This window comes from Pogona vitticeps, chromosome 4 (assembly GCF_051106095.1).
Source record: "Pogona vitticeps strain Pit_001003342236 chromosome 4, PviZW2.1, whole genome shotgun sequence".
Classification (NCBI taxonomy): Eukaryota; Metazoa; Chordata; class Lepidosauria; order Squamata; family Agamidae; genus Pogona; species Pogona vitticeps.
The window spans coordinates 163,023,739-163,167,917 of NC_135786.1; the positions used below are offsets into that span (position 1 = coordinate 163,023,739).

Genomic DNA, 144,179 nt, shown 5'->3' on the forward strand with positions numbered 1-144,179 from the left:
GTGCAGGGGTGCCCCTGCCCCCGCCACCCACGCACAGAGCCTGTGCTCCCCCAACCAGTCCACTGTCCCAAAAAGGTTGGGGAACACTGATTATAGATAATCCCTTTTTATATCCTCTTTGCAAATAAAAAGCAAAGTGTGCTGCTTATACTTATTTATTTATTTAGCATATACCACCCCATAGCACTTCAAACACACTCTGGGCAGTTTACAAGTTAATTATGCAGGCTACACATAAGACTTAGTTCTGAATATAAAAGTTCTGTTGGATATATGATGCAGTCCTTGGTTTTTACGTGTGATTATTCCATTAAAAGGTACTTATTCAAGAATAAGTAGTTTAAGTATCTGTGATCACTCTTTGGAGGTTAGGGTTTGACAGTGGTTTTAGCAGTGGAAATGCTAGTATGTATGCTTGATTGCTACAATATGCAGGATCCTAAATTTGAATACTGCACTGGTGTAGTTCTGGAAGCTAAATCCTGTACAATTGACCAGTGGTGGTATGTTTCAGCTGGATATTTGACACAACAAATGGCTACTACTGTCCTGACCATGGAAACATGGACCATGGAAACATCTACTTGATACCATGGGGAAATGCGAAGTGGCACTATGCGTAGATCTGTATTTCTCATGGTGTCACATTCATAGTCTCAAAACACCCTATTTCCAAAAAGTCTTGACTAATCACAAGTGAAAGTAATTTATAATTTTTAGAATTACTACATTTTTGAATAAAATCTGACTTTAATAAAATTACTTAGGACTACCGGTATTTTATTGTTGATTGCACAGACAGTGACTAGTGCTTGATCAATTAATGCATAAATGACTGTTTTTACATCATTATTTTTTCACAGTGGCAACTTTTAAACCTGTTGTAGACTAACAACTGCAAATGATTATTACCTCAATTAAGATGACTAGGACACTTTTCACAATTGAAATATATTGTCAGGTTTTAATCTTTTTACTACTTTAGATCACTTATTAAATTAATAAGGCATAAATCCAATTACAATACTAGTGTTAACTGAAAGCCAATACTATGTATGTAGCAGGTAAGAGTGTTGGACTAGGACTGAGGAAACTTCAGAACCATTTTCAGTTATGGAAGGTCACTGTGGAGTGGCAATGGTAGACCACTTGAACATCTCACATACAGTATCTTGAAAACCCTACTTGGGTTGCCATAGGTTGAGCGCAACATGGCGACACATAATAAATCCATTACAGTCAGCTGAATTTAGACCAAAGTGGTAATTGACATGCTTGATAATATTGCAAACCCAACTACTAGTCCAAAATAGAGTAGACCCGCTGACTCAACTGCTGAACGGTAAGCCATCATGTACAGTGATGCCTCGCAAGAAGAATGCTTCACGCAATGAAAAACTCGCAAGACAAAAGCGTTTTGCGATTTTTTGTGTGACTCAAGACAAATTTCTTCTTCATGGCCTGTGTGAATGCACACATTTGGGTTACAGTCTGCGCTGGCACAGGACTCCTCGGAATATTCCAGAGCTTTTTTCTGAAAAAAAGTAATATCGAGGGTTGCCCCATAGCACATGCTCCACCCGCTTCAGCCTTCAGTTCCATTTTACCACCTAGGCGTTAGGAACTTCTTGGCTTAAAAGTTTATTATTTTGCATTTTAAAAACTGTTTTTACTCTGTTAGGATTATGCTTTTGATATCACTCTGGTTGCCTCTTTTGACTTTGGATCATCGAACGGACTACTGATTTTACTCTGTCGTGTTTTGACTTGGACTGGTTTGCTTCCCGTGTTTTCTAACTGACTGAACTTGCTATCTCATTCAACTTTGGACTGGTTTTTGGCTGCTCTTTTAGCTTGGCTTCTGGATTTCCTTGGCTACTCAGTACTGACTTGGACTGTTCCTGACTATTCTTTCAAGTTACTAAAATTAATTGTTTCTGACCCGGACTGATTTACGAATTCTATCTACTGCTTTTATGGTTCATGTAAGGGTTCGTCTGCTTCCTCTGCAACCATTTCTAGATGGATTATCTCCACCATCAGTTTGTCTGGCAAGGCTCCTCCAGAACACTTGAGAGCCCATTCCACTAGAGCTATGGCAACGTCCACTGTATTGTTGTGTGATGTGAATGTTCTGGCCATTTGCAAGGTGGCTACTTGGTCCACTGTGTCTACATTTGTAACACGCTACAGACTAGACTTCAGGGCCAAGAAGGAAGCAGGATTTGGGAGAGCAGTTCTAACTTGAATATTAGAGTGACGGCCCGCCTTCCGGTAAGTGAAGCTTGCTAGTCACCCAAATGTGTGCATTCACAGGCCACAAAGAAGAAAGGTTACTTACATCAACATCGTTCTCTCTTCTGCCTAAATGCTCCCTAAACAATAGTGTTTTTTCAGTGTCTGGAAAATAATCTTAAAAACTGCAGAAGTGGATCATAAGGTCAAACATCTCTGAGGGATACACAATGGGGAATTGAACTCACAACCTCTAGTAATGTAGTCAGATACCTAAACCATTGAGTTATCCAGCAGTTCAAGTAGGCTGCAAATAAGCTTTGAGAATGAAGTTTTATATTTGGGGTAACAGTTGTAAACAAGCATTCAACATTAGATTGTGGTGAAGGAGTTCATTAGTACTCGGCAATGCTTTAATTCTCTAATCTTACACAGTTATCTCTCACTGCTAAGAGGGCACCTTTGAGGTATGTCTGTGAGAAACTGACCCTGAATCAAATTTAAAATTGAAACAAGGCAAGGACAGCCAGATATGCTACCATGCCTGAGAGAACACGCTGGTAAACTGCAAAACCCAACTCCACTTTAATCATATATAATAGATTTTTTTTTAATTGGACTTATATACCGCCCCCTAGCGCTACAAGCACTCTCCGGGCGGTTTACAATTTTAATTATAAAGGCTACACATTGCCCCCCCAGCAAGCTGGGTACTCATTTACATTACATATATCCTTCTCAAGAAGGGCCTGCTGAGTTCAACAGGGTTTATGTGAATGAGGTCCTGGAGAGAGTGTGGCATCCCACGTGAAAGAGGGAGTAAGGAAGCCGGAAGGTGCTGATGTAGAAGTGGACCTAAAAGGAGAACTTAGCTACAGAAGGAGAGAAAACAGAGCAAGGTGGGAAATTCAAAATATGTCTGCTGGAGGAGAGCGGGAGTCAAAAGAGGGAGGAGCAAAATTTGTCAGTCTGGGAAGAGGGTGTAAGTAATCAGGGAGAGTGACGGTTTGAGGTAGAACTGGAGTTGTGGAAACGTAAGAGAGAGCTACAGAGGTTGCAGGAGTATGAAAGAGTAAAGACACAGGAGTTATTACGGGATTTTCCGAATCTTAAGTTAGGAGGGTTACTACCGGACCCCAAACCAAAGGGAGTAGGCGAGGTGAGAAGAGATGCTGGAATGGTGTGTCATAGTCCTCCCGAAGAATAAGAGTAGAGGACGTCAAATGATTCACCCAGACTCTTGTTATAACACCCCTCCTCCAGAAGGAGACTGGGCCCGGCACCCATGCTGTGGCACCATTTGTGCAGTGTAGAGTGCTCCCCTTTGGAAACCCACTGATGCGGAGAAGTTTGGCCCAGCACCCCTGTGAGTTTGATGGATGTGGGGTGGGAATTTGTGTTGGACAGTTATGGCATGTTGCTCGAGTTAATCCTTTTTTATTTGATTATGAATAATATTGATTTGCATGTAATCAATAAAGATGAAGTTATGGAAGTTAAGAAGACATCTGATATTTCCCATGCAAAACGAAGAGTTGTCAAAATCTGAAACTCAATCCAATCACATTGGCAACCAATGTGGGGCAACTCCTGACACAGGAAATTGGGATCTTTTGAAGTTACAACAGACAACTGAAAAGCAGAAGTTGACCGAGAATCTGACAGAACAACAAACTTTGCTGGCCAGACAGTTGTTGGACAGAAAGGACGAGGTAGGGAAAAGTGAATAGAGGCTATGAAGGGGCTAAGAACCCCTGGGTCACTGGACCAGCCCCGATAAGGATACAGAAGATGGGGTCCACGGATGACCCAGAAGCGTATCTGCATACCTTTGAGAGGGTGGCAATAGCAGCAGGGTGGCTGAAGGAATAGACATTGATTCTGATTCCTTGTTTAACGGGAGTGCTTCAAGAGGTAATTGACACACTGTCAGCTGGAGAAGCTTCCCAGTATGAGACAGTGAAGATGGCTATTTTGAAAACGTTGAATCTGACAGAAGAAGCATATCAGAAAAGATTTCGAGAGTTACGTCTAAAGGCGGGAGTGCATCCTAGACCATTGACTCAGAGGATGAAACCAAACTTAGTACGGTGGTTGAAACCTGAAGAAAAGACTAAGGAAGAAATTTTGGAAGTGTTGGTGATGGAACAATTAGTCACGACTCTCGAGGGCAGTCTGAGGAGCTGGGTACAGAGAAATCATCCAACAAAGCTGGAGGACGTGGTTCAATTGATAGAGGATTTCTGCTTGGCTGAAGAGGGTGCCCAAGATAACTTTGTGACACTAGAAAAGGCACGACCATGTGAGAAGATGGTGACAGGAGGCAAAGGAGCTGCACCACGAGAAGCCTTTGGCTAACATGACCCCAACAAAGGAGCCGATGAGGCCCAAACTGGTGCATCCTATCATGTTCAACCACAGATTATTTGAAAGCGGCACATGGCTTAAGACAGGCAAAGACGGACGACCTGTTTGCTTCGACTGTGAGCGCCCAGGCCACGTCAAGCACGATTGCCCAGGCATGGATTGCTCATGGGTAGGAGCGGGACATGAGACAGTGGAAGTATGGAGGTCAGAAAGAGACGGATGGGAGGTGATGGCTTGGGTAAATGGAGAAAAGAAAAAGGCACCCGTGAACACGGGTTGTGGGAGAACTTTGGTGCAAGACTTGGGGGGTGACGGGAGACGATTTTGCAGTACAGTGTATTCACGGAGACTCTAAAACTTATAAGACGACGTGGGGAGGCGTGTGCATTGGGGCAGAGAGTAGACACCTTAAAGTGGGGATCGGTCTGGGGTTGTCTAGGGAAATGTTGCTGGGACGTGATTGGGCAGGAACCCATAAGTTCCTGCAGTTCAAGGAAGGATTACAAGGGGAAGAGACTGAGAAAGAAACTGAAACTGGTTTTCTACAGAAAACCAGTTTTACTTCATAAAGCAAACCAGAGTGTGGCAGCAGGACGATGCAACTTTGCAAGAAGTGTTACAAGAAGCGGGAGAGGTAGGGAGTGTCAGAACCGGAGAGATGGGGTTAGAAATGGTGGATTGGTTTTTGTATCATGTGAACCAAGAGGGCAACAAGCAACTAGTGGTGTCATCTAAGTGGTGAAGGGAGATATTGCGGTTGGCTCATGATATCCCTATGGCTGGACATTTGGCTGTAGAAAAAATGAGAGCAAGAATACGTATTACAGAGGTTTTGGTGACCAGACATGGGGAAAGAAATCAAAGACTATTGCAATAATTGTAAACAATGCCAAATTAGTCAAAGAAAGTCAAGGCCAGGAGCCCCACTTATCCCCATGCCTCTAGTGGACCACCCCTTTGATAGAGTAGGGATTGATATAGTGGGACCTCTGCTGAGATCAGCCGGGGACCATACACACACTTTAGTGTTGATAGATTATGCCACCAGATATCTCAAGGCCATTCCCCTGCGGTCAACCACGTCCAAAATAACAGCGAAGGAACTGATGCAAATGTTCATGAGATTAGGATTTCCCCAGGGAAATGTTGACTGATCAAGGCACAAATTTAATGAACCAAACCCTGAAGGAGATGTGGAGGTTATTAGAGGTTAGGCCTGTGCATACGGCGGTTTATCATCCTCAGACCAATGGACTAGTCAAGCGGTTCAACAAGACATTAAAGGGGATGTTATGGAAATTGGTTATAGACAAGCCTAAATGATGGCATTTGTTGGTTGCACCCCTCATGTTTGCAGTTTGAGAGGTACCACAGGCATTCACCGGGTTTTCCCCATTTGAAATTATGCATGGGTGGAATCCCAGGGGAATACTTGACAGTAAGAGAAAAATGGGAAAGTGGTAAAGATGAGGCGCAAACAGTAGTAAAGCATGTGACAGAAATGAAGGAACACCTGAATAAGGTAGCACAAATGGCCAAGACAAATCTGGTGACTGTACAACAGGGATAAAAGAGAAGGTATGACCAAAATATTAGACCCAGACAATTTCAGCCAGGGCAAAAAGTCCTCTTGCTACCAGCACAGAATGCAAAATTATCCGCCTGGTGGCAGGGTCCTTACGAAGTTATAAGAAAAATAGATTATGAAGTAAAAGTGCCAGATAAGAATAAAAAGGGAATTTTCCATGTAAATTTGTTGAAAGAATGGCAAGAAAGAGAGGCCCTCTGGGGAGAGATAGAAGAGGAAGACCTGGGGCCTGAAGCATTAATCTACCCACAATGAATATCCAACATTGTATTAGAAGAGGGCTTGACGAAAGAACAGATAGACCAGGTTAGGGAATTGGAGGCTAAGTACCAAGATGTGTTTTCAGATAAGCCAGGCTATACAACCTTAATTGAACACCAGATAAATACCAAACCGAATGTAGTAGCCAGATCAGGTGGATGGAGTTGGCCTTAACACCTGAAAGAAACTATTAACAGAGAAGTAGATGTTAGAGATGGGAGTGATAGAGCCTTCAAGAATTCCTTGGAGAAGCTATCCAGTGGTAGTGCCTAAGGCAGATGGGAAGGTACAGTTATGCATAGACTTCTGAAAGTTGAATGAAGTATCAAAATTTGACGCTTATCCTATGCCAAAGGTAGATGTCCTATTGGAATGACTGAGTCAGGCTTAATTTCTGACAATATTTGACCTCATGAAGGGTTATTGGCAAATTCCTCTGAAAGAGGAAGATAAGGAAAAGACAGTCTTTGTGACCCCAAAAGGGCTATTCCATTTCTCCCGCATGCAATTTGGGTTGCATGGAGCAGTGGCGACATTTCAGAGATTAATGCAGGAGTGGGCAATTAATTTCTATAGGGGGCCATATGAATAAATAATCTGAACTGTGTTCGGGGGCGGGTAGTAATAGGCCCCCAATTTGTGGGTAGTAATAGGCCCCCATTGGGTGAGGCTCTGTGGTGAAAGAACTACAAGGCTGACATAGTTAACTCCCTAAACTTTTTAGGAGTTAACTATGTGAGCATTGTAATTTGTTCACCGCTGGGGGGGGGGGAGGGAAAAAAACCCTGACACTGAGCTAACTCACCTGTCCTCCATTCCCCCGTGGCCTTCCTCTCCGACTGTCTTCTATCCCGCGCAGGTGACATGATGCGCCATCACGTTGCCTGCCCAAGGATCGCTTCCGGTCTCTTGAGCCGCAGGCTTTGCAGCCTGTGGCTCAAGAGTAACAGTCAAAACTCGTGAGATCTCAGTGTCGGATCTCGAGAGGTTTGCTTACTGCCGTGCTGGGTACTGGAGCCAGAGCTCCGGCTCACTCAGCGGCTGGCGATGGGCTGGCCGGACAGGAGCGGCGATTGGCAGGCCGGACTGGAGCAAAGACCGTTGGGCCGGACAGGAGCGGCTCTCGGGCCATATGTGGCCCGTGGGCCACACTTTGCCCAGGTCTGGATTAATGGATAAGGTGTTAGAGCCGGTCCATCAATTCACTGATGCTTATATTGATGACATCTTGATATATATATAGTAGAAGTTGGGAGGAACATTTGACTCATCTCAAGGCAGTTTGGAAGGAGCTGAGGAAGGCAGGCCTCAGGGTGAATCCCAGAAAGTGTAGTCACTAGAAAGGGGGTAACCTTTTTAGGATACCAAATAGATCAAGGGAGAATACAGCCAGTACCTGAGAAGGAAGAGAGGATTACGGATTGGAAGGTACCACAGAGTAAAAGAGAAGTGCAACAATTTTTTGGCTTGGCTGGCTACTATAGACAATTTATCCCCAAATTTGCAGTGATTGCAGCACCTTTGACGGACTTGATTAAGAAACGGGCATCTAAGTGAGTACGATGGGGTTTCCAAGAGCAACAAGGATTTGAGAGACTGAAAGCCATATTAAGTGAACTGCCCAGTAGATATGCACCCGATTTTGAGAGGCCTTTCGTGGTACAGACAGATGTCTCAGAATGCGGTCTAGGGGCCTTGCTGGCACAAGAATGGGAAGGAATAGAATACCCCATGATGCATCTGAGTAAAAAATTATCACCGAGAGAATAGAAGTATTCTACCATAGAAAAAGAGGCACTGGCTGCCAAATGGGCAATTCAGACACTGTTTTACCTATTAGGGGGCCGTTTACATTGGTTACTGATCATGCACCCCTTCAGTGGTTGAATAGAATAAAAGATTGGAACCCCGACTTACTAGGTGGTATCTGAGCTTACAACCTTATGTTTTCAAGGTAAAATACAAAAAAGGACTTGCACACGCTAATGCAGACTATTCTTCCTGACAAGGGAAATGGGAAAAAAACCCACCCGCAGAGGAGATGGCCAACTCGTCGGGGGTGTGTGTGAAGGAGGTCCTGGAGAGAGAGTGTCATCCCACGAGAAAGAAAAGAGGCAGTTAAGAAGCCGGAAAGTGTTGATGTAGAGGTGGACCTAAAGGAGAACTTAGCTATAGAAGGAGAGAAAACAGAGCGAGGCAGCAAATTCGAAATATGTCTGGTGGAAAAGAGCGGGAGTCAGAAGAGGGAGCAGCAAAATTTGTCAGTCTCAGAAGAGGGTATAAATAATCAGGGAGAGTGACGGTTTGAGGCAGACCTGGAGTTGAGAGAGAGCTAGAGAGGTTGCAGGAGTACGAAAGAGTAAACTCGCAGGAGTTATTACGGGATTTTCCGAATCTTAAATTAGGAGGGTTACTACTGGACCCCAAACCAAAGGGAGTAGGCAAGGTGAGACAAGAGATGCTGGAATGGTGTGTCATGGTCCTCCCGAAGAATAATAGTAAAGGACGTCAAGTGATTCACCCGGACTCTCGTTATAACACCCCTCCTCCAGAAGGAGACTGGGCCCGGCACCCATGCTGTGGCACCATTTGTGCAGTGCGGAACGTTCCCCTTTGGAAATCCACTGACGCGGAGAAGTTTGGCCCAGCACCCATGAGTTTGATGGATGTGGGGTGGGAATTTGTGTTGGACAGTTATGGCATGTTGCTCGAGTTAATCCTTTTTGATCCAATTATGAATAATATTGATCTGCCTGTAACCAATAAAGATGAAGTTATGAAAGTTAAGAAGACGTTTCCTGTGGTATTTCCCATGCAAAATGAGGAGTTGTCAAAATCTGAAACTGAATCCGATCACAGTTTACTTTCAGGTAAATTAATGCAGGGTTACGGTGTTATGTGTATGCCACGACTTGCTGGGGAGGAAGTGTGACCCCCCCCCCCACTCAACCAGAGACCCAAGGCAGCTTCCAGTGCTCCAGAGGTCTTATATCACCCACTTCCAAAGGTTGTTTGCTCAGGAAGTCCATTTCCTGCCTTACTGGCAGAGCCCCTGGGTTCCCTCACACCTCCCAAATAAATTTGAAATTCTTTAAGAATAACTACTAGAGAGCACGAGGAGAATTTAAATGCCCTTTAAAGGTAATTTTTTTTTATATTAATGTGTGCAGCACTCTTAGATCTGGTGTGAGCATGAGCGGACTTCACACCTTTGGAGGTTGCCCATCCCTGCTTTATACCAGCAACAATCTTCCATTCTCCCAGTCCTAATGTTGGTTTTCATTATTACTCTGCAAGATTTTATTTCATCAGCTCTTTGCTTAGACAAGTAGAGCATAATTTACAGTACAGTATGTCTCGTGCAGGTGTTTTGCTCGTTTTGGCTTAATAACTGCGGTAAGTTTAACAGTTCTATTAAGATATGTGACAGACAAAAGGGAGACTACAACTGAAGTTAATTATTTTAAATTCTAAAAGGAAAGTTAAAACAGGGTTCCCGTGAAAGCCATAGGGCGGAGAGAATCTGCCACCTCACAGCTTTCTAATACTGTACCACGCTCTCCCACTGCAATGAGCAGCACTTAAATCTTCTCACAAGGCTGACCTACCGGGTAGGCAAACGACAAAGAAACACAGTTCCGCGGTCTGAAATCCGAAAAACGCTTGGACAGCTGGCCTCAAATAAACTAATAAGCCATCGGGGCTTCTACCCATGCGGCAAAGGGATGTGTGTGCTTCGGCTTCCAGAATCCCAAATCTTTATTACCTTAATTATTACTACGTAGAAATTCACTCTCTTGTAGAAAGTGATGCTAAAATATAATTTTGTAGTTTAGTCCCCACCCTGGAATTCCTGGGAATAGGCTTCCATCCACTCGCAGGCGGAAATCGCTCCCCTTCGATCAACTCGGTTTATTCGAATTCGAGATTACTGAACGCCAGCCTCGCTAACACAATATACCGCGAGACTAGAAAATGCCCGAACGCGTGACGGCAGTTATTGCACGGGGCGGAGAGGAAGTACCCGTCTATCCAGCGTAGCCGCCCTCGCTCTAAACTACATTTCCCATGAGAGCCTTCCAACCCCCAGGAAGGCGACTTAGGATGGTGCACCAGGACGGGTCGCGATTTGGTGATGCAGTCCTGTACGGGCGTGTGCCCTCTGGTTGGTCGGGCGGCTAGGAGGGAAGGAGGGGAATCGCGGGCGGGCAAGCGAGCGAGCTAGACGGTGACGGGGGGTTGGTGGGGGGGGAGGAGAGGAGGAGGAAAGGGAGGGGAAAGTGGAGCGGCAGAGACGGACTAGGCGCGCGCGCGCGCGCTCCAGCCTGCCTGCCAGCGAGAGAGGGAGCTTGTGAGGGGAAATCTGGGGGAGGGCGTCAGGCCGAGGGCGCGGCGGGGGCCATCGCCATAGAGATAGTGACAGCACAGAACGGCCTTGGGGGCTGGGGGCGAGAGGAAGGGAGAGGGCCAACGTGAGGGGAGGGAGGGCGCGCGCGCGCGGGAGGCCGGGTCGGGCCAAGCCAGGCCGGGCCGGGCCTCTTGTGGCGCCGAGCGCTTGAGGGGCGGGAGGGAGACTTGGAGAGGTCCCAAGATGGATTCAGGAGAAAGCAGCGGCGGCGGCGGCGGCGGCGAAGAAAGAGGAGGAGGAGGAGGTGGGGCAGGCGGCGGCGGCGGGAAGATCCGGACTCGGCGGTACCATCTGGCAGCGGCCTCCCAGAAGCCTTACCCAAGAAACAAGCAGGTAAAGAGGCCGCGGCGGGGAGCGTGGAAGCCTCGGGGAGGGAGGGCGGCGCTGCGAGGGAGGCTCAGGTTCTTCGAGCCCGGCCGTGTGGGAGCCGCTGTTGAGAAATGGCCAGGCCACGTTCTGGATGAACGCGGTGGGAGCTGGAGGGGGAAGGAAGGGGGGAGGACACGCTTCTTTCCTCCCCGACCCCTCGAAATGCGGGGAGAGAAAAGCTCGTTGGCGGGGGGGGGGGGCCCGCAACGTGCGCATCTCTTGAGAGGAATTTTTCAAGAGTGGTTCATAATGAGTGTTTCGAGGAAGAGGACGGGGAAGGTGATCGGGGTGGGATTCTCCCCTTGGAGGCACTACCTTACCCGTACTTAACGGGATCTCTCTCCTCCTTGGATCGCTGTTGGGGAAAGACTGAAGGGCAAAAAAGCAAATGCGGTTCTAAAAGGAAGCAGGCTTTTCTTCCCCTTTTGTCCGATTTCTCAGTCGATTTTAGCGGGCTTTTAGTTAAAGATCACCTCGACAGCCGGAAATTCCTTTCCTTTTAACACAGATTGCAGAAACCTTGCTTGCAGTTACGGTTGAAATTCGTGAGTACGGTGCCGTTTAGCTTTCCAGGTCCGGTAGTTTGACCATTGGTATAGGACGTTTGGAAAAACATCTGGCTAATGCTCTTAGAGAATGATAAGAGGTGAAAATGAATTATAATAAATAAATAGAATTTGCTATTTGCTGCAACACAAACAAAAGTAATTTACGTTTTTTTTAAAACAGATTTTTAATAGACTACAGATAATGTCAGTTTAGCATTTTATAAGCCGCAGAAGGCATGATTAAAGACTTTGACATTTTTGGGCACTCCAGAGAGCAGTTATATTCTACTTAATCATATATGGCCTTGTAAAAAGTTTATCATGAATTTTGATGTGTAGTTATATAATTAGTTTTAGAAGTTACATTTCTGTTAAATTGTCTATAAAAGTGTATTTTAAAATACAGTAGAACTATACAAAATTGCTGACTTGGTGTTAGGAACCTATCTCAAAATGTGTGAAGATGGCAGAGCTGGAATATGTAGAATGTTGTTGACTGCAGTTAACAAAAGAAGTGTACATATTTTGGAGAGTAAAGTACACTTTATCTGGATACTTTGTGGGTAATGTGTTTTTATTATTTGGCATTGTAACATCTTGTACTTCAATTTAATTCAGTCTGAATGGAACATTTTTAACCTATACTACATAGCTCAGTGAACTACTAGAACACCTGGCCTGGAGTTTCATTCATCACTATGCTTCTGGAAAATAGACCCAATCTGTGTGGCTTTGGGCAAGTTACATATTTCCAGATTTTTTATAAAAGAAGTCAGTGGTAAGCCACTTCTTAGTATTTTGCATTTGGAAAACTGAGAAGGGTTGCCATACATTGGAATGGACTTAATGCTGCATAGTGGTTTAGTTAAGAAAAGGATAGATAATTGCATATGAAAGAAGTTCAGTGGAAATCAACGTTATCAATTGTCATTTTTTTATACATTTATTTGTGAAAATACCACAACTAGTAGAAAGTTGTACTACAAAAAGGAGGTTCCTTTAAAATTTCCTGGCCTGTATTATGTAATCATGCTGAAAGCCCTAGAAGAGGTGTAAAAGTTACACTCACTGCTGTTGGAAGACAAGAGTGCTGTACTTTTCAATTGCTGGTAAAAGAGGGTTTTTGACTGTTGGTTAAGGGCACAAGATCCTTGTCCTTTATTCTCTTATCCGACATGTTTATTAGTTAGGATTCAGTTTTTCATGCATTTGTGGTAACAGACATATACTGGCTTCAATGATGAGACCATCGTTAGTGAAAAACCTGCTGATTAAAGATGATTTCCGGGTGCACATAATTCATACACAACGTGACAAAGTTGTGTGCACTTCAAAATCCCGGAAGGAAGTCTTTAATCAGTGGTGATTTCCTAGTGCTAATGACATTGTCACCATTGCACATGTAGAGCTGCACAGCAGGATTTCAGCGAACATTGTCCCATCACTATCCTATTTGGCTTATATGATGATACATTAATCAGTTTCTGAATGTGATATTTTTCATTACACCTTCATTTTCATTCCATGTGTCAATCTTGGCACTGTTACTGTTTCATTGTAAATCATGAGTTTAGGAGTAGGATAGATTAAGTTATTTATATCAACAGTTAGGGGCAAAGTTTGAAATCTGGACTTTCTAGTTTCTTGAAGTTGGTACTTTTATGATGATGAAGATGAAGTAATTGATTTGTCTTGCAAGAAAAAACCACTTCTGTTTCCCACTATTTTAATGGAATGTTCATTTAAGTTGAGTTAGTTAGGTTTGGTCTCTGTTAATGGAATGTATAAATCTTGTAAGGTGATATAAAGCCTGTTTTAAGATTAGATTTAGTATCCATAATCCCATTAAGAATTTTTCAAACAGATTGTTGTGTTGAATCTGATATGTGAATATGACAAATAGAATTAATAGAATGGCAGTCCAGATTGCTAGTAAAATCAGAACATGCATAGTTAGCAAGGGTCCTGGTAGTAAGTCACACTTGTGCACTTGCTTGATTATTTTTTAAAAATAGTGGCATTAGGATATATCACTGTAATGATATATTTCATTGTCATAAACTCGAGAAATTCAGTGATCAAAGAACCTGCTGAATAGAGATGTAAAATTTCCAAAAAATTCCATTTTTTCTGGGGGGGAAATTTGCCATTTTTTTCCTGAAAAAAATGAAAACTTTGGAGATTTTACATCTCTACTGCTGAATTAAAGTTGTTACAACATTAACTGAGAATTAAAGTTGTGTTAGATGAAATTCCACAAAACCAAGAAAATAGAAACAAAATCTGATACCTTATCCATCATTCCTTGTCAAATATAATGATTTACAGTGTCACAGATTATGGTTATAGGTAATCTCACAAGAGGATACCTTTCGATGTGCAGTTAGAGACACCCATATTTCATTAGTCAGAGCAAGACAATATCAAACATCTTTTAAAGGTTCCAGACATGTTCCCTCAGTTTTTCAGCCCAAAAGGCCAAGGAAATATGTGGGTGCATGGAAAGTAAGATGTAAGTAAGCACAATGTGTGAAACTGCACAGCATAATTCCTGTTCACTAAACATGTATGTTGACACACTAGCCTTTGCTTCTACCTGCCAGTCCTATTAGTTTGTGAGTCAACATGAGAGAGCCTTGTCATAAACCCAGCAGTTCTTTTTTTTTTTTTTAAATCTTTGCCTGCGTGCTTTCACAATTTCAGTGTGGTACGAATAGGCATTTGCAGCAGGTAGTTTACTAACTGACTGCAGAGGTTGCATTGGTGGTTACATATATATACAGTTGTGTTCAAAATTATTCAACCCCCAATGCTGTAAAGGGGTTTAGGGACTATAGTGTACATTTGGAATTGTATTCAGAATGAAATCCTACAAGGACGTTTTAAAGAACCAAATGCAACTAAAATAACATCAATTGTTTATGTAATACAGTAGTAAATGTTTCTTTTGTGGTTTCTTCATTGCCACAATTATTCAACCCCTTAAAGACTACCACTCTGAAGAAGAGAGGTTCATTCAGGTGTTTTCGATCAGGTATTGAAAACACCTGTGGATGTCACCGAGCACCAATCAAGCATAATAAGCACCAATTAGGCAGCTTTAAAATGACTGTGATACTCAGCTCCTTCTAGACATTTACTGGTGTGGTTACAAACATGGTGAAGTCAAGAGAATGGTCCAGGAAGACAAGAGAAGAGGTGATTTGTCTTCACAGGAAGGGCAATGGCTATAAGAAGATTGCAAAGAAGTTAAACATACCAAGAGACACCACAGGAAGCATCATTCGCAAATTCAAGGCAAAGGGCACTGTTGAAATGCTACCTGGTCGTGGAAGAAAGAAGATGCTGACTTCGACTGCTGTGCGTTACCTAAAGCGTAGAGTGGTGAAAAGTCCCCGTGTGACTGCTGAGGAACTGAAAAAAGATTTGTCAGATGTGGGTATAGAAGTTTCAGCTCAGACAATAAGGCGCACACTGCGTAATGAAGGTCTCCATGCCAGAACCCCCTTGCTGTCTCCCAAGAATAAGAAGAGTCGACTGCAGTATGCCAAAAGTCATGTGGGCAAACCACAAAAGTTGTGGGATAGTGTTCTGTGGACTGATGAAACAAAATTAGAACTGTTTGGGCCCATGGATCAACGCTATGTTTGGAGGAGGAAGAACAAGGCATATGACGAAAAGAACACCTTGCCTACTGTGAAGCATGGCGGAGGGTCAATAATGCTTTGGGGCTGTTTTGCTTCTGCAGGTACAGGGAAGCTTCAGCGTGTACAAGGTACCATGAATTCTCTTCAGTACCAGGAGATATTGGATGAAAATGTGATGCAGTCCGTCACACACCTGAGGCTTGGGAGACGTTGGACCTTTCAACAGGACAATGATCCCAAGCATACCTCCAAGTCCACTAGAGCATGGTTGCAGAGGAAAGGCTGGAACATTTTGGAGTGGCCATCGCAGTCACCAGACTTAAATCCGATTGAGAACCTCTGGTGGGACTTAAAGAAAGCAGTTGCAGTGCGCAAGCCTAAGAATTTGACTGAACTGGAGGCTTTTGCCCATGAAGAATGGGCGAAGATACCCGTAGATCGCTGCAAGACACTTGTGTCAAGCTATGCTTCACGTTTAAAAGCTGTTATAACTGTAAAAGGATGTTGTACTAAGTACTAAGATTGAATGTCACTTGGGGGTTGAATAAAAACTAATAATGATGTGAGCACAGAAAAGACATTTGTGGTTATTTCATTATAAACTTAAGGTTATATTTCTCTGACCTACAAGTGCCTCTTTCATGTAAATGTAAGCAAGATGACTGAATGATCAAAATCAATGTCAAAATGGCCAAAACATTCAATTTCAGTGGGGGTTGAATAATTTTGAACACAACTGTATATGCAGCATTAGAGTGTTGTGATATATAATGGACATCCTGAATGGATTCTAGACTCCTGTAAGGGAATCAGTGCAAATCCCAGAGCCCTGGCACAGTGCTGTTAGCCACTTTTTGGCACCTTCTGCAGCAGCTGAATCTAGTGGTGTGTAGGCATCCTTCAGTCTCGAGAGACTATGGTAACATGCTCTGTATGGAGGTCTTGGAACAGTGTCTTGTGTGGCTGAGTAGGCCAATTCGAGAGTGACAATCTCTTCCACATTGAAGACAAATACAATCTGTCCCCTGTCCAGCTCCCTGGTTTTTCTTCTTTGCCTCGGCCTGCTGTACAAGTGTCTCTTCAAATTGGGAGAGGCCATGATGCACCACCTGCCTCCAGGCTGAACACTCAGACATCAAGGTTTCCCATCTGTTGAGGTCCATTCCTAAGGCCTTCAGATCCCGCTTGCAGATGTCCTTGTAACGCAGCTGTGGTCTCCCTCGGGGGCGGCTTCCCTGCACTAATTCTCCATACAGGAGATCTTTTGGAATCCGACCATCAGCCATTCTCACGATGTGCCCAAGCCAATGTAGATGGCGCTGTTTCAATAATGTGTACATGCTGAAAATTCCAGCTCGTTCTAGGACTACTCTATTTGGAACTTTGTCCTGCCAGGTGATACCAAAAAGGTGTCGGAGGCAACACATATGGAAGGTGTTCAACTTCCTCTCCTGCCGTGCACAAAGGGTCCAGGACTTGCTGCAGTATAGGAATGTGCTCAGGACACAGGCTCTATAGACCTGGATTTTGGTGTGTGCTGTCAACTTCTTATTAAGCCATACTCTCTTTGTGAGTCTATAGAACATGGTAGCTGCTTTCCCAATGCGTTTATCCAGCTCAACATCTAGGGAGAGAGTGTCAGAGATTGTTGAGCCAAGGTGCACAAATTCATGAACAACCTCCAATTCTTGCATGGAGATAGTAATAGAGGGAGGTGAGTCCACGCCCTGGCACATGACTAGTGGTATTGAAAGCCAATTAGAATATATTGCTTCATAGAGCTATCCTATAAAATTATTTTAGGATTTTTAAACAATTCCCAAAAGAACTTTTATAAACGTGAGTCTGATTTTAACAGCAAATTGGAATTATATGAAATAAAACTAGCAAATTTTCTTCCATCAGAAAGCTTAATAGAAATGTAGGAATGTTTCATTGCCACTTGGCATTAGACTCCTTTAAGGTTCTTCTTTCTTCAAATAATGTGGTCGTGATGTTGTGTGAAAGTAATTAGAATGACCAAATTCTTGATAAATAGAACTTTTCAATGGTATTTTAAAGTTGAGTGCCGTCTGTTGCAGGCATGTACAGCACATGTGCAATCTCAGTACTCCTAGTTAGTAGTTACTTTATAAATTTGGGAGGATATTAAAGGCTCACACAAGCATCCTTAAAAGTAGTTGTAAGAAAGGGAGAATGGCTAATTGTAGCTGCAGTCCTCCTCTTCATCTGGACTCAGGCACATGTTTTGCAGCCTGTTATTAGCAAGTAGTGATACTGTACAACCCATTTATGCCATTAATTTTTAAGAGTGAAAGTCTTGTTCTTAGGTTCAGGGATTGATAGAGAAAGTAGAAATCAAAGGAGCAATATTGAAGCAAAAAGCAGGTTCTCCCCTTCGTTGGTGGGTGGGTTGGTTGGTTGGTTTTAGCATGAGAATATGTATAGAATTAGAGAAAGAATGTAGAGAAAGAAAAAACAGTCATAGAGTACAGTGGTGCCTCGCGTGACGAGGATAATCAGTTCCAGCAAAATCGTGTAGAACAAAATCATCGTCAAGCGAAAGTAAAAAACCAATTGGTTCAATGTGTTCCAATGGGCGAAATACCTGAGCATCCAATGAAGATCCTCCATAGGGTGGCCAATTTCCGGTGCCTGTAAAGTGAGGAATCCGTCCTAAAGCAAAGCGGGGAGCCATTTTGCACAGTGGGTGGCCGTTTTGAAAACCTGACGATCAGCTGTTTTGATAGTCGTTAAGCGAAAAATCGGTTCCCGAAGCAGGGAACCGATCGTTGTTAAATGAAAAAACCCATACAAACATCATTTTCTGATTGCTATTGTGATTGCAAAATACTCATCGCTAAGCTATTTCCTCATCTAACGAGGTAATCGTCAAGCGGGGCATCACTGTATAGTGAAAAAATTAGCCGAACCAGAGATATGTGAAAGGGAAGGGTTGAATAATGAAGGTGTAGAAACCAGTGCAGCATTAGAAAAAAAAAGGGATGGCGGAGGCCTGGAGCTATAGAAAGACCTGTAGAATAGGTCTCAGACAGAGTGATTTAAATTGTGTGGTCCTTGACACACATATACAGTGGTGCCTCGCACAGCGAGGTTAATCTGTTCCGGATTAACCCTTGCTGTGTGAAACATCGCTGTACGGAAAGAAAAAAGCCATTGGAATGCATTAAACTTAGTTTAATGTGTTCCAATCGGCTGATTTACTCACCGTACAGCGATGTTCCTCTATGGCCGGCAGCCATTTTCGTGCCCTCCCCTCACGTAACGAGGGCGCGAAAACGCTAGGCGCGGCCATTTTGGGGCTTCCAGCGGCCATTTTGTAGCTGCGGAACAGCTGATCGGCGGGTCGCAAAGCGAAGGTCGGTAAGTGAACCGCTTACTGACCTTCGCTCTGCGATTTTCGCCCATTGGGACCGTCGCTCTGCGATCACATTAGCGATCGAAAAAACGTCCCCGTAGAGCGAATTCATCGCTCTACGGGGCGCTCGTTGTGTGAGGCACCACTGTACATCAGAACATGTGTATGTAAGGGTTGTATGTGTTATTTTTTTAAGTGTTCCAGACATCTCCTGAAATATTTCTTCTAAGATATTAGCATCATTTTCATTTTTGGTAAGTTCAGCCCTGTCCACAGCCTGATCTCATGGAAGAATGTTGGAATAGATTCAGTATAGGTTTCTGCTTTTGTGTGCTAAAAATTGGGTTGTTCAAAGAAGGATCCTTTGGCCACGGGTCCATTACATTTGTGTATTTAAGATTTTTTTCAATTTATTAGGAAATGTTCATAATAAGAAAATGTCATTGGTGTAGTAATCGTCATTTAAAATTTTGGTAGAGATGTAATAATTGTTTTTCTTCTTTTCAAAGGCCAATAATACAAAATATGCATTAGCATGAGATGGTTACATTGAAACAACTGGTTTCAGTAGATCTAATCAGTTTTTGAAGTAGATCTCATTAGGCATTTTTCAGGCATCTCTGTACTTGGTAAAACTGGTGGGGTTCTTTAGTTTATATACATATTCTGTGTTCTCAATCTTTGGCTTTTCAATTGTTTTGGATTTTAACTCCCGTAAGTCCCAGCCAGAATGGAAAATATGGCGAAGCATTCCAGGATTTAATGCCCAAAACATCCAGGGGGTCAAACTTTGATAATCATTATGCCAATCTATAATCTGGAGAAACATAAATGAGTCTAGCCTACCTCGGGGTTCACATAATCTTTAGCATGTAAATGTATCTGATCAAACATTAAACTGCATTAAGGCACTGTTGATAAAACATATTCTGGTAGTTGGTTGTAGTTTCGTTTTGACAAGTGTCACTCTTGACACCATGTTACCTAAAACACATGTCCAAAGTGTTTGCCACTCAAATGGAACAGAGTTTAGCTTGTGCTGAATTGTACACATGAAAAAAAAAAAGATATTGCAAGGTAAAAAAAGCTTCCAGAGCCACATTCAGAAGGCAGCAGAAAGCTGCAACATTGTTTTCTGGTTGTATATTCCCCATCTTTATGTTTAAGAGTATACACCTCAGTGCGTATATTCTTTGTGAAACACCTTCATTAATAAATCCTATTGAATTAATTGCTGGGCTTCAAGCACAATACTTGGAGCCTGTTTTAAGTAGTATACTTTTGGGATGCTTTTATTTGCTGACATCTGCCTTAGGTTTAAGTTTTGAAATTTCTATCAGTGTTTCTGTCATCTTAACTTCCTAGTCTTTTAGAAATATGAATTGATTAGACTTACGCTATGAATAATATAGCGCCTCGTGGCGCAGTGGTTAAAATGCTGTACTGCAGCTAAAACTGTGCTCACGACCTGGGGTTCAAATCCCAGGTAGCCGGCTCAAGGTTGACTCAGCCTTCCATCCTTCCGAGGTCGGTAAAATGAGTACCCAGCTTGCTGGGGGGGGGCAATGTGTAGCCTGTATAATTAAAAATTGTATACCGCCCGGAGAGTGCTTGTAGCGCTATGGGGTGGTATATAAGTCCAATAAATAAATAAATAAATACATAAATAAATATGCAGTATGCTGTCAGCTGTGAACAGGATATTCAAATGTCCTAGCCTACATGTGTTAAACTCAAGTCCCACAGGCCAAATCCGGCCCACCAGGCTGTTTAATGTGGCCCTTGCAGTATTGCCTGTTACTGTGCAGCATACAAGACAGAGGCAATTACTCGGTCACCCATAATGTTCCATAAGGATGCTGGGAATCCGCCCAGCAGGACTTCTAATCTCAGCATTCCAAGCAGCAAAGAGTCAGAAAGTGCAACCACTTGGGTGCCGTACAGCACCTTGGGAAATGTTGTCCTTACTATTGTCCACTCCCGTTCTTATGGTTCCCGGTGAGGACTATCTGGGGGCAGTCCGCCTCCTCTCCCGCATCGGCTATGGAAGCGAGTGAGGAGCCAGGTGATGTCAAGGGCTGTGGGAAGCGTGAGGGAAAGGTGGGAGACTTCCGTGAATAATTAACAAAACAAACAAACATAGGTGAGGCTGTGGAGCGGGTATCAACAGGTGTTACTAAAACTCCCTTTTCAATAAATCGTGCAATAGTTGTACACTTGAATATCTGCTTGCCATTATTTCCAGACTTTGATTATAGACTTTTACTTTCAGAGCTAGTTATTACTAACATTATTACTAAAACCAGTAATAATCAAATGAGGAGAATTATATTTAATATGTTAAAGAGTAGATACCTTTATTTAGTCTTACAGATACAACCAGCCCTTTGAGAGCAACCATAATGCCAATGTGGCCCAAGATGAAATTGAGTATGACACCTCTGTTCTAGCCGCACCAGGGCTCTCTGTTCCCAGCTTCCTGATCTAATGAAATAATTTTAAGGACAAACCATTGATCTGCACTGCCAACACTGCTGCTACTATACCTTGTACCCATCTGGGTCAGGGGACTCACATATGTTATAGGATCTCCCTGATGGTCAAAGGATACAAGGAGCAACCACACTTATGGGTCTCAGGCAAAATATTTGTCCAGGAGCAATGTGCCAAAAGGCTGTTAAGTTGGCAGACTTAGAGCCAGCCCTGTAGAATGATGAACGTGCATTCAGGGTAGTTAGATGTATTAAAGCAGAGGTCCCCAACCCCCGGTCCGCAGCCCTGTGCCGGTCCGTGGCCTGAGCCGGACTGGGCCGCTGAGACAGACTTCCCCCCTCCCCCCCACATGCACTCACCCCCGCACAGCCCATTTTCAGCTGTGCGCGCACTCCAGCACGCCCATGCAAGTGCCACACTACCATTTGTGCATGCGCACAAGTGTGCAAGCGCCCGTGTGAGAGAGTGTGCACACTTGTTCGCACATGCATGTGAGTGCGGGGGTCCCCTGCTTTCCCCAGCCAGTCCGCAGACCGAAAAAGGTTGGGCACAGCTGTATTAAAGTACGTGTACAGGTGTATTAGAGAAAACAAAAAAAAATCCCCCATCATGATTATTTTATGCATATCACACATGGCTTTCACTCAGTTGGTTCCAGGAGCAGAACAATGCAAGTAACCACACTGGTTCCAAAAAGAAACAAGAGCATTTTCATTACCCATACTTTTATAGGCAAACCCTCGACAACTTAATATGGAGCTCATTAGCCAGTCACAGCTTGAGCTGGCATGGTGATCTTAAACTCTGCACCTGTGTAAGATAATGTATACCACTGAAGCACCCATTTCCCTGTGGACTCAGCTGAACATGTTTGTACTAATTAGCAAGGCCTCATCTCTGGCCTTGAAGCTCTCAGCAGATAAACCAGGCATGTTTGGCACATACATGAAGCTCTTGCTTACTGAGAAGAGTAGCATTTTGCTAGATTTCATAGAAGCATAAAATTTAGCATCACAAGCAGGGTTAGATTTCATTGAAGTAGCATTGTAATGAACTCTTCTTCCTGTCTTTTCAAAAGACAAATGAAGGGTTATCAAGATTAAAGAGGCTGAATTGGTAGTAGCTACTACCGCTTAGGTCTGAATTAAGTTCTAGGCTAGTAGAGCTATTGTTTCATAGAATTTGTGACTTGTGTGTTCTGAACATACTTCAGTAATAAGTATAAGCTAAACATATCACATTCTTAAACACATCCACCTGCAGTATTCAAATACTTAACTGATTATTTCAATATACAGTTTTAATTTTCAAAGAAAAGTACTTTGTACTGGGCAAGGTCGATAATATTTTGAAGAATATATTTTTTGGCAAATTCTAATGCTTTTAGGGTGCTTCCATAAATTGTTTCCCTCTGCTCTGTTATGTGATGAATAGATGATGATGATTCTGCTGCAACAGCAAGAAGAGCAGATGCTGTCAAGGATTTTGATTAGACTTCTTTACAAGAATGTTTAGTGTTTAAATCCTAAGCAGAATTGAGTAAACTTGCATTCTGTGTATTGGACTGTCTTCTTTTTGCCCCTCTTTCTATTGCATACTGATTAGCCCAGAGAAAATAAACTTTTGACAGTTTTGAGTGAAATGCTGCAACATTTTTGGAGCAAAAGAGTATGCCACTCATTTCATGGCAAGGTGAATAAAAATCAGTAATTTTTAAAAATTCAAATAGTGTCAGCTATGACAAATCATAAGATCTGTTCTCTTTGCCTGAGAGGTCTATAAATTTTTGTAGCACTCCTGGGGGAGCCAATTATGCTTATCAGGTTCTGATAACATAATAGTAAAAAAATCTATGTTAAAAATTTAGATAGCGATTTAATGCTGAAATTTTCTTTTATACTGGTAGGTAAACAACTTTTGTTTCTCTTTCTCAGCTATTACTATAGCCTTTATATATGTACATTCCTTTCTTTTTAAAGCAGTAATTTTCACTGAAGTAAGCCTAGCTTCTGCAAAGTCACACTTAGTCCATAGTCAGACTAAATGAAGCTAGTTGTATATATTTTCCACTGTAATGTTTTCTTTGAAATCCTGGACAATTTTTGAGTACATAGTTACACATTTGTAGAGATGTTAATAGTTCAAGTGGAATACAAAATGATTTTTTAATTATTTTTTGTTACCTGTCTTACTCAAGCACTGTGTTGTTTCTAGCCTCTTCTCTCAAGTGCAAATAGAAGAGCTACTTTTGAACGTTCAACATCCCATTCCTTGTCTTAGCATGCTGTGTCAGTTTGAATATTCTTTGCTGGTGACAGTGCTAACCCCACCCATTTTTGTGCCCTTAGGCTATATAGTTGTGCATAATTACTGCTTGCTTCCCCATTAACCCAAATCACTGCTATCACATCATATAATTTTATTTGCTGTGTGGACAGCATCACTGTTTGTTGATTCACTTTTTTTAAAATAGATCCATAGCCTTTTTAATGTTCTTGATCAAGGCCTTTTTTCTTTATTTGTGTGTCTCCTTCCCAGAACCTCTAAGGATTGGCAGATACGGCAGAGCAAATAAAGGGTCTTGGGAAGGAAGAAGGGAAACTATGCTTATTTTGCTTGAGTAAAAATCTAATTGTATAAGATTTGACCTATAATTTGTGGATTGGGGCTGGAGAGTTCATCTCTCATAATGGTTTATAGAATTAACATGACACAATAGTTAAAGCTGAAATTTTGTCTTAGTCATTGTCTTCAAAATAAGATTTCTATTAACTGAGGAGGCTGCAGGTTTTTTTAAAAGTTATCAGCTTGCTACCATATGCTGACCCTATGAATTAATGACTTCCAAAAGCTATGGATGATCTTGGTCTTGGTTTGTAGCAAACCCTAGTCTCTTGATTCCTTAGCTACAGTTTCCATTTCCGTTGGTGGGTGAAACAACGTATGAAAAATCCTTAACAGTTTTGATTTCTTCCCTGTGCAAATGACAACATCTTACTGGCAGAAAGCAGGAATGACTTGAAATGACTTTTAGTAAAAGAAGAAAGAGCCAAATCAGGATTGCAGTTGAACATTAAGAAGATAAAAATGGACTGCAGAAGAACTACAGAACTTTAATGGTGACAATGAAGAAATTGAAGTGGTCAGAGATTTTGTATACCTTAATTCAGTCATCAGTCCAAATGAAGACTGCAGCCAGGAAATCAGAAGACTGAGACTCAGAAGGGCAGCAGTAAAAGAATCAGAAAAGATCATGTGTAAGAACGTGTTGTTGAAAATTCAAGACTAAGATAATCCGTACTGTTGTATTCCTGATCACTATTTGAAAACTGTGTAGTAAAGAAAGCTGTGCAGGGAAAAATTGTTTGTTTGAAGTATGGTGCTGGAAGAGAGCTTTGCAGGTAACCTAGACAAACAAGTGGGTCCGCGATCAAGTCAAGCCTGAACTATCTCTGGAAGTAAAAAATGATGAAATGGAAGCTAGCCTACTTTGGGCACATAATGAGAAGCTATAATTCTTTGGAAAAGAAGATAATGCTGGGAAAGATGGAAGGCAGGAAAAAGAGGAAGACCAAATAAAAGCAGGATTGACTCAGGCTTGAGTTTACAAAAGCTGAGCAGGGCTGTTGAGGGCAGGATGTTTTGAAGATTATTTATTCATAGGGTCACTATAACTTGAAGGTGACTTAATGTTGTATAGCTCTACTGGCACAGCAGGAATGACATCATCTGGAGTGACCCAGATATCTATATTTCTGTCTATATCATCTGTCAGTACCAGAAACTCCCAATACCATGACAGTTTGTGCTTTGTGCAAGAATATAATCTCTCCAACCACTGGAAGAAATCCCTTTGACGAAATCATTTCCCTTTCCTCACATTGGAACACTAAATGTGCACCCAATTTAGTAGAGTCTCTTTTGACAAAATCCAGATCTAATCCAATGATTTAAGCCAGCGGTTCTTAACCTTGGGTTACTCAGGTGTTTTTCAACTGCAACTCCCAGAAACCCCAGCCAGCACAGCTGGTGGTGAAGGCTTCTGGGAGTTGCAGTCCAAAAACACCTGAGTAACCCAAGGTTAAGAACCACTGATTTAAGCTATCCCACCAATCACTTTTGTTTCAGAAGTTGTTGAAACTATAGCTTGGGTTTTACATGGAACAGCAACTGATAATTTGGTTTAAACAGGAATAGGAGGAGGGAATGCTCTAGCACATGGTTTGTTCATGACCCTTCAAACCACGGTTTGTATTCATTTGAAAAATGGCTAGAGTAAATGTGAATAGGTGACATAAGAATCTTTTTCCTTTTTTCCAGAAGCCCTTGCTCTGATCTGAAGTGTATCTAAATTGGGAATGCTTGCTAAGAGAAATCATTAAAAAAACTTAGAATAAATGTTCCAAAACTTAATATTTTATTTAATATTTTATTTAATATTTTATTTATTTATTTATTTATTTATTTATTTATTTATTTATTTATTTATTTATTTATTTATTTATTTATTAAATTTATACCCCGCCCCTCTAGACCATGTCTACTCGGGGCGGCTTACAACATAAAATGGACAATATAAAATATAGATAATCATAAAGTACAATTAAAATATTAATACAATTAGATTAAAAGTTAGCAAAATGGAATAAGAAGGAAGAAATAAAAAATAAAAAACTTAGCTGACTGGAGGGAAGGCCTGCTTAAATAGCCAAGTTTTTAACTGTTCCAAGAACACCTGGGTAACCCAAGGTTAAGAACCACTACTCTAAGACAGCAGTATTTTCTTAGCACAGAAGATGGGAAGCTAATGCTTTCCTGTTGCAACCTTTCAGAAATCATGGAGCAGGTGGAATTTAAGCTAGGAATTTCCTTGTTCATGTTCACACTCTTCCAGTCAGTGCTGTCCAACTCAAAGGTATGCCAGCTGTAATAGCTTTGGAACAGGCAGAGGCCTTTTTAACCCCACAACAGTCTATAAAACTATTATTTATTTATTGGACTTATATTAGCCAATAAGATGGTAAATATTGCCATTTTAAATGCCTAAATGATGTTGTGTTTTATTACATTGTATTTGTTTTTATATTAGTATTGATGTTTTTGATCACTGGGTAGGGCTAGATGTTTGTCTGTTGTTTTGTTTTATGTTGTATACTGCCCAGAGTGGCCTTTGGTTAAATGGATGGTATACAAATCCATTAAATAAATAAAACAGCCTTTTTTGCTGGTACAACCTCCTCCTACAGGCTGATCTCAGATTTACTAGTATAGCTGGGTCTGCTGACATAACTGCTGTACTGGCTGAAATCAGCTGGCCGAAGAGCTGCACAAGGGGCAGAGGAAGGTAGCAGAGGAGGAGTTGAGCTACACCAGATCAAAACTTCCTTCAACCCATATTCAGAGTCACTATGTTGTCACAAATTTAGGCGAATGTCAGGGTACTATTAAGTACAGTGGGGTCTTGACTTAAGAACGGCTCGAGTTAAGAACATTTTGACTTAAGAACCGCTCTCATAGGAAAATATTGACTTAAGTACTTAGATTTGAGTTAAGAACTGAAAAAAAAACCCACGTGGGAGGCAGGGAAAGTGCAAAATGTGAACTTTCAGTTAACTGTTGGCCAGTGAAAAGGGTGCCTGTCTGCTTCCTCACTCCTCCCAGCGTTTAGAGAGTGGATTGGGAGACAGTCTTCAGACTGTCTGGTACTGCCTGGACTGTATTTTCCCTGCCTTCCCTGAACCTTTCTTGACCTAAGAAAAAAAATAAACAAAATATCCCCCTCTAGTGGTCGAAGGCGGAATAGCAGCTTCCCATTAGTTTCTATGGACGGAAAAGAGCAGATACGGATCAAATGGTTTTCAATGCATTCCTATGGGAAATGCAGATTTGACTTGAGAACGTTTTGACTTGAGAACTGCCTTCCAATACGGATTAAGTTCTCAAGTTAAGACCCCACTGTAAATTGCAACATCTAGGTTAGAAGGGGGTTGGATTCAGCACAGCCTCAATTGATTTTGTGTCATCTCAGCCATCTTGGTTAGTTAAGTTTGTGTTTGGTTGCATTCTTGTTCCAACAGATCTCCAGTGACAGTTTAGTTTAGAATTCTTCCCTGTATTTAATCAAAATTAGAGAAGATTATTCAGCCCTTTCCCACCTGTCCCTGTGAGGCTTTTCTAGTCCCAAAGCCCCTCCTATCCACTACCTAGAGGACACTATTTTACTTTCTGTTCCCTTACTGCTTACTTCTCTCAAGCAGCAGAGCTGATAGCAGATGAAATGCATGGCTGCAGAACCTTATTTATTTGTTTGTTTGCTTGTTTGTCTTCTACTCCACCCATCTGGACCAAGGTCTTCTCTGGGCAGCAGTTTTTAAAAATGGTGAAATCATCTATACTTTGCTTTATTCATAAGTAAATATGCATTAAATTCCTTCCACACTGACACCCCCTCCACAATACCATGGATCTCAAGATTTTCCATTTGTTTAATCTGGATCTAAGCAGCAATCCTGGTTTACTTACAAGCACTAGTTTGCATTAGAGATGGAATAAAATGCACCACATGGATTATATGTTAGCAACCCTACCAGGTTTTTCCCCACACTTGTCTTTGGGCTGGGTGTGAATGTGATACTTCCATTCAGTTGAAAACATAATGTACCTTTGCAAATATGAGGATAAACAGCTGAAATAAAAACATTTTTTAAAAATGGCTGTGCAGCACCAAATAAGCAGAAAGCATTTGCACAAATAAAACAGACATTTGGGGGAAAAGAGTACTGTAATATGTTTTGCTACAGAGATTGGATCAACAAGGTTCCTCACAATCAGATTCTGTTATAATTTGTTTCAAAGATGATTACAGAATATCGAGTCAAAAGCAGATTTTAAATTGGTTCAGCTATGAAAAGTTTGCCTCACCTCAATGCAATTTGAATACTGGAACAGAGTAATCATATTGGAATTAATTGAGTCTGTTTTTACCATGTTATCAGACAAAAACAAAAGAAGAATAAAAAATAAAGAAGACAAAGACATTATGGCACTTTAAAGTCTAATAGCTATATTTTAGTGTGAGCTTTTGTAGATAGGATTGAGGAGGTGGACTTCCCACGAAAGCTCATATTAAAGTGTAGCAGTTAGTCTAAGGTGCCATAATGTTTTTGTCTTTTTTAAAATTCTTTTTTTTGTTTCTGTCTGATCTGTTTTCATGTTTTTCTCCACTGCAGATTTTATTAAGGGGCTAAGAAAGATATAATATATCCTATTACCCAAACCACCCTGGCTGCTCGTTTGTGTCTCTTATGTTTAAGTTGCTTCAGGTCTCCAATTAGACATTGAACAAGTGGCATAGTTTTTTACTTGTGGCCATTCTGAATTGTTAGAGCAATATGACAGTTGAATCAATTACCACTTGAATCAAGTGGTGAGGGCTTCAGTGCTGGAGGCATTCAAGAGAAAAAGCTGTCAGATATATTTTGACTTATATTCCTGAATTGAGCAAGGCGCTGGATTGATGGCTTTATAGGCCCCTTCTAACGTCATTATTCTGTGACTCTCACTAAATTGCACATGGCTGTTTGGTTTTCTGTAAATGTTAAAACTTTAGTATTACACAAATGTATATCTTTTGTACTGTATCTTTTTCTTGTGTGATACAGTGGTCTGTCAACTGTGAACATAAATCAGAAAGAGAAGAAGCAGGAAGTGAGTGGGTCTGGGCAGGTTTGTGTCTATTGGCAGGTTAAAAGGTGGTTGTGATTGTAAAAAAAATTGAATGTTCCTGAAAATTTTTGAATTTCACCAGGAATACTAAATGAAGGTTTAAAGAGTGATATTCTGCAGCTTTGAGAAGGGATGTACCGTATTTGCGGGCGTATAAGGTGACTGGGCATATAAGACGACCTTCCAACATTTCCACTCAAAATGTAGTTTGTTATATACTTGCTGTATAAGACTACCCCTTCTTCCGCCTGCGTGATTTTGCTTTGGCTGCATCATGGGGAGAGTTCGTTTTGCTGCTTTTGATTCCTTTCGCTGGGAGAGAGCGACGGTTTGCTGGAAGAAGGACAGCATTGGCGCCGAACAGCTGACTGTCGGGAACCAGCAGAGAGGCGGCAGCCATTTTGGAGAGGCGGCAGCCATTTTGAGAGGCAGCAGCCATGTGGTCATCTCAAAATGGCTGCCGCCTCGCTGCTGGTTCCTGACAGTCAGCTGTTTGGTGCTAGAGTCAGGCTGTTCCCAGGCTACCAAGGAGGAGTGGGCTAGGTCTACTCAGTCTTACTACCAGGTAAGTGACTTCGCTGGAAGAGAGGGAGGGTTTGCTGGAAGTGCACCCGGCGTATAAGATGACCCCCCCCCACTTGGAGACATGTTTTTCAGGGCCAAAAAGTCATCTTGTATGCCAGCAAATATGGTATTACAGTGGTGCCTCGCTTAACGAGCGCACCATTTAATGACAAATCCGCATAGCGACCCATTTTTTGGGGTCGCTAATGCGATCGCATTGCGATGTTTAGATAGGCTAAACATCGCATTGCGATCATTTCTGCACCCGGCGGCCATTTTGGAAACAGCTGATCAGTGGTTCCAAAATGGCCACCGGGCGCAGAAAATGGCCGCCTGCACCATTTTCGCGCCCTGCCCTCGCTTACCAGGCAGTGAAAATGGCGGCCGGATCCAGGATTCTTCGCTTACCGGTGAGTTTTTCCCTAATAGGAATGCATTAAACGGAGTTTTCCCCACCCTGTGGGTTTTCCCCGCCCGGATAGCGAACAATCCGGATAGCGACGTTAATCCTGGAATGGATTAATGTCACTATGCGGGGCACCACTGTATATAGCTTGCCATATTTCAATCAGCATTAAATGAGATATGTAGGTCTGGCCCATGAGTCTTTCTTGCCCAGCTTTTCCTCCCCTGCTGCATTTCTTTGGTTGCATGGCTTGTTGCCCCTATCATTTATCCTTGTTTTTGTGGCTGCTTTTCTTGCTGTCATGCCCCCCCATGACCAATTGCATGGTTAATGTTCACCATTGTCTCTTTATCTGCACAGCTGCACGTCTACTGCTTGCTGACGCTTGGGTAGCTTCTTCTCTCACTTGTTTCTTCTGCTTTGTTATTTACCAAGCCAAAAGAGTAAATCAGATTCACCTGCAGCATTGACTTCTCTGATCCATCAGAGAAGCATTTTGAGGACAAATTGTAGTGCCTGTTGGAAAGCAGCAGATAGCCCTGATTCTGCACATAGACAGTGCCATGTTTTGTGAAGGAACTCTGTAAGGAGCATTAATTTTTGTATTTGTTATTGTGTAACAGAGTAAATAAACATTCTACAGGGCAGTTCTAAGAATAGGGGCAGCCCAAACAGAAATGATAACTTTGAAACTGGACTTCAGATCAGCACCAAATTTGGCACAGGCGTAGCAGACAGGAGATTTGGGCAAAGGTTTTCAAGTTATGATTTTTAAAAGTAAAACCTTTACCCCTCCTTCAGAAATAGGCAACCATAAAATCCCCAGATTTAAAATATCTCGTATAAATAGAAAAGACCAATCTTGCTTATCTAGAAAGAGAATGCTTGGCCCCACCCACTTTTTTAAATGGGAAATAATCCAGTCTTTGGGGGCTGAAATATTGATCCCCAGAAGAGGCCTTTAAAATGGGAAAAACAGTTTCTTTGATATTAATTGAGCATGTGTAGTATAGGCTTGAGACATGTTCAAAGTATTTCTGCAGTACAAAAACACAATACAGAGGTGTTTGTCCCCTACCCTGAGTGCTTTCTGTAACCATCTCAGGATTTCTGAGACCAAGCTCCTGAAACAAGTTTCAAAGGGGAAATCAACTCTCAGTCTGGGGCAGTTTGAACTTGTTAATCAGGACTGAATTGAATGTTTAACTCCTTCCTGACCAAGCAGGGATTTGTACTTGCAAATATATTCTGCATATGGTTGTAAAAATATTTAAAAATATATTTTAAAAGAGCAGAGAACAGATTTTCAGAAGTTCACTCATTTAAACTGTGAAATTGCTGTTTTGTTTTGCTTTGTGACTGGGGTGGTCTTATTTGATGTCAGCAGAAATTTGGTGTCTGTATGCTGCCATAGTCTCAACCATTCCACACCACTTGTCACTATACAATTGTTTGGCAATTAAGGAAAAAAATCCCAAAATGTTATGTGCCATGAAGTAATTTCTGTTAATGTAGTGATTATATGAATTAATGACCTCCAAAACGTCCTACCAGTTACATCTCTTTTCAGATCTTGCAAACCAACAGCATCTTGTTAAGTTGTTCTCATTTTCTGCTGCTCTCCCCACCCCCATTATGAGTGATTTACACAGGATACCCTTTTGTGCTCACTGTCATTCACACTTGCCAAAAATAGCCCTGACAGTTGCTTTGTGTTTGGGTGAAAAATGGTTGACTGATGAAAAAAAAGTCATCTTCTGGTATTTTCCCTTGTTTGGTGTCACATGGTAGTGAATACAGCATGGTATCTGTAGACCATCCTGACTGCTGCCATTGGTATTGTCAACATTTAGGCTGCCCTTTGCTATGTAAAGCTTTCTCATGCTGATAGCGTAGCCATGATAGTGTGCAGTAATATTGGGCTATTTCCTGCCATTTTGAATCATGGATACAGAAGCACAGTATTCTATATTCATAAACTGGAGGCTTTTAAAAAGAATTGAATGTTGCTAATTGCTAGACCACTATCCCACACTTATCATCCAACAGTACATAAGTTAGACATACTTTGTTCACTTTGTTGTACAATTACATCTTCATAGAAGATTGAACCCAAGTAACTTAAATAATCTCACATCTCTTGGTTCAGTGGTGTTCAGTTTTTGTATTGTTGCTAAACTTTTATGTTAATCCTCTGATTAATGCTATTGAATGAGTCTTATTGCATTTATGGTTACAGAAGGTAAACTGGAATGAAGGGTTACCAGAACTGAGCATGAGTAGTATTGGCTTTGCTTCTTTTTTATCCTTCAACATCACTTAGGTGCTGTGCATTCTTTCAGTATTTTTCTCTCTTCCCAAAAAAATTATGAGCAGGGCTATACAAATGTTGTTTAGTTTTGTAGTCCAGTTAAACAACATGTGCTTACCATGCTGTTCAGGTTGGAGATTTATTGCTAATGTCATGCAGTTCATCTGAAATAGAGTGTGAGGTTAAAGACAATCCCATATTTATTACTGCAGTTCCCAGTTTGAAGCTGGTAGGGTTGTGGTGAGCAGTCTTGAAATTGTATTGTGTAACATCACAGGGTAGAGCAAGTACCATTTGACTCTCCGTTGTTTATCTGTAGCTCAGAGGCAACTTGTTATTTTGGTACTGCACTTCTACAAGCCTCTAAACAGCTCAAAAGCAAAACTCTGGTGTGTTGCTTTTAAGGTATTGAGGTGTCTTAGAAAAGCAGCTCCAAAATAACAAGTTGCATCTAGCCACAGATAAATGCTGGAGAATGAGATGGAGCTTGCTTTCAGGAAAGAAGTGATGGAGTGAAGGGAATAGTCTTTTTACTTGCACTTCGTTCAAAGTTGGAAGTAAGATGGAGTTTGTCACATTTTTCAAAGGGTAGCAGAACACTTATTATGATAAGTACTGTAAAATCTTAGACACCTCTGCATATTAAGAAAATTTCTTCTAAATGGCTGAATTATAAATCATGGGTCAGTGTTTTAATTGTAAAATGCTTGTACCCATTTGAACTTGATTATTTAGTAAAAGTAGCTTAACGTGTTTGTGAAACATTGAGCTCAGAAGTCTAATCCATTTACCATTAATGTTGAAACTGGGATTAACAGAGACAACAGGGTATGTTACAACATGGTATGTCAGAAGGACTGTTGAGCATATGCAGAATGAATTTCTGCATCCTGACTTTCCCACCCATTTAGATCTTATGAGTACAGTAGTGCCTCGCTTAACGATTACCTCGTTAAACGACGAAACCGCTTCACGGTGAAGTTTTGCGATTGCTATTGCAATTGCAAAATGATGTTCCTATGGGGGAAATTCATTTGACAATCGATTCCCTGCTTCGGGAACCGATTTTTTCGCTAGACCACGATTCTAAAACAGCTGATTGGCGGCACTAAAAATAGCCACTCGCTGTGCAAAATGGCTCCCCACTATTTTTAGCACAGATTCCTCGCTTTACAGGCACCGGAAAATGGCCGCCCTATGGAGGATCTTTGCAAAACGAGCAGGTATTTCGTCCATTGGAACACATTGAACAGTTTTCAGTGCATTTCAGTGGGTTTTTAAAATTCGCTCGGCGATGATTTTGCTTAACAGCGATTTGAACGGAACGGATTATCGTCGTCAAGCAAGGCACCACTGTATTATGAGCAGTGGTAGAGCACATGTTTTGTATATGCAGGTAGAGCTACTTTAACCTAATCCTTGGCATTTGCACTGCAAAGGATAAAGTAACAGCCCTTCCTCCATGCTTTATACGAATCTTGCTTTACTAATTGTTGGTTCAAAATCTCTTATAATGCAATGGAATTTAAATGAAATAAGGTGCAGTTACCATGTTTGCATTCATTCATTTTAGATCTGCATTCTTCAAATATACCAGGCAGCATCTGCAGTATTCAGTGGGGCTTACTCCCACTGGAGGTGTTTACAGTATTTATTTGTCATAGTTATGGCCTGTTTTTTCTCCAATGAGCTGATGGCAGCATACTTTAGAACCCTCCTCCCTACTTCCTCCTTAACAGCATTCTGTGAAGTATGTGACAATGAGAGACACTGTAGATTTTAATAATGCAACAAGTGTAAAAATATACTAAAGCAAGGAAGTTTATGTAGTATTTATGCATGACATATTTTGAAATGTAATGAGTTCTGTTAAGTCGCTAGTTCTCTTTATCTCCATGTTTCACAGAGAGGATAAAACACTTGATATTGATTTCTTCCACCACCTACTGTGGAGGTACATTTTCACTAACATTTAATGATTTAATGTTAAGAGGTATTTTAAAATTAGCAAAGTGAATACTTTCTCTCTTTCTGTCTCATTTTATGATACTTGTGTGTTGTTAGTGGAAATTTGAATGAATTAGCATAACAAATTGCTCTTAACAATGAAGTTATTCGAATGCTGTTTTTATCTTTATATTCTGTAAGCCGCCCAAAGTAGAGTCTAGATTCTAGATGGGGTGAAGGAGAGAAGAGGAGTGCGCCGTCCTCCGAGAAAGAAAAGACCATAGAGGAGAGTGGATGTGTAGAGGGGGTACTGATTGAAATAGAGCAAGAGGAAGTGATACAGAGTAAACTGGCAGAAGTGTGTCTAGCCGACGAAGGAGGGGAGGAGCTAGATCTGATGCTGTGGGAGGATATAAGGGAGGATAAAAGCGCGTGCGTTTTCAGATTGACAACTGACGGGGAACTAGGACCTACAGTGAGTCGAGGGGTACAGACTGACCCCATGCTTGACCAAGTAGGTACGGCCGGTGTCGAAAAAGACTTTCCAAATCTACAATTGGGAGGAGGGATCCCTTAGTGCCTGGCAGCAGAGGTAGAGGGTACGATCCACTAGAATGGACTGTAGTGGTTTATCCCAGAAATCACCCTGGAGGGAGGAGAGTGATCCGCCCTGGGCCCTCTTTCCAGCAGAAGCCTCCTGAAGGGGATTGGGTCAGGCATCCGTGCTGTGGGACGGTTTGTACAGTACGGAGTGCCCCACTCAGACCGCTGACGGATCGGGAACGTTTCGGACCAGCCCCCTTTTAAGGGATTCAGAGAAATCAATGGATGTTAGACCAAAGAAATACAAGTTATTACCTGAAGCATGTTTATTAGATCCCTTTGACTCTGTTGAACTCAGTTTGGTTACTAATAAAGAAGTTATTGTTGATGTTTTAGACCAGCCTCCGCGCCTTTTTCCCACCTTTACAACTACAGTAGTGCATCCCCGGCCAAAGAAGAACCTTGTCACAATGGGGGTGGTGGTAAAAATGGAACAAACAAACAAATAACGTGCTATAAAGTAGTTTCAGACTTACAGTAGCTCTTGCAGGATTTTCTAAATATAAAGTACTCCAAAATAGTTTACTGTCCTCTCCTTCTGGTATTGTTCTGGGACCATGAGGTTGTTTGAGGCTGCACAGGTGGCAGAGAATGTCGGTCCATCAGCTGTACACACTCAGATTATAGTGCTATAGCATATACACACCTCTTCCAATAGTCACAGTAGTAATTTGAAACCCCAGCTTCTGAAACCAGTATTAAGTGGGGTCCACCTCATTAGCGTATACCAGGTTGTTGTTACATGTCACCAAGTCAGACCAAATTTACAGTGATTTTAATAGGACTTTCAAGGTAAATGAGATATTTAAAGAGTGGTTTTACTGGTTCCACACCACCAGTTAGTTTTCATGAGTGTAGTGCAGATCTGAGCAAAGTGCGGCCCAAGAGCCACATACGGCCTGCGAGCCGCTCCTGTCCGGCCCGCCGGACATCAAAACCATTTATATCTTTTTGTCTACAGTTGAGCAGTTGCTTATCTTTAACATACTGCAAAAAACCTCTTTAGTATTTGTGAAGATTAACAAGTTTAAAATAAAAACAATCATAACGTCACTGTTTCATTTTATTTTTAGTAAAGTTGGTTCGGCCCCCGAACACAGTTCAGATTTTTCATGTGCCCGCCCAATAGAAATTAATTATCCACCCCTGCTGTAGTGCATTTGAATCTAGGCCTCCTGAGTACAGTACTAGTTTAATGCAATAAATGAAAATATATATTATTTCCAACTTCTGCTTGAATCATTAATGTAATTATGACAAAAATTATAAGGTATTTCCAAAAGGTTTTTATGAAAGCCTTTTCTGCTTCAGCGTGTTGATCCCACTGCATGTAGTTGCTAGCTAAGTCCAGATTCTGTTACACAGAATACAGATTTGTACCTTAGCAAACTGGATGTGGACATACAATTTCCAAATGTAATTTAGAGCAATTATTTATTTAAAACAGGGAATTATTAATATTGTGAAGGAATCTGTGAAGAGTATTGTTCCAACTTGGCTTCAGAGATACTTCAGACAAAGCGAAGAGGCATCCCCTGATGAACAAAGGCGATTAGAGGAGAGTATGAACTACCATCCTGCCTTCGCTGCTGCTGCTGACAATAGTATTGAAATTGATGGACGAATCACTCCTGAGCCAACAAGAATGACTTTAGAAGGTACTCTGCCCATTCTCTCCCTTTTGGACCTCTCTTTTCTAAATTATGCAAGGATTAAATATCAAATAGATGCTTATAAACTCCCTAATTGAAAACTGAGGAATGTCATTTTCCATAAAGTAATAGTACATTTGTTTAAAAAGTGATTTATGACACCTTGATGTATATCTTCTTGGCATTGTGATATGTTGGGTATAGTGGCCTAGATCTGATTAATAAACCCAAATTCATTAGACCCATTGTATTAATTGCAGAATGGTAAATCAATACTTACATATATCCCCATGATACAGTAGATCTAATCTACTGGGAATTTTCACTTGCATTTAGGACTTATTTTGGCAAACTCCATTTTCCCTAGAAATTGTTACATTGTGCAGGGCAACAACTGTCATATTTGGTTCATTTTGGGTTCTTTCAGAAAGTACCTGTTTCATTTTTTTACTTTTTCATGCACCAGGCCTTTCATTTTATACAGAAGCTAAGCCTCTTTTGGCTCATTTGGCTCAGATCCCCCAATTTATGTTTCTTGCACTCAAAAAGCCCTAGATAACCCTTAAAATCCTTTAAGTCTTCTGCAGAAAAGCAGAGGCAGAGGAACTGAGAATCAGATGCAGGCAGATGTGCATGAGAAAGAAAAATTTTCATCAGACCTATGCAGGCATGACTTTATATTATCACATTCACACTCCTCTAGAGCATAGTGGCACAGTCACAGAGTCCACCTCCCTGGCCCACATTCCCTAACGAAGCAAACAGTCCCCCCAAAAATTACCAAAATGTATACCTTTAACAGAACAATACAGAGTAAATTTACCAAACAACAATTTAAAGGAACCAATCAAACAGGAACAGCACATTACACACACAGTACACTTGCAGGGGGAAAATAACAAAATAGAAAGTACACACACATCCCCCTCCCAAAAAAAGCAAGGAAGCAAAAAAAGAGAGGTAAAAATACAATCAACACATCTCTCTAAAAGAAAACTAAAACTATAATATGGGAGAATTCCCTCCCTTCTAGTAGTTCTCTCCATCAGCAGCAACAAAAATCATCCAAAGAAATAGGGAGAAATGTCTCAAAAATTGAGAAGAAAGGGTTAAAAAATGAGGAAAGGATCTAAATTGGGGACACAGAGGATGACAGGCAGGATGGAGGGCACCAGGAACTCATATATCCACAAAGAACAACTGAAGCAACACTCTTCCCTATGTTCCAACTAATATAGACCCTTTTGCAAATTCAAAATTCCCACATCCTCTTTCCTGGACACCTTATTTGATCTGACAGCAGCCCGTACAACACTATTGGATAAAGAATTTCCTGGGTGATTTGTCAGACAAAAGATGAAAGATTACATGAAAGGGGTAAAATAAAAATGCTTTCATGTACATCTCTTTTGTTAATACAAATCATTTCTGTTGTTGAGGTTCTCTTTCAGGAATTAATAAAAGAACACAAAAACATAAAAGAGATCTTTTGTGATGTAGGTCTTTTGTTAAAGCATGAAAGGTCCATCCCTAGCACAGGTCTTTGAGCCAAGTTTCTTAAACAGTATTTGCAAATTCTAAGGCTGAGGGTTCTTTTGCCAAATCTGAGTATATGGATAATCAGTCCCTAATGAACAGAAGTATTGTTTTATAGGGTGTTTTAGTTTCCATAGTATGACGCAGAGTATCAACATTATGCTTGCCATGGTTGGCTTATATTTTGGGTGTAGTATAATGTTTGAAGCAAGCAGTAACTTCACTGATTTCTACTGCTCCCTACTGCAGCCACAAGAAAGCATTGTGAATGCTCTCTGATTCCATGCAGACCATTTCCTGTGAATAGGGGAGGAGATATTGGCCTGCCTTGATCTTCTTTATATTCTTCTCTCTCTCTCTCTCTCTCTCTCTCTCTCTCTCTCTCTCTCTCTCTCACACACACACACACACACACACACACACACCCACACACACACCCACACACACACACACACACACCCAAAAAGATACTCTAATCCATTGTCAGAACTTAAAAAGTTGTTGCAGTGTTGTTTTAAAAGTGAAGTAGAACGGAAGTTTTATGATACCTTATATTGATTTTTGCTCCAAAAATGCATTAGCACTTCTTTTCAGGTCATGTTTTATTGTTTTCAAGTACAACAATCTACATTTATTCAAATACAGTCATGTACTGTATGGTGGAGGGCGGGGTTTCACTTAACTGGGGCTTATTTTTGGGGTAGGGCTTCTGTCACAAGCATCCTGAAAAAATCATACTAGGATTTATTTTCAGGTTAGGGCTTATTTTCAAGGAAACAGGGTAGCTATCTATCAGTATTCTTTTTCTCCAGTCTGAACTGGAGACTTGGAACTGTGGAGACTTGGAACTGGTAGTCCGTTATTTTAGTGGGCAGCATACTGTATCTTCCCAATATGTAATGTACCATTGTGATTATTGGAACGAGGAAGCATCAGGCATACAATTTCCATTTCCAATTGTCTTGATAGAGAGCCACCAGAGAGATGCTTGTGAGTCATTTATTTAATAGAGGTAATCAGCTGTAAGTAGTAGCAAAAATGTGTTGTGTGGTTTTTTTTTTTTGCACATGCTTAGGTAAAGAATATTTAGATGCCATAAAATCTTCATTAAATATGTACATTTCCACATTTTGTTTAATGTGGAATTTTTCATATTATATAGTTAAGTTGTATGAAACTCTTCAAGTATTGGTATCAATTGGTATTGCAAATGTCTTTTTTACTCACTAATGTGGAAATGTCAGCTCTCTTGTTTGCGCCGTAGTAATGTAGTGGTTGGAAAAAATGTGGCAGCTATTCTCAGATGCATAGGCAAGTCTTATATGTATATGGTGTCAGATAAATTTAGCACCTATTTTTCATAGTTGAGGCTAGACGGGAGAACTGCTACTGACAGGAAGGAGCTGTTGACCTAAGAGAATACCTAAGAAAAAACTGATAAATGTTACTTTGTTTCTCTTTAGAGCCCTCAACAAGTAGGTCTACTTTAAACCTCGCAGATATTTTAACAAGACCCTCTCTCCATCGGAGTCATCTTAACTGTAATATCCTGGATTCTCCACCACCACTTTCCCAACCCTCCACATCATCTGCATTTCCAATTAGTAATTCTGGACTTTCATTTGGAAAAGAAATGAAAGATTCTACCTCTCAGCATGACGACGATAACATCTCAACCACAAGTGGTTTCTCTTCAAGGGCATCTGATAAAGGTAATAAATTTCAGTAGAATTTTTAGGATAACTTTCATATAATTTCTCCATAATAAAGCTTGATTGCTAGACTGCATCACATTTCTGTTGTCTTAGAACACTAATTCCCTATTGACATTTGTCTGCTGCACAGTTTAACACTCAGAACAAAAGCATTAATGCTTCAAAAACTATAATTTGCAAACTGTCTGTAAACTAGAAAATATAGTAGACTTGTGGAAAGCAAAAAATCTATTGATGAATTTGGAATACACATTTCATTCTGCCGTATCTAATGCAACAAAAAAATTAATTGTACATCAATTTCACAATAATTTATATCTGTGTAGCAGTTTTGAGATGCTTTGGTTTCATTGAGGTTGTCATTATATTGTGTCTAGGAGTCGTCCCAGCCAGGGTCTGCACATTAAAGTAATGATTAAATTTGGAAGACAGTCCCTATGGCTGCTTATAAACTCACAGCTAAGCAGAATCTCTTCAGAACAGGAGTGAGGAAATAGAATTAGGATTTTGGATCAAGTGAATAGGCTAAAATTTCCAATAATAGGAGAACAGAGGGAAACAAAATATCAGAATTGTCCTTTGAAGTTCATCACTATTTCAGGGGCACGGCACACGTGCCACAGTTTATTTGCTTTGATAGAAGGAACACGAGTGCAGGTAGAAATTTATATTAATGTGTCCAGGTTATACTTTTGCCCCAGAGTGACTTACAAACAACTAAAAACAGAGCACAGTTAACAATAAGAAATCAAACAAACCATAACAGATATCAGCAGAGTATGTAAAACTCACAGTAACAAAAGCCAGCTGTCACACATTAATCCTGAGGAAAGAAATTTGGCACTGTAGAAAGCTCATTGAAATAGTATAGTCATTACAAGCTGTTGAAGAGGCCTCTTGGGAGGAGTTTTAAAATATAGACATCAGACTGTCCTGCATGCTCACTAGCCCATACTGAGATGATGATAAAACATACAAAAGGTACTTCTTTGAAGATTTTAAATGGATAGAATCATGTTTATCTATTCAAACATTACCTCCATATCTCTAGTTGCGTGAAGATTGCAACCATAGTTGCATAAATCTGTTGCCATATAAGACTGTAAAATTAATTAGAACTAATATTGGTTTAATTATATGCATTCAGAAAACGTTTAAACTTTCAAATATATAAGTTCTTTCAGATATAGTATAAAATGTAGTAGTGGTATAGATTTTCTCCAGAGGGTAAGCATGTCTGTTTGTGTGCTGTTACTTTTTGTGCTTCATTCTTGGATCTAGTTGGTCTTTATTCCAGGAAAACATACTCGTAGTTTATTAATGGATAAAGACCAACTGGATTCAAACAATTAAGATATGTACAAATTACCACATGTTGCTGTTATAACTATACTGCATACCACATTACATATTCTGATGAAAGGGAGAGAGAAGAATATCTCACATCGATCTCCAGATGTTCCTCTGACCCTTCTTCTCAGAGATCTATACAGTCATGGCCAAAACGATTGGCACCCTTGCAATTCTGTCAGAAAATACAACCCTTCTCTCAGAAAATTGTTGCATTTGCAAATGTTTTGGTACTCAAATGTTCATTTCTTCGGTTTGCGTTGGAAGAACACAAAAAAACAGAGAAGAAAAGTCAAATCTGATACATAAACCCAAAAATGCACGGGCCAAAATTATTGGCATCCTGTCTTAATTGTAAGAAATAATTGCTTTTCAAGCATGTGATGCTCCTTTAATTTGTATTTAGACACACCTGTCACAAGTAAGAGGTATGGGCAATATAGTAATCACGCAACCAGTTAAGATGGAGAAAAGTTGACTTAATCTTTGTGTTGTGTGTGACATTGAGCATGGAGAAAAAAATGAAGTGTAAAGAATTGTCTTTGGATTTGAGATAAAAATTTTTTTGGAAAAACATTGACAATCTCAAGGCTATAAGTCCATCTCCAGAGATCTTAACGTTCCTGTGTCCGCTGTACGCAATATGAAGAGGTTTACAGCCCATGGCACTGTAGCTAACCTCCCTGGATGTGGATGGAAGAGCAAAATTACTGAAAAATTACAACAAAGGGTTGTTTGAATGGTGGATACAGAACCCAGATTAACTTCCAAAGAAATTCAAGCTGATCTGCAGCACAGGGTACAACAGTGTCAGCTCGCACTATCCATCGCCATCTGAATGAAAATGGACGCTATGATAGGAGACCCAGGAGGACACCACTGTTGACACAAAGGCATAAAGCAAGACTGGAGTATGCCAAAACCTATGTGACAAAACCACAATCCTTCTGGGAGAACGTACTGTGGACAGATGAGACAAAAGTAGAGCTTTTTGGTAGAGGAGATCACAGCACTGTTTACAGAAAAAGAAATGAGGCATTCAAAGAAAAGAACACAGTCCCTACAGTCAAACATGGTGGAGGTTCAAAGATGTTTTGGGGTTGCTTTGCTGCTACTGGCGCTGGATGCCTTGAGTGTGTGAACAGTATCATGAAATCTGATGATTACCAAAGAATTTTGGGTTGCAACATAATGGCCAGTGTCAGAAAGCTGCGTCTCCACCAGATATCATGGGTCTTCCAGCAGGACAATGACCCAAAACACACTTCAAAAAGCACTCAGAAATGGTTACAAAGCGCTGGAGAGTTCTGAAATGGCCAGCAACGAGTCCAGATTTGAATCCCATAGAACACCTGTGGAGAGATCTCAAAACAGCAGTTGGGAGAAGGCATCTGTTGCAATCCTCTCTGAAGTCCCTATCCCCCCAGGCCTTCACGAGGTTCTTGCTCTTCTTTCTTCTTCGCTGCCACCAGATATTAATGTTTTAATATCAATTGAGTATGGAGACACGTGTGTTAACAAAACACAAGTCCTTTATTTAACTAAGGAAGTTGATAATCAATAAATCTTCGTGGGGTAAATCACAGGTTACAAATCACTTTCAATTGAATCAGCTTGGATCTTATTTCAAAACTATCTTAACCCTCTGCTTTAATCTTCCCTCTTATAGTCCTCTCACTCACTTTTAAAGTCACACACAGTCTCTCTCTCAGACTCCACCCACTCCCCTTTTTATTTTATTCTCCACTCCCCCTTGGCTCCGCCTTCCGTTCGCTTATTGGCTCCTGCATCAAGGTTCCGCAGTGATGGACAGGTGAGGGCAGGGCTGATCATTACATACCTGGAGCAGTTTGCAAAAGAAGAGTGGTCTAAAATTCCAGTAGAGAGACGTAAGAAGGTCATTCATGGTTACAGGAAGCGATTCATTTCAGTTACTTTTTTTCCAAATGGGGTGCTACTCAATATTAAGCTAAGGGTGCCAATAATTTTGGCCAGTGCATTTTTGGGTTTCTGTGTGGGATTGTATCAGATTTGACTTTTCTTCTCTGTTTTTTGGTGTTGTTCCAACGCAAACCAAAGAAATTTACATGTGAGTACCAAAACATTTGCAACTACAACAATTTTCTGAGAGAAGGGTTGTATTTTCTGACAGAATTGCAAGGGTGCCAATAGTTTTGGCCATGACTGTCTGTAGAAATATAGTACAGTGGTGCCTCGCACAACGAGCGCCCCGTAGAGCGATGAATTCGCTCTATGGTGACGCTTTTGCGATCGCTAATGCGATCACAGAGCGATGACCCCAATGGGCGAAAATCGCAGAGCGAATGTCGGTAAGCAGTTCGCTTACCAGCCTTCGCTTTGCAACCCGCCGATCAACTGTTCCGCGGCTTCAAAATGGCCGCCGGAACATCCAAAATGGCAGGCTGCAGCGTTTTCGCACCCTTGGTAAGCAAGGGGAGGGCGCGAAAACGCTGCCGGAACAGCTGAAATGGCTGCGCGCAGCGTTTTCGCGCCCTCCCCTCGCTTACCAAGGGCGCGAAAACGCTGCGGCTGGCCATTTCGGCTGTTCCGGCGGCCATTTTGGACCCGCTGGACAGCTGATCGCAGCCATTTTCGCGCCCTCATTCAGCGAGGGGAGGGCGCGAAAATGGCTGCCAGCCATCGGAGAAACATCGCTGAACGGTGAGTACAGCAGCCAATTGGAACGTTCCAATGGGCTTTTCTGCCCCGCTCAGCGATGTTTCACACAGCGAGGGTTAATCCGTGACGGATTAACCTCGCTGTGCGAGGCACCACTGTATATTTGTGTCTAAAGCTGCCTTGAGTCCTTTTCAAGAGAAAGATAAGGTATTATTATTTTAAATAAGTACATTTAAAGAAAGACAGTTTGGGCTTGTGAATAGTTGTTGTGGTTTCTCACAAATCAGATGAATGCACTCAACAATCTCTGCAAGATTTAAGATAAGAGACTGGTGAAACGTTAGGAAGAACAACCTTCAGAACACGGCCAAAGAGTCCGAAAAACCCACAACAACCATTTAAGATTGTATTTATATTTGTAACTATTGTTTACTTGTGTTATTTGCTGTCATTTGTTTTAAATACTTTTTAATAATGTAAATAAACTATTGATGCATTTCCATGCCATGTGCATGTTTATTTTTAGATATACAGGTTTCAAAAAATGCTTCAATACCACCTCTCTGGTCTACAGAGACTGAAAGACCTGTCACCCTTTCTCAGCATTCAGCCACCAGCTCTAAAAAGCCTGGATTTAATCTGTCTGCCTTTGGCGCTCTCTCCCCTGTAAGTGTAACATTTGTTTGCTTTAAGTATGCTAGTTCTTTCTGTATTGAGTTAGCTAATGAAATACTAATTTACATTTGCAGTCACTTGGTAATGCATCAGTTCTTAAGACAAGCCAGCTTGGAAATTCTCCATTTTATCCTGGAAAAACCACATATGGTGGTGCAGCAGCAGCAGCAAGGCAATCTAAATTGCGGGTGACTCCTTATCAGGTAAGAATCATGCAGTGCAGTGCTCTAGAGAAAACATGAGCACTGAAATAGGAGGGAATTACTCATTGTTCATCACACTCACAAAATTTCCTATTTGTCATTTCCCTGTCTGTATTTTTCATAGTGTACTTGTTGGCACACTATATAAATATTTAGTAATTCTAAAAGCAATGATTTTTAGTATAGTTGTAGCTGTGATGTAGACTGGAATACAAACATAAGAATTTATTTTCTCTTTTTCTTAATTATGCAATTGGCTCTTTCAGCACAATGGTAAACTATGGTTCACCTATAATGCAAGCCCATCAAAGAGGCTCATGTACTCCACCTTTCCCCAATGGGGCTGTGAGGAGGTCAGAAGCATTTGCTTTCCTTTCTCAGTTTATAACATTTAAACATGACATTGGAATTGTAAATAAAAAATGATTAGATCTCAGCTATGATTCAGAGAAACATACCAACTTCAAAGGGTGGTTTAAGAAGTTAGCCTGTTTCTTTACATAATTAAGACTAAACACATTAATTGGATTTAGGCATAACAGTAAATTGTGATTAGTTAAAAATGGGAAATAAAATTAAATCCTATGGTTGTTGCGGGGCAATATGAGAAAGGAGCAATCAAGCCTGCCGTAATGCTAAATTGTAATTTGTAGAAAGAAAGTCAGTAGCTATATTCAGATGCAATATATCATGTTTTTAAAACAATTGCTAAAATCATGTTGATACAACTATACCTATGAAAAGTTGATGATATTACCAGCAGGAGGTGGTATGCAGTAATTAATAACTTCCTATTTTTGTCCATCTTTTCTAACTCCTGGGTAATCCCTTTCATAGTCTGGGAGCTCTGGAATGGAAGGAAGAAATCTTTAATTACCACTCCCTCCTGGTAACGTCGTCCAGCATCATTAAAGACATTCTCCTGCCATTTCACTGCTTTCATGACTTCCTCACGATGAGAGATTAGTGAAGTGTTGAAGAAGCTGTGGGACAGAAATAGGAAATGTTTAATTACCAAACACCTACTCCTGCTAGTTGTAATTACTCAGACATATGTTATGAAATGAAATTTCAAATGCTAAATGGGTCTAAAAATGTATAGATGCACATGCAGAACTTGAAAACATTCTTGGAAAAACTAACATGGTAGCATAATTTAAAATTGTTCTATGTATTCTATATTGTTGTTTGTTACTGAGAATTAACTAGCAGCATTGCCCCACATTTGAAAAGATGATTGATAAAAGGCGACATTGGTATTCTTGATGTTTTGCTTTTCAAGCTCTGCAAAGGGTGAAATCACACCTTACAACATTTATTTAAAAATTTTCAGACACCAGTAAGAAGACAAATGAAAGCCAAACAAGTGAATGCACAGTCATATGGAGTGACAAGTTCTACTGCACGACGCATCTTGCAATCTCTGGAGAAGATGTCAAGTCCATTAGCAGTAAATTATCCTTTTTGAAAAATTATTTTCAATATATAGTATGGCTAACAACCCATAACATGACTGTACATGTTGAGTGCATAATATAACAGAACATATCATATTGTATTAACTAACATTCTATGTAGTATACCTGTATTTTAACCTACCATAATGCTTGTTCAACAGGATGCTAAAAGAATTCCTTCTTCTGTTTCTTCTCCATTATCATCTGTAAGTTAGTTTTTGAACTTTTAATAATTCATAGAAAGTCTGTTTTTAAAATTATGCTTCAATTTTTGATTTTTTTTTTCAGCCTGTAGAAAGAAGTATGCTGAATATCACTGACTTCCAGACACCAAGGAAAAGGGTAAAATAATTTTCAATTTCAGTCCCAGTTGCCTCCCAACAATGCTACATTGATTTAGATAGTGGATGTATACATGTGATATGAAAATGTGCCATGAATTGCTGTATGCAATGTTTATGGCATTTACCAACTTCTGGTAACGATCTGTCTGCTGTTCACTTTTGAGCTCTCTAACCAGAACAAGTATTACTGGAAATTTTAAAAAGAGCATTTATAAAATTAAGGGCACAGGTGATATAGTTGATAAGGACATTGCACTGAGCCTGTATGTTCTATATTTAACATTAGAGATGGGATGTTCATATTCGTCTCCTGGGGAAGATGAAGATAAATATCACCACTACAGGTGGCTGGGTCCTTTTGACCCTCCCCCTGGAACTGGCTGGTCCACTTAACAGGCTTTGTGTGGCACACACAGCCATCATCAGTAACATTGCACCAATCATGGAAGTAGCCCGGCTGGCACTTCCCACTCCCCTATGCTGCTGACCACTCAGCAGCTGAATTGAGAGACTTGTCATCCTGCTTCCTTGCTGGAGTGGTCACTGACACAGGGAGGTGGAGAAGCATTGGCCAGGTTACTTCTGTGATTGGCACAATGTTACTGACAGTGACCACACACACCACGTGAAACCTGGTGAGTGGACCGGGATGGTTCTGGGGCAAGGGAGCAGACCTCTGTGGCACCTTTGGTGCTGTGCTTCGTACTCATGTCCCCCAGGATATGAATACGAAGCTACCATGTCTATAACATCTTTGACAGATTAGTGTATGTCATCCAGATTTAATTGCATAGCAATGAAAACTTGAAGTATTGGTTTCCACATTAGTAATCTTAAACATTAAGGCATATGTTGCAACAGAAGTCAAAAGTCCCCATTGTTTATTCACTGTACTGTTCTTTAAAGAGAAATTGACTATATCTTGAAATGGAATAGAGGGTTTCAGCTGCTATTCCAAGAGAAGTTCAACAGATACATTCCCAATATTTTAATATCTCTTTCTGTTACTTGTAATGTTCAAAGTGTAAGCATAGTAGGTTTCAAGAGTTATATCTGTTATATCCCTTATTAAGGTATTCCAGTAACAACAAAAACAAAAGTTTAATGGCATCTTTAAGACTAACCAGTTTATTTCAGTGTGAGTTTTCATGGATTACAATCCATTTCTTCAGATACAGACTTTTGTTTTTTATTAACCTTCCCAAAATGTTCTTTTTAGAAAATAATTATACTGAGAACAATTATGTGATGTTATGTGCCATCAAATCAGAATTGACCTGTAGTGACAAAATAATAGGGCTTTCAAGGTATTTAAGAAGAGTTTTTTCCAGTGCTCACCCCACCAGGGTTTCCATGGCTAAGAGTCATTTGAACCCAGGTCTTCTAGTCCATCACTTTATCTGCTACATCATACTGAGAATCATAGTATATCAGAATTTTTAAGAAACTGCAGATGCTTGATTTATTAATGTTCTCATCAAAAATGAGAGTAGATTCTATACAGCCTTATTGTGTTTCATCATAGCTTCCCTTCAGGCTTTCAGATTCTAATAGCAAAAGAGAAAACTATTAATAATTTTAAAAAACAGGAAGAGTAGAATATTTTTACTGCCCTACCTTTTAATTTTGTAGCCAGATAGTTTGGTTTGCCGGGTAGGTGGGGCTCGTCAGCGTTGGAAGGCAGCCCATCTAGGAGAAGGAAAACTCTGATTCCAAACCTCCACTGGCTTGTGGCTATATCCACTGATGGAAAAGGCTTCAGGAGTTAACCTAGAGGCAAAATCCGGAGCTGGAGTCCCGGAGGCAGTTCGTGTCATTCTGTCATCTCCTGCAACATCACTGGAACCAGCTATATTGGCTCTTGCCTTTCTATTGGACTACTGTATTTGAGCGATGTAGAGAGGGGGGATTTGCTGCTTGGGTAACAGCCTATCCTCCAGCATATCCACCCAGGCTTTGTGCTCTGGAGAGGACATTCCAGCGTTGGAGCAAAATCAGGGAGCTGGACAGGGGAGAGATTGTATTTGTCTTCAGTGTGGAAGGGATTGTCACTCTCAAATTGGCCTTCTCAGCAACACTAGATGCTCTTCCGCATCCTCCATACAAAGCACGTTACCATAGTCTCTTGAGACTGAAGGATGCCTGCACAAGTTTGGTTAGGAATATGGAAGATCAGCCCAAGGAAGAGCAGCAAATAATATTTTACTTTAATGTCTTTTTGCATTGTCCTGGTGCATTAAACACAAGCAACAGATCTTAGAGATGTAAACAGCAAATGAATGCTCCAACCAGCTGTCATTAAGTGTAAAAAAGAGGAATTGTCTCTGTTGTGTAGTAAATGGTTGGCAGGCAGTAATTGTTGGCCAAGATAGGTTTGCTAGAGAGGTTAGGTGCCAAAATATGTAGGCTGCCAACTATCAGCTTAAATTTCTTGAGCGGCAGTGTTAAGCATGCCAGTAGATTATATTCTCAGTGTTCTGACATTCTGATAGTGATATTATGGAAGTTTTTGTTATAATCAAATAATTGATGCTACTTTTTGGCTTGACTTAATTCAGTAATAATGAAATTTCACAGTGAATGTCATTTGGCAGTACCTTTGCAGAGATCATATGCAAACTGCTTAGACTGTTCAAGAGAGAGTTTACTTAATGGAAAACCTCTTTTCAAAATTAAGTTTTTATTAGTTTAGAATATATGCTGTGTATCAGTAACTTTTCCATTCAGTTCCTCCTTTTGCTTTATGAAGAGGGAATATTATTCCTGATAAGGACAATTAAAAATAAGGAATTGTTTTGATTTGTTTACCTCTAGATGGTAGGCATTTATGTCCAGGATATAAAGTATGGTTGGCTATATAATTATCATATTTAAATCTATTTTTATATGGTTTGGTATGTGATGGGAGGGGGTGAGTGAAAAGCATGGAATGTTGCTAAGAATGGTCCTAATTGGCCGGGAGAGAAACTAGATAAGGAGAAGAAGTGGGTGTGTTAGATGAGTCTTGGGTCTAATGTTGAGCAGTCTGGTGTAGAGAGAATAGTGACAGAGTGGGCAGGCTATGTGGAAGGTGTTTTAAGGGCCAGGGTGAAGGATTAAATATATGGACACAGGAGAGCTAAATGCTGGTAGCAATGAAAGACAGAGAGAGGAAATAAATGAAGATTATTAAAGAAAGCATGTTTATTCCTGATCCTCAGAACTAGTTTTACTTCTCAGACTTCTTTCCACAGCAGTTAAGAGGTGGATGTAGGCATTCAGTCCTGCTACATAAGTTTAGCAGTATTTGAAATTAGATGTGGGGTTTTTGTATATGTGATTTCTCTTTTCTCAACAGTTTTGAACTTATTAAAAGATCCAGTTCTCCTCTCTTTCATCTCTCAGTAACCAGGGAAGAATGTGTAGTGGGATGCTGGGAGTAAAGCCAAAATCTTTGGGTTTTTTAGAACCATTGGTTAATGAATGTGAATAGTCAGATGTGTTTCTTATTGATTTTAAATGTAGCTGGATAAGAGGTTTTAAAAACATATTTCAGGGTTAACATGAGAATTGATATGACTCATGCCTACTTCTACAGAAATTAGAGCACCAAATACATTCTCTATATGTCATGATTATTTAACTAGGTTTATTCAGATCGATTTTGACTCAGTGAATGTTGCTTTCTTTAAAGGTTGAATCCCATTATCCACCAGTCCAGAAGCTTGTAACACCGAAGGCTGTGTCATTGTCAGTGAATCGTTCGCAATATTTCAAACCATCACTTACATCTACTACTGATTCAGGCAGGATTCGACAGAGAATAGAGATGAACCATAAAGTATGTATATCCCAGAGCATCCAAACATATCATTCTTAACTTCACTACACTCTCTCCTCCCTAGTGTTGTTATCATGATTTTATTTGAGCAGTTACAGTGTGGGGAAGGAATTGGAAGATTCGTCAATTATAGATTTCCCATTGACATTTTGTTCAGCATTTATTTTATTTCAGTTATAAGAGAGTACTTAGAGATTAAATCAACTAGACTGGTATCCTTTCTATTTCTTAGATGTTTACGTTACCCCCCCCAAAAAAATCTGAAACAGCAATTCTCATTATATATTCTGCATTTAATTAAGTACAAACAAGTAAAAATAATGGAAGCTGTTTTTGAGTTGAAAATAATCGAACAGCGTTGTCACTGAATTGTTCTTTTTTTCTCTCCACACTTTACAGCCAGACAGATTTGTGTTTGAGGCAAGAGGGGCATAGAGCTGGTTCAAGTGGAAAAGAAATTGTTATATGGCTCTTTCTAATAGCAAGAAATAAAAATTATTAGCAGAAGTGATTATTCAGATGATACAACTAACAGAAGACAGAAAAGAAGTAGTGTAGGAAAACGCTGTGTTAAGATTTGAAAATGGAACAGTTTTTCATTTTCTAGGAATAGCACCTAAGAAAGAAATAAGTTGAAGCCTGAAAAATATTTTTCTTTACAGGCAGTGCATGAGAAGAGTATGACAGTAGAACAGCAAACAAAACCATCAGAAAGGTGTGTGAAGTTTGTGTATTGGATCTAAAGGACCTTTTACAAATGCTGTTTTGACACTCTTTGACATTGGCACTCTGAACATTTATCTTTCTTTCAAAGCAAATAATTAAGTACAAGCATATCACGGTTTACGAGTTTAATGTGTTCTCCGGGACGTTTCGTATTGTGAAAAATTCACAAACCGGAACGTGGTTTCCCATAGGAACGCATGCATGGGGGTGGCGCTATAAACCCCCCAGGCGCAATGCATCCTGGGAAAACTTGCTTCGTATTGCGAAAAAAAGAAAAAGAAAACTGAGGCATTATTTTCAATGGATTTTCTTTCATAAACCAAAAATTACATTAACCTAGGCATTCATAAACCTAGGTATGCCTGTACACTCATAAACAGAAAAAGCTGTAAAAACATTTAGGATGATAACCAGGGTTGCGTGAATGCAAAGCTCATGCAACATACCTTTTCCTTCTTCTTGGTCTCTGTGAAACACACATATAGGTAGCACCTGCATGAAGCTCCTCAGAACATTTTAAAGCTCAAAGCAAATTAGCACAGCCCCCCTCTACTGTGCATATCTCTGTGCCTAGCAGTTATCCCTCAGTTCCCTTTAGCTGCTGCTTAGGAAACCTCTCGGAACGTGTTTCTAGAGCCTCCCCCCCCCCCCCCCGGTTTAAACTTCAGATCTTACCTTTGTTCACCTTACCTTTGTTTGTCTTTTTTGGTCCTTGTCCTCTTTAGCTTCCTGTGAGTTGCCTCTTTAAAAAATTCTTATTTGGTTGTCATTCCCACTCCTTGTTTGGGGTCTTCCTGCCTTTTTATGGCCTTGATGGGCCTGTTTAAAAAGTGTGTCATATGTGGCAACAAGATTCCCCTCACCGCCAAGAATTCTAAGTGTTTGCATTCTTCAGTGAATCTGAATTTAGGTAACCTACCCATGCTCCCCTCAGTCTACAATACTACTGTTCATTTGTGTCCAGTGGCAGACATGGGGAGCTGAGGGATAACTGCTAGGTGCACGAAAATGTGCAGTGGAGGGGGGCTCCCCTAATGGTCTTTTTGCTTTGAGCTCTAGAATGTTCCAGTGAGTTTCGTGTGGGCACAGAAACACTCATGTGAATTCACAGATGACTACTCAAAGAACCATAGTTACAGGTAAATGATGTGTTCTTCCTCTTTATAACCTGGAAGGCCCCTTCAGAGCCTGAAAGCCCCAAACTTTGTGGGTTTAGTGTTACAGGGCTGCAGAGGGTGGAGGTATCACCAAAAGATCTTTCACCCATTTTTATTGTATTTTCTCTGCCCACTACAACCCCACAAAAGGTAGACTGCAATGTTCAGTAAGTCCCTTTGACCCCCTTGGACAGACTTTTAGGAAGTTCAGGGATCTACAAGGGTGGGGAAGGGAAATACTATATGAGTTCCTTTTGTGCGGGGAAAAATGCTGAATTAACAGGTAGTAGAAATATACAAGACACAGTCCATAGATGTCTATGTCCTAAAATAATCACAGGCTGTGTAAACTCACACTTTACTTTAAAAAATTAACTCCTCTGTTTAAGTGAAAAAGCTTCCCAGAGTGGTGTACAAATAAGAAAAAGTGTGTGTGCCCTCAGCATTTCAGTCTGTTCAGTTGCAGCACACAAGGAAAACTGGAATTGGAGAGAGAGTTTCAAGGCAGAATCATGTACCACTTCCGATGACGACCTGCTTTCCACCTTCTAGCCAGGAACTATGTTTGCATGTACATCCTTTTTAGTTTCTCTATTGCTTCTGACTCACTGGCTGAACTCCTGTTGCTTGGCATAGTACGTTGCTGCTAGAGTAGGCCTATTGAATCTGTGAAGATTTGGTGAGTCAGCTGTTCCATAAGTTCCATTGATTCAGTAGGCCTCCTCTAGCTGTGACTTACCGTATTAAACAACATGAGTTCAGCCAATGTGTCTGTGAAACACTGTGTCATGTCCTGATTGTCTTTTAGCAGTGGCACAAACCTCAAGTTTGGTACATCTGCTTCTAATGGTCTACCTCCTGCAGCAGGAAGTGGTGGTGGGAAGATGAGGAGGGAAAGAAGTGTCCATTATATATCAAAACCTACACAAGATGAGGTAAGAATATTTCTAAATTCTACAAGGATAAAATATTTTTAGTATGTAGAATCTGTGAAGTTGACATCCTTTATTCATAATACGAGCAGCTTTAAATGACAAAGTTGTTTATTCCCGGTGTGGTTGAATTTGCATAGTATTTTAGTCACTAACTAAGATATCTAGGAGCCCATGTTTGTGTCATGTTTCCTCAGCAGTACTGGAATATAAGACATAAGACATAAGAAATTTATTTGTCATTGCACTCACAAGTGGGTGCAACGAAATGAGGTGCTCTTCCCCAAGGTAAAACTGGACAACACCACTACAAAAAAAAAAGTTAAAAATATACACAACACTCACCATACAAATATAAATACCCCGTTTCTCCCAGCAATTAAAATTCCACCAAAAACTTATGACCCCGCATTTAAACTCAATACTGCACTTGGGTAAAAGCTGTTCTTGAATCTGCTTGTCCTTGCTTTCAATACCCTAAATCTCCTTCCCGATGGTAATAATTTAAAGAGCTGATGTCCCGGATGAGAGGAGTCTTTCAGTATGTTAGATATCTTCCTCTTACATCTGTTCTTACACAATTCTTCCAAAGAGGGGAGTGAACAGCCAATGATGTTTTGGGCCGTCTTAATCACCCTTTGAATTGCCTTTTTCTCTGCCACTGTGCAGCTCGTGAACCATACACAGAGACAGTAGGATAATATGCTTTTGAATATGTAGTTTTGATTAAGAGTATCTAGCACAGTGGCAGCAAAATCTGTTTTAGAGATGGAAGTTGATTTAGCTATGCACTGTGGAGCAGGAAGAAACTGGGGGCTATAGCCTTGTGGTGCAGAGGTGCTCGGCAAAATGCTTTCCACAGGCAGTGACATCATAGCAGTTGTGGGAGTGATCCTGTATAGTTCTATGCAGTGCAAATTTATCAATAGCTGAATAGGTTTTGGTAGATTTTGAGAGAGAGGTGCTTGAGCTGTGGTGTTGCAGGGGAAGTGTCTGCTTGTTGCTGTGCAGTATCAGACACTCAAGTCTTGTATTTGCAAAGTTCCATACATATATTCTGGTGCTTCTCTTTAACTTGTATGTCCTTTTTTGTAGGTTGCTATTTTTAAGTCTTCGTTTATTTTAGTAGTTATATCAGCTGTTTTTTAAGTAGTTATGTTGCTTTCATTTTTCCCCTGTAGAAATGAACTGAACCCAAGTTAAATATAGATTTCAAATTGAACTTGAAAAATAATGATATAACTCATTTCTAGGAGCTGGAGATACCGCCACTACCAGAAATATCTTTACCCATCAGTACGTCATCTTTGCCAAACTTCAGCTTTGGCCCACTTGCTAGTACTACGGTTTCATCTTCACCAGTCAGTGCTGCACAGTCAGTAGTGAACAAGGTAAATGCATGTGACTGAAAGTTTTGCTTGCATATTCTCGTTTACATCCTCCGTACCGCGTTGTCATCAAGCCATGTCTCTTGTCCATTCAGCTGAGTTAAGTTTTCAGACTTGTAGGTATAAACTATGCCACTTCATTGATACTAAATTAATATTGTGTGTTATATATTTGTCATGTGGCATAACAGGGATGACATTACAGCAGTGCATAATTTCCTACTGCCAGAAACATTAACATGTAAGCTTTGAGTTTGCTTAGAAAAAAGGCCTGTGATCCAACAATCTTTGTCATATTCAAACTGATTTTGAAATATTGCTTATCTCTGAAATAACCCGTCATGTAACATGTAACTTATTTGTGAGAATCAGAAGTATAATACTTTAATTCTTTTTAAAAATCAGGTGCAGCCGGCCAGTAATGCTGGCAGTCCTGTGTTCAGATTTTCATCTCCAATTGTAAAATCCACTGAAGCAGAAGTGCTGCCACCAGTTTCTGTAAGTAATAATGCATGCATAACTTTGAAATGAAAGAGAAGATGGGAATGATAGAAGAAATAGCATATTTAACATTCATACGAGTATTGGAAATATAATTTTAGAAACCAACATCTACAATTTCTATTTATATGCAGGTGATACCTTTCCTTTTGACATATAGTTTTTATCTCTGTCAGGTTGGTGGCTTTAAATTTAGTGTTCCTGTTGCAAAATCATCTGATCCTTCAGGACCCAAGGATACTCCAGTATTGCCTGTGATGAATGCAGGTAAGTGATGCACTTAATGTAAACAGTTTCTTCCAGACATGAAAATCGGTGAAGATCCTGCATATGATTCCTCATTCAGAAAATGTCAGTTCTGCTCTCTATGAAAATCATGGTAAAGGTAAAGTAAAGGTTCCCCTTGACATTTTCGGTCCAGTTGTGTCCGACTTTAGGGGATGGTGCTCATCCCGCTTTTCAAGCCGTAGAGCCAGCGCCTGTCTGAAGACAGTTTTCCGTTGTCACGTGGCCAGCGTGACTAGGGAATGCCGTTTTACCTTCCCACCGAGATGGTACCTATTTATCTACTCGCATTTGCATGCTTTCAAACTGCTAGGTTGGCGAGGAGCTGGGACAAAGCGATGGGAGCTCACTCCGTTGCGTGGATTCAATCTTACAACTGCTGGTCTTCTAACCCTGCAGCACAGGCTTCTGCGGTTTAACCCACAGTGCCACCACGTCCCTATGAGCTTTGGTTAAATTTCAAAAATTATCTATTTAAATTGACACCACAAATTAATGTATTTAATATATATATACACACACACATATATAAAAGTCTCTATAAGGGTAGCAACAGTGTGCTGTATCACTTATAAAAGTGTTTTAAAACTTTGTTCTTTGCCTTGTCTTAAAGGGCTGGTTGAGAAACAGCTGCAGGTAGTTTCTTGGCTCACCTTTTAAGACAAGGCAAAGAAAAGATTTTTAAAAAAAACATTTACAAGTGATACAGCACATTTTTGCTGCCATAATAGTCTTTAAAAGTTCACTTCTGCTTTGTCAGGAACAGAGGAAGTATTTAATTTGACAGTATCCTGAAGTGGCCTTCTTACTAAGCCATTGGATGGAGCTGGACCAAACAGTGTTGTTTGAACTCTGATGGCTATGAGGATTACACCAAATGGCATATCACACCTCTATCTGATCCCAGGCAACCCTATTTAACCTGCACCAACTTGCTCTAAAAGAGTCTGTGTAGACAAGCCTTTAGATGGCTTTAAGATAAAGCTCTTAAAAGTTTTCTTTTCATGCACAGCTGTCAATAGCATCAGCAACAAGAAAGAAAAGGAGTATGACGGTCCTTTTAAGCCTGCGAAAGTCTTGAAAGAAGGAAGTGTTTTGGACATTTTAAAAAATCCTGGTAAGTCAATCTGTGACATTTTAATTAGTGTTAAAAGATGGAAAATGAGTTGTATTGACCACATCCCTCTTGATGTTGCATAACATTTGCATAAGTGATTGATGGATGAGGTGATAAACCAGGTTCTACTTGTGTGCCTAGCAACATGCCCAGTTGCACTGCCAAGATGCACCTTTTCAGTTAGTCACAGTTAGGGCACCAGCAAGTTACGCAAACTTTTTTTAAGAACAGGCTACTTTGACTAATATATAGCAGCTGAAGGTTTGCACATCTGGTGTTGAATATTTATAAAGCAGCCCAAAGCTGTTTTTCAAAAAAGTCAGCAATAACTGATGCTTAGCTTACATCGTGAAGCTATGTGTCTGAAATATTCATTAATTTCATTTCCCATACATGCAGGTCATCAGTGTCTCATGGAATATCTGCCTGGGACAGAAGTCCTGAGGAGTGGGCAACCTTTAGACCCATGGGAGCTATATGTTCTCTTCTCTACATAGGTTAAGATAGTATGTTTTCATAGTCTGGGTTGTTGTATAATACCACAAGAGTTTGTCAATTCATAAAAATCTCTTTAATCACTGGACCTGGTTTCAAACAAGCTTATTGCCAGCTTCCTGGCAATAACCAAAAAACCAGAGATTTTCAAATCAGTTGTCATAGTTATATATTGTATATTTGTAGAGTCTACATAACTCAGAATAGCATAAACTATCCAAAGGAAATGTGACTTGAAATGAAGATTGTGATCAAAGCCATAGAAGAGGGTTTTTGATTTGTAGGTACTGCAACAATTCAATAAAAATCAAACAATTCAAATTCAGGGTAATAGAGACTTCCCATTATCAGTGATCAAACAGTTTATTCATCACAAAAATCATACAGTTAATACAGTGGTGCCTCACACAACGATGTTAATTGGTTCCAAAAAAATCAACGTTGTGTGAAACACCTTCTGTGAAACACCATTTCCCATAGGAATGCATTGAAAACCGGTTAATCCGTTCCAATTGGAACGGATTGCTGTCTTTAAGTAAAAAAACCCATAGGAAACATCGTTGAGTGAAACAATGTTTCCTCCATTGGAATGTATTGAAGCCAACTCAATACATTTCAATGGCTTTGTGAAGTCTGTTTTTGCTCATTTAAAAGTGCCTTACAATGTTTGGAACAGGTTTTAAATGCTTGCAATCGTTAGCCCACCTCCTGAACCCTATGCAAACTTAATTTGGTGTTGTTCTGAGTCTTCATTAATTTTTGGTGATGTTTTTTGTTTTCGCTATTTAAATGCATTGAACTGTCCATTCAATTGATTTAAATGGGGAAAATTAAAAAAATCACCAAAAATTAATGAAGACTCAGAACAAAACCAAATTAAGTTTGCACATGTTTCACAAGGTGCACTATGGAATCCAAGCATTTAAAACAGGTTTCAAACATTTTAAGACACTTTTAAATGAGCAAAAATGGACATCGTTGAGTGAAATTCCCCCATAGAGAACATCGTTAAACGATGGGGGAAGTTCCTCAAAAAAACCCATTGCTGTGTGAATTCATCGTTGTATGAAGCAATCGTGCGAGGCACCACTGTATATAGTAAATGCACTTTCCTTTTGAGAAGGAGAAGATAAATGCTCACAATTTTTTGGTACAGTAGAATCTTTGACATATATTGTTAACATTGTAGATTAAATTTAGTTACCCTAATCTCACAAGCTGATTAACTTCAAGGTTGATACTTGCTTTTATCAGTGATTACCTAGTTGTTTTAAAGTGCCTTGCTTCATATTCCAATAAAATATTTTCTCAGAATTCAGACTTTTTATTATTCTTTTTCCCTAGGTTTTTCTTCTCCCACCACTTTATCGACATTCTCATCATCAGCCACTCCACCTGTTGCTACAAGCACAGTTGTTTACACAAGGCCTGCAATAAGTAGTTTCTCTGGAGCCTCGGTTTCAGGACTTGGGGATTTATCAAAGAAGCAGTTGTCAGTCTCTTGGCAGTGTGATGCATGTCTCATACAAAACAAGCTGGCAGATAATAAATGTATAGCCTGTCAAGCTGCAAAAGTGCCAGCATCAGATGATACTAAGCAGGCTGGTACTTTGACTCAGAATATTACCACCAAATCGGCAGTTTCTACAACAGGGACACAGTGCTTTGGAGATAAATTTAAGACAACAGCTGAAACTTGGGATTGTGACACTTGTTTGGTCCAGAACAAAAGAGAAAGTACAAAATGTGTGGCTTGTGAAACACCAAAACCTGGAACAGGAGTAAAACAAGCTCTTGTATTGCCTTTCGTCACAGACAATGCTACACCAGTGTCTTCCTCTTCTAGCTCTGTTGATGGTTCAGTCACTTTGGGATTTGGAGACAAATTCAAGAAGCCCAAAGATGCTTGGGAGTGTTCTGTGTGTTTAGTGTCAAATAAGGCAGAGGATAGCAAATGTGTGGCCTGTCAGGCGGACAAAGCAGGTGAGTTTCAAACATGTGAGAACTGAATTGTTGAGGAAAGTGTCCCCAGCCATAGTAGTAAAAACACTTAATGTGGAGTAAACCATTGGATTTTAGGAGACTTCTCATTAAACTTATTCCTGATTTAGAACTGCACTGTCCAGCACGGTTTAGCATTTTATCCTGAAATGTGTGTGTGTGAGTAGAGAACACTTACAGATTGTCTTGCAGTGGTTCCACAGGTTGAAAGCAAAGCAGAGGAATGCTGAACAATGCACATGTTAAGTGTTCCTTTCTGTAGTCATACTATAGATCATTAGGATAGGTTCATTTTTGTATATTCTAGATATTAAGACCATGATAGATTAAGAGTAAGAAATAAAATTAGTGTCCTCCTGAACTGAAATTCTTGGAGCTGATTTAGTAAAATCAGATGGGCTGTCATAAACTCAGTTTTACTCTTGTAAGTCCCAAGAAACTATCTTTGACTACCTTCTGTGATTGAATTTTATTTTGCGCACACACACACACACACACACACACACACAGAGAGAGAGAGAGAGAGAGAGAGAGGGAGGGAGATCCTATATATATCCTACAGAGACACAGACACAAAATTTTGTGTCTGTGTCTCTAGGATGTGTGTGTGTGTGTATGGATACACACACAGAGAGACACATTTTGTGTCTGTGTCTCTGTAGGATTGGGATTGTCTCTTGGTTTCCACATTCTGTTTTCTCCTGTACATAGAGGGAGTTCCCACCCCCTCCTGCAGCCCCCATGCCTGCTAAAACTCCTACTGTGGAGGACTGGGGAACCTTCTGTAGAAAATTTTTGGTGTCACAAATAATGAGGGAAATAAAACGTTAACATTACAAATACGAGCTTGGACTTAGCCCTTTGTCTTTAAACTGAAATAAAATATATCATTTCCTTTATTGTTCCTGAAATGAATAGAATGTGACAGCTGGCTCTAGCTATTTCTGATTGATTTCTTAAACAATTGGTTAAAGCACATATGATAATAAATTATTATAGTAATATGGTCTGAGGAAATGATCTCTTGGAAGTTGTCAGCTCTAGAAGAAATGAGGTTCCATTGGTTACAAAATATTTGCTAGCCAGATCAAATCCCCTCCCTCCAAGCTCAACTGGGATTGTTTATTAAGAAGTTGAAAAAATCACCCCAGTCAGTATGCAGTCAGTTTCACCATAAAAATAACTGTAGGCAATAAATATATTGAAAATGTCACAAGTTGTAATACAAAAGAAAAGATCATCTGTAGTAAAATGCAACAGTAGGCATGAAGCTGCCAGAGGGAAACTAGTTATTTCATATGACTAATTAGACTTCTCCTTTGCTTTTTCCTGCAAGTTTTAGAGGGGTGTCATCAATTTTGTTTTCTGGTTTACATGCTGTGATTGTTCAGACTGAGAAAGGCTGCACCCCATAGTCCCTATGCAGTGTTTTCAGAATGACAGCAAGCTGTGAGGTAGTTAGACTTGCAAGTACCAATGCTGCCATTAACTGATACTTGTTTTTTCTCCTTCTGAAGCAGCTATTATACTGGTTTGTTTAATTAATTAATTAATTAATTAATTAATTAATTAATTAATTAATTAATTAATATGCCACCCACTCTACCCAGAGGTCTCTGGGTGGCTTACAATAATTAAAATTCAGTACAATAAAATGATTAAAATACAATTAAAATACAATTAAAATTGCCATCATCAGGACCCACAGTTGTTATTTCAATTAAAAGCCTTCTTATATAAAATAGTGGTATATTGAAAAGTTGCTATTTGCTAACGGCTCCTTTATATCATGTTGCTTTACTACCTAGGTGGTTCGGTGCCTGTGGTGAGTAGCAGTGCTTCTTCTTTACCAGCTCTTTCTGGAGGATTTCTGGGTTTGGACAAATTCAAGAAACCAGAGGGAAGCTGGGACTGTGAAACCTGCCTAGTACAGAACAAAGCAGATGCCACCAAGTGTGTAGCATGTGAGAGTGCAAAACCGGGCAGCAAGCCTGAACTCAAAGGTGTGTAAAAAGTGGGGAGAATGTGAATGAGCAAAGAATTCATGATTTGTGAAATTTTTTCTGTCAGTCTGAGGAAGAAGGAAGTTCTTGCATTCTGTTAACATAAGATGGGCCATGCCTGGAAGCTGCTCATATGTTACTTGTTGGATTAAAAACAGCCTAGCTTGGATGAACGCTGTATAGATAAATACTATCTATACAGTACATTGTGTATTGCTTTTAGTGAGCTGTGCTCAGATCTGCATATCACTGTGAATGAGAGATACACATTCCAGACCCTATATGTGTTCTGTGAGAACAAATATTGTAGATAGACCTGCCATGTAAGCACATCTGTTTCACCCCATGATCCCTTAAATTATGAAAGGACTTCCTGACTCAAGTGCACCTTGAATCCACAGCTTCTGCCTTCTGCAAAACACATTTCCCTTTTCTGAAGTCCTTTAAACTGAGAGGGGTAATGATCCATTCCCCATTTAGAGGAGCTTGTTCTACATCCAATATATCTTAACATGATAGACTTCAACTTAACTAACAGGAAAAGTTATTTAATTCTTTCTTACGGACTTGTATAAAATATATTTGCTTTCAGTGAAATGATTTAAATATTTTTCCTTCTGCTCCTAGTGTGACACTGTCTCTTGATGTTTCTACAAATTATTTTCCAATAACACTCTTCATCCATTTTTGTATAACCTACATTAATAACACTGATACTATTTTCAAACCTGCTGTGGAAATACATTTCTTGCTTGCCAGATTGTTCTTCACCTCTGCATTTCTTTTATCTATGACCTAGATTGAACTGTTCATGGGATTCTAGTGATTTTTTTAAACTCAGTATTAGGAGATCCTGGGAAATAGAAACATTCACATTTTCCAATGGATTTTAATGAAATTAATTAAATTCAAGGACGTTGGCAAGTCTTTGGGTCTGAGTACCAAGTTTGAGTCCAGGTCTTTGGTACCAATTAACAAGTCTGAGTCTTTAGTGCCAAGTCCCGAGTCCCAATTCCGAGTCCCTGTTTAAAAAAAGCTTTTCCTCCCCCTCAAAAAAGGGAGGAGGTGGGTGGGTTTCCAGTCACGAGTTGAGTCTAAGTCATTGGGGGAGGGAAAAAACCCAAATTGAGTTAGTGATGTGACTTAAGTCTGACTAGACAGCGTATCCCGTGACTCGAGTCTACATCCGTGATTAAATCCAACCTTTTTTCACATAAAACTATTGTGAAACCATTAGGACTTGTACAGTGCAAGGTTTTTCTGCACCAGCTCTTTCCAATCCGGCAGTGGTGAATTGTAACTCTCATTGTTCCAGCTAACATGGCCATTTTCTCTTGTTGCGGATTAGGGAAGTTAACAAGCTAACACATCTGGAGGGTAGTAGACTAGGGATAATAGGTTTCTACAATGGTTTAGTTACATGTATAATAAACACATTTCTATTTTGTTTTCAGGTTTTGGTACTGCTGCTACTTCTGCCCCATCATTTTCAGCTCCATCTTCTTCAGCTCCATCTGCTCCTTCATTTAAATTTGGTATTCCATCATCATCCACAGAAACCACTCAGTTGCTGGGAAATGCAGGGAAGAACTTTAAGTTTGGAGAACAAGGAGGATTCAAATTCGGTATTACGTCAGAACTGGGATCATCAGCAAATACAATGGCAGGAGGTTTTAAATTCTCAAAAAATGAAGGGTCCAAACTGGGAAGCTTTCCTTCAGAGTCTAAATCTGAGGGCAGTAAAGATGGCAAGAATAATAGCACTTTCAATTTTGGACTTCCCTCTGGGACTAGCAGTGCATCTACTGCATCATTTCAGTTTGGAATCACTAACCTTGGACAGCAAGAGAAGAAAGAAGGACTTAACCAGCCTGCTGCAGGAGGTTTTACTTTTGGGAATCTTCCTTCAGCTCCTGCAGCTGTAACTGAAAATAAAACTGGAATAAGTGGTTTCAAATTTGGAAATGCAGCGGAAAAGGAAGTTTCCTTTTCATTGAAAAAAACAGATGAGAAAAAAGATGAAATTTCTTTGGGAAAAGGTGGGTTCACTTTTGGTAAGATGGAACCTGCGACTGCCCCACCCGTTGTTCTGGGAAGGACAGATGAGAAACAGGAATCTGATATTCCTTCTAATCCATTAGTATTTGGAAAGAAAACAGAGAATGAAGATTCAAAGGCACAATCCATATTTTCATTTGGAAAGTCAGAGCAAACCAAAGATGATGGCCCAGTAAAGCCTCCATTCAGGTTTAGCCTCACAAAACCAGCAGAGAAAGAAGCAGAGCAACAGACAAAGCCAGCTTTTACTTTTGGGGCACAGGGAAGTACGGCAGGTAGGTCCAAGAGTTCTTTGCATTTTGGGGTTTAGTTATTGTAGATATCAGTTGCTTTGAAATAGCTCATTTGATTTTCTAAATTGTTGCCTTGCAAACACAGTTGTGTATAAGAAGTCTGATCGTAATGTATCCTTGTAATTATGTAATAGCCTGATAAATGTAGGCAACCAAAACCTCCACACAAGTGGCTGAGCGCACTAACGGATCTCCCACCTCAGCACCTAGGATATGCTGTAAACGCTATGAGGTGATATATAAACAGTATACTTTGCTATAGGATAGAAACCAAGTGGCCTGCTTCTGACCCAGCACGAAAATAGAGCTCTCAGTCCAGTCTCTGTCCAGCTCCCAGCAAGCTTGTAAAAACATGTTGCAGGGTAGCCTTTTTTACAAGCCGGTCTACATGAGCCTAACCTAAATATAGCATTGATTAAATCAATCTGAGGGGAGAGTCAGCGGTAGTTCATTACACCTAGTGATCTGAAATGAATTTTATACATGTGTTCTAGTTGTGGAAAAGCAGCAATTTTTTGAATCTTATGTTTCATAGCTTGAAGTGGTGATACAGCCGGTTCTGTCCCTCACCATTAGGACTAGGATGCTGTTGTTAGTTGTGAATTTGCTAGCACTGATCCCAGTCCGTTGGAGAAGGGCATGATTAGTGGGTAGTAAAATTGTTACAGAAGCATTAAAAAGTTGATGAATGAAAATTGTTCTTCATTGTAAATTATGAACTTCATAGGAGCTGAATTAAAGAAATTACTGTCAGGGAAATAATCACAGAACATCAAGGGGTTGCAGTTACTGTTTGTTATTTATTGGAAGAGGAGGAAGATTAAAAGGGGTGAGAGAATGAAGACAAAATAAGTAGAAGATGGAAAAGGAAGGCAGAATAGGCACTGGACAACAGAAAACCATAGGCAAAGCAATGTGCAGAGCAGGTCTAATGAGGAAGGGAAATGAGAACAGAGTTTTTAAAAGCCATTATCAGGAAAACTGGTATATAGAATGTTAAACTGATTAACAATTAAGGAATTATCTCTGTTGTATTGGTAGAAAAAGACTGATCACAGAGAGAAAAAAATGAACATTACATGACATGACATAGGAATTAGATCAGAATAAACAGAAATACACTGAAAACTAATCCATGATACAGATACTGCAAGGGGAGAGAATACTAGGAAATATAAAGGAAAACTAGAAGGAAAACCACTGGGTTTGGGAATAGATGAAACACTGGCTTAGTGAGAGGACATCCGGTAAATCAGACAGAAGTAATGAAAGAAGAAAAGGAGCAAGATCATAGAGCAGAAGTACAAGTAGAAGGGGGAAAGCAAGGAGTGTGAAAGCAAGAAAATCGGCAAACTTGGGACCATGTACTGTCCTCATATATATTCTACCTCTTCCTATTGCCGCTTTGGCACCATGTATGGTATACTTCAGCTGCAAGATTGAGTTGAGGCTTTTCGGCTTTGGTCATGTCCTTCTAATTTTTTTTCATATCACATTGAGGAACCGTACCTTGTTTGGAAAATGGTGGTAGTTGAACAGCTTTAATACGTATAGTTTCATGTCTTGGTACAGGTTTTGGTCCAGTTCAGACTCAGTAAACCTTGTCTGGTTTAATACTACCCAGGCAGAATGTTAGTTCAAATACGTTGTGTTTTATTAGAATATTGTGCTTGTCCACTCCCTCTTTTTCCTTCTTCTCCTATATTCTTGTGCACCATTAATGCAAAACTTCCTGAGTTGGTGAAACCACTGGGTTTTGGTTTTTTTTAATGGTCTTTGTGAATCATACATACTAGTTTTGCCTGTGCAGAAGAGGACCTTGGAATCTTCCAGAGCCCAAAGGAAAGCATTTCCTCTTCTCCCAACACTACTACTCATAACTAGACACACCCAAATGATTCTCCCTCAGTTCTCCTCTATTGTGCAAGCAGCTTCTAGAGAGACCTCTGGAGTGTTCAGCTTACTTCACAGTTGTAAATAGTTGTGGTTTTTGAATAGCTTCTTCATCTTCTTTTCATTTTTATCTTTGTCTTTCTTTTAACAAAATTATTGTCAGTTTTTCTATACTGGCCTTCTCTCTTTTCTTGTCTAACCATTTTATGGCCTCTTTAAGAAATGTGCTGATTGTGGATGCAAAGTGCCACATATCAAGTGACACGATAAGTGACAGCTTTGTCTGGGCAGAGGTCATATAACTTAGTACTGTAAAATTTGTAGAGGTTTTTTGACTAGACTGCTAATACTCTGCTTTCTGGTAGCCCACAAGCAGCATAGAGACCTTTGTTACTTACTCATATAGTTATGGAACCTACAAAAAATAGTCTACCACTTACCTGTAAATATGTCTCAGACCACTTTGGTTTCAGAATCCAGTCTTGACACCAATGCTGAAGCCCTCAACACTGATACCAGTCAAGTGAAATAAGTCCACTGTGACTTCAGATAAACTGGACAAGTCTAAGAAATGCCAAAAAAAAAAAAAAAAAAAGGGACAGAAGCTGTGAAACTGACTCGTGGCTTAGAGACTCATCTGTATCTCTTAAGGGCTCCTTACACTTGGCCACGTACCAACTCCTACAAACCCAGATAATGAAAACAACATGTGTCTTGGATGGGAGGGAGAATTGATTGGCCTTCCTTCATTATATCACATACATCTCCTCGTTCATCATCGTTCACACATCCTACCCTTCCCTCTGTCTGCCATGCTTAGTTTGAAGATTGGGCAACAGACAGGGGAGAACAGAGAGAGAACCATTAGGGTACCTCTAGTCATGTACAGTAGCACTGGGGGAAGGAAAAATGTTTCTGTTCAGGTTCTAGAACCTAGAAGATTCTGAGGCTGGCTTCTGCAACAGGCGTGAAACCCGTATGTGTGAATTTACAGATTAACCACTCAAAGAACTACAGTTACGGGTAAGCAATTGTCCTTTCCTTTTAGGGTATGCACTTACAGATGAAGCCATAGTTCCCAGGTTCAGACATAATGGGAAATCAAAGCAGATTTGTATTATTGCATGAAAGAATCATGCAGTCATATTGCTTCTTCTCATTTTAATATCCCATGATATACAGGGTATGTGCTTTAAAAAAAAGTCCCATTAAAATTGTTTATTTTGTTTAATAGTACAAAACAAAAAGGTGACAAAAATGGAATGAATTAATGTACAAAGAGACAGTCAACACTAAACCAATTCAGAGACCAGAGAAGGGAGAGAAAGACACCCTGGTTTATCAGACAGATGTTATTATATTTCAACTAGGTCATTGTGTTACACAGCTGCTTCATGCCACATGGGCAAAACATGGTACAACATTTGCAGCATTTGAGTGTACATATGGATGCAGCATAAAATTCCTAATGTTCTTTATCACATTGCAGCAATGGAAAGCCATGTTTTACATCCCCAGTAGTGCGGAGCTTGGATCAGTCTTCTGTAAATATACTGAAATTGGTTTTGCTTATGTATAACTTGTTTAGCTAATATCTGTGTGTTGTTTCTGTTTATACATACTGAGAAAAGAGGATTCCACCCCCATCTATTTTTACTTATTGTGATATTCCATTTTTAAACTAATTATGTTTAACTCTTTGCTTTCAGATCCAGGATCAGCAAAGCCTACGTTCAGTTTCCTGAGCTCTAACTCATCTAATGCAGCTGTGCCAAGTGTTTCACTTGGTGGTAGTGGTGGCGGCAGCGGTGCCAGCACCAGTAGCATATTCAGCAACACAACCTCTACATCAAATCCTCCACCAAGCTTTCTGTTTGGTCAGGCCAGCAACACTGTGAGCAGCTCTGCTTTTGGTAATCCCTCTGACTCCAGTACATCACAATCCTTTGGGTTCTCTCAAGAGAGTAAGCCACCAACAACCACCTCCAGTACAGGCACCTCAGTTCCATTTCTCTTTGGTACTGTAGCCACCACTAACAGCACAGCTAATGCTGGCTTCAGTTTTGCAGCACCTACTACAACAGCACCCCCTACAGGTATGCTTAAAACTTGGAAAGAATAGATTTGTAAGTATGCATTGAAGAAAGCTGTCATAAAATACATAAAGATGGAAATTTACAGACTATGGATAATACACCTTTCTTTTCTGGTAACAAATGCAGACATTTAAGTAATATTTAGGTAGTGTTTTCCAGCATTAGGTTGAGAGGAATTTTCTAAGCTTTGTGTATAGATGGCCAAGGTGACATGAACCATGGATTTAACAGTCCATGACTAACTACACTGCTACACCAGCTTACTGACTCTGTTCTATGCTGCTGTCAGCTCAATTAATCAAGCACTGTATGCTTTAAAATACAGTGGTGCCTCGCTTAGCGATCGCTCAGTTGAGCAACAAAATCTCTTAGCGACACTTTTTGCGATCGCAAAAGCGATCGCTTTGCGATCTCTCCTATGGGGAAAATTCGCTTTGCGATGATCGCGGGGAAGCGATCATCGCAAAGCCCCCATTTTTGGCCAGCTGATCAGCGATTCCAAAATGGCCGCTGGGAAATAAATGATCGCCCGCTGTTTTGCCTCGCTTTAGAGGCACCGAAAATGGGCGCTGCAAAGGAGAATTTTCACTTAAGGTTAGTTTGGAAGCCCATAGGAACGCATTAAACACATTTTAATGCGTTTCTATGGACTTTTTAAAATCGCTTAGCGATGTTATCGCTTTGCAGTGATTTTTGTTGCATGGATTAACATCACTAAGCGAGGCACCACTATAATTCTATTTCTTCTCCTTTCATCCAAGTCTTTTCCTCTCCCTTCTTCGTCCTATCACCACTGTGCCTGCCAGCTGGCTATATCCTAATATCTCCACTACAGTGATGCCTCGCTTAACGGGCGCTCCATTTAGCGACAAAATTGCTTAGCGACAACTTTTTCAGAGCGTTTTTGCACTTTGTTTAGTGATAGTCCCTATGGGCGATTTTCGCTTAGCGATGGTTGGGACCATGCTTCGCATAGTGATTAAATTTTGGGTCCCCTGTTTTGCTTAACGATGGTTTAAACAGCCTCATGTTTGCTGTTTTTTAAATTTTTTTGTTATTTATAAAGTTAAAGTTTACTGTTTAAAATGTTTGAAATCATAAAGTGCACTTAATAAACCATTTGTTAACCAAATTTGACTTTGTTCTGACTCTTTTTTAATTTGTTGTATTTTTCCCCCATTGAGATGCATTGAATAGGTTTCAATGCATTTCAATTGGGGAACCGCGTTTCGCTGAGCGATGTTTCCTATGGCAATTTTCGCTTAAGGATGGCAATTTGTTCCTATTGGAACGGATTATTCGGTTTTCAATGCATTTCAATGGGAAACCGCATTTCGCTTAGTGATGAAATCACTTAGCAGCGATTTTTTTGGAACGAATTAACATCGCTAAGCGAGGCACCACTGTATATGCCTTCTGTTAATGTGTCTATTCACCTTTCTGTGTTTCCATAGTTGTTGCTTTTAGTCACAGAAAGGAAATCCAGTGTTACAGTAGCTACATATTTGTGTGCATTTGCTCCAGACCTTTAGAATACAGTTGAGGGTTGCCATCTGTTACCAAGAGTATGGTATACTTAAGCTTCATATATGCACAAGATTTGTTTTGGGGTGTTTTTTTTTAAACTGTGAAGGAGATGTTTACTCTGAGAGGTTCAAATATATGTACAGTATTAATATGTTTTATAATAAGTGTTTGCAATAAGTATAGATGGAATTCCACATGGGGGGGGGAAAGAACAGGTATGGTTTTGACCACGGTATCTTCAGAACATTCAGATCCTCAGCTGAAAGATGCAATTATAAGCAAAAGCCTTCTTTGCATTGTGTTCTTTTTAAAACACTTAGATTCTTAACTACAGGCACAGTTGCTAAACTCAGCTTGTGTTCCTGCTTTCCTAGGTTCCTCCTCTTCATTTGTATTTGGCTCTGGGTCTTCAGCTCCTGCAGCTGGTCCAGCATTTGGTGCCAGCCAGACACCAACATTTGGTCAAAACCAAGGCTCCAGCCAGCCTCCTGCTCCAACATTTGGGTCACTCTCAACATCTTCATTATTTCCTGCTGGCTCCCAGCCGGCACCACCAGCCTTTGGGTCTGTATCAAGTAGTACACAGCCTCCAGTCTTTGGACAGCAAGCTACCCAACAGCCTGGGTTTGGCTCAGGTACAGCTTCTAGTGCGGGTAAGTGCTAATTCTACAGATCTTGTGCTATTGTCTGATGTGTTCCTAAAGAAGAGCTACGTGTAGATTATTCTCTCCTTATTTTTCAGTGTTTTTATGTGTGAATTTTTGTGCTAGTATAACGACTGCATACGGAAAGAAAATTTGTTATACCAGATTTTGAATGCAAGTATCTATAGATTCAAATTAGAAGTACTATTAAAATATGAATGGAAAGAGAAAATCATTCATATGCTTTGAAGTGTGCCCTGATTGTGGGTACCTAGATACCATAAAGTAAAAATCAAATAGAAAACAAGGGGAGGAAATTGCCATTCAGTCCTTGTTTACATCTTATTAAGGTAGTTCTTCTTTAACTACACCTCCTGCAGGGGTACATTAACAAGCTGCAAACTAAGCTGTTTAACCAAGTTTCTCTTCCCTGTGTGTCCAGTTAACAAACAGACCCAGGAAACTCAAATTCCCAATGCAGTTTCATAATGATTGAATTCACATTTTTCTTACTGTGAGGTCCCACCCTTACTTGGATTTAGCTTTTCTGTGTTCAGAGCTTTTATTTTAAAAGCAAACCCAACTACAGTGGTGCCCCACAAAACAATGATAATCCGTTCCATTGAAATCGCTGTTTAGCGAAAACATCGTCTTGCAAAAAGTGTTTACTCATTGGAATGCATTGAAATCCGTTTAATGCATTCCAATGGGGAAAATAGTCGTCGTTTTGCGAAAATCGCCCATAGGGAAGCCAGTTTGCGAAGCCACAATCATCTGTAAAAATCACTGTCTTGCAAAGCATTGATCCCGAAAACACCCGTTTTGCGAAAATTGCCCATAGGGAAACCATTTTGCAGAGCCATGTTAGTGAACATAGGAGTATGCAGCATTTATAAAAACGAAAACTAATTTAAAAGACTTGTTCAGAAAACTCAACTGTTTCTTTCCAAATTGCTTGTGTGAGGTATTCACTTTAAATTGGCTTTACGTCATGAATTGTTGCAACCAAATTCTTATCCAGACAGCTGATACTATATAAGATGCATGGTACATTCTGTGGCATTATGGTAAAGGACATTTGAAAGAGGTAAGCAGGATCTGAAAATTTACTTTGCCCAGTGTAATTTTTTAAAAATGTTCCTCATAACAGAAGCTGTTTCTGAAACTTACCCATTTCAAAAGAGTTTGCCAGTATGGGATTGGGACCTTTGGTTGAAGTAATATATGCTCTTGAATGTGTGAGATTGTATAAATTTAGGCCTATATGTAAAATTCAGAGTATCAGTGTGATCCATCTTTGTGATTTTGGAATCCTGTTGTGACATGCAACTATCAGTACTGTGATGCCTTGGCTTACGAATGTCCCTACTTAACAACCATTTCGAGTTACGACCAGCTCCGGTCGCAAAATTTTGCTTCTACTTGCAACTGGAGCTTCCACTTACGAAAAGAAAAAGGCAGGGGAAAAGGCAGGAAATTCAAATTTCTAACTATAGGTGGCGATGAGGCTGCTTCTTTGTAGCTCTTTCGCCCCAGCAGTTAAAGAGTATGTGTTGTTGTCGGAGGCTTGGGACTGCCTCCTTTTGCTCTGGAGTGAGCATGTGTGTGTTTGCTGGGAGATAAAGTGGTACTTTCTGCTTTTTTAAAACTGTTCTGGGTGTTTTTGCACTGTGGTTTTGAGCTGGGGGCGTTATGTTTCTGTGCTGTGATGGGTCTTGGGGGGTTGTGGTTTTTTTGTTTCTGCCCCCCCCCATTTCTGATGGGTCTTCAGGGGTTTGGTTGTTTTTTTATTTTTTACTTTCTTTCTTAAAACAGAGAGGCTACCTGTTCTGGATGAGTACACTGTATTTACGATACAGGGTTTTTGCAGCTTGGGTTTGGGCTAGCTGGGGGGGTTATGTTTCTGTGCTCTGATGGGTCTTTCAGTGTGGATTTAAAACATGAAAAGTAGACTGTAATATTAAATTAAAATTAAATGTGAAAATTAGACTAATTTTAAAATGTAAATTTTATTTATTTATTTTTGCATTCTGTGGCTCCTAGGGTTTGTGTACTGTGAGCTCTCTTTTGTTTTAAAATGTGTAGGTTTAAAATGTGACTCCAAAGTCTTTTTGTTTTAAAATCAGAACATTTTCTGCAAGGGTCTGTGGTGGCTGGCATGCAGTAAAATGGGGTTTAGATTCCAAAGTATTTTTGTTTTAAAATCAGAACATTTTCTGTGAGGGGCTGCTGTGTTGGCTGGCATGCTATAAAATAGAGTTTTGACTCCAGAGTCTTTTTCTTTTAAAATGTGTTTGGTTTTAAAAGGTGCTTGGTTTGGTTTAAAATGTCTTTTGTTTAAAAGGTGTTTGGTTTAAAAAGTGTTTGGTTTATAAAGTGTTTTAGACTCCACACTGTTTCCCCCCCCCCCATTGTGTTCTCTCTGTCCTCTCTCTTTTTGTGCTTAAAAGCACAAACCTTTGTCTGAGGGGTCTGTGTGCCCCAGTGATGACCTTCTTTATTTCCTCTTTTCCCCATTGTTCACTCCCTTCCTCCTTTCCTGCCCTTTTTTAAACCTAAGTCATCTTAGGTTAAAAAAAGAAATATTCTCCCCTCAGTGGTAGAGGACGGATTAACTGCTTTTGCATTCGTTCCTATGGGAACAAATGTTTCGACTTGCAACCGGCGCCTCTACATACAACCAAAAAACAGCTGGGATGGATTAATCAGGCTTCAGTGTATTTCAATGGGAAATGCTGATTCGATTTACAACCATTTCGACTTAACAACCATCTTCTAGAACAGATTATGGTCGTAAGTCAAGGCACCACTGTACCGAACCAACTTCTCAATTTGCATTCTTCTGTGTAACGGCCCATTCTGTAGTTCCTCAGGCAGTAAGAATGATAAATTGTTGTTCATCTACCACGTTAAGTCTCACTGTTTACTCTTATAGGTCCAGTGTTCCAGTTTGGAAGTAGTACTGCTAATTTCAACTTCACAGGCAACAGCCCAGGAGTATTTACCTTTGGTGCTACTCCTGGTGCATCATCAGCACAGCCAGGAGGCTCTTTAGGATTTTCATACACCCAGCCTTCACCATCATTTAACCTGGGGTAAGAAGGGGATTAAGCCATTTAATAGCTTTGTATATTGACTATGTGAAAGTCCATGTTTTTGATAAACATATAGTCCAGAGCTTCTGTAAACACATTGGAAAGAAATAAGAGTGTTCCTAGACCTCAGAGTTAATAGCAGTTTGAAACCACTTGTTTAATGCTATGACACTGAATCCTACAGAATCTCACTATTTATAGTTAGGACGGTGAGCAATTTAGAACTTTCTTCTAGAGAACCCTAATGCATTGTCTTGAACTGAAGCAAAATAGCTCTTTAACAGAGAATTCTAACTACTTCACCAACCTACAAATTGCAGGATTTTGTAACATGAAGCCATGGCTGTTCAAATAGTAGCCAACTGCTAAAATGCAGTAGTTTTCCATTCCAAGTGTCAGTAACATGATTATAGTACTATAGCATACTATGCTACTGAATAGCAGTGCCTTGGGAATAGAGAGTATATTAAATAGTTGTGCAAGTGCCTGAAAATTTAAGTAACATTATAGCTATTGCAATTAGAAAGGTGTTAATGTTGGATTTTATCATCAGGATATTGAGTACATCAAGGTGATGGTGTTAAGCATTTAAGAGCGATAATAGGCATACTGCTGTCACTGAAGCAAAAATTCAGATGAGTCACCTCAATAAAAGACATATTCTTTAGAAATCTGTCTCTAGTCAAAGATCTCTGGCAATTTGATAGTCCAGTGATTTTTTTAACTAGTGGGTGGTTTGGGATTTGTGTGTGTGTGTTTATTCCACAGTAATAAGAATTTTGACATGCCATTCTAGGTTTTTTACTTCTGATTTCTTTTTCCCCACAAAAGCAGGAGTAACGGAAAAAATATATTCTCCGCACCTGGATCTTCAGTGCCTGGTCGGAAGATAAAGACGGCTGTTAGACGTAGAAAATAAAATATTAATGATTGTTACAAACAGCAGCTCCCTTACCACAGCTGGTTGCCCTGTATCATTCAGTTACTGAATTGTACCTCATGCTGGGTTTAGCTGAAGCCAGGTCTGCCTAAACTCTACTTGCTTTTTTTCTCTCCATTTAGAGTTTTAATTTTTTATTTTTTAATATTAGAGTTGGTGGCAGGAAGGATCTTGAGCAAAAACTACTTTAGAATCCATCAGTTTTTCTTCACTGACTTGGCATGGTCTGGCTATAGATATAAATATAGCCTGCACAGCGAATGGCTTCGTATAGTACCTCTGTTTGCACCACTTTGTGCGCTCATCTACGTTTACTGACACCTCGAAATTGTAATTATATCAGAAAGAGGGAGTCTGTATAGAGTAGAGAATGTGGATAATGAATGATTTCTTTGCAGAGTTTGTGCCGATGTACGTGTGAAGTGAGCGAGTTGCGTGTATTGTGCACTAAAATTTTCTGATAGAGAAAGAATGATCAAAAATGGTCCATGCTAGGGACTAGATTGATCAGTAGTACTTCATTCAATAATTAGATGCTCTTTCTATTTTCATTCTTAACAGCTCCTTATCACCTGTCTCGCCTTTTCATTATTTTATTATGAAACAAATGTGTAAATACAATTCTGTTTCTCTATGTACTTTGGCATAACAAATCTGTGAACTTGAAATTTTAATTTTGTGTGTTACAGCAAATTTTTGTTTAGTATTGTCTCAGATTTTATTATGTAAATCTCATTATTCAAAGTTGCCTAAATCCATTAAAAATCTTTAAAATTGGGAATTCTTAAAATGAGTTTATTGGCTTTTCTGATCCATTTTTGTTTGGACCAAAAACCAGTATTGTACAAAGTGTTAAGTATATATTTTTATATTTACGGAAATGGACTCTGGTGACTTTGGATAATAAGGAAAAGTTTAATATTAAAGCCATGTTTATTACAGTATAATTAACATGTTAAACCATGGGATAAATGCCATCAATAAAAATTATGAAACATGTTTGTGTGAATTTCAATACAAGTAACTGTTGTTGTCTGAAATGCATCTATTATTAAATATTCTCAGTGAGATGCATCTTAAATTGTGCACATGTTTAACCATTACATAACAATGTAAATTGAATTGTATTCTTTGCTGTTGAGAGTTCCCTAATGAGATAGTGCATAACTTTCCAAGCGCTGGTGCTAGACAGAATTGCCTTGAGTATTTCATTGCACTTTTTTGTAGCAATCCTAAATGTTTATTAAATAAATATGTACCAGGGACAAGAATACATTGGCTGAAATCCTGTTTGGTGACGTCATCAGCCAGGGCAATTGTTTTTGAAAGTATACATCTTTCCTCCCATCTTGAGGCCCCCACAGTCTCCTGGCAATGAAATGTTTATTTTTTTAAAAAATTGCCTCCTAGGAACTTAAAACGAACAGGATTTCAGCCATAGACTAAAAGAAATAAGACTTCAGTGGCATTTGAAAGATTGCTGGCAAGACTTCAGTGGCATTTGAAAGAGAAAGATGTTCATGGGTAACTTGATTGGAATTCTAGATTTGTTTAATCAATTGTTCTTTGTGGTCTCTGCAGTTCCACATGCAGATTTGCATCTGCACAGTGAGTTTTGAAGGATTTCTTTGATCAGGTCAGGGAGCTAAGTTTATTCGCTTATTTCAAAGAGAAGGCTTTCAGCACTTCCTCACTCAGCTGTCTTCGGACTGCTCTGTGCTCATGGTTCCCAACATACACAACTCCCAGAAATCCTCATCAAGGCCATACTAGTCGGGGCTTCCAGGAGTCAATGTCCCAAAATAGCCGGTGGCACAAAGTTAGGAACCACTGATCAACCTGACCCCTTCTCTGTGGTTTTCCAGAGGAGCCCATTCCTTTCTCTTTTCCCTAATTCTCTGATCCTTCCATTTGCATCCTACAGGAACGAGCTGCTATCTTATGTTAAAATCTTGTGCATTTAAGGATAAACATTAACAGATTTTCTAGATGATCATTTGCAATATATCCAATTCCATCTTGGTTGCATTGTTCACATTAGAAAGGAAATGGGAGTTAAAAGCTACCATTTATATACAGTGGGGTCTCTACTTAAGAACATCTCTACTTAAGAATAATCCAACTTAAGAACAGCTCCATTTGCTAAATTTTGCTTCTACTTGAGAACAGAAATCCAAGATAAGAACAGGAAAAAAAACCTTTTCTGCTCTTTTTTAAAGGTCATTTTAGGTTAAAAAAAATTCTCCCCCTAGTGGTAGAGTACGTATTAACCAGCTTTGCATTAGTTCCTATGGGAACTAATGCTTCAATGTACGAACGCACCTCTACATAACAACAAAACAAAAAAAACAGCCAGAACAGATTAATTGGTTTTCAGTCCATTCCTATGGGAAATTTTGCTTCAACTTAAGAACGTTTCAACTTAAGAACACCATTCCAAAACGGATTGTTCTTAAGTAGAGGTTCCACTGTAGTTTCTATGGACGGAAAAGAGCAGATTAAATGGTTTTCAATGCATTCCTATGGGAAATGCAGACTCAACATAAGAACTTTTCAACTTGAGAACCACCTTCCAATACGGATTAAGTTCTTAAGTAGAAACCCCACTGTATTTGGATATGTGTCTTAGGGCAGTGGTCTCCAGCCTTGGGCCTCCAGATGTTCTTGGACTTCAACTCCCAGAAATCCTGGCCAGCCAAGGTGGTGGTGAAGGTTTCTGGGATTGGTAGTCCAAGAACATCTGGAGGCCCAAGGTTGAGGACTACTGTCTTAGGGGACGAGAAGAACTGTTGTGGTCTTTTAATTTATTAATCTAATCTACAGACTTTCTTGGGGATGGGCTCTTTCTAGGCAAGAAGGTGTGAAGAATAAACAGGCATTTTAATCTTGGGAAGAGGGTAGCAGTCAGGCTATACTGCTTCTTTTTCTTTGAAGACAGAGATGTTACCATTCCCCATAAACAGGCAAATATAGTGACCTAAATGCAGTTACCAGTCTCAGCTAGGGCAGACCCATTGAGTCAGAGAGGGAGTGGTAGGTCAGTTTTATAAGTCCAGTTGACACCATGGGTTTGAGACTAAACATTTGTGTTTAACCCAATAGGCTTAGTCTATATCTCGTTATTTCTTCTCAAACTGTTATATTTTCTATAAACACTTCACACAAATTATAGTTAAAACTAAAGTAATCCATGTCAGTGTGTTACACTTTGATGCAATTTGATACAGCTACATTCTTGAACATTTGCAAGTCTACAGCAACAAACGAAACAGAGTTTTACAGCATCTTTTAGATTAACAGGTCTTACTGGACAAAAACAAATGGGATGTGTTGTTCCCTTAAAATAGGGCTACACTGTTTTTTCCTGCTTGTTAGTCCTGTGAGGGAACATCATTTTGTAAACTCTGCCTGATTGCCTCATATTTCATATTGGAAGTATGAGTGAGGGCCTCAGGGAGAACTGGCAAGAGAAGCACAATAAACACAAAAGCCCAGCGGCTATAGCCCCAACAAGCCCTGTCTACTCAGCTATTTCCTGTAGTGGCCAATCAGCTGTCTATGGGAAACCCACAAGCAAGAAGAGACAGCAATTAAGAGGAGGTATCCAGAGTTAACATTTAGCCAACGCGGACAATAAAATTTTATGTGTCTCCACCCATACGAGCGCAAGAGTACAAACTGGCAATTGTTATGTGCTGTGAAGACAAAACTGACTTTTAGCTACCCTAATAGGGCTTACAAGGCGAGATATTTAAGGAGTGGTTTTACCAGTTTCACTTCTCCGCAAGTTTCCATGGCCATGTGGGGATTCAAACTGTAGCCTCCAGACTCTAAGTCCATCACTCTGTTCTCTGCATCACAATGGACACCAAGCCTGCAATAAGGGTTCTATAATTTTGTTCAGGCCTATGACGGCAAGAAAACATATTTTTAGATACCAAGGACTTCATTCACTTTGCTTAAAAAAGCAAATATTGTAGTTAAAGTAATGTGAAACATTGTTTGATGCTAGTGACTAGAGATGGGGACGACTCACCATTTTGGTGAGTCGTCCAACTTCATGAGTCGTCAAAAGCTGACAACTCATGAAGCACGAAGTTGCTCCAGTGAAGCGTCGAATAACAAATATATTTGTCGATTAACAAGGGGTTATTTTTAAAAAAAACACCCGTCGCCCTCCCTCCACCCCCCAGCCCTGCTTACAGTCCCTTCCTATTAAAAACAGAAAGCCAAAACACCATTTTGCCTACCGGCTGCAGAAAGACAGCCACCACCCTCCACAGCCACCTAACCCTACAGCCTACCCCCACCCCTTCCTCTCCCTACCTTACCCCACCGACACCCCGTTCCTATTTTAAAAACCACAACCATTCTGCCTACCGGCCACCGATCAACTGATTGGCAGCAGAAAGGCAGACACGCAGACACACACACACAGTCATCCACCCCAACAGCCGAGCCCCCCAACCCCCTCCCTTTCCATACCTTAGTCCTCCCCTACCAACACCCCCTTACCTTAATTGCAGCTGCGGAGATCTGCTTCTGGCCTACCAGCCACAAATGTAAAAAGGGAGACCGGCTGCCCTTTACAAAGATGGCGGCTGCAGCTTCCCTTAGGCTGCCTTAAGGGAGTAAGTAGGCTGGCTAAAATAGATTGTGTAAGGCCATATTTACTTCCTGGCTACTGAGGTGCACAAGAGCCACTTCCCTTCTCTCTGGAGAGAACATTTCATTGAGCTTGTCACAACTGGGAAGAATCAGCTTATTTTTATGCAAATACAGTATTTGAAAGCTGCCGACTGGGATATCAGTGCAACTTGACATTACCTTCAGACACATGTAATGGGTATTGCAAATCGAAAAATGTCTTGCTACTTAACAGAAATTCACCAATAAATAATTTAAAAACAGGTCAGTAATACTTAGACCTTTTACACATGGAAAAATTATTATTGATGTAAAAATGTATTTTTGTTCAAACTCCTATTCCAATAATTTTATATGAAGACAGAAACAGAAATTTTAGAAGCCCTTTAATTAGAAATAAGATACCAAAAATGGTACTTACAGATATTTGGAAAGTGGTATAAACTGACTGAGCAAAAGCCACAGATCTTTAGAACACAGAAGTTTGTTTTTTCAGATGCATATGATAGCACATGTTCTATAAAGCTATGACTGTAAAACAGCTTGTAATTTTCATTTATTACAAAAGATTTTCATGATTCTTCCAAATTCTATTCATTTGTTCTGTTCTCCCTCCCCCACATTACAATACCAGTCTTATATGTGGAGAGGAAGGTATACTGTTGAACATTTTCAGAAAATCTAATCTTTGCATATGGTGAAAGAAAACTCATACAGACAACTGGCTTGAACACTGGTCTGATAAAATCCCACACTAGTAACAAAACCACAGCATATCATTGCCAAAACGCTCAATAATCAAGTAAGTTGTTCTTTCTGCTATAAGTTGTTGAAAATGTAGAAATTTACCCTTCAGTTTTATGGAGAAGACTGTACAAAATGTGGCCCTTAAATCTCACTAATACTGGGCAGAACAGGAATGCTGGCATAAAACCCTCAGATTTTAAAACCTGAAATCCACAACCACTAACCTAATAGCAAGTTTTTCAATGGGCTGCAGCATAAACACTTCTGTGTTTCATCTATTTGTTTCCTATAGCTAGAAAGCAACGTTGCTATGTATCTCACTTTTTTTATTATTACGACAATGATTAGTTGCATTCCAAGGGTAAGGCATTCTGTTGTTTCTCATAATGGAGAATGAACAAATTATTCCATCACACTGAAACAGATAAACTACATACTCCCAGCAGAAACTAACTGTAACTAAGCTAACCAAAAGCCAAACATGAAGCAGTGCTTCCTTCTCAACACACACCAGGAGTTACCTGAGAGGAACTGACAGGTTTTAAAAATAACTGAATGTAGACTTCTACTATGTTTTGGGTAGCAACAGATCTTTTACTGTAATAGATACAAATTTATGGTAAAGGTAAAGGTTCCCCTTGACATTTAGTCCAGTCGTGTCCGACTCTAGGGCGCGGCGCTCATCCGTTTCCAAGCCATAGAGCCAGCGTTTGTCTGAAGACAGTTTCTGTGGCCAGCGTGACTAGACATGGAATGCTGTTACCTTCCCACTGAAGTGGTACCTATTTATCTACTTGCATTTTACATGCTTTTGAACTGCTAGGTTGGCAGGAGCTGGGACAAGCAACGGGCGCTCACTCCGTTGCGTGGATTCGAGTGTGGATTCAATCTTATGACTGCTGGTCTTTGACCTTGCAGCACAGAGGCTTCTGCAGTTTAACCCGCAGCACCACTACATCCCTAACTCTCACATGCCCATTAGCAAATTCTTGGAAGCCAAATGGCCCTCAAGTTGCACTTACTCCTAGTGCTGAAAACTGCAGTGTCAAGACTATACCTGAATTTCACAAGAACTATCTTGCTTGTATTTCTACTTTTCTGTGTATGTGAAAAACAGTCTAGGTATACACATTGGCCATCAAGGTACAGTGGTGCCTTGCATAGCGAGGTTAATCCGTTCCGGATTAACCTTCGCTATGCTGAAGCATCGTTGAACGGGGCAGGGATTTCAATTGGAACGCATTAAACATGGTTTAATGCGTTCCAAATGAGCCAAATACTCACCGTTCAACGAAGCTTTGTAATGGCCGGCAGCCATTTTCGCACCCTCGCCTCGCTTAACGAGGGCGCGAAAATGCTGCGCGCGGCCATTTTGAGCCATTTCCGGGCTTCCGGCGGCCATTTTGGCCGCCAAACAGCTGATCGTCGGGGCTTCGTTTTGCGAAGATCGGTAAGCGAAACGCTTACTGGTCTTCGCAAAGCGAATTGTGCCCCATAAGAAAAACGTTAAGCGATCGCATTAGCGATCCGAAAAAACGGATCGCTATGCGATTTCGTCGTTATGTGGTGCACTCGTTAAGCGAGGCACCACTGTATACACATTACCCATTTAGGGCAAAAGTGAGAAAGTTATTCTTGCGTGCTTTCCTCTGAAAGTGTTTTGGTCATTCACTGCTTGAAAACAAGACATAGTGATTTTCTTTGCTTCTTCTCTACATCAACTGTAGTCTAATCATTTGCCTACCTATAAGAATGTGGCTGATATTTTGTGACAACCACTGGAAATTTACCACTGTAGCTGTTTGTTCTGTCTTCAGAGGTTCAAGACCTCTGCTTTAGATATTTGCACAGGAATACGAATTTCAGACAGCATTACACAGCTGCTTCTGGAGAAAATAGATGGCTTCAGTCTGAAACATGGGATGCTTTTCCAGCATTAAATCTCCAGTATACGTTACAATAATCAAACTTTTTTAAAGTATGAACATTTTTTAAGCAATTCAATTCTGTTACAGTAGGTCAATTCTCCTTACTGGTTGGCCAGAAATACTGTGCTAGCTATAAAGTAGGATTTGATTCCCAGGGAGCATAAGACTAACAGAGTATTCTAATACTTTTACAGAAGTGTATCACATCTGACACTGATTTAGCTAATATTGCAAATGTAAAAATAAATCATGCAAAATATGTTTTATTCAATAACTTCAGTTAGGTAGGCACACAATGGGTTAAATGTACCTATTTGTTTTTCCTACATGTTGCACAATTCCCTGTATTGCTTTACCAACAGAAAGACTGTTTTTAAAAAATCCATTTTGTTACAAAGTGGCGCAAAATACTATATATAAGCTTATCTCTAATTATAACAGGCTTATTTTGGCTCTCATTAAATACATCTGAAACTAAAATAGAGATTTTTGCATTAGTTTTAAGTTTTCTGTGCTTTTACACGAAGCTCTTAAATTTCTATGAAAATAATTAAATGTAATTTATCTCAACTGCAGTTGTACTGTCAGAGCTTTCAATATTTACCTGTTTAAGCTATTAGCTATATTGTCTTCCATATTATCTGACGTATTCCATAGTACTATGTGCAAGATATCCCCCTCATGCAAGACATTTTACACAATGTTTACAGAGCTTCTAGTGTTAAAATAATACAATGCTTGTGTAAGCAATCCATGATAAAGCTTTCATAAAGTGGCAAACTCTTCTCTGTCCACCAAAAATGGAATATATAATTCTTTGCAATATAGTTTTCTTTCACAAACACAGTAATGCCTTTGGCTACCTCCAGTAATGTCAAGTTTAGATCTTCCTAAAAATTAAAATCTAATTTAAAATCAAAACTGTAGAATCAGCATTTCTCTCACACTAGCAACACTCTTATTTAAAACGCTAAGTGTATTTCAAAGATAACTAGTTTTCATGCTCAATTCAAAATACTCTCAAATTAAACCAATGCTGTTTTTCACCAATGGTTACATAGTACTGTTGGAAGAAAATATATATGCTTAACATCACTGGCAGTCTTCTGGAGTGATATTCAGAAATCCAACAAGGTATAATCAGCATGTCTGAAAAGCAGAATCAAGGTTTCCTTGGGTATCATCTGATACTGTTCCTTTTTACCACAATTGTCCCTGCTACAATATCATAGGCAGTTCGGTTGTGCTGGAAAAACAGCAGGGTGATGAATGCAGGAAAGAAGGAAGCGATAGAAAAATTCTTGATCAAAGCTCGTATTGTAGATCTGCAAGAAGAAAACAGTATCTCTACAATTTGTTGTTGATTCAAGAATGTTGACACAGTATGGAACTGCTACAGAAAGCAATTTATTGGAACAACCAAGACCTTTTCTCAGAAGAATATGCTGTTTCTCAGGACCAATACACACAGCTCAGCTTTCATTAAAATAATTTTTCCATCACTGCTTTCATCTTGGAGTCTAGGACATTATTCTGAGTATGAAGTATCCATCCATATCATATTCAGATTTGTCATTCTTACAAGGCAGATTTATTTCTGTACCACTTTAATTAGGTTTTAATAATACATTTCATCTATTTATTTTTCAAATAATACCACTTCAATAAAAATATTTTATAGGTTTAAGAGCCTTTTATCATGGAAACATTACCTCGTATATTTCTACTGTATACCTTTTGACCAGATTATCGGTCACATTTGTAAAGAATTTCAGTGACATACCATAAAAAATTCAGAACATTTAGCAATGGCTTTAATACTGATGAATTACTTATTCATTAATTATTGCCACTATGATCCTTTAGAGTAAGCTCAAGAGTAACTCAAATGGACTAACAGGTCTTGCTACTTGGAATGTAAATGTAGAGTTGAAGTGAGAAATGTCTTAATGAAAGGACACCAGAAATAGTTGGAAGTTGGGTGGGGGAGTGGGTGGAACACATCCTTTGCTTTTCATTTTTATCATATACCTTCACAGAGGGCTGGTAAAAGCCAATTAACATGTGATTTGCCCAATTAATTTGTACACTTACACAGATAATTTAAAAAGGATACATCACTTAGGTTTCACAGGACAAAGCATCAAGGAAGATGAGCTGAATGCCTCTCAGAAAACGTACAGCACTAGTAGCATGCATTAGGGGCATTCCTTCCTTTTGACTAGCAGAGCTTATGTTCATGAACAGGCTATTTATTTATTTATTTATTTATCTATCTATCTATCTATCTATCTATCTATCTATCTATCTATCTATCTATCTATCTATCTATCTATCTATCTATCTATCTATCTATCTATCTATTTATTTATTTAAATTTGTATCCTGCTCCCATTAGTGTCACAGCACTACTCTGGGTAGGTTACAACTTGTAAGGCTAGCATACTTAAAGAATGGTTACAGACATGGTTCTCCATTTATTACACATTCCTTTGAACAGCCAGTTGCTGTTGCTAATTAAAACAAACTGTACTTCTTAGAATTAGAAACAGCTCAACTCTTTTCCTTGGGAAGTGTCGTCCCCGCCCCCTGGAAGACAAGGAATACTGAATTATTGAATTTCTACCTTAGGCTTGTATTATTAGTACAAAAACATTTTTTCTGATTTGATTACTTTCAGTGTCTTTTTTAAACTGCTAGTTAACTTCACTGTTGGTTTATTTTTTACAAACACACAAAGGGATCAAACGGGTTGTATGCCATGTTTGAAATTAGTACTGAAAGATAAGTAACAAGTAAATATCAAGTTACACAGTGGCCAGAATCCTGCAGATGTTCACTAGACATGGGAGCTTTGTATTCAGACCACCAGCACAGGTTTCCCAGCAATCTCTTCCTGTCTCCCAGAACCATCTTGGTCCACTCACAGGGCTCCTTGGCATGCATGCATCCAGTAGCAGTGATGTTGTGCCACAGCTGACCATTCTGGCAAGGAGGCAGGAAGACAAGTCTCCCTGCTCAGCTGCCGAGTGGTCAGCTGAGGGGAGAGGCAGAGAAGCATCAGCAGGACTACATCTGCAACTGCCGCGATGTCACTGCTGCCAGGCATATGCATGCCGAGGAGCCTCGTGAATGGACCAGGCTAGTTCTGGGGGGTGGGAAGGGACCGCCGGGATACCTGTGCTGGTGGGCTTCATAATTGTCTCCCAGAGAAGAAGAATACAAAGCTTTCATGTCTAACGTTCACATAAGGTTTGTATCACTTGCGCAGCTAATTGATGAGGTACTGGGGTATATCTTAGTTGCATGCCTAATTGCACAACGAAAGGTACCAGACCAGCTCATCAATTAGCCACAGTCATGGTAAGTTATGTGAACCTTCTGCCAGCACCAGTAAGATTCTGACCATTACAATTATGAATCATCTAGTAAACTGTTAACATTAAAATGAAAAAAAAAGAGTAAACTTACGTTGTCATGCTCACATTAGAGGATGGGATTACTAACACACGACTTGGTGCAATAAGTACAGATGTATCACATGTTACAACACGAAGGCCAAGAAGAAATTTCCCAGGGGTTGCTCCACCTGCACCCCAAATACATATAATCTGAAAGAAAAGGCCATTTAAATTTTATCACCAGCAAAAAGTTATGTTTTAACGCTATGTAAAACAATTTTACCCTATGTAATATTATGAAAGTTCAGAGATCTTAATGCACCTGAAAAAGAATCTTAAATATCTAATGTAATCAGTTTATGAGAATGGAAGGGATAGCCTGCACTCCTCTCCTGACACTGCAGTCCCAAGCATCAAGAAACAGACTTGGTCAGATCTACTTAACTTTCTATTCATTCTGTTGCTTGGTTAAATTTGAATGTAATGCAGCCTTGGCATTTCATTTTAAATATAAATTTTAATGGTCCTCTGAATTCTCTCCTCAACATTTACTAAATGAATCTTATACTATTTTTAAGTTATTTAAAATGAAATCATAGGTTCTTAACATAAAAGCCCATTTTGTACTTAGATGTTTAAGGAAATTTATCTTTAAAATAGATGTTACTGATTAAATAGTTGGGGCTCAGGTACCTCGTAAAAGCAGACTAGCAATCTGTAGATAAGGGCCACTATCACCATTTTTTGCAAGTCTTCCATAGAAGTATCTTCATCTATTTCTTCTATAATGTAGTGCATGGCAAACTTGGAGATATCCCTACACCAGAAAATATTTTTAGTAAGACAAGTAATAATATGCTACTGGTTTCTAACAGAATACATCACAGAATATTACAGACCCCTTTAATCAAAGGCATTTTGGTTGAGGAAAAAGCATTCTGCTTAAAAAATGGTTTTAAGTCAGATAATTCAACAACAAATCATGGTAAAAATTTAATCAGATTTTAACAAATCCAGCCTTAATTAATTTGGAAAGATCCATTTCAATGTTGCAGAAAACTGAAATTTCACTATGTATCTAAACCAGGGGTCCCCAAAGTATGGCCTATGGGCCATATCTGGCCTGCCTTGCCTTTTATCCAGCCCAGCTAGGCCCACCTGTGGGCGTGCATGCGTGAGGAGTGCATGCAGGCAGGTGGGAGTGTGCGGACACGCAGATTCCTTCGGCCCTTGAAAATATGGAAAATATATTATGTAGCCCTCCAAAGTTTGGAGACCCCTGATCTAAACAACCATGAAAGCTAATATACAGTAATACAATATAATGCAATATAATATAATGATCTCTTCATGAATGTAATGGATAACCTCAGGAAAGCCAACCATTCTCAGCCCCACATAAGCAATAGAGGGAAAAGGAGATCCAGTTCTCTCATGAAAGCACTGCACTGTTAATAACAGCTTTCCTTTACCTGGTACTTTCAGATGTTCTGTACCAGCTCCCATTAGACCTAACCAGCATTGCCAGTTATTTAGTAATCCAAAGAGGAGTACAAAAAATGGGAAGAGCACAAACTGGTGAAAGAGCTACTACCATTACTATTATGTGAAGAAATAATAATATTGTTGAAATGTAACAGCATTGTAGATCAATATATAACAGTCAATGCAGTGCTATATGAGCATCAGTACACACTGTAACAAATACATTACACAGAATGCTACCAAGTTATTTCATAGTTTAAAGGGGGAATTGTTCTGTTTTTCAAATAGATTTCTCTCTCTCTCGATAATACTGTATTCATCATTATGTTGTAGCAGAAATCACGCAAGGACTATGGTTGTACTCAGTCAGTAACTTTAATAAGCACTGCATTTCCTCAGCTTCAAAGTGTAACTTCCAAAGACATTCAAGAGAGTCAGCACTTAAATGTCTTTAGAGACTAAGATACTCTATTAACAATCTTAGTCAAACTACATAAAATCAAGAGGTTATTTACCATACATACTTCTTCCCATACAGTATACTGTATTCTCTCCATACAGGTTTAGTTCTCAGTGAGATGGTTAAATGGTTTTTGGATTACCATAACTTCAATCCACAATTTGAGGATATTTCCATATGAAAATATATCTACAGTAGAAGCCTAGCATGTGAAGAACAAGGCTAAACTAGAACTCATATTTAATGTGTAGTTTTCCTTGCTCAGGATTTTTTTTTTTTATGGAAGAGTCACTCCTAAGTCTTCATCAGTACTGCAACACAGAACATTCTATTCAGAAATGTACTAATGCACTAAAACTATGTCTATATGCTGTTAATAGCCTGAGGAACTAAAGTGGATACAGTCACATTATAGATAAAACTTACTTTATTCCACTGAGGTGCATAATACTCAAAACTATGGTTGCCTTGATAAAGAAAAGAATAAAGAAATCCACCATCTCTGCTATGAACCTGTGAGCCAAGGATGGGATAATATATTCACGACCTATGTTAAAAAAATAATAATTTAATATAATACATTTTAATGCACAATAAACAACTTGAAAACATGTAGTGGACAAATGCTCAGCTTTACACATGTCCAACAGCATACAAGATGACACTATAGTTAACAGTACCGCACCAGATACAGTAAGGCAGGAGTACAACTTGAAACGATCTAGGCAGGCAAATCTAGAACAGATTTATCACCACCCCAAACTCATCCAACTAAGTCTCTATGCTGTAAGCCAGGTTAATGTACTGACTGTTGTTTTCCCAATCAACAACCCGGTATTAAGCAGCACTTTCACCTCAGGGAACCTTGTTACAAAGGCCATTCAGAATTTCTGAACTGGGAAACTTCTTATACAACATTAATATGAACAGCATACTATAAATCACTTATATGATTCTGTAAGATATATTTTGATGTTATGGTTTTTATGGACACAGTTGAATGAATAATTGTTGGTATTTCTATGAACATTTTATGGTTATAAAACACGTACAGACCAGGATAGGCTGATGGGAACACAAGGAATTATTTAAAATAACAATATACAGGAACTCAATAATTGCGCAAAAGATAGCTATGTTGTGTGTGTTTCAACACACACACAAAAAATTAATGAGTCTTTGGATAATATTAAAACTCAAAAAAAAGTTTTTGTATGAGTTCTTCTGGATTCGGATCTTTTTCAGCTATACAGACTAAATCCACAGTAGGCCCATTGAATCAATGAGGTTTTAGTGAGTCAGCTTCTCTGCAAGTTCTACTAATTTGAATGGATCTATTCTAATTGTGATTTAACTCTAATTGCAATTTACTATGTTACTATTGTAAGTTACAATTATAGTAGGCTCATCTGAATTGATGGAACTTACAGAGAAGCAGACTCACCAAGACCTCATTGATTCAATGGGTCTATTCTAAAGCCCTGGTTTTCAAACTGGGGTCCCCAGATGTTCTTGAACTGCAATTCCCAGAAGCCTTCACCACTTGTGCTGGCCAGGATTTCTGGGAGTTGCAGTCAAAAAAATATGGAGACCCAAGTTTGAGAACCACTTTTCTAGAGTGATTTGCTACACTATACAACAAGATTTTGGCTACAGAGTATTATATTGAGGCAACAAGTTAATATACACAATGTACTGTACATGATGAGAGGAGCAAATGAAATGAGACACAGAGGAGAGCAATTGCATGAATAACACAGGTGATGAACTTTCAAAATGGCAATAGCATTCTTTTACCTATAAACTTAAGGGTCTGAATCCTGTTGGTGTTCATATAAAGTATACACAACTGTCCACAGTGAAATGATGAGATGCATCTTGGTTGCACAATCAGGTGTGTGGCCAGGCACGTGACTTAGGTACAACCCAGCACCTCAACAATTGACTGTGGCAAGTTACAGAAACCAAATTCTGGGCATTGTTATGTTGACAGTTTATCGCCTGTTTTGTTGTTTAGTCGTTAAGTCGTGTCTGACTCTTTGTCACCCCATGGACCAGAGCACGCCAGGCTCTCCTGTCTTCTACTGCCACCCGGAGTTGGGTCAAATTTATGTTGGTAGCTTCTGTGACACTTTATCTCGTCCTTTGACGTCATCTTCTCCTCCTGCCTTCACACTTTCCCAACATCAGGGTCTTTTCCAGGGAGGCTTCTCTTCTCATCAGATGGCCAAAGTATTGGAGCCTCAGCTTCAGGATCTGTCCTTCCAGTGAGCAGTCAGGGTTAATTTCCTTCAGAATGGATAGGTTTGTTGTCCTTGCAGTCCTCTCAAAACCCTCCTCCAATACCACAATTCAAAAGCATCAATTCTTCAGTGGTCAGCCTTCTTTATAGTCCAGCTCTCACTTCCAACTATGCGGACCTTTGTTAGCAAGGTGATATCTCTGCTTTTTAAGATGCTGTCTAGGTTTGTCACCACTTTCCTCCCAAGAAGGAGGTGTCTTTTAATTTCGTGGCTGCTGTCACCATCTGCAGTGATCATGGAGCCTAAGAAAGTAAAATCTGTTACTGCCTCCATATCTTCCCCTTCTATTTGCCAGGAGGTGATGGGACCAGTGGCTATGGTCTTAGTTTTTTTGATGTTGAGCTTCTGACCATTTTTTTTGCATTCTCTTCTTTTACCCTCATTACTAGGTTCTTTAATTCCTCCTCACTTTCTGCCCTCAGAGTGGTATCATCTGCATATCGGTGGTTGTTGTTATTTCTTCCAGCAATCTTAAATCTGGTTTGGAATTCCTCAATTCCAGACTTTTGCATGAGGTATTCTGCATATAAGTTAAATAAGCCGGGGAACAATATACAGCCTTATTATACTCCTTTCCCAATTTTGAACCAATCAGTTGTTCCATATCCAGTTCTAACTGTTGCTTCCTGTCCCACATCTAGATTTCTCAGGAGATAGATAAGGTAGTCAGGCACTCCCATTTCTTTAAGGACTTGCCATAGTTTGCTGTGGTCCACACAGTCAAAGAATTTTGCATATTTATTTATTTATTTATTTATTTAATTTATATCCCGCCTATCTAGTCGTGGTGGACTACTCTAGGCGGCATAGTCAATGAAGCAGAAGTAGATGTTTTTCTGGAACTCTCTGGCTTTCTCCATAATCCAGCACATGTTAGCAATTTAGTCTTGAGTTCCTCTACCCCTTTGAAATCCAGCTTGTACTTCTGGGAGTTCTTGGTCCACATACTGCTGAAGCCTGCCTTGTAAGATTTTGAAAATAACCTTGCTAGCGTGTGAAATGAGTACAATTCATTGCCTGTTACTAATGCAATTATCATCTTCTATATCCCATTCTGATTTGTCCGTGTCCATATGGTCTAAGAACTAAGTAGGCACATTTGAACAATTTGGCTTATTATAGTCTGGCATAGTGGTTCCTGCTTAAAGTGTGAGCAAATATATCTCAGAATTTTATCCCTAGTTGATTATCATAAATCGATAACTAATTATCTTAGCACTGCAGAGCTGGAAGAGACCTTATGGAACATCAAGTCCAGCTACTGTCAAGGAGGCCCAGTGAGGAATCAAACTCTAAATCTTTGGCTCCAGAGCCAGAGACATAAACCATGGAACAATCCAGATGTTCAAATCTGGCAGGAATCCAGCATTCTAGCTTGCTTCTCTCCCAATAACACAAGAATCCATAATTTTAGGGTTGCTTTCTATGGCTAGCTCAGGAGAAACAAGCCGGAACATGAGATCTTATTAGGTTAGATTTCACAATAAACAAAGCAAAGGACGTTGCTTGTTTAAGCCACTCCTGGTAATTGTTGTATACTTTTGTTTATTCTGTCATTGTTATTGTTTACCTTATTGTAAACTGACCAGAGTGGCCTTGGCTGCCAGATCAGTGGTATGTATGTATGTATGTATGTATGTATGTATGTATGTATGTATGTATGTATGTATGTATGTATGTATGTATGTATGTATGTATGTATGTATGTATGTATGTATGTGCGTGCGTGCGTGCGTGCGTGCGTGCGTGCGTGCGTGCGTGCGTGCGTGCGTATGTACATCTGTCTGTCTAAATAAATAAATAAATAAATAAATAAATGTGAACAACAGTTAAGCTATATGCACCCATACATGAGGAGATGGCACTGGATTAAACTCTTTTTCAAGGTACTTATCTTAAATATCTATGGTACGGTTTATTTTCAGTGCTGATCATCTTCAGGTAGGCATTGGTGACAATCTCCCTCAATATATTTACGAAAAAAGATGGAATTTTTCTATAGTCTATTAAAATAAGTATGCTTGTGTTATTGCAGAAAGCAAATTAAAAATCTACCTCTTGGTTCAACTTGTTTGCTTCCTCAGTGGTGCAGACTATAGAAAAATCACATTACTGCTATTACATAGCCTAGTTTAATTCATTATAAGTACATCCATGCAAGCTGCTTAAGGGCAGCAGTACCTAGCAGGACATTTCAGATCTGAAGATGTAATTAGCAAGAGGAGAGCTGTGACAACTTTCAAAGTTTGAAAGGCAGATGTATGAAATATAGTCAAGTAGTGTTGTTTATCTGACATGGATAGGTGTGAATGTGAGGACAGCAGGCAGCAGGATTGTTCCTGCTGGCCCCGCCATGACCTGCATAAAGGCAGATTCTCATTGTATGGTTGGGAGTTCAGCCTTTTATCATTTTTCTCACAGGAGAGAAGAGTGAGAAAAGGCCTAGCAGGACTGCAGTTTAGCTTCAGATCTTTCTTCTTTCTTCTCCTTGTGGCAGGAGAGGACAGAAGAAACAGTTCCAAGCAACTTAATGTGGCTCTTCTTTGTTTTGGAGAAGACAAGGACTGCCCTTTCTGTTGCACTTTACATGAGAACATAAAAGAGCCCTGCTGGATCAGGCCAAAGGCCCATCTAGTCCCTCCTTTATCTCACAGTGACCCCACCAGATGCTTCTAGATACCTGTCTCCTGATACCCCTCCCCTGCATCTGACATTTTGAGGTGCATTCCTTTTAAGTCTAGAGATTATACATCCCCCATCATGGCTTATTAGATTTCACAATAAACAAACCAAAGGATATTGCTTGTTTAAGCCACTCCTGCTGCAAGCCAGAACAACTGGGTACCTTACGTCACCACACTGTGTTGTGAATTAATAAGCTCTGGAATCTTGGTCTATCATGACACACAAGATGGGTCTGTATGAGTGCAACTGTATTTTTATTCTAGGAGAGTAAATTTCTTTCCTATGGACCACATTTCTTTAGTCCGGTGAATATTCTTCAGATCACTAAGACTAGTTCTATCGGCTTTTAAATCTTGACATAAGGGCATTTTCACCACACAACTCCTCTGCTCTCAAAGTGCAGAAGTTCACAAATTGCTTTTACACTGCAGGTTTTCTAGAAATATCTCACTAGTATTTGTGGAATAGGTTGCCAGACTAGCTGGACCTTAACCTAGCTAAAGAAACCTTGTCTTTAACAGGGGTTCTAAGAAAATCCTATTATGTTACTAACCCAATTAGTTTTTGATATCCTAACTCCGTGGTTCCCAAGACTGGATAACCCAGGTGTTTTTGGACTGCAGTTCCCAGTAACCCTGGCTAGTCCAAGAACACCTGGATTACCCAAGGTTGGGAACTATGGTCCTAACCAAAAAATTTACTATACAGTACTAATAAAATATGCTTATTGGATTAAAAGTAGAACAGTTAAAATGGAAACTGTTGCTAGAGGGCTTTGGAGGTAACTACTGAGACTGCTCATATTTTTAACCAAACAGATTACTTCTTTGTAGAAATAAAAAGAAAGCGAGCAGCCTCTCTTTCTCCTTTTTGGATCAGGACTACAAACAAAATAATTTACATTACAGTGCCCTCAACTAATGCATCCAGCACTCTTCAATGCCTGTCTTTATAAAAAAAATTCTGAAAGATAATCATGTCAGGTTAGATCAGAGGTGGGATTCAGCAGGTTCGCACCTATTCTATAGAACCGGTTCCTAAATGTACTATTGGTTCTTAGAACCGTTTGCTGGCCTGAGATGAATGAAGGAGGAGGGGCCAGGTGACCAGCTACGAGCGGGGGGAGGGGGGCGCAATTAGCTGCCTCCCTTCCTGCGCCACACTGAGCCGTCTGAGGTGGGGTGTAGGTGAGAGAGATAAAGCCCTGGAAAGAGCAGAGGCGTCAATGGGGGAAAGGGGGGCAGATGAGTCCTTGATGTCACTGGAGGAAAGCTCATGGCCTCGAGGCAGAGAGAGGGGGTGATTGACAAGGCATGAGGGCAGGACACAGAGGGAAAAAGTTTTGGGGTGAGACCGCTTCAGTCAAACACCCAACCGTCCTCATTTTACTATGATTTTTTTCAAGTTAAATGTACCACATAAGACTCTTGCTTATGTGGTACCTTTTTTTAAAATGTCCTGGGCATTTATTTATTTGTTTATTTATTTATTTATTTATTTATTTATTTATTTATTTATTTATTTATTTATTTATTTATTTTTTCATTAGGACATAGAACCTGTTGTTAATTTATTTGAATCCCACCACTGGGTTAGATGCCTATATTCAGCAACAAATGGAACAGTCTTCTGACTAGACAAATATAGTTTCATGCCGCTAATCTGCTGTTATCAAAACACAGCAATCTTGGGGTGCTTTAAAGACTAAAAAAGGTATTTGTTTATTCATCCTATCTCGTCACATTTACATCCATGTGTACTCGTGTGGGTGTGCACCTAAACGTACCAGAAGCACACACCTACACATCCAAACTGAGGTGAACACCTCATGCATCTGAAAAAGTGGGCTCCAAGTCTACAGGAGAGACAAACGTTATGCCACACAAAATGAAACCCTTGTTATTCTTTAAACTACCAGAAGAAGACTATGGGTTGGGAAGGGGGACCCCAGAGAAGCTGCCTGGAAGGAAGGCTCCTTGGAGGGATTAGGCTTGGAATTTATTGTCTTCACCAATAAATTCCAAGCCTAATCCCTCCAAGGAGCCTTCCTTCCAGGCAGCTTCTCTGGGGTCCCCCCTTCCCACCCTCTACCCCCCCACCACAATAAGCACAATTCCCCCAACCCTCTCTGTGGCGACGCCGGGGCCACCCTCCTTTCCCCCCCCCCCGCCGCCCCCTGAGGTCGTCTGGCAGAACTCACCTGCAGGCCGGCCGGAGGTCGAGGGCGGGGAGGCGGGGGCGGCAGCAGGCCGTTGGACGAGGGGCGCGTGCCTGCTGGGGGGTGGTTGCCAAGTGGGGGCCACGCGGGCGGGGGCGGGGCTGGCCTCGGGAGCGGGGGCGGGAAGGGTCGCCAAGAAGTAGTGGCAGGGAGGGCTGCTGCTGCTGCTGGAGCTGGAGCCGGCGGCGGGGGGTGGAGCAGAGGCAGCGGCCGTCGCAGCGCCCGCCATGAGCGCGGCCAGGCAGCTGGTCTGCCAGCTCAGGTACCCGCAGTACGAGTCCCACAGCCATTGGTGTACGCGCCGAGAGTACTCGGCCGCACTCAGCGTCTCCAAGCCGGGAGCAGGGGCAGCCGTAGCCGCGGCCCCTTTTTCTTCATGGCCGCCGCCATCAGTTGACAGTTTCTTGGGCTCTGCCATGGCCCCGGCCCTAAGGCCTTCCCGCGGTGCCTGTCACTGTCCACGGTCTCCACTGCGCATGTACAAACGCAGTACCCTCTTGCTCCCGCCTCCCGTCTATCGTCAGCTTAACAAGGAAGACCGAATACAACAACTGCGGCGTGGGACGTGAGCGTCATAGAGCCGGAGGACGGGTAGGAGGGGCCACGCCTAGGGTAGCGGTGGAATGTACCAGCCCATGATGATGAGTCTTGGAAGCCTATACTCCCTCCCCCCCGTCTCTGGTGGTATCATCCAGACGGGCGGCCGTTCGATACTTTAAGAAGTCCCGTCAGCCCGCAGCAGAAAAGGAAGGAAGTTGCTCGTGGAGAAATTAGTGGGTCTTTATGGTTTTTAAGTTACGTGTAGTGGAGTATTATCTCGAGAAGTGTATTTCGTACCCAAAGCGTTGAAAAGTCTTGTGATGCTTATCAGGCAAAATCCAAAGAAGTAAAAGGGGAAAAAAAAGACAAAAACATGTGACACCTTAAAGACTAACAGTTATATTTTAATGCGAGCTTTCATGGACAACTCCACTTCGTCAGACATACTGGAGGGGAAAAATGAAATACTGCATGAAATACCAGTTTCACGAGGAAAACATTCAGTCATGGGTGTGTGGTTACATCTCACATCCACGTGCAGTAATTTATGGCCTATGTTTGATGTTAAATTCCATTGTAAGCATTCCTACAGGAGACAGAAAACAAAGCAGGCATACACAGAGTGTTTAATAGCTAGTATTTAAGGTGCCATATGTTTTTGTCTTGTTTTTATTTCTTCGGATTTTGCCTGATATACTTGCACATACTGACACGGTTACCTCTTCTAAAACTACAGTTTTGACACTTAGGGAGTATTTGCATTGGCAAATAACCCTGAGGAGTGTTTACCAGGTTTTATTTGGAATAAGCTTAGTAGGATGCAGCCCTCCTCTGCCTCAAATGATTCTAGTTCATGAAGGGGTATTCCATATAAAATGTGGTTTATCTTTAAGGTGCCACAAAAGTTTGGATAGTTTTCACATTATACACAACATAACCTGAGCTGTGAAGCTCACTGGCTGCCTTTGGGCTGATCTTTTTTTTACCCAGTATAACCTACTTCACAAGCTTGTTTTGAGGATAAGGTGGACAGGAGGAGAGTCCTTCATATTGCCTCAAAATTTCTGGAAGGAAGGTGTGACATAGTTGTAACTAATAAATAATCCAGATTCACTGCCATACAAATATGTTTGTCAGAAGTATCCCTAGTTATTGCCAAGTGCTTCCTGACTCCACTGTCCTCCATGGGAACGAAATTAGTGCTGGGTGATCAAGACCTAGAGTAGGAATTGGCAAGCCACTCGAGTATCTTTGCCAAGAATACCCCATGAACAGAAACAAAAGGCTAAAAGATATGACACTGGAAGATGGGCCCCTCAGGTCAGAAGGCATCCAACATGTTACTGAGGAAGAGTGGAGGACAAGGACAAGTAGCTCCAGAGTTAATGAAGTGGTTGGGCCAAAGCTGAAATGACACTCAGCCATGGACGTGCCTGGAAGTGAAAGGTAAGTCCGATGCTGCAAAGAAAAATATTGCATAGGAACTTGGAATGTAAGATCTATGAACCGTGGGAAGCTGGAGGTGGTCAAACAGGAGATGGCAAGAATAAACACTGACATCCTGGGCATCAGTGAACTAAAATGGACGGGAATGGGGGATTTCGATTCAGACGACTACCATATCTACTATTGTGGGCAAGAATCCCATAGAAGGAATGGAGTAGCCCTCATAGTCAACAAAAGAGTGGGAAAAGCTGTAATGGGATATAATCTCAAAAATGATAGAATGATTTCAATACAAATACAAGGCAGACCTTTCAACATCACTATAATCCAGGTTTATGCACCAACCACCAATGCTGAGGAGACTGAAATTTACAAATTTTATGAAGACTTACAACACCTTCTAGAACTGACACTAAAGAAAGATGTTCTTCTCATTCTAGGGGATTGGAATGCTAAAGCCGGGAGTCAAGAAATAAAAGGAACAACAGGAAAGTTTGGCCTTGGAATTCAAAACGAAGCAGGGCAAAGGCTAATAGAGTTTTGTCAAGAGAACAAGCTGGTCATCTTTTCCAACAACGAAAGAGGCGACTCTATAAATGAACACCACCAGATCGGCAATACCGAAATCAGATTGATTATATTCTCTGCAGCCAAAGATGGAGAAGCTCTATATAGTTAGCAAAAACAAGACATGGAGCTGATTGTGGTTCTGATCAGCAGCTTCTCATAGCAAAATTCATGCTTAAACTGAAGAGAGTAGGAAAAACCACTGGGCCACTCAGGTATAATCTAAACCAAATCCCTTATGAATACACAGAGGAAGTGAAGAACAGATTTAAGGAACTAGATCTGGTGGACAGAGTGCCTGAAGAACTTTGGATAGAGGCTCGTAACATTGTACAGGAAGCAACAAAAACCATCCCAAAGAAAAGGAAATGCAAGAAAGCAAAGTGGCTGTCAAACAAGGCCTTACAAATAGCAGAGAAGGGAAACAAAATGCAAGGGAGATAGGGAAAGTTACCGAAAATTGGATGCAGACTTCCAAAGAATAGCAAGGAGAGACAAGAGGGCCTTCTTAAATGAACAATGCAAAAAAAAGGAAAATAATAGAAAAGGAAAAACCAGAGATTTGTTCAGGAAAATTGGAGATATTAAAGGAACATTTTGTGCAAAGATGGATATGCTAAAGGACAAAAAAGGGAGGGACCTAACAGAAGCAGAAGACATCAAGATGAAGTGGCAAGAATACACAGAGGAATTATACCAGAAAGATTTCGATATCCCGGACAACCCAGATACAGTAATGTGGTTGCTGACCTTGAGCCAGACATCCTGGAGAGTGAAGTCAAGTGGGCCTTAGAAAGCTTGTCTAACAAGAAGGCTAGTGGAGGTGATGGCATTCCAGTCAAATTATTTAAAAATCTTAAAAGATGACGCTGTTAAGGTGCTACACTCAATATGTCAGCGAGTTTGGAAAACTCAGCAGAGGCCAGAGGATTGGAAAAGATCAGTCTACATCTGAATCCCAAAGAAGGGCAGTGCCAAAGAATGCTCCAACTACTGTATAATTGCACTTATTTCACACGCTAGCAAGGTTATGCTCAAAATCCTACAAGGTATGCTTCAGCAGTATGTGGACCAAGAACTCCCAGAAGTACAAACTGGATTTCGAAGGGGCAGAGAAACTAGAGACCAAATTGCTAACATGCGCTGAATTATGGAGAAAGCCAGAGAGTTCCAGAAAAACATCTATTTCTGCTTCATTAACTACGCAAAAGTCTTTGACTGTGTGGATCACAGCAAACTATGGCAAGTCCTTAAAGAAATGGGAGTACCTGACCACCTTATCTATCTCCTGAGAAACCTATACGTGGGACAGGAAGCAACAGTTAGAACTGGATATGGAACAACTGATTGGTTCAAAATTGGGAAAGGAGTATAACAAGGCTGTATATTGTTCCCTGGCTTATTTAACTTACATGCAGAATGCATCATGCGAAAGGCCGGACTGGAGGAATTCCAAGCCAGAATTAAGATTGCCGGAAGAAATATCAGCAACCTCCAATATGCAGATGATACCACTCTGATGGCAGAAAGTGAGGAGGAATTAAATAACCTCTTAGTGAGGGTGAAAGAGGAGAGTGCAAAAAACAAACAAACAAACGGTCTGAAGGTCAACATAAAAAAAAAAACTAAGATCATGGCCACTGGGCCCATCACCTCCTGGCAAATAGAAGGGGAAGATATGGAGGCATTGACAGATTTTATTTTCTTGGGCTCCATGATCACTGCAGACGGTGACAGCAGCAACGAAATTAAAAGAAACCTGGAAGGACAGATCCTGAAGCTGAGGCTCCAATACTTTGGCCATCTCATGAGAAGACTCCCTGGAAAAGACCCTGATGTTGCGAAAGTGTGAAGGCAAGAGAAGGGGACAACAAAGGATGAGGTGGTTGGACGGTGTCATTGAAGCTACCAGCATGAATTTGACCAAACTCCGGGAGGCAGTGGAAGACAGGAGGGCCTGGCGTGCTCTGGTCCATGGGTTCATGAAGAGTCGGACACGACTAAACGATTAAACAACAACAAGATCAAGACTTATTGGAAACATATTGTCTCACACTGGCTATGTTGTAATCAAAAGCCTTATTTGGATTAATTAGTGGAGCTTTTTGTCATGAGGTTAATTCTTTTATATAACTTTATCCATTTTGTTTGCTAAATAATACTTACATCCTGCCTCCCTAGAGTTTTCTTCTTTCCTGCTTTATCCTTAGGTCAGGTTGAAAGTGTAAGTAGCCCAAGGGGTGTGTGTCATGGCTCATTGAGGCTTTAAACCAGTGGTTCTTAACCTTTGTTACTCGGATGCTTTTGAACCGCAACTCCCAGAAACCCCAGTCAGGACAGCTGGTGGTGAAGGCTTCTAGGAGTTGCAGTCCAAAACTCCTGAGTAACCCAAGGTTAAGAACCAGTGCTTTAAACCACTGGTTCTTAACCTTGGGTTACTCAGGAGTTTTGGACTGCAACTCCCAGAAGCCTTCACCACCAACTGTGCTGGCTGAGGTTTCTGGGAGTTGCAGTTCAAAAACATCCGAGTAACAAAGGTTAAGAACCACTGCTTAAACCATTGATCTCCTAAGTCACAACGCACCACTAAGCCCTAGCTCAGGGTACCTTTAGTTGCTTGACATTCAGTTTCTAAACTTTATATGACTGAATCTTATTAACATTGAATTGAGAGTATTTTGATATAAGATTACTGAGTTGCCTTAGGAAATGGATTCAGAAAGAATTAATTCCCAAATAGTTTGGGAACTTCTTTCTAAGCAAATATGTTATGGTGTTTGAGACTGAGTTCTAGCTGTAGCTTGAGTTGTACATAGAAGTCTTGCTAGCTGGTCGTGTACTTCTGTGCTCTGAGACTTCCATGTAGGTAATGGTGCATAAGACTGCACCATTAGAACTCAGTAACACTACATCACAGGTAATCTGTATTAGGACAATGCTTTGCAAAGTCACAGTGTAATACAGAATAAATTTTGACTTTTCCAGAACTTTTCATCAAGGAAGATGGTAACCAGAACAACAGGGATTGCTCAAGCCACCAGCTCTACCTTTCTTATAATCCTGTCCATGATTTGTGTGCTGTTGCTGCAGGATCTTATATCTAACTTGCCTGTGCATATCCACATTTATTCAAAGAATTCAGCATTAGCAGTTACTGGATTGGCTTTTTGTTTACCTTAAATGGTCAAGTGTTAAATGATGTACAGGGTCCCATCCTCATAGCAGAATTACTCTTAAATCCAGCATTTTAAGAAAATAATATGCTTATATTGTAATCTTGTATGCCTATACTTGGAAGTAAGTCCCACTGAATTCAGTAAAATGTATTTTCTCTGAGCGGTGCATAAAGGATTTCAGCCTTATTTTGTATGCTTGGTTCTTCAGGGAGCGTTTGAGAATTGTCTAGAAATGTTTGTGACTTTTTGCCACCTGGTGGCTATGTTGAGTAAGTTCCTCTACACAGCTTGAAAATTAAAAGTTGTGTTTTCTTTTAAAGAAATTGGCAGGGAGATAATGTTGTATTTACAGTTTCTGCTTTTGAAAGGTTGTGATAATTAGAACGCTGTACACAGACTAGTTTACATGCAAACATTTTAATTTTCCCAAATGTATATTATTTACATTGATTGAATTAATTATAGGACCAATTGCATTAACTTCCCATGCAAAACAAAGTGATGCTCAAGACTTTACAACAAACACTCTCATCATATACACAGCAAGAAATACAAATTATTTAAGCTAGATTCAGAAAAGGAAGAGGCATCAGAGATTATTTTTCAAATATATGTTGCCTATTGAAGTGTGCCAGAGAATTTCAGAAGAAAATCAGTTTGTGTCCTGTGTATGAAGATCACGAAAATTTGTAGACTGTTTTGAAAGAAAGGAGTGTGTCATATCTTCTTATCGTCCTGGTGAATGAGCTGTACTCTGAACAAGAGGCCACTTTAATGACAGAATATGGAGAAACAGAAGGGTGTCAGAATTAATTTGATTCAGTAGGAGGAATTAAAATTAATAGAAGCATACATGATTTAACATATGCAGATGACACTATATTATTGGCAGAAAACAGCAAAGACTTGAAACAGCTACTGATGAACATTAAAGAGGAAAGTAAATACTGTATGTAAAATCTGTGTCCTTAAAATAAGTGTTACGAGGGCTGTAACAACAGAAAATTACATCTCAGCGTTCTTCAAAATATACAGTATATACCAGTTTAACAACTGATAGATAGTTTGATAGTGAACAGTCAGATATGTATGTTTGGACAAGTGACCATAGCATTCAATATTTTGATCATTTTTCACAGTTTATTTTTATGGCCAAGGTTCATTAGATGACTGAAATTGATTCTGGTTTGAAAAAATTGTAATGTTTAAGCTTTCCTCATGGTTTATTCAAATCTTAATGCTATCTACCGCTGCAGTTGTACATCATTCCTAATAAGGGGTGAGGGGTTTCTTCCTATATTGTCTATTAGTTTCAGAGTTTCTGAATTATATAACTGCTTTGATATAACACTGAACCATGGGATAGCTTTACAAGAAAAAGCAAGCTATAAACGTTAGACTTTCCTGTCCTCTCATATGTTCACAAGGGGAAGATTTTGAGACCAGCCAATATCTAGCTATCATTTGAGCCTTCTAGTTTAATCTTAATTATACTTTGTAGAAACAAGCCAATTTTATATAACCCAAAGCCATCTTGTTTTAACAAGCCATAGTTAAGCATAATAACAGTTTAGGGTCCAGGTACTGAGCTAAACTGTGGTTAATCTAACTTGGAAGCAAAAGCATCTAATCTTGTCCTCACAACTGCACCAGTAGGGGAGATGGGAGGAGAACCCTGTTCTCAAGGCTTACTGTGGCTGATTGTTACAATGATACACCTTTAAAGAATGCAGTCAACAAGTCAGCCAACATTACAGAATGCACCCAACAAGTCAGAAAAATAAATTTCTAACTTAAAACTCCTTTAACTTTGAAAGATATAGTTCTAGGACTGCAGATGTGTGTCTAACAGAGAAAGTGTACATGCTGAAGAAGAAAAAAGCCTCCTACAATGTAAATAGGTTACAAATTTATTTTTATATATGTCAGAAGATTACTACTGAAAATGGCATGTACTAAGCCACAATATAGATCAGACATTATATAGCAAAATCTTGTTATATCAGCATTATTTGTTGTGATTTTCTATAGATATTACAATCAAATATCATTTTTAAAAAGAGTTATGTACCTTATAAAGTTCAGTAGGCACAAGTTATATCCTGATCTGGCTTTCTAAGCATTTTGCCATTATTTCACTGTTAAAGAGTATTACAAGTAATCAGAATCATATATCAGAGTTAAGTGTGCAGAGTTAAGTACTGTGTGCTGAAATGATGCATGTACTGCACTTCACATTAGTGGTATAAATTAACAATATGTTCTACTGAGTCAAGCCCACTTCACAAAAAATACATTCCCATTTGTCTGAGTTCAGAACATATTCAGAAGCAATCTATGGCTTTTCTTTGTGTACAGTATATGTTTTAACATTTGCATGCATATCCTACACATGGAAATAAAAGCAGAACAATATCCTCCCTTACATAAAACAAGATCTATAACTAGGTTGATCAATTTATGTATTATTATTATTATTATTATTATTATTATTATTATTATTATTATTATTATTATTATTATTATTATTATTATTATTATTATTATTATTATTATTATTATTATTATTATTATTATAATAACAGCCATTTACCCTCCAGATGGTGTTCTGGAATTGTATTTTATTGCAAAACTTTAAACCCGCAGACAGTGTAAAATCTGTGACATCCAATAGCAATTAATAATTATCAAGCATGTACATGCAGGCATAGTGGGGCTGTTCTGTATAAAACAATGAGAACTGTAACATTTAAGTATGCAATAGCCCTCTCAATATTGGAAACAAACTCCTGTTGCTTGCAAGGAACATTATAGGATCATATTATGTTTTGATCAGTATCTCATAAGGTTTCATGTAGCCATATTTGGCCTAAGAGCTACTAAAGGTTCATCCCTGGAAAACACATTGGATAGTTTTCTGGAGCAATGGGTTTAGTGAGAATACTTAGCATCTGACACACCTAAAAGAATTAATGCTGAATAAATTGTAAAAACCTCATATTACTAAACAAAAATTGATTTTAGCTTAGCATGTTAACTACAGTTTGTAAAGACAGGAATAGCCCCCAGATAAGGAAATGTTATAAGTATTTAGAGAAGTGAAAATGTAACTGAATACAGACAAATAATACCTTAAAGTAATTTTTTTTCTAGAAATGATCTCTTTGAACTAATCTGAAATAGACAGAAGAAAAGAAAAACAAAGTAAACTTGTATTTCTAGAAATACTGTAGGGAAATTACATAACTAAAATATCTAGCTTTTCATTTCCACTAGCAAATGTAGTGGTGAAAGTTGTAGTTTTTCAGCTTTTAAAAAGACAAAGACTTAGAGGAATTACATGTTTTGAAGTCTAGCATCATGATACGTGAAAGATCTCAAATCTCAGAGGAACATTTTGCCATACTAAGGTTTTTATTTTATTTTCTGTTTTTTACCATCTAAAACATTAAAAAGGAATGCATTGAAACTTTACGAAGTATATCATGCAGATATTTGGCTTCCTGAATACAGTGAAACAGCCAATAACCTGAATGGTCAACTTTTAAAATTGTACTACATTCACAACATATTATGTATAGTCTATCTGCAAAGAAAGGCAAGTTGTGGACATTTTAACAATATCAGGATACCTACAGAAAGTGTACCGAGGCTGTGCAGAGTCAGTTCCAAGCATGTGTAGCCATGGCAAATAAATATTCATGCCTTCTTCAAATGAAACTGAGGACATCAGTATCGTTGTTTTCTTTTCTACAAAAATGATGATCTTGGTAGAGGAAAAATGCGACATGTACTGCAGCCCATGATTCTAAGACACAGAGCAGCTCTTTTGAACCTTTCAGCACAATACAAAACTACTTCTATTTCTTCATGTTGCTGTTTCCTTTCGGCATTATTTCTTTGGAGATGGCAGTCAGTCATTTGCAAAGGGCTCTAGGATGTTAACCCACAATCTCTGTAGGGTCGGTGACCAACTTGGATCCATCCCATGATGTTTTGAACTGTTCAGGGACAGGAAATTCTTTCTGCACAAAAACAAGATTGACAACATCACCTGGCTAAACATGTGGCTGTTATTAAAACTGTAGTAGTCCTATCAGTGATATATGAATTTATTTTATTTCTTTCAATATGGCTTACATCGTTAAAAGACAACAGTGAAAGGAGAAAAATTTTAAGATTCAGACATAAAGAACCCTTCAGGGCCACACAGAAAATACAAGTGGCATTTTTGCAATGTCTTCAGCACTACTGTACTAGATTTGTGATTTCTCCTCCTGATGTTGTGTGATGGCAACTTTTCCACCTTTTTCAGTAGAGAATTGAAGCATAATGTTTCATAAGTAGTAATGAACTGCCACATTGAGAAGTTAAAGTTTGCTGCGCAGTTAATGTGGCTGAAAATCTCCTTTGCTACAGAAGGTTACAAGCAGGCTCTACATTCAACACACACAAAAATAGATTTTTCTGGATATCACATGGATGTTTCATGCATTATTCATACATGATTTCAAATACTAATAGCATAGATATTGGTTCAAATACTTCATTTTAACTTTCCATGGTTATTTGAAAGGTTTCCTTTCAATTTTGTAGATGCTCCAGTTCTTTATTCTATCTCCCAGTGATAAAGTTGGCTATTGTAGGCTATTTACCATTTCTTCGTCTTTTGAAATCTAAATCATATAATCTACTAGTGTTGTTCTGCTCAGTAGTGTTCACCACTGAACTTCTTTGTGCATGAGGTCTAATTTTGTATCTTGTGTAAAGTTAGAGTTTATAGTTATACAGTGGTGCCTCGCTTAACGAGCACCCCGTTTAACGACGAATCCGCATACCGATGCGGATTTTGCGATCGCTTTTGCGATTGCATTATGATGTTGACTATGGGGAAAAATCGCTTTGTGATTTTTTCCCATAGCCCAATTTTCCCCCAGCTGAACTGCGGGAGCTTTGAAGCCCCGCCGCTCAGCTGGGGGAAAATGCCGGCGGTGGCCTCGGGAGGACCCTTCCGAAGCCACCACCTGCATTCCCCTTCGGAAGGGGCATTTTTCCCCAGCTCAGCAGGGGCCCCGCCGCTCAGCTGGGGGAAAATGTTGGCGGTGGGCAGCGGCCTCGGAAGGACCCCAAAGCCACCGCCGACATTTGCCTTCCGAGCTCTCAACGGGCTCCCCTCCGACAGTGGAGAAAGCCCTTTGAGAGCTCGGAAGGCTCTCAGCGGCGGCGGGGGCAGGGTAGGGGGGTCCCAAAGGCTTCCAGGCCTTTGCCTTGAAGCCTTCGGGACCCCCCCACACACACCCTGCATCTGCCGCCGCTTGAAACCACCCCGCACCGCCTACCCCAGCCGTTCTTGGACTTCCAGGCGTCCGACCACGGCTGGGGTAGGCGGTGCAGGGTGGCTACCGGCAGCGGGGACAGGGTAAGGGGGTCCCGAAGGCTTCCAGGCCTTTGCCTGGAAGCCTTCGGGACACCCCCCCACCCTGCAGCCGCCGCCGCCGCTTGAGCCCGCCACCCAGCTGGGGGGAAAGGCCGGCCGGCGCTTGGGAAGGAGGGTGGAGGAGGTCCCCACACTCCTTCCCGAGAGCCCGCTGCCCAGCTGGGGGGAAAGGCCGGCCGGCGCTTGGGAAGGAGAGTGGAGGAGGACCCCGCACTCCATCCCAAGAGCCCGCCGCCCAGCTGATCGGCGGTTCCAAAATGGCCGCCCGTTTCGCACCTCGCTTACCGAGGTGGCGAAAATGGCAGCCCTATGGAGGATCTTCACTGAAGAGTGAGTTTTTGCCCCATAGGAACGAATTAAACAGGGTTTAATTCGTTCCTATGGGTTTTTTTGTTCTGTTCAGCGATGTTTCCGTATAGCGACGTTAATCCTGAACGGATTAACGTCGCTATGCGGGCACCACTGTATATTGCTAAACTTATGCAATGTCTACTCAGATGTAACTACACTGAGTTCCTGTATAGAAGCATGTATAGAAGGTTGCAACCCTGTATACACTTACTGTTCAGAGTTGAGCCTAACTTAATTCAGTAAGACTGACTTATAAACAAGTGTGGTGTAACCCCCACGTCACGCCTATCCATCATGGTGAGCTCAAGGGCAGAAGCCTATGAGAGGACAGGAGGGGCGGAACCAAAAGAACAGTTAGACAGTTAGAGAGGAGAGTTGGAGAAATGAAGTTTTGAGACAGGGAATTGAAGAGAGAGTTAGGAGATTGAATCGAGAAAGTTAAGAGAGAATGCTAGATTGAATAAGAGTTTCTCTTTTTTTTAACATTTTATTAGTTTTTCAATCTATCTACATTGGTTTGTGCTTGTCAAACATCGTGTTACATGCTTTGCTTACAATTATTTGTTTTTTACATCTCAGTGTCTTCCCGGTTGTCCCCCCAAATTCCAGACATCTTTCAGACATTTAAACCATTCCTGTACATATTTTAGTATATAATATGACTACTATCAGAATATTACTCTCATAATATCTCATAATATCTCAGAGACCTTCGGGTAGTGTGGGCGGCATATAAGTTAAATAAATAAATAAATAAATAAATAAATAAATAAATAAATAAATAAATAAATAAATAAATAAATAAATAAATAAATAAATAAATAAAGTACAATATTCTCAAGGTTTTCTAATAACATTCTTATTGAAAGTGGTTCCAGATCCATGCCCCAGCTTTATATCTAGTTTAGTTTACCTAAAATGAGAACCCACCATATTACATCTTTACCCTGATTAGGGCTCCCTTATTTCAATTTAATTCTCCTTTTTAATATAAAGGATATACCCCTTTACAATTTCCAATGTTAAATATATACATGTTTTTCAACATTAAGGGGCCCCTTCTTGTTTTCCCCTTTTTCATCTTTCTAATTAATTCCCTCTCTCATTTCTCTTTTTTCACTTTGTGTTTCTGTGTCTCTAAGCATTCTGCCATCTTTCATGCCCTCTGAAACCATTTTGTGCATCTGATTTATGTCCACTAGCTCTTTAAGCACTTGGTCTATCTTCAATAGATCTTCCAGGCTTTTTTTTGGTTAATTTTGCTGATTTTCTCCCCTTGTCTTCCCTTAATACTCTCTTCAGATCCAAGATTGATGTTGTTTCTCTTAGGTTTTCCCCATTAATTTCCTCCAGCTCCTCTTTTGATTGGCATACATCATCCGGCACACTCTCATTTCCTTCTTCGTTGTTCCCAGTCGCTTGTTGACTATAGTTCTTCAGATGTTGATTGAATAATTTTGCCTCTTGGTAATGGGATCTCACTATTTCTAGTATTGTTTGAAGGGTAGATTTTGTTTCATCCCAAAATTGTCCTTGTTGTGCCATTCTATTCCAGGTACCCAAGCGCTTAAGCCAAGATTCGAAGTCCCCAAGTCTCACAGTCCAGATTGATGATTGTATCTGTGTCCTAATTGATCCCTGGCAAATTAATGCCAGCTAAACAGATATTCCAAGTTTCCAGAGTCATTTCAAAAAGTCCGCTTTGGCTAAATAGACCTGAACCAAATTTAAACCCCCAAAGTACCAGGGTAGAATGCAATGGTTGTATCCCTGGCCTGATGGCCTAATTCCCACAGGTTTACTAATTCCCAAGGCACAGGTTTTTAAAAGTCCACTTTAGGGTTACAGTAATTTATCCAGCCAGGCATTAAAAAAAAAAAGAGAAATAAACAGGTTTCCAAGCTTTAAGCAGCAGTAGAGTACTCAAGGTCACTGTCCTGGGCTTTATGCCAAAAGACTTCAGGAAGACAAAACAAAGTCCAGACTTATCAAGTATAACTTATGAGAAAATTTCTTAAGATTTATAATGCCAAATTATAATATTCTTGAATTGTCTTCTCCAGGGGTAATCATAAGCAATTAGTTGTAAAAGTATCTCTCACCCGATAGTAACACTGATGCCAGATAGCTGATTCTTGCTTCTCTTAGCCGGCTACCGACGACTTGCAAGCGAGCCCAAGCTGCTTGTTTCTGTCCGTTGGCTAATTAGGGAGTTTCCTGGATCAAATGGGGATGACCACCATTCCCCCCCCCCGTGATCAACAGGCTTCCCCCCAGTTCACCACCTCTTTGGGGTGGTTTTGACACCCTGGGGTGTCCCAAACAGGTCAGGATTCAGCCCAGGGGACAGAGTTCTGTCCTCCTGCTGCTGTCTCATCGCAGCGTCAAGCCGGAAGTCCGAATAAGAGTTTTAAAGTATAGAGAATATATAGATAGTCAAAGAATATTATAAGTGAATAAATACACATACAAAACCAACGTGAAAGCAAATGATATTTAATGAATAAGCCTAAACATCTGTGATTTACTCCTGTGATTTGCATAACACCTATAAGAACAATAAATCTGTTGTATTGGCAGCATGTATCTAAGATATCTATTTGGTATTCAGAGAATAATACCCGGTGGCAGCGTGAAGTGAGGAAACACATCTAGAGGGTGGACTTGTGTTTAGGGGAAAATAAACAAAGAACACTGGGTGGACGCAACAAAGTGGTGACCAGCAGTGGGATGCGTTAGCAGTCCAGTAAGCCAAAGTAAAAAGTGAATTTCCTGAGCTTAAGAGACCTAGTAGTCTGCTACTGTAAGTTAAGGAATGGGACCCTTGAAAGTGTCTTGGTGAAAAGCTTAAAAGGGTCTCCTGATTGCAGACCTGGGAAAGACTAAGGATAGGGAAAGGCTCAGAGGAAAATTCAATAGTTTAAGGTTGCCTCGGGCTTTAAGTGAAAGACCAGTAGGCTAGCTTGAGATCCCACGCTCTGAGAAGGGAGCACTGAAGGGATAAGTGGAGGCCACAGTCAGAAACCTAGCTGGGGTAATTGCAAACAATAGAGGCTTAAAGCAAGGAAGTATTTCTGAACCCTTTCGGTGTCTGAAGGCAAGCAGAAACATTGTCTCAGAACAAGGGACTAGCACTAGCTGGAGGCCAGAAGAAGAAACAAACTAACAATTCGTAGAGGCTGCCAGCAAAGCACTACAAAGTAACTAAATCTAACTCTCTCTAACCCAAAAAAGGAAAAAAGCGTTTTAAATTGAGGCTTGACTTTGCTTGAATATTGATTTCAATAGAATAAACCAACTTATTAAACGAAAAAGAAATACATAAATGGGTAAAAGTATGATATGGAGGGAGCTGCTGATATGCAAGATTTACCCCAGGAAGAGGAAAGCTCTCTTCAAATGATAGAGCAAGGGGACGCTCAGAAGGAGGGTGCCTCAGGGAGAGAAAACTCCCTAGAGTTTCAAAAATGGAAATTAGAGAAAGAACAGGAATTTCAGTTAAAACAGTTAGAAATAAAAACTAGAGCTGAGGCTGAAACCAGACAGTTAGAGGCTGAAGCCAGAGGAAGGGAGATGGTCATGGAGCAAGAAAGGAGACAGATGGAAATGAGGGAAAGAGATGGAACACCAATTTAAAATGAAACTATTAGAATTAATAGCTCTAAATAATAATAATTCAGCAGTTGAAGATATCTCAAAAAGAGACCTTAAGAAATTCCCTCAATTCAGAAAGGGTAATAATCCTGAAGCATTTTTAATTCTGTTTGAAAGAGCCTGCTGGGACTATGGGGTCGGAGAATGGAAGAAAATGGTCATCTTAAGAACCCAAATAAGTGGAGAACTTGCTGAAATATATACCCAAATGCCACAAGACCAAGCAAGAGAATATGAAGCTTTTAGAAAGCTGGTTTTTGCGAGGTTTGGGATCAATGCTGAACATCTCAGAAGAAAGTTCAGGGCATTGACAAAGAGACCTGAGGAATCATATTCCCAATTAGGAGCCAGTATGGTCAGATACCTGGAAAATGGTTAGAACAAGCCAATGTTGCATCTTTAGACGACATGAAAAATATTATAGGGCTAGAACAATTTTATTCGGTGTTGCCTGGAGATCTAAGATATTTAATCAGGGACAAACAACCCAAAACAGTACAACAAGCAAGCAAGACTGCAGGTTATATTTCAGAAATCAAAAATCCAAAATTTTCTGAGGTAAAATTTGGTGGTAAAAGCTGGGAAGATAGAAAGAATGAGACCAGGGATTACCCCAGAAACAAACAGGCAAATGGAAGCCATTTTAGGGACAAACCCCCAGAGCGAAATCAACAGAAGTATAAAAGCAGTGAAGGGAAGGGAGACAAGCCCCCTTTCTCTGAACAAAGCAGCCCAAAAGCATGTTATGGCTGTGGAAAACCAGGGCACTTCATTTCTCAATGTCAAACACCAAAGAGTAAAGACTTTAATCTACAGAAAGAAGGAGGAAATGTGCCAAAGAAAATTTAGTATGTACAACAACAGAAATTCTGATGCAAGACAAACTGACGGTTTAACTGACAAAAAAGAGTGTCAGGAGCAACTGCCACCTACAACAGAGATTGTTCACTGCTAATATATCAAAAGCAACATGGAATTGATACGTTGTTCTGGAGAAAATATTTATGATTTGCTTGGGTGGTGTCTTAGAACAGACTTCCATCCTCCTAGATTAGCAGAGACAAAATGCCCCCTACTGCTTTACGCAGATGATGCAGTTCTTCTGTCCCTATCAAAAATTGGACTTAAATGGCTGATCCGCATTTATGACTTACTGTGAGAACAACCAATTGGTTATAAATTTTGTTAAAACCAAAATTATGGTTTTCACTCATTCTGTAATACCTAGAAAATGAACAATTAACAGTTCATGCATTGAGCAAGTAAAACAGATAAAGTACCTAGGTATTACATTCCATCATAAACTTTCCTGGGCTGCCCACAGATGGACCATAATCCAAGCAGCCCAGAACATGCAGAAAACCATCCTGCATTTTTTCTTTACTAAATGGGGACAATTTATACCAGCTGTCATTCAAATTTTTAAGCTCAAGCTTCAACAGTTATATGGCATACCAACTTGGCTCCTAGGATTTCGCACATGTATAGAAAGTGTTCTCTCAAATTTTCTAAGATCCATTCTGGGAATGCCAAGATGCGTCCCTGCAGCTGCCTTACGATTAGAGACTGGGCTAACATTACTAAACAATAAATCTGTTGTATTGGCAGCATGTGTCTAAGATATCTATTTGGTATTGAGAGAATAATACCTGGTGGCAGCGTGAAGTGAGGAAACGCATTCAGAGGGTGGACTTGTGTTTAGGGGAAAATAAACAAAGGACACTGGGTGGACGCAACAAGTAAGTGCAGAACTGGGCTAAAGATAATTAACTATGGTGGGTGTGATCATTAGTAAACATTAAACATTGTTTATTTAATTTCTGATGCAACACTAGATCACTAGATCATTGCTGCATTCAACACACTACAATCCAGCACTGTAAGTCTTCTGTCTGCATATCCTTTGTTGTTTCCACAACCAGATCTGAGGAGCATAAGGGTCTTCCTCACATGTGGGTTTTACATGCAAGGAAGAACCCAGATTTTCCAGAGTTCTTGCTCCCATGTACAGCCTACATGCATGCAGGAAATCTTTCCATTTCAGACTCACCACTGAAACAGTGAAGAACACAGAGACAGCTAGGCAGGGCTATGTGGTCCATGCATATTCACTGTATCAAGTTACAGAACACCTGAACAAGCGCATGGATCAGTCTAATCAAGGAAAGCTGACAGAATTTTTGCATTAAAGACAGGAAGAGAAAAAAGAATGTACTATTCTGCAGATGGCTCTTACGTATGTGTGCACATGATGAGCACATAATCTATAACTAGCATATATTCAATTTTAAAATATCTAGTAGACCCAGGAACATGCACAAACGTTTTCATTTGTGTCAGAAGACTAAGAATCTGAGTTTTCAAAGAAACTGCAACACTATCCAAGTCAGACTGAAGCCCTCTTCCTGATTTGCCATTCAACTAAGAGCACCTCTTCTTGTCTAGATCAAGCTTCACTTTGTTTGCCTTTATCCTGATGGACAACAATGACATCACACTCATTTATAGCTTCAACCACTTTCTCTGATTCAGAAGAGATTATGTAGGTATCATCAGTGAGTTATGCTGCCTTCATAATGGCGGCCTTTGAAACACGAGATAATTTGGGGAAAAATATTTAATAGACATTTTATTCTGTTCACTGTATTGTACACTCTTGTTCTGTTATTGTACACTCTTGTTGAATCCAATCAAGTGAACTCAATAAATTATTTTTAATAAATTAATATTAAATTAATAGGCTACAAATATTGTCATGAAAATGGGAATATGCATTTTTTACTCAAATAATGTTTTCTCAAAGCAACGTTCTATTTGTGACTCATGATTTTGTATACATTTTAGTAGTTATATCAGACAATTTTAAAATACTGCACTTACATAATCACCTTCCTGTGGGATAAGGATGTTCATTTCCGAAGACTTAGCACTCACAATCTCACAGTCTAATGATTCTTCACTAAGGTATATATGGCAGCCTTCCGTCTTGTTAATTGAAATGGTTGGCACTTTCCCCAGTACCTAGAATAATAACATGATTTTAAAACTAATATATAAATGTATGTATCCTAGTAGCAAACACATGTACAAAGAAAACAGTTGGAATTAGAAGCTCTAAATATCAATCAGTTGCTGTTGTATTGATTTTTATCAGAAGAATTGCTAAAACTGAGTGTAAAAGTTAAAAATCAAATAACCTAACTTTAGCATATATTCAGACAAAGACTAATAGATCTACAATGGGAAATACCAGTGGAAAAATGATTACATACAAAATGAATATGCAATATAGCACAGCAAAGATCAACCCAGTTACAGAAGACAAAACTCAAAGCTAAGAGGTAATACATGAAAAGATATTATTCATTTTGTCCCAAACGCCTTCCTTGGTAATCTGAAAAACAGTCTGATCCTTTGGAAAAGTAGTTTCTAAAACGTGATTGCAATGTAGAATACCACAATTAGGTACGTATGTACTGTATCTTCAAATTCAATATAATAACACTAAATCAGATAATTTATAGAGGAAGGCAGACTCATTGTAATCCTGGTGTGCACACTTGTTTTGTATGTGACTGTGTTTTACACTGGTGGTCTTCCATTGTATGTCTCTCTATTTGTAAACATCCACAGATTCTGCCCCTGCCCCCAAATCATGGTAGATGTTGCTCCATTACAACCTGTTAAAGCCAGTCACCTTCCAATGATAATTTAAGTCAATCCTTTTCTACAGCCACCAGCATGTCACAAACAACTGCCTTTCAAACAAAAAGCATGTCCCATTCATGGGAATGTCTAATTCACCAGGTATTACTTTCATGTAACCATCATTTATGTCAGTAGAATAGAGATGGAACACAAGTTGTGGTGCTTAGCCATGTGGCAAAGACCTTCCAGTCTGTTTCCTAATTATCAATGGTACCAGACAAACAGATAAAGAGAAGGCCCTGTCCCTGGCAGCCATTAATCCTAACTCAAAAGGAAATGCAATGCTGATGAGATTTAACCATTATTTTAGCAATCAAACAAGTTTGACTGATAGCAGATCCTCAGATTCTAAAGCAGTGTCATGAAGTAACCTCTCTCGCCTGCATCTCACAGACTCCTTTGGACATAATTAGCTGATCTCCTCAAGGGGAAGAAAAGGTGGTCAAAAGATCTTCCTAGGAAGGGCACTAGCTAACATGGACCAGTTTCCTTGAAGGTTACAGGTAAATAAAAAGCACAGCAATTTCTTTACAGTTTTAAGAAAATAGCTATGGCACAGCAGGACAAACTGGCTGGAATTTACAACACTGGAAAGGGGAGAAGGTGAGGCTTTCCCTCCACAGTTTCCCCAACTGAAATAACCTTCCTTGAGATAATATTAATTGCAGAGGAAAAGAGATACAAGTACATATTATACTTGTTTCTCCACAACCTAACATTCCTATAACTAATAAGAGGAGTCCCAGTGAATCCTTTTCAGGTAGGAAAACTGCAAGGGGATAATTCCCCAAACCCACAAATCCAAATCAATCAATCAATCAATCAATCAATCAATCAATCAATTATTTATTTATTTATTTCCCACCTATCTGGTTGATATGACCACTCTAGGTGGCTTACAAAATCATAATACAGTAATACAATAATAATAATTTAAAAACCGAGTTATTACATTGAATAGTAAAAGCTTCAAGATGGGGGAAAAAATGAAAAATAAACCACAAAGAAATATAACAAATATTAACTGGAGGGGTAGGCCTGCCTGAACATCCAAGTTTTTAGTTGGCTTTTAAAGATACCCGGCGAGGGGGCAGCACGAATCTCTGGAGGGAGATTGTTCCAGAGGCGAGGAGCCACTGCCGAGAAGGCCCAGTTTCTTGTTTTTTTCCTTCCGGGCCTCCCTCGACGTCAGGCTCCTCAGCCTCACCTCCTGGCTCGCGTGAGTGACACGGGTAGAGCTTGGTTGGAGTAGACGTTCCGCCAAGTATCGAGGTCCTAAAACGTTTAGGGCTTTATACGTAAGCATCAGGACTTCGAAGTCGATGCGAAACCGAATGGGCAGCCAATGCAGTGCAGCCAGAGTAGGAGAAATATGTTGGTATTTTCTCACTCCACTAAGGAGTCTGGCCGCCGCATTCTGCACCACCTGGAATTTCCACATCAACCTCAAAGGCAGGCCCGCGTAGAGCGCATTGCAGTGGTCTAATCTTGAGATTACAAGCGCATGTACCAAGGTAGTGAGCGCCCCCACATCGAGATAGGGTCGCAGCCGGGCTATCCGCCTCAGATGGAAAAAGGCAGTACGGACCACCAATGTCACCTAAGTCTCAATTAACCCCATGACTACTGTTAACAATAAAAAGGAAGTCAGGTCCTAAGCAAAGCTTGGTGATAACTAGTTGCAAATAACGGCTACCAGCAATGAGTTACCTTTTGGGTAACAAACAGAACTACATTCCATAAGTATTTGAATAAGTAAATGCGAAGTTACTTTTTGGGTAGTAAGTAACATTCTCTCGTCATTTTCAAAAAATCCTTTAAAAGGTTATTTAAATACATTTTAGAGGTATTTTGACAGGAATTTTTCAACTGTTACATAATTCTTTTATTAATGCTTAAGTGGCAAAGGAAATTTTGTTGAGTATTCTGTATCTTTTAAACTCTTAATGTTTGAAATTCTAGAATGATCTTTTAAATGCACTTTTTTTAAATCTTAGGACTTGAAATCTGCAACCTAATTCTGATTTTTGCTAACACCATGCACCTTTACTGCACTCTCAGAAGTTTACATTTCTTGTGGGGGAATACTGCTTAGGTAGTATCGTGAACAGGCACTTACCTGTATCTGAATATCCTTGGAATTGATCACTTCAACAATACCCACCACATTGTCAAATACAATTCCAAATTTTTTGCAGCTATCTGTGGAAAATACAACAAAACTGTACTAGAATCTCATAAGCATTGCTCATATGCTTATCCCCACAAAACATCTCCACAAATTTCAACAGGAGTAATGACTGTGTCCTAAAAGTACACTGTCAGTAAAACTATTGAAAAATGATTGATGCAACCCTATGCATATTTAATCAGAAGTAGGTTTCACTAGGTCTGTCCATGCTGTGAAATTTGGTGTAGTCCTTACTATCAGTGCAATCTGTTTTAACTCTTGATCTGTAAAGGCAAAACAAAGAGCTATTTTAGATCGCACTGAATCATACAAAAAATATATAGCATAACCTGGCCCTGTGCCAGAAAGATATGAGCCAGCTCTTTAAGGGGAAGAGTGGATTGTTTTAAATAGAAACACTTGATGACAAGGTCTCCCCTCTTCCCCCCGGCCAACCAGTGCTGTCAGTGAACCATATACCATAACTGTATGCCAGTATGGACAAGCTCATTTTGTTTCATGGCATCTACTCCCAGATCAGTATGTTTATGGATGAAAATGGACAATGCAATAAAATAGGTCACATTTACTTGGAACTGAATCTCTTTATGTTGAGTGTGGCCTGCTCCAGATCACTGTGCATAGGATTGCATTGTTCCTCCATGTAATAAGAGGAGTAAGTGCACTTACCAACTGTAATGGAATTGATTTTTCCTTTTATCTGTAGTGTTGATTTGCTGCATTTGAAAATGTACGCTACTTGCTTGAGTTCAGTGTCAGTAATTAAAAGATCATTCTTGTCCTCTTGGTATTCCTAAATTAAATAAATAATAAATAATTTTGTCAGCTCTGAAGAAAGAGTAGTATTTGTACTTTTTGCTGAATCAGTATCTAAAGCAGGGGTTCCCAACATTTTTCACCCCATGGACTGGCTCGGGAAGGCGGGCACCCCCATGCACCTGTGCGCATGCACGAAGAAGCGCATGCTGTCTCGCACAAATGTGTGCACGCTCATGCACATGTGTAAACGGTGGAACGGCACTTGTGCGGGCACGTACATGCTCATGCACAAATGGCAGCACAGCGCTTGTGCGGGCAGGCTCGTGCGCATGCACAAACAGCAGTGTGGCACTTGTCTGGACGCGCTTGCACTCATGCGCATATGCAAATGGCAGCATGGCACTCGCACGGGCACGCATGCATGAATCAGCTGTGTGTGGGTGAGTGCATGTGGGGGTGGGGCAGGAGGTCTGTTTCTGTCGCCCAGTCCAGCTCAGGCCACAGACCGGCACCAGGTCGCGGACCGGGGGCTGGGGACCTCTGATCTAGAGAGAGTTTACCTGCAGTTAACATACATAGCATCGGCATGTGGAAATTTCTCTTGTTTGGGCTACTTTGTCCAAAATTCCACAGCCAGAGTGGCCATTAATCATGCGTGTTGGGGAATTCTGGGAGCTGTAATTACAAATTAAGTTGCGCCCTGTTTTGCACAGTGTAAAAGCAAGAAATTTAAGGAACTTAGGGTGCAACTGTACTGGTTCTTTTGGTGCAGACTGGTGCAGTCTAAATAGGGTTGCTTGAGATTGAGAGAGGAGCAATATGCCATTTGGTGTGGTCCTCATGTTCAAATGGCAGATCTTCCCCAGCCTGGCAGCTGCAAGGTTGTCCAACTTGCTTCGCAGTTGTCAAAAGTGATTCTTGCCCCAATCTCTCCTTACTTTCTCCTGAGCGCTTCAGGCTAAGGACCTGGGCCAGCAGACAAGGACTTATTCTATGCAGGACACAGGAGTAAACATGTTGTGGATCCGGCTCTTGTATGTTTCCACTGCTAAGCAACCATCAGATGGGGGTGGGATTTTACTTGGCAACATTTGCCCTGGAGATCAAACAAGTTTTACTTCCTTTAAACAGGTCCACCAGGCTCCTGTTCTCTGAAGCAAAGGATGTTCCCTCTTGGAAATGCAAAGGGCCATCCCTTTGGTCTGAGGAAAGGAGTATTTGATGCAGAAAGTAACTCTCCTCCCGACAACTGCCTTTTGCAAATGGTGAATTTAGGAGTGGATTCTTTTGTAGCTGAAGAAGTGAAGAGCTGGACTGTGCTGGGCTGCAGCTCAACTGACACATGTTTACTCAGGTGTAAGTCTTACTCACGTGTGTGGTCTTAGTCCTACATACTTGTGAACTGGATGATGGCTGGAGTTAATTTAGCCATCTCAGGGCAAGGCTCAATTTTTAGTCCATTTCCAGCAATTGCACATGCTAGGAACAGACTAAACTACAGAGCACCAACCCTCATGGAAAAAGTTGAGGCCCCTAACATCGGCTCAAAAAGGTGCAGGTTGCAGTCCCTTGTGGACAAATCGGGCAAACTGATCTGCTCATCATGTGCTCACTAGAAAAAAGGAAAAAATCCACCCCTGCAGCACACCAAATAGTAAGACAAATGCCTGTCAAAATGAGCCCTTATCGATTTTTAAAATCCCGTAACTTCCTCTTCCAGCAGTAAAAACATAATAATCACTAATAAAATAACCAATACTTTGTTGCCCTTTTATAACCTCTAAAATATGCTGTATGAGATGACTGCCTTACTCTGCCTAATGACAGGGCCAGCCCTGTTGAGAATGACCAGTGCATAATTACAGCAGTATACTGTTTTAGTAATTTATGTGTATGCTTTGGTTATGTAAAGTTTCCTTAAGATTTTGAGGTTGAATTATTTGAAATTTTTAAAAAGTTAAAATCTTTTTAAAGTTACTAAATATTTTTAGGATGAAATTTAAATCAACAGAAATTAAGAAACTATACTGTAGATCATGCAGGAACTAATATGGCTTTTATCCAGAACAGTGGTTCTTAACCTTAGGTTACTCAGGTGTTTTTGGACTGCAACTCCCAGAACCCTTCACCACCAACTGTGCTGGCTGGGATTTCTGGGAGTTGCAGTTCAAAAACACCTGAGTAACCCAAGGTTAAGAACCACTGATCCAGAACATAAATGCATGTACTAATAGTATAAATGTTTAGTCAACTCAAAGTGCAATTTTACTAAAACTTAAATTAAGCTGTAGCCTTATGTGGTGCAAAATGGATGTTACACCAGTTCTTCTCACAATATGAACAAATAAGCAATTTTAAACATACTGTACTTACATTTACATTTCCACTTCAGTATGTGTGGTAATACTGTTACAAAACCAACATCTAATGGCACATACTCAAGAGAAGCGGAATAAAATATTGCTTAAATTCACAAGAATGGAGGATTCCTCTTTCTCTTAAATTGAAACTTCAGTGTGCTGTTTTGTGAAAGATACAACACCTCGTGTATATAAAGTCTATTTACCCTACAGCAGAGGTCGCAGACCTTTGGCCCTCCAGATGTTTTATACAACAATTCCCACAGTTGTAGGCTGGGGATTCTGGGAGGTAAAGTCAAAATATCTGGAGTCCAAAGGTTTGCCACTCTGCCCTAGAGAAATTTCACCAATGTGCTATCCTCCAGACTACTTACGTATGAGCTGAACTTACCACTTTCCATTTCTTTCCTTCAAGTTCTAACACAGGACAATGGCTCTGTGGAGGTGCCATCTTGGGAGCAGTTGGACTTGGAGTATGGTTTTTTGTAGGAGAGCGAATTGGTGCCCCTTGGGCACGAAGACTGGGGTTCTTATGGGTCTTCTGGTCATCAGAAACATGGCGAAGACCTACAAAAATCACAAGTGTACAAAAGTATCCACTTTTTTGCATCTATAAGCATCACCTTGATAGAAGAAGCTGAAATGATGCCCCAATTGGTTGTTGTGGGCTTTTCGGGCTCTTTGGCCGTGTTCTGAAGGTTGTTCTTCCTAAACGTTTCGCCAGTCTCTGTGGCCCGCATCTTGAGAGGACAGGAGTAGCACTCTGTGCTATGGTGCAGTTGTTTGGGAGTTGAGTATTTATAGCTATGGGGTCAGCTTTTGTCCTTTTCAGGAGATGGGTGATTATGGTGATGAGTGTGTTTTTGTTGTGGATGTATTGTTGTGATAAGGAGGAGAGATTATCTGTCACTGATTGATGGGTGTCGTTAGTTGGTCTCTTGTGTGTAGTGATCACCCTTCCTTGTGGCTGGGTAGAGTTCCTCGACCTTTTGCAGGCTGTATTTTTCAGTGCTGGGAGCGAAGCTTTGTTGAGTTTTAAACTTTCTTCTTTTTTGTTGAAGCTCTGCTGGTGTTTGTGGATTTCAATGGCTTCCCTGTGCAGTCTAACATAATTATTGCTGGTGTTGTCCAGTATTTCAGTATTTTGAAATAGAATTTCATGTCCAGCTTATTTTAGGGCATGTTCAGCTACTGCCGATTTTCACAGTGACAGATAATCTCTCCTCATTATCACAACAATACACCAACAACAAAAACACACTCATCACCATAATCACCCATCTCCTGAAAAGGACAAAAGCTGATCCCACAGCTATAAATACTCAACTCCCAAACAACTGTATCAGAGCACAGAGTGCTATTCCTGTCCTCCAAAGATGCGGGCCACAGAGACTGGTGAAATGTTAGGAAGAACAACCTTCAGAACACGGCCAAAGAGCCCGAAAACCCACAACAACCATTAGATCCTGTCCGTGAAAGCCTTCGCGAATACATTGATGGCCCAATTCTTGTTAATGTATGTACTGTGTTGGTAAATCAGCTGGCAGTTCTTTTTTTTAATGCAAACTTCTATTTGCAGAAAAACTGTACTTGATTCATTTCAAAGCTTCATGTTTAAATAAGACACCAGCTTAAATAATCTCTTACTGAAATGAAAGCTGTAGCCTTAAGTGAGATCTCCAAGTCAGCAGAGTGGCGTTTAACATTGCAAGGCTGGTATCTGTTGTAAAATATTAATAAAGTTGCTAAACATTGTACTGTCTTGCTTTCTCCCTAACTGTGCAGGCTTCCCTTCTTTTAGATACCCTTTGATATGTAACATTATACTGTGCATGTACAAATTCCTCTGTCTCTTTGGCATTCTCTCTGTTCAACTGTGTGTCTGTCATGCTGTCTGGAAGCATCTAGTTTTTACCTTGAGAGTGGGATGACTGGTTGCTATCTATTTTTGTACAAGTTCACTGCCTGAGCAACGCATGGCCATTCTTTCAAATCAGCAAAATATTTTTACTCCTGGACCACTATTGTGGACTGGAGCCCACAAGCTGATGGAGCTACAACACATACACACATATGCACCAGGTGTGGCAAAGCAGGCCCCAGTCCCCTTCACCTGCCTTTTCCAGACCTCTCTAAAAGGACTGCATCTTGGATCGGGTCTCATTCTTCTTGCCCACTTCTCTGGACCTGGACCTTTTGGAATTCAGTAAGTCAGCTGGAACCCCAGCTGGACTGACTGTGCTCAGGGAGTTAGTGACAGAAACTCAAACTCCTAAGAATGCAGGGGAAAGGGCAGTAGGAGCTGACTCTGTGCCTTTAATAAAAGTTTGAACCAGGCTGGACTCCATGGAATTTTTGTCAGGGACTCCTCAGCCATGCCTGTTCCCCTTGTATTTCCAGTGCTGAAGCTGGACTGGGGCAGTCTCCACAGGTTCTGTTCAGTGGTGAGGATGCCAAGGCTGGGATGATACTGGGCCAGTTTGGTGCTGCATTGCCAGAGCCCGATTCACACTCCATTAAGAAAACAATGTAAAATGATTTTCTATTTTTAGTTATCAAATTATTTTATTAAAAATATTAGCTGAAATTATAAAAATAGTCAGGAATAATTTCTAATAATGAGAAATATTAATTGATACGTAAAAGTGATGTCAGAGTTTAACTATTAAATTTTTTAAAAAATAAAATTGTTGAATATTTTAACAAAGCAGGGGAAGTAAATGAACTCTTCAGAAACTGATGGTTGTTCTGGGTTTTTCAGACTCTTTGGCCGTGTTCTTCCTAATGTTGTTCTTCCTAATGTTTCACCAGTCTCTGTGGCCAGTCTCTCTTCAGAAACGATTTCCAACCTCTGGAGGAACAGACTATTGTGGGCTTTCAGATCCTGACAGGGAGCGGCTACATCTACTCTGATCCACTGAAGCTGCATCAGTAACTATCATATCCTTGCACAACAATATGGTCTTTGTGCTGTAGTGCAACTGCCTATAGAGGTGCAGAAGGAGGACCAATGAGGATGCCTCAAGTTAGTACATCCAGCATGTGTAGACTGTGCTGCCAATTCTTATGAATGTATTTAACCAAGAATATGAAATGTGATCAAAATTTTCTTTTTCCTTTGCATGCACAAAATGCCAGGGAAGTCAACAGAAAGAAATTAAGAACAAAGCTCAAAATAATGGTCTCAGACAGACAGAATTTTAAGTCAACATTCTAATCTTCACAGGTATAAAAATTCTCTGAAAAAGATTAGTATTCCATGTCAGTATATCTGAAAACTGGGCTACCAACATTTATGAAACTGACCTCTTGTGCTGCAGTTCTATACACAGTTCACTGGGAGTATGGCCCATCGTAGAAGTCACGTGGCACCTTTAAGACAAGCAGATTAATTGTGCCATAAACTTTTGTGGACACAGGGTATCTTCTCAGATACTTGGAGTCAAGTTTTCTGGCTAAGTGTCAATGAATGTTCATGCTCTAAAAATCTATTAATGTCAAAAGGTGCCACATGACTGTTCATTATTTTGCCACAACAAGACTAATAATGTAGATACTCATGGAAATTTTCAGATTAAGCATTCTTGCATAAAGGACGTATGGGAGGAGGTAATGAAAGAAAGTGTTTTGTCTTTAAAATAAAAAAGGGGAAAAATATAAGGACTGTCTCAGGAGTAATAAATGCATTGTTTCCTTCACACCTTTGGTAATCTCCTCTCCCTGGTTCAGCTGGGCAAATAATGCTGAACGACCTGCAGTTGCATCATCTTTTGCATTCTCTGCATCAAAGACAGGAGGAGGTCCTGGTGGTGGAGGAGGTGGTGGTGGTGGTGGAGGAGGTGGTGGAGGAGGGCCTTGATTGCCAGCTAGAGTAGGCAGTCCTGATGCTGCTGAGGCAATAGGACCCTGAAGAAAAGAATAAAAGGTGACTGGACATAAAGAAACAAAGGGCAACAGAAAAAAAATTGTTTCCGTAATTTGAAAAGGAATTTCTAAAAAATGCTAATGGTATTGGTATTGTACTTCGTAAAACTCAACACCCCGAAGAGATAATAATGAGAAGTCAGATGTGCAGGACCATCAAGTGAAAAACAGGAAATTGTTCTTGAAGCAAGAGCATCTCAACAAACCACAAAGCTCCCAGCTGTTGTTTCAAGAGGTCTGAACACAGCATTCTGCCTTCTCTTTCCCCTCATGAACCATGGAAACAGTCCACGGATATTTTCAGTAGCTTTCTCTGACTTGCTAAGCAACAGATAAGTCAGAGTGCCAGATTTGGAAGTCATGACAAACCATCCATGGAGGGAAGGTGCCCGATTCAATGAGCCACTCCGACCTGCAGTGAGGGCCATTAAGTGGCATGTACCACCACATTCTCCCTCCAATACATGTTTTGGATCAGAATGTTCTGTCTTCTTTGCTGCTTACAAGCATTACAGTGGTGCCCTGCTTGACGATTACCCCGTTAGATGTCGAAATCGCTTGACGATTTTTTGCGATCACTATAGCGATCACAAAACGATGATTCCAATGGGGTTTTTTCGTTTTACGACAATCAGTTCCCTGCTTCGGGAACCGATTTTTTGCTTCACGACGATTAAAAACAGCTGATCGTCGGGTTTTCAAAATGGCTCCCCGCTGTTTTCCGGACCTATTTCCGGAAGACAGTGATGAAAAATGGCTTCCCCTATGGAGGATCTTCACTGGACGAGCAGCTGTTTCCCCCACTGGAACGCATTGACCAGTTTTCAATGCATTCCAATGGGGTTTTTACTTTGGCTTGACGATGATTTCGCTTAACAGCGATTTTAACGGAATGCATTATCGTTGTCAAGCGGGGCACCACTGTACTTTTAAAAGAAACAGAACAAAGAGAAGGTAAAAGGCATCTTGCATAAAACAATATAATAAAAGTACTGTATATAAAAGGAAAATAATAAACATGCCTTTCCAAGAAAACAAATTGCAGAGTTAATATTTCTAAAGGACAGAGAAATCATCCTAGATGGGGAGAATCCATAAGTATTCTCCACCATATCCAAAGCCCTACGAGCTCCCTGATACCTAGACTGAAAAACTAAAAGTCAAGGGGATAAACTGGCTTGTTGTTCAGTCTTTTGTATCCGCTGGCTTCCTCTTTGACAATTACCACATAAGGCAAACCAGCATTCAGTGAAACAAAGAAGGGGAAATACTAGTGGGAAAAGCATTAAGAAACTACTACTCCTTCATGGTTTTACAGCTGCATTTTGTAAAAAGAAAGGCACAAATACTTGAAATCAACCACCACACTCTTGCTGCTGTGTCTATGGAAGTATCATTGTGAAGAGATGTCTGTGGACTCCATTTCCAGCTAGGTTCATATACCCATTTTAAATAACAAGAGGAAATTCTGAAATGGTTGCTAGGTTTAGTGGATGTGTGTGTCCAGTTATTTAATTTCCCTACAATAATGTCTATTTGAAGATTGCATAAGGAGGCTGCAGTGCTGCGTGCGAATGTACAGTTCCTATGTACAAGCTCTAAAACAGAGAGATCTTACAGGTTCTCAGAAGTTCATCTTCTCTTAAACCAGCAGGTGTTTGCTACTCCAAACAATTCCTTATATTACATTCAAGCAGATGTTTTTAACAATGTATCTTTATAAACAAGTATTTTAACTAGCACAAATGGTTAAGATGTCTGTCTTGTAAGTTTATGTCAGCTGCCTTCCTTAGAAACAGCTGTTCTCTCCCATCATACTATATAGTGAGTCAAGTAATGTTTGAATGTATTTGTGCCAACATATCTGTTGGTTGTTGTTCCCATTTGTAAGATACATTTATTGTGAACCATGAAATCTTCTGCAACATATTCCATAGAATATAAAGAAAAATGGGATGAAAGTTGATAAATCTATGCAGAAGGGTTGCTTTATGCTATACTTTGTTTTTAGCTCTTGTATATACGCTATTAGAAAGCTAAAGGTTTTTTTGAAAGAAGTGCCCAAGAAATAACAATAGTAATATACTTATGACAGTATCCATGGTTTTATCCCCAAGAAATATGCCTAGACACACAGACACATGTCAGAGTGTCCATCTCTGGCAATTAGCTGATCATCATATTTACTTTGACTGACAAGACTTGCATTCACCTCCATAATCAATTACGAAAGTAGCCATCAAGTCATGGTAGTCCAGTTGACCTCATCTAGTTAATTGTGTGGATAGAGTGAGGTTTCTCCCACCATATATGCCACTGTGAGTGGAATCCAACTGAAGGTAACAATAGCACCATGCTTGCCCAGCCTCCTGTTTAATCCACTGCCATTTTATATTTAATAAGACAGTAGGGTGACTGTGTTGCATTCCAATGTATCCTTTTAAAAAGAGCATGACAGTGACCAAAAACCCTGCAACATGTTTATTAAAATAATTCTTATAATAATTCTGCCTTGAGGGTTTTTTTTGACATTTGAGATCCATAAAATCAAATTTTTCTATAATCTGGGGGGGGGAAAGTATCTTTTTGCATGTATGCATAAACATGTGAAGACTGAATGAGGGAGACAGGTGGTGTGAACAACTAACTAAAAATCTATACATACACTGAGACAGCCAGTTATTGAGAGTCTCAAAGGAGATATTTTTGTTTTCCAGATAAAAAGATAACTGGCAGTACAACTCTTATAATGCTAGTTATACACTTAATATGGTTATGGAGTTCTATATTGTTCTGTTTATACATATACACTTAAGCATAAGAATGAGGATTGTGGAGCTCAAAATATTATGCAGCAGCCCACAGGAACAGGTGGACTATCACGCAGATCTTTTGTTAAGGTGTTTATTCTGTAACTGAATGCTAGTGTTGTCTCTGCTAACTACACCTGTCTGCAAGCATTCCTGCCACACAATAATATGTGAGTTAGTTATAAGGTGAAACAGCTGATGACTGCTGCTTCCACATTTTTTAAAATTCCTTCTGTCTCCTGGCTGATCTGTTTATCTGGGCGCCTTCAGACATTCTAGAAGGTAAATGGGTGGAGAGACTGCAGTGCCATTTATCACCTGTTCAGGATTTATCATGCTTTTGATATATCGGTCAGGGTCGCCCTGAACCACACTATTTAGGCTAGTGAGCCAAGTTTCTTGGCCTGCAGTTTGTGAGGTGGCTTTTGCTGTGATTAATTCAGCCACATATGGCAGTATCTACTATAGCAGAGAAACTAACCACCAAGAGAAAATGAGAATCTGGTAAGGGTACTTTTGGATGGAAACCTCCCAGCGGATTCTGTGAGTTGTTATTCAAAAAAGTTTCAGAGTTGTTTCTATAAGTAGTGATCACTTATTGTTAAGATGTTCATCATATTGTCAAAATGTTTTGGAAAGCAGCAATAATATCAGATCTCCTCACAGGTTCCTTAAGGACAAGTTATTATGATGTGCAAGCGGCATTAAACTAAGATCCTTGGCATTCCTAACAAGTTATAGATGGTGAAGTGGCTTCTCGAAGAATGATAAATAGGATCACTACATAGGAGACAGTTGGCTGGATCATGCAGTTATGTAGCTGAAGCACCTGGAGCCATGGGTTGGGAGCTTGCTTCCCCCCCACTGTGTCTTGCAGGAAAACAGCCAAGTGGCCCTGGACAAGTTAAACAGCCCCAGAGCACCCCCAGAAGACAGAAATGGCAAACTACTTTTGATTACTGTATACCCTGCTGGGCTTGCCATCAATCAAAATTGATTTGAGAGTACCTCATTATTATATATAAAAGACAAATAGAAAATGAGAATTCTGTATGAGGCAACACTGAAAAATCAACACTGAGTCTGAACACTTGACACGTTTTCAGTCTACAACTTGGTTTATTTAAAGATATCTTGTAATGTGCCCATGATGTTCAGAAGTTTATAAATTTTGCCTTATTTGGGAAGACTATGGTGCACATGGGACATAGGAGCTGTCTGTGGCTGTATTCTAGCACTTTCTTTTTTAAAATTTTATTCATTTTCCATTGGGTAAGGGAAGATCCTTGGGAAGGGGATTTGGATTACGGTAGTGGGGTAAATAAAAATACAGAATGTGATGGAGAACAGTATATATCATTATTACATTTGTCGATATGTTTCTTACTAAACTTACTTCACACTTATCTTACCAATTTTTCTAAGCCTTTAAAATCTAAAATTATATCTTATATTTTCTTTCTCATAATTTAAACCCTTTCATATTCTGCTGTAATTCTAGCACTTTCTTAGGGAGATCTCTTCTTCTTCCTCAGAATCTCTGAATCACATGACAGAATCCACATATGTATGACACTATGGTGCAGCTGGGAGTACCCTGGAGAAGATTTGGAAAGCTGCCAACAGTGACTAGGGTGTGTTGACTTAAACGACCAGTACTTGATGATGCAATTACAGATCGTCTGCTTTTCTGAGCTCATCTATTTATTGAGTCCATGTGGACTTCCAACTACAGTGGTACCTCGACTTATGAACTTAATCAGTTTTGGAACGATGTTCATACGTCGAAAAGTTTGTAAGTTGAAGTACCATTTCCCACTGAAATGCATGGGAATGGAATTAATCCATTCCAGCATTTCAAAAGGCAAAAAGGCAGGGCCTTTTTGGATTTGGAGCTCTTAAACGGTTTCCTCCGATGTCAGGGGGAAAGCTCTTTGAGAGCTCCGAAGGTGCTGATTGCGGCGGGGGGGGGGACCCCAGGGAGTTCTCCCATTGGTCGATGCCAATTTTTGCCAACGGAGCCGTTCGTAAATCTAAAAGTTCGTATGTAGGGATGTTCGTAAGTCAAGGGTTGGCTGTACCTTGATTGGAGGCGGATCGAATGGAGGAAACTGCAACCCTGCATATTGAGCACAACACGCTTCTATTTTACAAATCCTCAAGCAATGGTTCCCAGATGTTTTGGACTAAAACTCCCAGAAGCCCACAGCTCAGAAGGCTGTGCTGGCCACAATTTCTGGAAGTTGTAGTCCAAGAAAATCTAGGAATCCAAGGGCAGGAAACACTGCAAAGAGCCTTTTAAAAACTTCAGCAAGTACTTTTCATCATTTATTTTGGTGCTGATGAAAAATTAATCTGTCAAACTCACAGGTCAACATTACTAATTATCTTATTCCCTATTTGAGACTGGGTACAAACAAGGGTCACAAAGAGTCGGACACGACTTAACAACTAAACAACAGCAACAAACAAGGGTAGTTCTGCTGGGAACTACTTTTTCTTCATAGCAGACTTTCCCATGATAGTATCCTCAGTTAGGCATTCTCAAATATCAAGGAGAAAAGTGGGTCATAAAGATTATTTCTGCATTATTGGACTTTTTCTAAACTGAAAGGGAAAAAAAAGAAAGAAAGCACTTACAGTTTTACTCCATGTGAGCCCAGTAGAATGATGTTCTTTGATATATCCTTGAAGTTCTGCCCAGATATTCAAAAAAGACTTTACCCAATCAACATGGCGCAAATCACTGTAACATAATTGGAAATACTTGTGCATGTGTGTAATGTTTCATAGTCATGATAACAATGGAACTTGCATTGCTTGTACCTAACAAGTTCCACTCATTTCAGTGGATCTACTCTACCTGGGATTAACCTTGGATTCAGCCCATTATTTGAATCTTCTGAATTATATTTGAATTAATTCATAAGACATTTCAACTAGTCATTAATCATAGTATACCACTAGTTTGCAGACTGCAGCCTTCATTAGGAGATATATCTAAAATACACACATGTATGTGTTTCGGTTATTTGTTGGCAAAAACCATGCTTACTTCAACATAGCATTTATGCTTCAGGATTCTCTTTTGCCAGCAGTCCAGTCAAAGAGTATTTTGGTTCTCTCTGCACAACATCTGTTTCAGTAACGTTACCTGCACTTGAAAAAAAGACCTTCCCTACTATTTCCAACTGATGAAATAAAGAAATATTCTATTAAGGGCTATATACTCATACACTTCATAAGGTGGATGCTTTCTTCATTGAATTCTGGAAACAGCAAAACGTTTGTTGATCACAAACTCTTCTGCCCTATTGATGTGCTTGGGGACTGGAATTTCTGGGGCTTTTGAGGTTCAGAATGATACTCTGGCTATTCCATACAAGTGAACATGAATGTTAATGCATAAATACATACATTTCAGAGTAGTTCAGATTGCTGGTTTAGTGGTTGAACATGCTGCAAACAAACTAACTAGAGAGGTGATTGTCAGAAGGTTTCAATTTCCCATTCCATGCTTTTCTTTCTTTTTATTTCAGAGTTACCCTGAATTTTATTCTGTCAAGCTTTATCTGCTTGCAATCATATTCTATTGACAAACATTTTCCAGTTGGCTCAAGAGGGCAACCAATAAACAGCCACTAAAAACTGAGTGAGTAAAAAATGCAGAAAGCTAGAATACTTTGAACATGTAATAAAAACAAGTATAAATTGTGACAGCTAGTCATTCATGGCAAAATAAAAGAGAAAATAAGCACAGGAACAAGAAGAATGTATTGGCTGAAATTTTGCTGTGCAGTTATACAAAAGGCATAATTTTTAGAGGTGAACTGTTACAAGTTAAGAAACCTCTGTAGACTGTTACAAGCCAACTCAGTGGCTGAAATCTATTAACATAAAGTTTTGCAAGATAAGCCTGATGTCATCAGCTGGATCCTTATTTTGTTAATACAAAAATCTACACCCCACCCCAAACAAGTTTCCTAGGCTCCCTTTGGTCCTGAGGAAGCCATTAGGGACAGCAGAAAATTTTAAATTGCAGTTGCCGGTCCCAGCAACTGTGATTTTCATATATTTAAGACTCCACCCTATCTTGCTGCCCCCAAAGACTTCCCAAGGACCAAAGGGAACCCAAGGAATGTGGGGGGGTGGAGGAAGGATAAGAAAAAAAATATTAACAATATACAGCTGCAGCTGATTACCTCATCAGACTTTACATTACTGGATTTCAGCCAGCAGGCAACAGATGAACACCTACAGAGATTTCTTAACTTTCAGCAATTTGTTTCTAAAAGTTACACCATTTATGTAACTGCATAAAGGGATTTCAGCTACTGGCTAAAAAAACTTTGCAGACTGGTTCTGATGCAGCACAACATCATTGTTTAGAGCTGCTCATCCAAAATTAAAACAGTTATGATGACATCCAACCAATAGGATGTCAGTTCTTGTTCCTTTCAATAGGTAAGGAACAAGAAGAAATCAATTACTCAGACACCATCACTGAGATCCTTGGATATCAATTACCTCATATTTTAATCTGGCACCACAGATTAAGCCGTGCTTAACTAGTTAGACTAGACCCATAAATGTAAGTGCTTCGATTTCCTACTGATTTCAATGGCAGGATTAAACAGTTTCTTATATTCTTCCCACTGAAATAGATGGGTCCCAAAATTCTTAATGCTGCAGAATAAAGTCCCTTACCTTTATTCGTTCACTATTTCTCCCACTATGCATACATCATTTTTTGAAATTTACTTTAATTTTCTTCACAGCAGAACAGAGTATCCCCCTCACTACTGCAATACTTCACTATGGGATTGTTCTTGTAGATTTTAAAAATTAAAAGCCAACTTCAGTGGGACTACATATTTTTAAATTAGAAGGCTTTTTAGAGTCTCTTATAAATTAATTTTGCAATGAAGCTATAGCTAGAGTACTATATTTATAAATAGCCACAAATGGCAATATAATACAGTAGGATCCCTGCATCCATGAGATCAGTATCTACAGTTTCACATCCGCCATCTAAAAATATTTAAAATATTAAAAGAAAAATCCCAGAAATATGTATTTTCATAGTGTAGTTGCCAAAACTGTTGGCTAGTTAGTAATCTTGATGTAAATTTCAAGATATGGGAGGAAGGGCCTCCATCTCAGACTAACTTGTTTGCTTGATTGTTTGCATGCTAACTAATCAGAGCGGTTTGTTTTTGCCGAGCTAGATAAACTCCGCCCTTGTTTCTTCCCTTCTCCTCCTCACACGTTTTGAGAGACTCCATTTTGTCTCAGACCCTTTTTTCACCTTGGAAGATGCTAGATCTCTAGGCTGGATCTCTGAACCCTAGAGATCCTCCCAGCCACATGGGCTGAGGAAACAAACCTTATTGTTACTATTTTCCTTTCTATCAACTTTAAGCCTAATGAGTGCCTGTTTTAGAAATGGACTTTTAAGTGAGGAAAATACACAAAAACTTTTATACTTAAAGATCGCCTCCTGAGTCTTATTTTCTAAACTGCTAGGCTTTGGTGAGGGTGAATACCCAGAACAATTGGGTAAAGAAGGGGACTTCAACAGCTACTAATTCTAATCTTAAGGAGCTGGCCTTCCGCTGTGCATTTTACTGAGACTTAAGCAACTCTCAACAAAAACTGTGGCTACAGGGGTCCGACTGTACTCAAAATACTAGACACTTTTTCTAGAGGACTTAGAGTAATAGTACAATTTTCTTCAGAACAGAGGTAGGAGATTGACCAGCAGTCCCTCTGAGTTCTGCTCCACCCCATCGGGAGTTCAGGTACAGTAAAAAGCCTCCTAATGGAGGCAGTCAGTGAACTCTTCCTTATCAGCTCTCATCATCCCTCAGTCACACATTCCACAAGAAATTAGCCTTTTTGCAAGACTAATTACTGTACACTACACGTGAATAAAGAAAGTCTGTAAATGGATCCACCCCTGCTTTAGACCTTGGAGACAAGCATCTGAGAAAAATAGCAAATGACGATGGTAGCAATGTTGGAAGAAAACTTACCTATGCTTGTATTCCTTTAACACCCTGTTTGTATAAAACGTGGCAGCATCATTCATCTCCTTGACATAAGGCCCTGGTTTAGGAGACTAAGGAAGAACACACGATCATCATGTACATGTCACAGGAATGAATTTTAAAAGAGAAGGAATATATATATATATTCCTTTCTATATTCCTTCTCTTTATATATACTGTATATATATAAAGAGAAGGAATATATAAACATAAAGCAAAACCTTCTCTACATTTTACTTTGTAGACATAAAAGATGGGATCCCAAGTCAGAATACGTTCGGTGTTTGCAGGAGCTATTTTTCCTGTCCCTTCTCTGTACAGATCCTCCCTCCCAAAATGCTTCATCAAGAGTCAACAGATTGTACCACATGGGGTGGGTTTTTGACCATGCAGGGAGCAAAGGGAGAAGGGGAGAATACTGAACACCTGGTAGAGTCATTATCTGTGAGAGGTGCCTTGTGCACCTCAGTCCACCCTATTCCACAACAGTCCACCCTATTCCACAGTCCACCCTATTCCACAACATTTCTAGTCCTCAGTGGAGTGGTTTAGGGCAGGCTTGTCCAACCTGCGGCCCGAGGGCTGCATGCGGCCCAGGTCAGCTCATAATGCGGCCCAGTGTAATTTTTTATTTTAAAAGAAATTCTAAAGTTTCAAGTTACACTGCCGGTGCTTGTGGCCGGAATGCGGCTGGGGCACGTCACAACGGTGGGGGAGGGAGAGGGAAGGAAGGAAGGAGCGGAAGGGGAGGGGAGAGGGGAGAGGGAGGCTGTGTGACTGCATTGTGCCATCCCCGTCAATAGGTGGACCCCCTCCCGGCCCCATAAAGCCACCAGCGTCAAAGCTGGCAGCCTCTGCTATCTGAGATTGCAGCTGCCGGTAAGCGCGCTTGGAGCGGGGCTGCGGAGGATGGCTAGGGCTGCCCCCCCCATGCGGCCCAAACCAAATTTATGTGCGGCCCAAACCAAATGTTCATCTTCTAATGTGGCCCAGGGAAAGTGAAAGGTTGGACATCCCTGGTTTAGGGGATGGGCATGCTGGGGAGATGGATGGTTAGCTTCTGCAGGTCCTATTAATGCTTAATTCTGAATCCAGCACCAAAATTAAGACACAATGGAGAGAGGGGAAACTATTGTCCATACAAGTCAGATGTTATGTTTAGTTTAGCACAACAAAATCAGAAACATATTTTTAAACATATGAACTCACAACTGTTATCCACCCAAGAGCGGGAACACTTTCACTGACAGCTGACAGATGATTAAACATGCTGCTTCCCCGGTTTCTCTCTCTGAACATCTGAATTTCATGGATCTTGTCTGATATTGGTTTTAGAAGAATGGCCACTTCATCCTGTTGTATTAAAAATGAACCATTAGTACTGCTGGCAGAAAAGAAATATATTGCACCTGTACAGATATTGACTAAATAAAAGACATCAGACATCTGTGGGCATTTTCAGACATCAGACATGTGAACAGAGCAATGCTTTCTCTCAACTGACCAACTAGTAAACAAAATGGATATTGGGACAAGTTCCTGTCCATACAAATACACACTATTATCCATTTAGCTGACTGGAAAACTCAGTTAGGTACATGGCTGCAGAGCCAGAGGTTGTGAGTTCAGTTCCCTATTGTGCATCCCGAAGAGTGTGGTGCCTTGAGCAAGCTACACAGTCCCAGGATGCCCCCAGAAGAAGGGAAGGGTAAACCACTTCTAGGCACACTTATACCTAGAAGACCCTGAAAAGGGTCAGCATAAGTCCAAAATGACTTGATGGCACACAAATTATTATTAATTATTTTCTTGTTAGGTACACTGCTTCTAGATATAGATTTCAATTCATCTAATGAGATCCTGAATTTGTTTTTCTTTGCAAGTAACTATGCTTTTATCATAGTGTCTCAGAACCAGTTTTCACAAAATAAAGTTAGTAAATCTGTTTCAAATAACAAGACCTGGAATGAGAGAACTTATCAAAGCAAACAGAAGCCGATTTCTGCAGTAATCTGCAACTATAAAAAACCCTCTGGATACAAAAAATACATTTAAATATGTCTTTATATTTTTCATAAAATATGTACTGAAAAATGTATTTTATTTCAAAAATACATTTCTAAATGTATTATATTCCTTTTATAATACATGTGTATACTTTGTTAGTGACAAATATTTGAGCCAGAACTATAACATTAAAATCTGGAGAAGTAGGAATAGTTACATTCCAATTTTCACATTAGTCAGGGATGTACTGATCAGGTAAATTCACATACAAATTCACAAATCAGTCAATCATCCTTATCTGTATCACAGTTTAAATTGATTCATACAGAAGCAAAACAGAGCCAAAAGGGTGCAGCGTAAAGGTATTATTCTCAGCATTTACTTACTCAGGTTTTGTTAGGTAGCATAAGAACAAATTTCTATTATCAGAATGAAAACACAATCATTTAAATGCACAAAATCACATAAAGGTTTACAGAAAATTGGAATCAGTGGCAAAATGACATGTTTGTGCAATTATTCTATCAAATAATGTATCAGGTAAGAGTTTGGATTCTACTAGGAATAGCTTACATTATATTGTTTTTTAAATTGCTTTAAGAATTTGCAAATAAAAAAGTCCCACACTGAAGCATCAACCACAATTTCGTAATTTTAGTATTTAAAACAAAGCAACGGAAAGAAACTCTGGTGAGTAGATGAGTTTAAACTACAGTTTTCTAAAGGGTGATTCTGCAGTCAGTAGCCACTAGCTGGTATACATAAGCTGTAGTATCAAATGATGGTTTTGTCATGTGATCATTTCCACTCCACATATAAATATAGAACATGACCATAAAAAGTAACAGAACATTCACTCTGCTAAGTAATTTATTGTAGTCTATGTAGGATAGGCATGCCATCTGGAATTATCTTCTGTCCTCTAGCTATTTTTGCATATATAGAAAATAAAAGTCTTTGAAGTGGAATAAAACAGCAAGAGTCAAATACATATTAAAAGGGTACTTGTTTATCCATGCTAGGTATGGATATCATAGCTGAACTAAATGGATCTTAAATGAAATTTTAAAATGTGAATGAATGAGAAAGAAGGAAATACTAGGGCCTTTGCAGTACTCTTAACTATAATTTTCTCTTTTGTGTCAATTAACAGTTAGATTAAAGCAACACCCTTATTGTTTATCCCTGAGTTCACTTGCCCTTTAAAAGCAGAGAACAGATAAATCCCCCCGCCCCCCCCACCCCAGAAATTTTCTCTTTAAAATAGACACTCCTGTGACCAAGAGGACAGGAACTCTGCAAATCCTCTCTGTCTCCCTGTTGCTGTTTCTGAATATCTGCAAAGCTCCTATGCCATGATCACATACTAGTTAGTTCAGCCACAGCTTTACATTACTAAAGCAAACTGTCTAGACAGTGAATGGCACAATTACTCGCTTTGCTGTAGCATTTATATGCTGTCATCTTCATTTGCTCTGTGAATTCTGGTAAATTAATGGCTGGCTTTCCTGTTTGGATTCCAGGCTGATTCTGTAGCTTTAGGTTTTAAAAGTACTGTACAATCCAAACCCAGATGACATCAGGTTAAATGACGGGGGGTGGGGGAGTTCCTTTTCTTTTCTATCCCAGACAGTTCTGCACATATTAGGTTTTCTGTATGCTAAAGGATGCTACCTGCAAGCTGGTACATTACTATATTTTGAAACCAATGCCACATAAATTTTGCTTTCCATCTGGGGTACAAACAATTACTACAGTGCTTGTGCTTACACTGTTCACATAATGGAAAATGTCTTTCCAACAGATGTCGTGTGTTGTACAAAACCTCCTTCTGCAATAAACCGTCATCTGTGAAATCTCTGACTTTAACAGAATGTGCCGAATTCCAGATACAAATTAAAAGCAATTCTCTTTTATAACAAAGCCACCATGATCACCAGACACTGATTAAGCTAGTTCATGTTCAAGTAAGTTCCAGAAGGTTTGGGGTGGGGGTGTTCTTTTTCTCGCCATATAAGAATGGCCAAATGACTGATTGATGGGCTTCATAATCACCAGTGCCTGGTGCAAATCTCTTTTGCCCAAAGGGCTGCATCAGCTTTCAGCTGTAGGGCCAGGAAACACACACCAGCTGTGAAGAAGCGGAAGTTAGGAAAATGGCACCACTGGCATGGAACACTACTAGAGCTGGTTAGTTTTCAGCCTAACAAGTGTTAGGAGAATGGTGAATGCCTCTATGGAGCAGGGTACAAGGAGGCAGCTGTACCCTTTAGCCCTCTATGGCAGTGGTCCCCAACCTTGGGTCTCCAGATGTTCTAGGACTACAACTCCCAGAAGCCTTCAGCACCACTTCTGCTGGCCAGGGTTTCTGGGAGTTGAAGTCCAAGAACATCTGGAGGCCCAAGGTGGCTGACCAATGCTCTATGGAACCCTGACAACTACAGGCTGATCTCCAATATTCCATTCATGGGCAGGGTCCTGGAATGGATGGTGGCTTCTCAGCCCCAGAGATACATGGACAAGACAGATTATCTAGATCCAGTTCTATCAGGTTTTAGGCTTTGTTATGACAAAGAGACTGCTTTGTTGGACAATCTATGTTGGCAACTAGACTGTATGGAAATTGGATGGGTTATGTTGTACTTCACCAGTCTGTTACAGGTAGCGCTTTACCTGCATGAGAAAGACGAGTTACAGTATGTTGCTCCGTTTCGGACTGCTTCAAGGATGTACCAGGCAAAACCTAAACACTGCATTCCATTCTTAATAGCTCGTTAGCAGAAACTCTTATGAGAACTGAAGGGAGGGGTTGAGAAAAGTTACATTTTGAGGGTAAAGTTAATGAACAAAGGACTGAAATTTGATTGAATGGCACCATATTGGGGAAACATGGATTTAAGAACTAGCAAGAAGCTAGTTAGGGGCTCATGATTTTTGTCAAGCTATCTAGCCTTTCATCTGCCTGCAGAGGATGAAGTACGCATAGAGAAGCCATAGCAGAGACTCAGTCATGATTACTTAGCTGGAAAACAGTTTTAGAAGTAGTTCACTTTTATTATTTTATGGGGATTGCTTTCATGTAAGCTCACTTTATCTGAATATGAATTGCTTGATGGTTTTGCATTGTTTTGAAGTTGTACAACTGTCTTTTGGAATTCTTTTTTTAAATATATTTTTAATAAACGATTTAATATCTTACCAAAGTGTAATCGTTGGGGGGGAGGGGTTTGAGTGTTTAAAAAAGGTATCAGGCCAAATGGCTACATTCACTTAAGTACAGTATTTTCAGTGGACTACCTCATCTGGTTGGTGTACTAAGTACAAAGTGCACAATCAGGAGAATTTCTGTCCTAATTCATGCACCCTCTGGGTCTTCACCCAGCCTGGGTTCAAAGGGTGGTGGAAATAAGTAACAACTACAGTGGTTCCTTTGCCTAGCGGAATGCCCTTAGGGAGTTCCTTCTGCTGAACTGTCCAGTGGCTTTTGATATGACAGTCAGAGTATACTTCTGGGCCACTTGTCTAGGATGAGTTTGGGAGGCACTATGTTGCAGTACCTTCAGTCCTCCCTGGAGGAGCAAACCCAGAAGGCAGTGGTGTGGGATTCCTTGGTTGTTGTCCTATGGTATGGTTCAGTTTTGTCCCTTATTCTGTTTAAAATCTACATGAAACTGCTGGGTAAGGTTGTCCAGAATTTAGGGGTTCACAGTCACCTGTATGCTGATGGCATTTAATGTCGGTTTCGTCTTGTTTGGATTTACTGCAATGTACTCTATATGGGGCCACCTCTAAAGATGGTTCAGGAACTGGTGCGAAATGCTGAACCCAGATTGTTGACTGATGGTTAATGTGATTGTATGGCTCCCCTCCTGCCCCCCATTACAACAGCTTCATTGGCTGCCAGTTCATTTCTAGGCCTTATTCAAATCCTGGTCAGATTAGATCCAGGCTATCTGAAATATCCTATCTCCCAGTACAAGCCCCCACATAATAAGAGCCCTGGCCCCATCTCTCTCACAAGTACATCTGGTGAGAACCGGAGAGAGGGCTTTTTCTATGGTGTTCTTACAGTATGGAATTCCCTTTTCTGGAAGGTGCAGCTAGCCCCTTCTTTCCTTCTGCTGGCAAGTGAAAATGTGTGTCTAACAAGGCTTCTAGAGAGCCAGGGGGAACAGAGATGGGGAGGTCTTTTAAAGTGTACAAGTTTTTAAGTGATGTTTTAAATGTATATATACTATCATTTTTCTTTAACTAATTGTTGATTTAAAAATAAATTATATTCCGCCTTTGAGTCTCACTAGGGAAGAAAGGTGGGTCAAAAATTGAATGAATGAATGAATGAATGAATGAATGAATGAATGAATGAATGAATGAATGAATGAATGAATGAATGAATGAAATTACCTGTGTATTTTATATTCTGATCAACATCCTCATATCCAATAGCACAGTTACTCTGTGTTATTTAAGGCATAATTATTTTCACATTGCACTTCATTATGTGATACAGCCTTTTCTAGTCTTTGGCTAGTTTATATATGACCTGGTATGAGTTATGTTGAACCTTCCTACAAAGCTTATAATTTAAACTATTTAGCTTTCTGTATATAATTTACCACGTGCATTACTAGGATAGGTATTAGTAAAAAATATCATGCGCCCCAGGTACAGTTAAATTCCCACTTATTTTTATAAATGTATTTTCTCCCTTATTGGTTTCATCAGCCATTGTTTCCTACAAAACTGAAATACTATAACTTTAATATTATTAATGTGTGCTCAGACAGTTCAGAAAACTACCTTGGGGGTACTGGGTTAAATAAGCTGATTCTTTTTTTCTGGGGTTTGGCCTAGTGTGTGATGGCTACAGTTCTGACATTGTCTGTCACAGCCAGTAAGAATCCTCAACACTGTTGCCTACCTCTACCACTTTCCCCAAGTCATCTCCTAGTGGAGCACGCTGGAATGAAATAGCCATACCAACACCAAGAGAGTATGGGAGCATGAAAACTAAGTTACTGGCTCTGTCAGTTTTCCTTCACTTACATACACTTCCTTCCTTTACATATACCTGTGCTCTCCCAGGTCCATAACATGACCAAGTCACCCAAATAACATTTACTTAGCTGTCTATCCTAAACTCCTGGTGTGGAGTGCTGCACATCCAGAGCACACAGTAGCCATGAGTAAACAAGTTCACCAATTATGTATGTCCACTAATTAGAAAAATTGTGCACAGATGTTTTCCTTCCACTCCACAAACTTCAGTCTCAGTTATTCCATTTGTAATCCACATAGCCTTCTTCTCCTTTCCATCTAAGAAAGGCACACTTTCACATAATCAAAACTTCTAATAAGAGACTTAAAGCCTTAATCGGCACCAAACTGTGGAAGAAGACTCAGGTTCACTCAGCTTAAGGTTACCTTTATCCATCTTATTCCCCATTTGTCCCTCCCCCATTTCCATTTTATATTAATTAGGACTCACAGCAGACTACAAACAGATTTGCCTACCCCCAGTCAACCTGGGCTGAGGTTCTGGAACTCCTTGGCATATCTGAGTGACCCAGTGTCACCAACAAACCACATGGACCACACCATTCTGCTCCAACATGGCACCATTCAAATGCTTACACACAGCTAGCAAGGTCAATAGTAAGGGATTAAGGCTACTTTGCATCTTGAATGAGAAGGATAACCCTACATATACCAATACTGAAGAATACACTCCCTTCTCTGTGCAATAGGTAATATCTGAACCCCGGAGTCTTTTTCTTTTTCTAATTCCACCCCATTTCTTGACTCTTAATTTTTATCCAATTTATCCACAGCATTTCTTACAACATAGAATTGACATCTGAATTCACCCTCTAACTCCAGTTTGTCTCCACATGCTTCCATTAGGTACCTATCACCTTTCCTTCTCCTTGTGTGGCATGTTTTCTCTGTACTGTATGTCAAGTACACTGCTCTTTCCTCCTGATCCTTCTGCTTCCTACCTCCTCTCTGAGCTCTCTCCAAAACTGACCAGAGTTTCTTCTCCCATTAGGTGCATATTTCTGTAAAAAAAATTGCATCCATCTTCTCTCACACTGCTTTGTTTTGCTGAACCCCCATAGTTATTCTTTTGTACACCATAACTGCTGGTTCAAGACCCAAGCTCAAATTCCCCCTACTGCCAGCATGTTGGTATGTAGGCAAAGATGGGTGGCAACAGTCCGGTGTTCTAGGCAGGAACACCGCTGATCTAGCTATCAGCCAAGGCTGATAAAAGGCCTCCACATGTTGTGGATACACATTATCTCACTTGAGCAATAGTCAAACTCTAACTCAATGGCTCTTCCAGTGTCCCTTCCAGTTTTAGGTAAAGGATCAGGCATGACGTGCAGGAATCTAAGAGCAAATGGGGCAGGATTCTCTGCAGCTGCTCACACCTACTCTAGTATGACAAAGAAAAAGCAAGCTCGTAGTTTATGTTTTCTTTTACCAGCTTGTTTTGTATGTATAATAAGCAAGTTCCATGGCTGCACAAAGGATAAATTTCCAGAAAAGCAGCCATGTTATTCTGTTGCAACAAAAACTTCAGTCTGCTTTATAGATATAAAATTTATTGTACCAAATGCTTTTGTTTTCCAACAAACAAGCCAGTCCATTTCATGAGTTAAATGCATGGTCTCAACTATCACAATTAGCTTCAGACAATCAGCAAAGTTCAGAAAGGACAGTATTCACATTCATCCAAGACCAAGAATGCCATATCTCAAACATATTTCTTACCTCCTGAGGTTCTTGATACTGTGAGGTCAGCAGTAGAAATGCTCTTTGTGCTTGGAAAGCTGCATGGACCATTTCTCCCTATGGGAGCAAAAAGGAGGTAAACTATGTTGTGGGTTACCAAAACCAAATTATTTCACATGGAATATCATCATCTGATGGTATTAATGGCCTAATTTTCAAATCAGGATTATTTAAGCACACAATATGGCTTGCTGCAATTCAAACTGTACAGTATATTTCTTATTAGTCTCCTTGTTTTTTGTTTTTATTTTTAATTTGGATCTCAGATTTACTTTGAACAAAATAACAGTTACCATCACAACAGATGAATCTGGCACATTCCATACAGGCAGAAAGCAAAAGATAATCTCTTGCTTTAATCCATTACTCTTACATGGACACTCTTGCAGTATCATTAGGATGAGAACTTAATATCCATGCTTTATTTAAAAACATATACTTGCAGTAATATAAAACATAGTAGATGAAAAATAATTAAAATACCAATAAAAGATCCATAAAGCTAACACTAAGCTAAAAATAAATCAAGATTAATAGAGCTACGGCTTATAAATTGAAAAAGAAAATGGAGGAAAACATATTTTTAAAATTATCCATCATAAAAGGATAGGGGTTAAAGAAAACATTTGTCCTGTCTAATACAGTATACAGCGATTCATGGGGAAAACTGATTGTTTCAAAACAGACAACAAAGCAGTATATAATTTAGCTGCAGAATTAATTCTCAAGAGAATCAAGGTGCTTCCAAATGATAAAGCAAGATGAATTGTGATAATATGTTCAGGTGCATTATAGAAAGCAAAATATATATTCAGAACATGTTTATTGTCTGGTAAAAGCGAAGCTTAATATACCAGTTTCTTACTTGGGCTGTGTCTTTAAATAACTTCTTCCACTATTGTAATCCTTTGAAAGTGACCATATAGTTCTATCATAATTATATGACTTGTCCCCAAAAACTCACATTTAAAAATATATAAGTTAAGTCTTTAAGATGCCACCATGTTTTTTCTTTTTTTTTACTTTTTATTTCTATCTTTCTTTCACCTATAAAGCTTGCACAGACTAACATGGTAGTTCCAGCTGGGACAGTATAGTAAACACAAAAGAGAAATACAACTACATATAATTCTAATTTTCTCTCTCTCCTATATACAGTCTATTAAATTACACTATTTTAGTTCAGCATTTTAATATTTACTATTTCATTTTATTTTATTTATATCCCGCCTATCTAGTCGATTAAGACCACTCTAGGCGTCCTACACACGAAAACTACAACTATTGTTAACCATGGCTGCTACTATTTCAGAAAATAATAAAAGAAACTACAAGTAAACGAAACATCCAAACCAGAAGCAATTCAGTATCAAAATCAACAGAGCTCATGATTTAAATAAATTGAATATACCTCACACACAAACCCAAAAATTCACATGGTTTGGCAAAGCAGACTTTGTTTAATAGCTATTTTCCTTCTTCTATTGAAACAATATACAGTATACAAATATTTATGAGAAAACTTCCAAAAACTGGTTCACCATTAAACCTCTCGCAGAACAATCCAATTGTTGGCAATAAAGAACTCCAAATTGAGAAATTCCAGAGCCCCTGAAACTCTGCTGGGCTCAAGCCTCCAGGACAGAAGCTGAATGTGAAACTTTATTCTTTTGGATTGTAATTCCCGAGATCCTGTAGCCAGCAAGACCCTTGGTGACACTGCTAAAGGATCTTTGAAACTTACCATTCCTCAAAGTAACTCTTCCAGATCTGTTGCAGAAGTGAAAGAAAGAACAGCAGCATTTTATTTCCTGCCATTTCATTTTTGGTTGCTGCTCCTGTTTTTACAACTCTTCTATAGAAACCAGGAGGCCACTGCCTTGTGCTAGTTGGAGGGCTGGCAAGGATAAGATGTTGATTTGAGAGTACGTCTAGAAACTAGGATCACTCCACAGGTGTTTCCAACCTATACCCACAGACAGTATGTCTCTTTTTGATATGTCATAGATCCTATTTCATACAGGTAAGGTTTCCACAAGGGGTACAAGGAAGCATCCAAGGCCAGAACTTCCTCTCCAGAAGTGGACCTCTCAACCCTTGGAGAAAGAGATCCAATAAATTCTAGAGCCCTGAAACAGTTTCCAGCCTGCACAGGATTGCAACCTAATTCGTTTATACCTGTACTGATAGTCCAGAGTTAAAACAATCCAATCCAATATGGGCAATTGGAGGTAAGTACGTAAGATGTTTTGGTATATGCGGTGAGTTTTCACAGGGATAGGGATTGAATAGGGATTGGAATCCAGTTCTTCTGTGTCCTAGTCTGACACGCGATTGACTGCACTGGCTCTCTATTCAATATCTGTCTACTCAAATATAAATCCACCAAGTACAATGGGATTTATTCCCAGATAATTATTAATAGGACTGCAAATTTAAAAATTCTAAACACTTTTCTTTACATAGCATAATGCTTTCTTGTGAGCGCTCTCAGATACTACTATCCCAGCTAGTCAGGTATGAATGCGTATCCCAGGCAACAGGAGCATTCGGAAACCAAATATGACCCTCCTTGCAACTGTGTGAGTGAACAAGGCAGCAGCTGCAAATCTAACACACAGGGCACATGGCGTGTAAGACACATAGAAGAAAAGCATTCATTGTCTGACTTAACAATGTAAAACACAGATGTTGTAAGCAGTACCAATTCACTAGGGCCACCAATACTTCTGTTTTATCATGTTGTTGTTACATGCAGTCAAGCTGCCTTTTTAATTTTTAATTTTTATTATTTTTATTTAACAACGATCATACATAAAAGCAACTCTAAAGAAAAGCAACCTATACAACTCAATGTGCTCCCCCACCCACTGGGACCAATGGAGATACTCTGTTTCCTCCCCTTAATGGTGTCCCCTTCCCCTTCCAGAAATATATGGAACTCTTGCGGAGGTACACAACCCTTCCCCTTTGTTAATACAGAATCAATAAATGCTCCTTGTATATATCTAAATATATTCTTATTCATCATTCCTTTTCTTGATTTAATATTACATGCAAATTTATCATTAAGAACTATATTCCACACTTCTTTCTACTATTCATTTAATTGGAGATTGCACTTAACTTTCCAGTTCTTGGGTATTATTGATTTAACCACAGTTACTAGATTTGTGATCAATTCTTTCATTGTCCAGTTCCACCGCTCTCTCTCCTATATCAATAAAAGTGGTATTTTAGGACATATTCTTCCATTTAACTTTAATATTTCACTTATTTCTTTAAAAAAAACCTTCAAAATTTCAATATATATTCACATTCCCATCACGTATCGAGGTAAGTTCCTATTTCGTGACCACATCTCCAACATATCTTAGAATATTTTTATCTATACAGTTCCATTTCACTGGTGTTAACTGCAATCTCAAAACCAAATTGTAAAAATTTCTTTTATTCTTACAGACATACATTTAAAAATTTTATTCCATATATTTGTCCACTTCTCAATACTTATTTCTTTTCCCTTGAAACTTGAAACCTTTGAAACCTTTTGTTGATCCTCTACTTCTATTAATATTTTATAAATTTTACTGATCACCCCTTCCATTCTTTTACTTCCATTTTCTTTTTCCTTCTGTAGCACCATATCTTCAAATTTTGTAAGCTCCATACATTTACTATTCTTTTACACTCATTGATCTAGAACCCACTTGTTTGTCTTTCTGACAGTCCAGGATATCAGAAAAGCTCTCCTTCATCACCACATTTAGAACACGTCAGTTTTTTTCCTGACAGCCTTCTTCACTGTCCAGCTTTCACACCTATACATATTGATTGGAAATACTGTGAAACCTGGAAGCAGGAGGAAGGATTTGGGTGGTGAGATGGGTTGCGATCCCAAAGAGGCACAAATTGGTGAAGGGACCTCGCAAAATTGAGAAGTTTGACACAAATGCAGAATTGGTGGCGCAGTGGTACTATTGCACATTAAGTCAAGAAAAACTAATCAGGCCTATAGTGGCTTCTGAGCTTGGCAGGTTATATAACAAAGATGCAATCATTGAATTTTTGCTCGATAAATCTTCCGATAAAGTCCTTGTGGAGGCTGCATCCCACATCAAGAGTATTAAGAATGTCATTGAATTGAATCTCACAGACAATCGAGCTTGGACTGGTGACAAGGGGAACACAAAAGGGGACAAATATGATAACATCCAGAGTGCCCGCTTTATTTGCCCCATTTGGAAATGAACTGAAGGCATCAGTTTTGCTTTCTTCTGAACTGTGGATGTGTATTCTCTGAATGTGCTCTCAAAGAAATTAAAACTGAAGTTGTCACAAGGGACACCCAAGACGGTCATAGTGGAGAGTTCAGACTAAATGCGATCCACCTGGACCGGGTAGGTGGGGCTCATTAGCCTTGGAAGGCAGCCCATCTAGGAGAAGGAAAACTCCAATTTCAAACCTCCACTGCCTTGTGGCTATATCCACTGATGGAAAAGGCTTCAGGAGTAAACTTCGAGGCAAAATCCGGAGCTGGAGTCCTGGAGGCAGTTCGTGTTGTTCTGGCAACTCCTGCGACATTGCAGGAACCAGTTGTATTAGCTACTGCCTCTCCATTGGACTATTTCAGCCACGTGGAGACGGGGTATTTGCTGCTTGGGTAACACCCTATCCTCCGTATTATTCTACCCAGGCTTCGTGCTCTGGAGAGGACACTCATACAGAGCGCATTATCATGGTCTTTCGAGACTGAAGGATGCCTAAGAAGACGACAGTGGATAATTGTGGCCTTTGTCTCCAGTGACACATCCTTACACTTTGTGGTCTTTTCCAGTTCATTCTCTGCCCTTTTGCTGAGTCTCAGTCTTCTTCTGCTTTCAGACTGCAGTCTCTATTTGGAATTATGACTGAAACAAGGCATATAAAATTTCTAACCATTTCAATTTCCTTATTATCAACATTAAAGTTGTGCAGGACTTCTATAGTCATGATTTCTCTCTTCTTCATGTTCAACCCTGCTTTGACACTTTCTTCTTGCACTTTTGCCAAAATGTCATTTCAAGTCATTGCTGCTTTCTGCTAGAAAGATGTTGTCATCTACATCAGTGATTCCCCAACCTTGGGCCTCCA

The 144,179-nt window shown here is 39.9% G+C and overlaps 3 protein-coding genes across 15 annotated transcripts in view; 1 reads left to right on the forward strand and 2 right to left on the reverse strand.

Moving 5' to 3' along the window:
* The first annotated feature begins 10,898 nt into the window (after nucleotides 1-10,898).
* On the forward strand, nucleotides 10,899-74,393 carry NUP153 (nucleoporin 153). 6 transcript variants are annotated; one of them, XM_020812207.3, is made up of 22 exons: nucleotides 10,899-11,192; nucleotides 36,299-36,509; nucleotides 39,503-39,751; nucleotides 44,271-44,410; nucleotides 44,494-44,622; nucleotides 45,956-46,072; nucleotides 46,241-46,285; nucleotides 46,368-46,421; nucleotides 50,097-50,243; nucleotides 50,906-50,958; nucleotides 52,935-53,061; nucleotides 54,312-54,449; nucleotides 54,852-54,944; nucleotides 55,124-55,214; nucleotides 56,245-56,349; nucleotides 58,189-58,827; nucleotides 60,654-60,848; nucleotides 62,303-63,181; nucleotides 66,802-67,188; nucleotides 69,090-69,368; nucleotides 72,295-72,454; nucleotides 73,289-74,393. In XM_020812207.3, the coding sequence occupies exons 1-22, from the start codon at nucleotides 11,043-11,045 to the stop codon at nucleotides 73,371-73,373; spliced, it is 4,473 nt and encodes a 1,490-aa protein (XP_020667866.3). In that variant the 5' UTR covers nucleotides 10,899-11,042; the 3' UTR covers nucleotides 73,374-74,393. The 6 variants fall into 6 exon arrangements, with proteins under 6 accessions (XP_020667866.3, XP_078249589.1, XP_020667865.3 ...); XM_078393463.1 differs by having other exon boundaries at nucleotides 52,938-53,061; XM_020812206.3 differs by having other exon boundaries at nucleotides 10,900-11,192; nucleotides 73,286-74,393.
* Nucleotides 74,394-80,692: 6,299 nt separating this feature from the next.
* Nucleotides 80,693-93,812, reverse strand: FAM8A1 (family with sequence similarity 8 member A1). Of its 2 annotated transcripts, none has more exons than XM_072998636.2 (5): nucleotides 93,251-93,807; nucleotides 86,489-86,609; nucleotides 84,811-84,934; nucleotides 84,188-84,327; nucleotides 80,693-82,041 (listed from the first exon to the last, which is right to left on the reverse strand). In XM_072998636.2, the coding sequence occupies exons 1-5, from the start codon at nucleotides 93,684-93,686 to the stop codon at nucleotides 81,897-81,899; spliced, it is 966 nt and encodes a 321-aa protein (XP_072854737.2). In that variant the 5' UTR covers nucleotides 93,687-93,807; the 3' UTR covers nucleotides 80,693-81,896. The 2 variants fall into 2 exon arrangements, with proteins under 2 accessions (XP_072854737.2, XP_072854738.2); XM_072998637.2 differs by lacking the exon at nucleotides 80,693-82,041 and adding an exon at nucleotides 83,015-83,305 and having other exon boundaries at nucleotides 93,251-93,812.
* A 5,586-nt stretch (nucleotides 93,813-99,398) lies between these two features.
* CAP2 (cyclase associated actin cytoskeleton regulatory protein 2) overlaps nucleotides 99,399-144,179 on the reverse strand; it is a 65,051-nt gene continuing 20,270 nt past the window's right edge. For 2 of the 7 annotated variants that reach the window (XM_072998639.2, XM_078393485.1), the window contains exons 4-16: nucleotides 139,026-139,103; nucleotides 131,451-131,594; nucleotides 130,227-130,312; nucleotides 126,832-126,937; nucleotides 121,159-121,363; nucleotides 117,849-118,024; nucleotides 115,008-115,131; nucleotides 114,267-114,349; nucleotides 111,320-111,460; nucleotides 102,634-103,022; nucleotides 102,129-102,171; nucleotides 101,069-101,135; nucleotides 99,399-99,766 (exon numbers count right to left, since the gene is read on the reverse strand). In XM_072998639.2, the coding sequence (XP_072854740.2) occupies nucleotides 102,939-103,022; nucleotides 111,320-111,460; nucleotides 114,267-114,349; nucleotides 115,008-115,131; nucleotides 117,849-118,024; nucleotides 121,159-121,363; nucleotides 126,832-126,937; nucleotides 130,227-130,312; nucleotides 131,451-131,594; nucleotides 139,026-139,103 (1,227 nt within the window). In that variant the 3' untranslated portion in view covers nucleotides 99,399-99,766; nucleotides 101,069-101,135; nucleotides 102,129-102,171; nucleotides 102,634-102,938. The remainder of the gene's footprint in view (nucleotides 99,767-101,068; nucleotides 101,136-102,128; nucleotides 102,172-102,633; nucleotides 103,023-111,319; nucleotides 111,461-114,266; nucleotides 114,350-115,007; nucleotides 115,132-117,848; nucleotides 118,025-121,158; nucleotides 121,364-126,831; nucleotides 126,938-130,226; nucleotides 130,313-131,450; nucleotides 131,595-139,025; nucleotides 139,104-144,179) is intronic. The other 5 variants (XM_072998641.2, XM_072998640.2, XM_078393486.1 and 2 more) reach the window with 5 other exon arrangements.

Bases quoted from the DNA above. Each gene is read 5' to 3' on its own strand.
- NUP153 (XM_020812206.3), top strand. From the start codon at position 11,043: ATGGATTCAGGAGAAAGCAGCGGCGGCGGCGGCGGCGGCGAAGAAAGA. The intron at 36,510-39,502 runs GTACTCTGCCCA...GTTTCTCTTTAG, and splicing joins AACAAGAATGACTTTAGAAG to AGCCCTCAACAAGTAGGTCT. The intron at 44,411-44,493 runs GTAAGTGTAACA...TTACATTTGCAG, and splicing joins CCTTTGGCGCTCTCTCCCCT to TCACTTGGTAATGCATCAGT.
- FAM8A1 (XM_072998636.2), bottom strand. From the start codon at position 93,686: ATGGCAGAGCCCAAGAAACTGTCAACTGATGGCGGCGGCCATGAAGAA. The intron at 86,610-93,250 runs GTGAGTTCTGCC...TTTTTAACATAG, and splicing joins GACCTCCGGCCGGCCTGCAG to GTCGTGAATATATTATCCCA. The intron at 84,935-86,488 runs GTAAGTTTTATC...TTTCTGGTGTAG, and splicing joins ATGCACCTCAGTGGAATAAA to GGATATCTCCAAGTTTGCCA.